At 46.3% G+C, this 121896-nt stretch overlaps 2 protein-coding genes across 4 annotated transcripts; one reads left to right on the top strand and one right to left on the bottom strand.

Annotated features, from left to right (window-relative positions):
- Positions 1-10522: 10522 nt before the first annotated feature.
- On the bottom strand, positions 10523-15399 carry LOC142572987 (pre-mRNA-splicing factor RBM22). The gene has a single exon (XM_075682472.1). The coding sequence runs from the start codon at positions 15366-15368 to the stop codon at positions 14091-14093; it is 1278 nt and encodes a 425-aa protein (XP_075538587.1). The 5' UTR covers positions 15369-15399; the 3' UTR covers positions 10523-14090.
- Positions 15400-15599: 200 nt separating this feature from the next.
- Positions 15600-106020, top strand: LOC142572986 (tubulin monoglutamylase TTLL4-like). 3 transcript variants are annotated; one of them, XR_012826189.1, is made up of 20 exons: positions 15600-15676; positions 19384-19630; positions 21118-21185; positions 23144-23275; positions 29466-29576; positions 37627-37703; positions 43723-43920; positions 51587-51669; positions 52205-52333; positions 59116-59235; positions 61432-61530; positions 66107-66241; positions 67928-67964; positions 70016-70110; positions 70880-70988; positions 71324-71534; positions 78106-78164; positions 80707-80756; positions 91750-91859; positions 105743-106020. XR_012826189.1 is itself a non-coding variant. In XM_075682469.1 (19 exons), the coding sequence occupies exons 2-19, from the start codon at positions 19386-19388 to the stop codon at positions 105810-105812; spliced, it is 2028 nt and encodes a 675-aa protein (XP_075538584.1). In that variant the 5' UTR covers positions 15600-15676; positions 19384-19385; the 3' UTR covers positions 105813-106020. The 3 variants fall into 3 exon arrangements, 2 of the variants coding, with proteins under 2 accessions (XP_075538584.1, XP_075538585.1); XM_075682469.1 differs by lacking the exon at positions 91750-91859; XM_075682470.1 differs by lacking the exons at positions 80707-80756; positions 91750-91859.
- The last annotated feature ends 15876 nt before the right edge of the window (positions 106021-121896 follow it).

The following is a 121896-nucleotide window of genomic DNA, read 5'->3' as shown; positions in this document are numbered from 1 at the left end:
CTTAGACTGTGTGGAGCCTATTAAGTGTCTAAAGAGGTTCCAGGTCTGAGGTAAACTCATATTCCCATCTAGCTTGTTGCATAGTGACTCCCAGTTTTGCCTTGAGAGTCGCTGCGTATGTCTCCGTCTCTTTGTTGAGACAGGCGAGGCGGCGTCTAAGTGTCCGGTTCCAACGCTGCCTTTGCCAGCGTCGTTCTAGGCCTGCTTTAGCTTCCCATAAATCTAGGAGGCGGGAGACAACTGTGTCGCTGGGGTAGTCCTCCCATAGGGGACGAGTTACGAATCGGACATCACTTTGTAGTGGTTTGGACCATTCGATGATATCCTTGATGGGGGCGGAGGTGCGCGCTGTTCTACATGATCGGAAAGAATCCCACTTCGTGAAAGTGGAGCCTCTGGGAGGTCTGCGGGGTAGTTGAATGTTTAAGAGAATGTCGATGATGGAATGGTCACTACCCAAATTCTCTTGTATGTTGCACCATATATGTGGCGTGAGGGAGGCGATGTGCGAACGTAAGGTCTGCTGTAGTGTCTTTACCGACGCTGGTTCCCGTGCGTATAGGAGAGGTAGGGTCGGTGAGCAGGGAGAGACCGGTTTGTTGCGCTGCTAACCACGCCCGACGGCCTTTCGCTGTGTCATGTGGGTAACCCCAGGCCGTATGCGGGGCATTAAAGTATCCCTACAACGAGTAAGGGGCACTTGTTTGCTATGCGCTTCGCAAGTGTAAAGAGGCGTTCGAAGTTGCTATGTAGGCACTTTGGGTAGCTATATACATTTAGGATGAAGAGATTGTTCGCTCGAGCGTGTTGTGGCACAAGCTCAATTAGAAGGTGATCAATGTCTTGGATCGCTAGGGGATGGGAGATGGTGGTGATTGAGCGACTAACTAGAAACGCTACCCGGGAGGGTAGGGGGGGATGTGGGCAGAATAGGAGTACAGCCAGGAAGGGTAAGTGAGTTGGAGGGTTCCTGCAGGGCAAAGATGTCGGGCCCCGTTGCACAAGACAGCAGTTGGTGGACAACACGACGCTTCTGGCCAAAGCCCCGGCAGTTCCACTGCCAAAGTTTAAGATTGCGGTTTGGAGCTGCTATCATGAGAGTCGATAGGAGGGGGAGGAATAACGGGGGCGGGGGTAGTCATCAGCTATGGCAGGCAAAGGGTTGTCCTTTCCTTCTGTTGCTTCAGCCTGCTTACGTCTATATGGCGCGGAGTCCCGCTTCGGGAGGGCGGTTGAGTAAGAATTGAGCCGGGACTCAAGATCGCTACAACGGTCAGAGAATTCTTGGGTTAGCACGTCTAATCGTTGGTTAAAAGCAGCATTGTCTTGTGTCATGTGGATGACCGCGTTTTTGAGGGTTGCACATTCCTGGTTGATGTCAGTAATAGCGTCCTGCAATTTTGCCTCAAAGCGAGCAGCGAAAGACTCAAGCAGGTATGGAATTAATGTCGTCTAGTGAGGTGGCGGTGGAGGGAGGGGGTGTTGTGCACGGAGTTGAATTTGTAGAGGGTTTCGTGTCAGCCTCCATTGCTAGCAAATCAGGAGAGGAAGTAGGGTTGGAGTGACTGGGCAAGATATGGGCAGTGGGTGGGTTGGGGTGGGAGGCTGGGATGCGGCAGGAGCGGGGGCAGGTGGAATGGGAGATCCAGAGGCAAGAGCCCTTATCTGGGCTTCCAGTTTGGCGATATGTTGACGAAGGGCGGCGGCTTCTTTTCGGGCTGCTGTAGCTTCTGCTTTGGCGGCCGCTGTCTCCTCCTGGGATTTCGCAAGGACATGTAGTAGATTGGGAGTCGCTGTCATGGATGCCGTGTGCTTGTGAGAAGACAGGGGAGTGTCCCAGGCTTGCTTGTGTTGGTTGGACGACAACTGGGGAAAATTGTCCCCGGATGTGACCAATTCTCTATGCTGCGTTTGTGGGTGGCTCGGCTGTTTCCGTGTCTGGTGAAGGTTTCGTCCTTTGCACGATCCCTTGTCGGTAAGGTGAGGGCCCTCGCACAGAATGCACTTAGGCGTGCAAGCTTGGTTCTTGTTGCGGATGTTGTGTTCCACAGCGGGGGCAAAGATTGGTCTTGGGGCTTACTTAGGCATACGTCATGACGGTGACCTGGTTGTCTGCAACTGGTACAGGCATCCGGACTGCCGCGGTATGGGGTGCAGTAGTGGATGGCTCCCATGTATTTGATGAAGTTCGGGTCTGCACTTGCGTCGAAGGTGATTAGGATGGAGTGCGCCTTTCCCATGCGTCCGGCTGGTAGTATGGTGCACTCTGTATTTCTTCTGACCAGGTCTTGGTAGAGTTGCGTTGGGGTATCGTCGTCGTAGGCGTTTGTGATGACTCCTCTGGTGGGTGTGCCACGTAAGCTGCGCACGGGTAGGTTCGGTCTCCAATGGTGAGGGAGGTCAGCGTCTTCGGAGTCTCGGCTGTTGGGAAGTGTGTTGTTGCCATGGTGAAAGTATTGTTGGTCGGGTGGATGCGCAGGCAGAAGTCGTCCGGTAGAGTGATTCGGAGCTGGGTCTGCACTGCCTGAGTCGAGGTGTTGGAAAGTCTAGGAGTCGCACTTCACCTCACGGGCGAACGACCACTCTAATAGCGTTGGGTGGGAGCGGCGGCAGGTGCTTGCTGCGTTGCAATGCGAGGCGAGCCTCCTTGGTCGCAGGTGGTAGGCGGGCTGGCGCTTTGCCGCTGCTGGTTACGGCTGCTGCGTGGCGCGCCGCGTTCCTGGAGTTCGGGTTTGCTGCCTCGGAGGTAGCGTTGTCGGAGCGTTGAGATGGTTTCGGCGAACTGGCTCGTCGGGAGGCGTAGGCTTTATATAGAACTGGTGTCCGATCGTCTGACTGGAGCTCTTGTGCGGCTACGGTGTGGCCTTCAACCGTTACATTTATGTTAACGGCTGGCGTCGAAGGCTGTGCTGGCGGGGTCCGAGTGAGGCTTAGCTCGGCGGCTGAGCGTCTCTGGCCTATAATCGTTCTTAGCACAAAAGCGGTCGGATTTCGCCCGGAATGGGCGGCTTCCCTGTCTTCCTTAGGCACTGCATGATATTGCTTTTCGAGCAGATTAGTGGCTGTAGGAGAGATTGGGTAGGAGTAGCACGTACCGTTTGACGGAGCTGATGTTGCAGGCAGCTGATCGCGGTGGCCCCTTTGGGGCAAGTCCCTCTCGCCCTCACGCTGGTGCTCGTCACGCTTGATAAATTTCTAGTGCAGCGTTCGGCTGCACTGCTGCTGACAGGTGCGGCATTAAGGGGTAACAATACATCAACGATAAAAAAAATTTTCACCGATGGATGGATGTTATGAGCGTCCGCTTTGGAACGGGGCGGTGGGTTGCGCCACCAAGCTCTTGCTACTATGCTCCCTAATATTCTACCTAGGTTAACCAATGAAAAAAAAAAACCCTATGAACTACCACGTTCAAATTTTCTGATCCCCCATTGCGAACTGTGCTGTTGTGCGTCTCCGCCTTTTGTCGTTTCCCTACTTTTCTTCCACCAATCCTCTAATCGCCTCTTACTAATGTCTATTTGCGGACCTGTTTGCTTTACCACTGCTCCCGCTGAACCCAAGGGCTTCAAGGAGGCCAGTGGTGCCTAAATCGACCGCTGGGTAGACGTCTTCACGTTCTAATAAAATATGCTCCGTCGTTTCCCTAGCTTTACCGCAGCAAGCACATGCTTCTTCTTCCTTCTTATATCTCGCTTTATGGGTGCGTGTTCTAAGGCATACCGATCTCGCTTCGAAAAGCAATGAGCTTCCCTTTGAGTTATCATAAATGGTTTCTTTCCTGATTTCGTTTTTTCCTCTTAAGTAGTTACTCATGGCAGGTTTCTTTTCCATTGCCGCCACCCATGAGATTAATTCAGCCTCTCTGACTTTCCGCTTGGACTTTCCACCGACGATCATGATCAGCTCCCTCTATACGCGTTTTTATTTCGCGATGGCGCGGACAAGCTGTCTCGTGCAGCACGTTGCAAACAGAGCGAAGTATGGCGTGACCGCTAATCGGGGGATCGCGGGAGGCAGCGCGCTGGTGACGCATGATAAGGCACTCGCTGCATGCTTTGTCGATGGCGCCATCGGTGAAGAGACGAAGGCGCGCTACTATGGCGCCATCTCGTGGCAGTCGTCACCGCAAAGCCCTTCTTGCGCGGCACCGCGCTTTCTTCGCACGCTTTCGGCATACCCTCCTCCTTCGCTTTACGCCTCATGGTTTCGCTGAACCCCCGTCATCCACTTTCTTCGCTATCGCAGTCTTTCATCCTCCGCTGCGTTCAGCGTTTCCTCTTTCATTGTTCGCTGTGCCCGTTCGCTCGGACGCCGACGTAAACGCAAGAACGGGAGCCAGCTGCGCTCAGGAAAGCACATACATACATACATCGGCAGCGCCTCAACAGCGGAAATAACTTTTGCTGACACCCGCTCCCCAATGACATGGTGGATTCACGGTGGCCAACGCAGCGCGTGCCCTTTCCGCTACTACGCCCGCCAGTCTGCTCTGCCGTGGCGTCACGACCCGACATGAATTGTCTTCCCAGAGGCCTTTATTTCCCAGTTTCCCTATCACAGAGCTTGTTTTCTTTTTTGTTCAAATTACCCTCAGAACGTTCATGTATGCATCTCAAATGCGTATATCTACTTTACCTGTTTTCTAATACAATTTAATTTTAAAGCTCTTGTCAATTCAACGTGATATTAGTGCTAGGCAGAGGGTCCAGAAGCATGAGTATGCTGCACTTCCTTGTCCAGTTTTCATCGAGGACTCGGCTGTTAAATGAAGGTAGAAACTAATGGTAAAAGAGAATTTCAAGTTCTGTGTTGATGTCTGAGAAATTAGCTATACTGTAATCGTAAATTGTCTTTGTCACATAGTCCATAAAGGGGACTGGAATGTCTCAATTTAGCTGATGTAACTGATCACCACTGCATCCATCGAAGTGTGTTATCTCTTTTATCCTTTCTGGTGCTGTTGTATACATTAGATCTAATATATTGGTCTCAGGGGTGGGTTGGTTTATGACTTGAGTCAGGTTGTAATAAAGTGTCAAGTTGAAGAATTCTGTTGAAATATGACAAGTTGATGATAGTTGAGCCTAGTTGATTAAGGGGTAATTAAGATATCTGATGAGATAGATGCTATCAGTAGGACATAGCTCAGTTGCCTTAGTAATACTGATGCGCAGCTCATTAACGAACAAATGACCAGAATCTGGCAGATGGTAACAAGCACCTATCAATAACTTAATGGAAGATATTAAGCAGGCTGCCTAGACAATTTTGAGATTTGAATTCGTGTTAACTGAGTAAGGTGTTACCGCCCTCTTTATTCCTGATTGATTCGATCATGCCTGTATATGTTATATAAATCCGCATCGGGAAGAATTTCATCGTCTGTAATGTTATGATTCAACCATGCTTCTGTGACAATGACGTTGTGCGATTCACTATCGTCTAGGAACGAAGAGAACAGATTGCATTTTGGCACGATGCTGTGGATGTTTGCATATGACAATAACCGTGAATAATGATTGATACATGCACTCGACTCGTGGGGATCATTTTCACATTTACTGTGGCCAAGTTATCTGCTTGTCGGCACAACACTGTCTGTAATGGTGTTGTATACGAAGGTCTTAGATGCCATGTGCAGTTTATCAAAAGACAACCTGAAAGGCTTGTTTTGAGCCTTTACAAATGCGTTTTTTTCAAAAGTTTTTTTCTTATTCTTTGAGTTTTGAGTGAGAAATCTTCCCCGATGGTAAAGGAAGTACCTTTCAGTTTACGTGCAAAAGAAAGAATATGCACTATACCATTGAAATATGTTAATTTCGCTATAATTGGTCTACCCTTCTTATCATCATACTTCCCTAGTCTGTGTACTCATTCAAATTTTGTGCTTGTTGTAGTTATGCCGAGCTTTTCTGAACAAAATTGGATGTCTTTTTGCTCAGATGCTGCCCAGTCTTCATTACAATCGCCCACCATTCCAAAGAGAAGATTGCACCATTGAAAACGATTTTCTGCATTATCACACCTGGATGTTATTAATGAAAGTTGCTGCAAGACAGAACGAAGAGCATGTTTGGGTGTGCTGACTTCATCAGAACGTTGATTGGCGATTGATGTTTCCAGCGTCTTTATCCTTCCATTGAAACGGTTTAACTCACTCTGTGAAACTGCCTCCTGTTCTTTCGCAGCTTTAGCTTCACCCTCGTTAGTCTTGCACCTCTCCAGTGCGGCCACTCTTACAGTTAAGTGCTTAATTGCTTTCTCAGCTGCAGCCTCCCTCCCTTTGGAACTGTTGAGCTCCCCTAACAAAGTATCTCTGCCTGCTTCCAGCCTTTGGTTTGCTTCGAGCACGGATGCATATGCTTCATCTAATTTCTGCGATCTTGTGTACCTGCCTTGCTTTTATAAGTGACTCACTATCTCTAGTGAGTCACTTATTCACTAGTATCATAGTCACTAGTATTCATAGCACTGTACGCTATGTATGAAATGGATCATTGTACTTGGAAAGAGAGGTTATGAAATGTAGTCAAAATTTTGTCACATTTAAAACTATCCATTTGCTAATAATGTGTTACAACAATACCAAGCTTACATGCATTATTTTGAGTTTCTGCTCGAGGAATGGCAGCTTTTTTAAGAGTGACAAAGAGCTGAGCAAGCTGGTACGAATTTACGGTAGGGAAACGCAGACAGCTAGAAGAGGTATGAGACAGTCCTTTTAGCATTGTTTTGTCCTTGTTTGTTCCCTCAAGTTTGTGTTTTGAACGCATCCCTTTTCACAGCCTTTTTACATTGTTAAGAGTTTACTGGCATCATGTTCCTTATCATCACATTGCCACATGCTTGATACGCAAGGCCTACCATTGAGAAACACCTTTCACCTCTGTTTGTTGTCAACAGCCTGTGCACTGAACCGTGGTCTGGGAAATTTTTGGTCATGCAATATATAAACAAAACCAAATGACATTGCCTTCTATCAATTTTTGTGAATGAACAGCTTTCAGCATTACACAAGTACAATGTGCACTTTGATAAGCACAGTAAGCAATTTGGTTCAGCCTTCCTCTTACAATCACTTTTGACAATGTTGCATTACTCCTACCATGATGTACTGCTTAGAACCAGCTTATGTTGCGACTTTAAGTGCTGCAATGTATACTAGCTGCAAGATCTTTAGAAGCCTCTCTTCACACCGGTGATGCTGCATGGAGTAGTTACATAATTTATCAGTACATGAATTTCAACAGACACTCCACAGGAGTGCATGGTTTTCATTACTAAAATGCCAACAGTGCCATCTTGCCACTTTTATGTTGTGAGCGACCTTTATTCAGTTGCATGCATTGCAACACGAATTTCTCTGGTGCGTTTACCTATAAGTGCTGTGAAATATTTGCTCTCTTTTATTACAATGCTTGAATATGCAAAAAACATTGGGAAGTCTGTCACTAAATGGACTGCAAGCCCGCGACTATACTAACTGTCACTGAATCCACTAACACCAACGATTGCCTGTCTTACATACAGCAATATTGTAGTGCACTTTTTGCAGCTGCGACATCTGTATACACAGACTTTGCATTCTGGTTTCACATACATCAGTTGTTCCAACTGGAATTTCCACATTTGTGAGCACCTAGTAGAAGACTGAATTATCGTTGGCGTAGCTTTATAATGTCAGCTTTGGTGAGAACCAAGTGAAACAAACTAAAAACTGCTTGATGGAACTTTTTGGCATTTTAAGATCATCACTCTAACAAAGCAAAAGTAAACCTGCAAGCAACTGTGACATGCCTGAAAATTCGCAGTGCCGTCGGTTTCTTGTCCATGATGCACAAGTGATTTTGCTGGAAAGTTCAGCACTCCGAACAATAAAAATTGAGGCACAAACTCTCCACTAGGCAGTTGTCTAGTAATAGCATTCTTTAGGATATTTATATGAATTTTATACTCTACTTTCGAGACCAACACTGCAGTATTTTAAGAGATAAGCAACTTCAAAGGATACTATGCATACTGTACAATCTCTCCAATAAACTCGTTTTATCACCCATCAACCTTGTGTTTGGTAAATGAAATGACCAAATAGAAATATGCCAAGCTTTTCAACGCACTCTCTTGCCTGCGAGAATTTCATATAGGGTGTTCCATGCCACCTGTTGATGCATGCTTCAGTGGCCCAATGGTTTCAATATCAGGCTTCTGTTCTGGACATCGTGTGTTTGAATCCTGCGATCGGACATTTTTAATGGCATTTATTTAATCATTTACAAGACAGTACATTGTTTGAAATGACGAGTTTACAAAGTCACGAAGCCGTCTGAAGCCAGAAGGTCAAATTTTAGGCCAACCTACGTGCTTCCCATAATTCCCATGCTGGCTCAACTCCGCAATGGCCCACACGGGAGCCATTGCACTTCCCGTAGACACTAGCACCAGAGTTCCCTCAAGTAATTATTGTATAAAATTCTGAATTTTTGGCTTTGGATGAATGTGTGTCGGCGGCTTTCTGACAAAATATCACATCAGAGGTACGAGCACCTACAAGTAGGTGGCAGCAAGCATGCAGAAGTTTGTGTGCTCATAGAAATCCACCTATTCAAGCCTAGACGGTGCTACGGATTTTCTGGAGACACGGAACGGAAGAACAAACGGAATGGAGCAGCACATGACCATGGTCACGTAGCCAAAAAATGCTACGCATTAAAAAGTTCGTGTTTCTGCAGCTTCACTACAAATTACATGTAAGCACACGAGGATGGTGGTGATATGCTACCACATCGCATGCAAGAAAAATGCTGAGGTGCTGAGAAGTGCCACACCATTTCGACATTGTTATTTTGGGATAAAAATATTAACAGATGACTACGATACTCCCAAATGCGAAATTTGAGTGAAGCTCTATACGCGTTTTCCTTTTGCAATACAATCGCTGGCACGGACAATCTGTCTCGTGAGGCACATTGCAAATGGAGCGAAGGGTGGCCCGACTGTCTCACTAATCGGGAAATCGCGAAAGGCAGCACGCGGGTGACCTGTGGGCGATTCACAGCAACTGTTGCAGACACACCTCTGTTCATGGTTTACTTTGTTTCCATGTATGGTATCGGTGGACGTGCTACTCTCACGCCATCTGATAGCAGTTGTCACCATAGCGTCCCTCTTGTGCCGCACTACGCTTTTCTTCTCACGCTTTCGCCATCCTTCTCTACTTTCCACCTTATGGTTCTGCTCCAACCTCCTCCTCCTCATGCTCTTTCATCCGTCACTGCACTCTGCGCTCGCTCTTTCAATCTTAGCTGTGCTCGTTTGCTCGGTGATGCCGAGGACACCGACACTTAACTCGGGAACGGGCGCCCAAGAGCTGCGATCTAAAATCTGGGTTGATCAATATTCTTGACTGCACAGCGGCACATCCGAATTGAACCAAAGGTGTTCACAGATGCTGCACACAGAAGCAAAGTTGTCATTTAAATGTTTTTGAAGGTAATAATTAGCAATGCACTGCATACATATTTCTGCCGACCAGATCAAGTACTACAAATCTACCCTACTTCCTCCGTGCTCCTCTCACTCATCCCCTCAGCTTCTGGCGTCAAGCGCAACCCATGTTACCCAACTTCTGGTTCTGAGCAGAACCTCTGCCATCTGCTACTACTGTGACAGGCAACAGCGCTTGAGATGGGGACGAGGATACAACAGGACCTCCTCTCTTTTCAACCTCCTTACCCATTATAATTCCATACCAACAATGCTTAACGTCAACCCTTGCTAGGTACTGCTGCTATCCTTCCTACTGCTGCATAGTGGTGTGAATGTGCAACAGCAGTGAAAGTGAAAGTTTAGGAAGCGGAACTAGTGTGGGTGATAAATCGGGGTGTGGCAGTGCACATCAAAGCTTGGCGCTACTTAGCAAAAGCAGCGGTGCCGCTTGGATGGCTAGGATTTAGTCATTGGCCGATATGAAGAGCAGCACTGTTGACATGGCACGTTGTTGTGGTGAGTAGTAGCAGTGGCATTAGAATGGACTTGTGCCACCCTGTGCAGAAAGTTATGCGCATGCAGTTTCTGCAGCCATGCTTAATGTGCATTTTCTTGCAGTAACATTAGAGCTCACGCCTTATGCTTTCCGTAGCTTCAGCAAGCATGTTCTGTCGGCATCACCCTTGCAGCTGCTGCAGGTTAGTGACCAGTCGGGTGGCGACAAGGTTCCGAAGGGCCAACACCCACAGCCAGCAAGTGTGACAAAGAAGCCAAGCGTTATCGGGCCTGTCGATTCCCCCAGTTGCTGTAACATTCTGGTTGGTCCGAAGGAGCGCAAGGAGAAATTTGCTGATGTTGCTGCAATAACATTGGGGGGATGTCGTGAGAGGGTTGTGGAGGAGAAGTCACACGCCTTCAGCTGCTTGCAAAACCACACACACAGACCTGCCAACCTCACCATTTAAAAGATACTGCAGTCAAAGACAAACAATGCTGCAGCTTGGCGAAAAATACGAAAAAGTGCCGCATAGCTCGAGAGGGAGACGCTGAATGTTTATTACAATAATTTAAGCACCTTGTTCTGAAGAGACACTTGGCACTCAAATTGCAGCTTGAACGATTTGCACCAGACAGGAGAAAATTTGCCCCCAATTACTCCCGAATTATTCATGTAACGGTGGCTGAAATGCAGTAGAAATGTTTTGGACAAGCTCTAATAATTGAGCCTGTTTAAAAAAATTATGCCTTGAACATCAGTTAGAGTCCTTATTCGTATTCTTTTGAAGTTTTGCTCCTAAACTGGACACAAGAAATCATAATTTATTGGTGCTTATACGACAATCTCAAGCTCTAACCGTCTGGAATCTAATGAAAAAATAGTAAATTCTGGCAGGTATGCATGTATGTATGTATGTATGTATATATATATAAATGATTGTCAAAGACAGCATTAGAATTTTTGAAATCCGCTGGAATTTCGTTGAGGCTTCAGCACGCACCTTTACCTTGGCCTCCCTGCTCCTGCAGCTCACATTTCTTCTCAAACTCCTTCGCAATCTCCTAACCACATCCCCATATATTTTCCTTACATGGGATCAACCCAGTCTTACATTACACTGTTATTGGGATTGGCCCATTTTAGCTGGCAAGTTATTGACCAAACAGACACGCCGAAACCAAAGGTATGGTGGCTAGAGGAGTAGGTGTGCTGACCGATCTGTCTAAAGCGTAGTTCGCCACTTCTCCACATCATCATGCAAAATTGCTGCTGCACTCAGTGCGACAGCACTCTGCGGCACATGTCTTGTACTTGTGGCAGACGGCGTGCAATACATAAAGCACACAATGAAAAATTCATTGGTAACCATCAGTTTGTGCAATGAGGAGATACGGGTCTCTGTTATTGCATGTTTGGGAGCACTAAAAGAGGTTGAAACTTCTACAATGTAAAGGTGAGCAGTACGGTTAGCAGAAGCTCATCACCAAGGCCAAATAAGCAGAGTCCGCACAAATAGCGACCGTATTTCTGCCTCAGAGAAGATTAACATGCACACTTATTTGTTTGCTCTGGACTGCAAGTCAGGGGAGCCTAAAGCAGCATTGTTCTCAGCACTGACACAAGCAGCAGGAGACACCGTTTTTGGGCAAAGGACGCTTTTAGGAACAGCTCCTCAAGTGAGATTTTAGCCGTGTGGTCGATTAAGAGGTTTACCAAAGATGCAACCTGGTGCTTCTGCTCAAGCCTGTAATATGGTGCCCAAGAAAATAAGAGCAAGCATTATTTGGGAATGTGATCACACAATGTGATTATCACCACAAACACTTGGAGAGATCACAGCAACAAGCTGTGAACTAAGCCTGTGTCAAGACTTCTGTGCTAGCTCTTACGGAACTTGTCAGCTTGTATGTGTTGTCTCATGGTCGGCCACTAGATCTGGCAGCGGGAGGTTCCACGGTTGCCATGTTTTTCTGTTGGTGCGAAACTTTGCAACACGACCCTCAACCAAGTTCGATTGGAAGCATGTGAATTTCCATGCAAGGAACTGACTGCACCCCATAACTTTTCAGGAAAGGCAAGTCTGCCTATTGCTTAGACAAAATGTTGCCAGCTATGGCATCAAAGGTTGTAAGGACTTTTCACTAAGCTTTAGGAAAGGCAAACAGCAAGACTTAGTTATACAGGAGCTGTATATTCAGTACCAAGTGGAACATCCTTGCTACAAACAGTATTCTTACACGCCGTCATGGCTTGGTGGTTCTCGTGTTGTTGATGGTGAAGTCATGGGTTTGTTTACCTGCTGCGACGGCCACATTCTGACTGGGTGGGAATGCAAAATGCTAGTGTACTTAAATTTAGGCGAACATTAAAAATCCTCAGGTGGTCAAAGAGTAATCTGGAGTGCCCCACTACGACGTCTCTCATAGCTCATGCATTAGTTGCTTGTGGATGTTGAACCACATAATTTATTTAATTCAATTCGAGCACTTTGCATATTTTGACAATAGCAAAATGTCCCATACAGGTCTGCTTGCACTAGTCGGAATGGTATTTGAAGAGCACATCATAGCTGAAATCAGTGGCAGTGAAATCTTCAAACACAAACACCCATCGTCACTGCCTCAACTCTTTCACCTAGATGATACCACCCTCCTTTTAACAAGAAAGGTGCACCTCCGGCGCCGCACACATGCTCTCATACCTCCGTGTGCGGTAAACCTCTCCCGCGCGGTCTTACCCGTAGAGAGGAGGTTGCGCTTCGGAGGATCAGGGTCGGAGTTGCCCTCACTCCTGCCGTGACTAGGAAGTGGCCGCACTTTCACCCGTTATATCCTCGTCCTGAGTGTCCACTCTGCAAGTCGCGAAATGCTGAAGCCGACATCCACCACCTGCTGTGGGTTTGCCCTGCACTGAAACCGACGAGGTTCCGACACCTCGCAGCAGCGGGACTTTCGCCGCATAATCCGAGCAATTACACTGCTTGGACGCAGGGACCGCATTATCGATCCCTCTTGGACTTCATTAGGTCGGCGAATCTTTTTTCATTCATTTAATCATCCTTATTCACTCCCATCCCATACCCCTGTATGCCTGGCGGCATTTACCATCGCATTAAAAAAAAAAAAAAAAGCACACACACACACACACACACACACATATCTTTTGTCTACACCACATTCTTCCCTGCGTATGAGTGACGTGCGCAGAAGCACTGGTCTACTGACAGCAGCACCATTTTTGTGTCCTGATGCAGAGTTTACTACACTCGATCGACATGACTACTCTTCTAGACACCATACCAGGGGAGAAGGCAAAGAAAGCTTCGTTTTCGCAAAGAAGTTATGTGCTTGGAGATGTGTATTTGTTGCAGTGAGGATACTTAGGAACCATTTGCTGTCTCAATGCACAATTCCATAGAGAAAAAGCCAGTCAGTACCACATCTTTAGAGATAGCACAGATAGCTGAGCTGTGTAAGCCGATTCATTACATATGAGCTGTTGTGCCCAGCTGGAGTCTTTGGCTGAGCTGCGCGCATCGAGTCGCCCAAAGTGGCCCGATAGTGTGGCGTCACTGTGTGTAGCATATGGATAACCAACACCACCAGTACCTGTGGTTTGCTCACGACTAAGGCACTACTGCGTCTAGCTGACAGCAACCAAAAACATGTACTACACAGGAACATCAGCAAGGTATGTGGAAGGTAGCCAAACAAGTGCTTATGCTCCTAAAAGTTGTGCCCACAAGGAGGTTGGAGGCTTGTCAGCTGTACTTGCAGTGTCGCACGTGCGAAATCAAACCATGTGAAATAGGCATAATAGCAGGTTTAGTGAAAACAGGCCTGCCAATCAGTCAGCTACTCTCAACGTGAACAGAGAAGCTAGAAAACGAAACAATGCCCCCACTTGTGGCAGCCTCTGCTACCACTGCACCTGACAAGCCGCATCACCGCTTTTGCTTTCAAGCCATGCCAGTTTAATAAGCACAGACACACACTTCGGTTGCACTGGCAATGCTGTCACTTCACGTTGGCGAAGTTTCTCTTTATTCTCGCCGCTGCCCGTAAGAGAGCCGCGAGCAAGGGAATGCAAAAGACGCGCTGCTCTAGAGCTTGCCCCTGCTGCCCAGACGTTGGGGATCCTGAGACGGGTAGTGGATGGGTGCGCGCATGTGCGGTGCCGGCGGCGGGGGCACGGTTCCGGGGGGCGCCAGTCCCGGGGGAGGCGGGAGCGGTGGAAGGGGCGCCACCTCCCCCGGGGGCGCGAGGAACGCTGTCGGCGGTGGAGGCGGCGCAAACGCGATGGGAGGCGGAGGTGGGTGCAGCGGGGCCAGGTTGAAGTAGTTGTTGGCCAACTCGTCGGGCGGTAGCGGAAGGGCCCCCGGTAGACCGGGCACGGGTTCCAGCGGCGGGCCGGAGGGGCGACCTTCGGTGCTGTCGGACCCCGACGGCATCGCCTGGCGTGCCAGCGGGCGCCCCCACTTGATGACGAGGCGGCGACCACCGAGGATGAGCTTGTTGAACGTCTTGTCGGCGGCCAGCTCGGCGCTGACGCGGTTGGTGAACTGCACGAAGGCGCACTGCTGTCTCGCCAGCATGGTGACGCCGCGGATCTCGCCGTACTGGTAGAAGTGGTCGCGCAGGTCCTTCTCCGTCAGACGGTCGCCCAGGTTGCCCACGTACAGCGTGGTGATGGAAGTGTCCTCCGGCGGCTCCAGTTTCGGCATGGCGGCGGCCCGACGCAGGAGTTTGTCGGCGACCGGATCGTTGACGCCGTAGTAGCGGTCGCGGATGTTCTGGTCAGCCAGTGGATCGTCCGGGTCCGTCGGCTTCTCGTGCCTGTACGGGCACTCCTCGCCTCTCTTGCATTCTCCCTTTACCCAGAAGCTGCAAATGTGCGGTCGGTTGCGCTTGTAGTACGGCGTCGTGCGCGCCAGCTTCATCAGGAGATCGCTCGGACTCTGCGCCTTGGCGAGAGTCCCGTACGGTTGGCTGGGGTCACCGTCGGCGACGGCGCGCTCCATGTTCTGCGAGTAGTACTCCTTGTTCACGTCCGACTTGGGCATGTCGTCGCGCAGGCTGAGCGCGTTATCGCGCACCTGCACCGGTAGGCCGTAGTCCAGGTCGAGCAGGCAAGTTTGGCAGACGTTCTTGAGCTTGCTGCACGTTTGACATACCTCGGTCTTCTTGAAGCGCATCCGACCACCGGGGCACCATCGAAACACGGTGAAAGGGCGCGAGCATATCTTGCACTCCTTGCCATACCGCTCCTTGGTCATGCGTACGTAAGGGTTGTCGCCCAAGCATGTTTGGCAGAGGATGGGGAACTCGGCTTCTTCCCAGTTGAGCCGATTGTAGGTGTTCGCACTTTTTGACGTCGCCATTTTCTGCTGGCCGCGTCGTGTTTACTTTCAGTGTTGCTACTTTAAAGGCACAAACGCAACCAAAAGCAAGCGTAACAACACCTCCTATCACATTTACAAAGATTACCTAACAATGTAATTTATTAAAATTAAGTAAAATTTTGTTAAATTTGTGCACTGAGTTTTGGTGAAAATCTGTTGCTTTATGCAGCAGCTAAAAATTTAAATAAATCCAGCCCAATGGTGTCGATTGCGGTATTGCGAGCCACAAAAAGCAAAAGTCAAGGCAATCCAGTCCTTCCAAGCGCGTGTTCAGAAGGATTGAGAAGGTATGGACACATATCCTATTTCATTTACCATAAATTGGTATCATATAGCGTCTACAGAACCTAGACCCCGGCAGTGGCAACAGGTTTGCAGCGGTTGAGCCCAATAATCGCATAAATAGCGGTCCAGCAGCTTGGCACCATTCTCTACAGCTGACAAATTCATTCATTCGCGTTTTGTAGTTTTGATGGCGCGGCGTGGCCGTATCATGTCGCCAAATGGGTGCTCCCTGTTCAGTGGCGTATCTCGGCACATTGAATTCTTGCCACGCGTTTTGGGAAAGTTGGTAGCGATGGATTCTGCTGTACAAACGCGAGAAGCACGGAATTAGGCTTCCTAGCGAGAGAGACAAACATGAGACTTAATGTGTACCGCGGCGCCGCTCGGTTGCATAGTGCAACTTGGCGCGCAGCTGATGCTCGTATTCTTCTTTTTTTTTTTTTCCTCTTGGGAAACACTTTTCTCGTGAGCGATGTCGGCTTTCGCAAGTTCTGCGGACACGCCAAATGTCAAATAGTCGGCCGCTTCCTCGTTCAAATCGCCGTTTCCTGTTGTGGCGGCACCTTTAGGACCGAAGCGTCTGCAGAGCCACGTAATCCTACACGACAGTGCTGTAATTACCAAGCTTGACCGCGTGCGTAGTAGTACGCAACCTTTACATACTGCAAATTTCAGTAGCTTTAAATCGCTGGTGACTGAGGGGGACGGACAGGACAGCTTCGACTTTGTTCCGTTTATTGGTGTGCCTAATCCTTTTGATCCTTTATCCGCGTGTATGAATACTTTGCGATAGCTATTAGCGCTCTTCCGTTAACAACGGCGTCATCTGTGCGCCCTTCTCCTCTTCTTTCCCCTACTAACTTGCGAGGAGAACGGCGCGGGCAGTTTCTATACATTCTGCGTCGTCTGCTGCGGCCTTGTCTACAGCAGGTGGTGAGTTCATCATGCTGTTAAAATGCCGTGCTACATTGGCTAACTTTGATGCGTTGTGCAAGATGTTATATGTTTTACGTTAACGTGTGTCGGCGTTCGTGCCATTTCCTGCGTCGACTTCGCGGCAAGAGCAACGACGGCAGTGCCGTCTTATTTGCTTCGTCTCCCATGGATTTCCAACCGCAGCAGGTGGTTCGCAGCGGCTATTCAAACGCCGGCAATTATACGTAATCCTGAAAGGGACTGACATGATATGATAATTCATTTATGTGGAAGCAGCCTGTGCTCACTAAAAGCTGTTTACTTTCGGTTTTCTATATTCTTTCTTGTTTTGTGTGTGTGGTAGCTCTAAATTCAGGCATGGAATTACTACTAGGCACTACTCCAGGCACTACTACTACTTCTACTATTACTACTAGGCATTACTACTAGGCACTACTCCAGAGTAGTGTTTGCCTGAGCTTGTTGGTTGCCCATAGCACAATTGGCACACCGCAGAACGTTCTGGCACGGATAGGAAGAGTCAGTTCATTCAGGCAGTTCAGGACAGAAGAGACAATAAATATTCAGGTAGTAGTCCAGCGTGTGTCATCTCTTCCTGTCCATGTCAGAACGTTCTGCTGGAAACCACTTGTTCTGGAAACTCACTGTCGATTGTAATTTTCTGTAAATTTGTGAAGCGTTAAGCTGATTTAATGAACCCAATTTTATTCCGTTAAGCAGACCTTTTACTTTTACTTAAGTAAAACATTTTACTTTTCTAAAAGTCTCTGTATAGTCCCAGAATTTTACACCAGCTTAAGCAGTCCGTCGGGCAGTGCATTTGCCAATTTGTACAGAAATTCTGGTCTAAATTTGTTGATGTGCCTTGAGTTCTTCCCAAGTGTGATGCTTGGTGGTACGTGCTTCACACTTGTGTCGCCCATCCTGACAAGAAAATGTATGATGTCAAATCAGGGTTGGGTGTGTCGGGCCACAAGAGTCCACTGCAGCAGCACTACGCTCCCAGATAGTTGCTAGAGCATGGACAACTTTCGCTGCACACTGCTACTGCTCCTTTACTTCTGCTTGACAGGTGGTGAAAGAGAGTTTACATTACATTTACTGTGGCTAACAGTGCAACCAATTACTGGGAAAGTTGCACTCTCTAAGAGACCACCCAGATTTGGCATCACTGGGCTGGCATTGAAGATATTGAAGTCACTCACGTTACAAAGCGGCCATAAAGTCCAAAAAATGCCAAGTCATTCGTGGACAGACTACACAAAATGGTGAGGGTGTTGTGCCACCTTGCATAAGAATTGGATCATAGATGTTCTCATTGGCGGACAAAGAAGGCCACACTAAACTATGCAGTATGCACAAGTGTCGCTCTGAATTTACTGTACCTCTAGAAGAAATTGATCCGTGACTTGGGTTGATGTCATGCCAAGCAAAACTTACATTTGGTCCATGTTGCACAGATCCCAAAGTGACTCTCGGGCTGCCTCTTGTGCAGTACTGTCAGTTCCATTGCAATTCAGAGCCATTCCTACCACCATTATGTAAGACAGCCTTTTCCCTGCAGGAAATGTTCTCAAACAAGCATGGCCACTTGCTGTACCGTGAAAGCATCATTTGAACATAGTTAGCGTGGCTATCATAGTTGTCTGCCGATGGTTCTTGGTGATAACATGGCTTCCAAGAGTAAAAACTCGCTTGCTTGTGAAATGTATGAATTGCCGGTCATGTTATTGCAGCTTCACGAAGGGACTTGTTTCCTGCATAGCTCCCACAATTTAAACCAGTGCAGCTGGCAGCTGAACACTTCTGCTAGCTTAAGCTTCGGATCCTGTATTAAGTAGCTGATAATGGCAATGTTTGGCAGTTCTCGCATAAACATGTCCGTTATGCTTGTGAATGCCCTGCCACCCCTGTTGCATGCAAACTAAGGAGTGCCTCATTTTGTGACACTTACTGTGCTTACTGTGCTTACTGTGCATATGTAACCTAGAAAGCTCTTCATAGTGTTGAGTGTGTACCCATTTTGGACCTGCTGTGTTACAGCGTATGTATCAGTTTTGCGTGCGCTACATTAAATGTGTTTAGTAATGCTAAACGACTTATAACTCTAATAAAAAAGTTTAGCTGTCTTTTCACAAACAGCTAATGCTATAGGAACAGCCTCAACAACAATGATGAGGGCAGTGGGCATGGCAGAAATGTGCACTCGAGCTTGCTGTTTAGTAAAAGGTACCTCGTATGGTTGATTCCTAGCATGAATTTACTACCTTTCATTGAGTACTGGAACATGTTGGGACAGATTCATGATGTTGGAAGCCATTGCCCATGCTCTCCATATTAGAAAGCATGGGCAGTGGTGTGCGAGCCAGGTGTCTAACCCTCTAAGCATGGGTTTGCCTATCTACATTGTGCATTACTATGTCATGTCCCATATGCCATTGGATTTGGTCACTTTTTATTTGGCTTTTTCATCTTGCCCGCTATTCTGTTTTCTGGTCTTTGATGCTTCAGTGTGTTTAATCAATACTCACATGTTTTCAGTAAACCTTCATGAAAGACAGCGCTCGGTTTCTCCCTTAATTTTTAATTTTTTTGCTCTTTACAAACACTATTTCGTTTTCCTCTTACACTACCTGTGCTTTGTGAGTGATGGTCCCTCCTTTGCATACAGTTAGTCAGTACATGATTATTGCTGTGGTCATATGTGTGTTTGCCAGAGTCATCAGGCAGGCTCTTGTAACACTCCACCAACTGTGTGTGCGATTATGTGCAGGGATGGTGACGCAGGTGCAGCCGCTAGCGCGGGGCTCGTCGCTGTACCACATGCTGGAGGACAGCCAGGCGGCCATCTTCTGCTGTTGCTGTGAGGTGCCCTCGCCCGGCTGTGCTCGGCGCACTACCTCTTCCTCTCCTCCACCAACACCCCCCGACGACCACAACAGCCCCGCCTCACCTGCTTCACTGCCGTCTTCCTCCTCTTCTTCGTCGCTAGACAGTGCTGCCCTGCCACCATCTGACACGTGAGTGCGCCTCTCGTTATTTTGATGTCAGCTTGCCAAACTACCAGAAGCAGCTGGGTGCATTGTAGTAAGTGCGGTTTTTATTGTGCTGGCAGGTATCTGGCTCAAACCAAGCACTGCACCGACATGAGGCCGAGTGAATATGTGAATTCATTAAAGGATATAGCACACAATCACACGATTCGTTGCAATGATTGTAGGCGCATTCTTTTTTGAGGACACAGATTACATACAGGAACAGGGATTGCGTAATTTGTGAAGTAGTAAAAGCTTTCAGAATAAATAGAGTAACTTGTGTGCAAACCATGCCTTTATTCTTTCCTGTGATGCGGGATTGGCTCTTTAAAGCTAAGCTTTCTTTGCGTCCTCCCCTCACTTCGGGGCTGCTGGCTGCTTTCTTGACGAGTATGCAACAACTTGAGCCACTGGACGTGTGTCCAGACAGACAGCTTGGGATCCTGGGTATGTGCTACTTTATATATGAACATTCTTGGACAACGTCCCGAAAATGGGTATGTGCTATTGGATTGGTGGCCAGACAGACAGACAGAGCAAGAGGCAAGAGGTGAGGTCGGCAACAGAAGCAGCCGAGTGCGGAGATAGAGGTGAAGGAATTAAAATTGGATGAGAGTGTGCTCCGAGCGAGGTGGGTTGAGCTGCATAAAAGTAAAGGCATAGAAGTGAAGACACTTTACTAAACGTCGGAGAGCTTCGCGTATCAGCAGTACACGTGTGTGTGGGATCCAGCAATATCTTTTGGTGGAAAATGATGGAAAACCTTGCCTTGAGGTGTGGCTTCATGGCAGCACGAACCGCATTGTTGTGAAGCCACACTTCAAGGCAAAATTTGCATATATAATTACATATTAATTTGCATATAATTCGCACCCTGACTTTACTGCTGTATTTTGAAATTTTTTGGTTAAGTTATATGTGCAAAAATACAGTATCAGCAGGTTTCTACTGTACTCTCATTACTAGTGGCTGCTCCAGAAAGGCTGTGTTCCCTGCTTCTATTTCTGTACCAGGATAAATTCAACTTTATCTAAGGACTTTTTCTTGTCAAGGACACTGAAATGGATCACTTTTGCTTGTGCTAGTGTCAAACACTAAAAATGTGGTTTTGTTCCTGTTGTGATATCATTCCTGTCCTTATTTATGAGCGAGTGTCATTTATTGACACATGTACATCAAAAGAATGGATAGCTGGGCACATCGGTATGGTTGCAGTCTTGAAAATTGCACAGTTATAGATGGGACAAGCTTAAGCACGCTTATCCAGTCTTGAACTGCTCATTCTTTAAGTACACATGCATATTTTTCAAGGTCATCTGGTGCTTCGGTTTGACATTGACTTGATTTGAAAATGAAAAAAATTGTGGATCAGCCAGCTCTTGAAATTACTCAGCTTTACTGTTGCTGTCCGACAATGTCACTTCGCTGCCGCACCAGTTGTCACTCTCACTAAACTCCAAACTGTGCCGCAGATCACCAGAAGAAAGCGGAGGCGGTGGTCACCAATCACGATCGACCAAAAGGTCTCTGTCCGACATGGGTGAGTAGCTTGTGTGGGCCTGCCTGTGGCCACTACAGTGCAGCCCTAGTTAACAAAAAGCGATGGGAGCACAGACAGCTTTGTTATATCTGATATTCATTGTAGGCACATATTCGTTATGTGCTACTATTGGTGGTAAACAATTTTAGATTTACTTGGTTATATATTTGATGATTCATTACATCAAGGTTGTTAGGTTCACTTGCTTCTAATCACCATTTGTCGCACAATAGTGGAGGGAAACCAGCCACCAAGTCCAGTCATTAGAGTTCCACACTCATGCTCGGGCTTATACTACACACACACACACACGCACACACACACAAGACAACATGTGTGACTCCTGCCGAGATCCTGCAGCCCCTTCTCCCCTCTCACCTTCAAATCCCTGTGTGCAGTGCCTTCACAAGGTTCAACAGCAGTTGGTGCATTTATTTATTTATTTATTTATCATTTTATTTATATGCACAGTTACACCTTGATATAACGAAGTTGGTGAAATCAATAATTTGCTTCGTTATATTGAAATTTCATTGTATTGAAATTTCACCGTTTATGCAAGGAAGTAAAATGCCGATTGATTTTTCTTGTACGGATGGGTCCGCAAAACTCTCAGAATTATCGGGCAATCAAAAAAGGCAAGCGAATGAAAAGAAAAATCATTTTGGTAAATATGAGAGTCGGCAATATCTTCAAATCAGTGGTGTGAAATGAAGCCAGCCACACTTTTGCGTTTACTTTCGTCCTGTGGCTGATAGTGTCGCCCACAATGGGACGATGCTGTCGTGAAACGCGCCGGGCAGCGGAAAGCAAGCGCTTCGTCTGCCTCTCACTTCAATGCTTCTCTGAAACTCGATCTTACGCCACAATCTCCAGTACTTCAGCCCGGGGAAAGACAGCGCACATAATGCCCCGTCATCTCGGCACGGCCACTCTTTGCACACGGGCACACGGGACCTGTAAAACAGGGCGTGCGGGCTGCCGACAGCCATGTACAGCCGCGGCTGCCCTGGCAAAAGAGAAATGCGCCAACCTGCCCCCACCACCACCTCGCGTGCGCTTGTTCCCATTACTGAGAACTCGTTCCCCCCTTTCCCCTTGCTCGTGCGGGAACACGGCACTTACCAAGCCACCAACCTTCTCGGCTCACCCTCGCACGCTTTCACTCACACCCAAAGCATGCACAGCATGGGGTGTGATATGACCTTATCGCACTTGGGCTTCACATGGTACATGACGCTGATCCGCGCAAATAGTCACTCTTGTCACATGGCGCGTGATGCGAGAGGTGTGTTGGCAAGCAGCCACATCTCATTAAACCATTTAGGGACTACTTCGGTTTATGAAGGAGACGGACTTGGACAAGTGGCTGTGACAGTGATGGCACATACCGCGCAAGAGTGACAGACTGTAACTAACGATGTGTGCGCCATGTTATGTGCTCTCTATCTCCCCATCTTTCATCCCCCCCATCCCGCTCCCATGTGTAGGGTAGCAAACCGGTTGAGCTAAACTGGCTAACCTCCCTGCCTTTCCTTCTCCACTTTTTCCTTCCTTCATTAAACCGTTTGACCATCTACATCCTTGGAAGTTTCCATTTATTGTTTTGTCGTTCCTTCGTGGTGGCAGTAAAATTTTTTTATGTTGAAATCATGTAAAAACAGACTTCATTATATTGAGGTTCTATTACATGGGGTTCTGCGGAGAAGTTATAGAAAGTTATATATTTTGTTATATGGAGAATTTCGTTACAGTTCATTACATCAAGGTTTAACCATATTACTCTTTTATTATATTTGTTAGATCCCCCCCCTCATTTAAATATCCTTAATTTTTTTCCACAAACCTGGCAGGTGTGAATTTGATTTTGAGGCAGAAGCAGAAAAATCTTTTTTTTCTTTTCGTTGGCAAAGTATGTTGAGACGCGTAGCAATTACCTTGTGCACTCTTATCCCCAGGTGCAGCTCAGCAGCAGCAGCACAAAGAGGGTGCAGCCGACGCGGAGCGCGACAGGCTGTGCTCACCTTTCCGGCGCAGCTTGTTTCCAGGTGTCCCACCAACACTTCAGTTCTACTCGGACGGATACCAAGGTGGGTGCCGCTCTGGCATGGCCTGCGCTGCAAGTCTTTAGCGCAAGGACCCGACGAGCCTTGTGGTCACCTATGCTTGTTTTAAAAAAAATAAGAGTGATTTGCGTTGATTTACGGTCCATTCGAGCTTCATTTTTATGTCCAGGTGACAAATGATTACATCAAATAGCTGCTTGCTCACATTTCCGAAGTGAGTCTCGGCCTTCCTTAATCCTTTCAGAGTTTTTTTTTTTTGTAGTTGACACATGTGCAGCGTTTTTCTTTTTTTTAATATATTATAGTGAACACAAAAGTCTGTTTCTAGCTCTGCGGAAATGAAAAAAAAAATGACGCATATAATGGCAAATGCTTTCTTGGTGTGGTCATCCCATTCCTCTCTGACAAAAGGAATGTCAAAAGGAACATGGCAGGACTGAAACGCAGAAACGTACTGGTATGTCAGTGGCACTGAAAGGGTTAAAATTTATTTCATTCCATGAAATGATGGTCGTTTGACAATTTGACACGGCCAGACAGAAACATTAGATCCTCTGGTTAACAGTGGGGTTAAATTTACTTCCTCTTATTGCATATGCCTCTGAACCCTGGCCTGTGCGCAAAATAAAGCACTATAACTGGTTGTAAGCTAAGCACTGGCAGACCTCAATATAACTAACCTCGATTTAACGAAATTCATGATCTAACCAAGTACAGTTGACTCTCATTACAGCGAACCCTGATAATCTGATAAAAAAATGTCAGTTTTATCCGAAGTCCGTAATATCCGAAACGCCTCATTCCGAGACTTGTGTTGTGATGTATAACAACTTTATTGCAAAGAGTGAGTGAAGAACGTCCAAAGTAAAAAAACAAAAAAAGTCGCAATCTCGCCCAACAGGCGGAGCATCTATTGTGATAGCAAATTAAGCAATATAAGCGTGGTAGCAGCAGTGAGCGAATTGACCTTCGTGTTGTCTCTCGCTTCAATGCAAACTAAACGTCAAAAGCACAGCACATACGAAGCTACTTGCACTGGGCGCACTTTGCACTTTGTTTGGCGGAGAGGGGGGAAGCTTTGCACACATCTCGATTTCTGGCACGTCTGTCTCGGCCAGGGCTGTGCGTGGCTGTAGGCGCTGCTGATGTGCGTAGGCAGCCACACATTTACCACGTGTGCAAAGAGTAGGCGTGGCATCATGTAAGCTGCCTTCCTGCGCATTTAGTATTGGAGATTGCGTAATCTCGAGTTTCGATGACCTGTTGGAGCGAGAGGCAGATGAAGCATTCGCTCCCCGCTGCCAGCACTTTTCATTATAGTGTCGTCACGGTGTGGGTAACACTATCAGCCGTGGAGGCGGAGTGCGCGCGAATGCGTGGCTGGCTTCACTTAATTTGTACTGCCAATGTGAAGATATCGTCGCCGCGGCGTGAAACCGTATAATTTGTCGGCAACTCCCAAATTTAGTAAAATTGTTTTCTCATTCAGGTTTGCTTTTTTCGATTGCCCTATAATTCGGAAAATTCTGCGGCCCTTTTCCTTATGAGCAAAATTGATCGGGGACTCTACTCATTTGCATAAATTGTCGAATTTCAATCCAATGAAATTTGTTATACTGAAGCAAATTGCCATTTTTACCGACATCGTTATATCGAGGTTTAACTGTATTTCAGTAATACAAACTTCAGAGTACCGAACGTTTCAGAATAACAATCGTTACTCAGTTTCCGTGTCTTGTTAAACCAACAGCTCAGCACTGTGGGCTGATAAGCTGAATTTAGGCGTTCATAGATCTCCATGACAGCAGCCGGAGCTGTAGGCTAGCAGACAAGGCACAGAAAGTGGACGCCGTGGTGAGTGGGTTTGGAAAATCAGAAAAACGTGGGAGGGGACTTTTTATTGTGTAGGCGACGGTGCATCAGGTTTTGCTACTGCATGCTATGCCCAGAAAAGTGTCGCCAAGCAGCGGAGCTGCGTCCTTCTTTTAGCCTTCTTCCTGCACACACCTCTTCTGTTTTACACCTGCTGCAGTTGCGTAGCGGCTATGGTGTTGCGCTGCTAAGCACGAGATCACGGGATGAAATCCCGGCCATGACGGCTTCGTTTCAATGGGGGCTAGGTGCAAAAACACTCATGCCTCTTGCATTGGGGGCACGTTAAAGATCCCCTAGCGATCAAAATTCATCCGGAGTCTCCCTCTATGGTGTGCCGCATAATCAGCTAGTGGTTTGGGCATGTAAAACCCCAGAATTCATTCATTCTTTCTTACGTGCTTCTTTCTGTGGCAATACCAGCTTTGTGTGTGCAGAAATGGTTGCACTTTCCAGATGCTTTCAAAGCTTGCACTTTGCAATATTGCAGGTGTCCACCCCTAGTGAGACGGTTGCTGTGTCCACAGCAAGGAATGTGAAAAAGAATGTTACGCTTTCGAGGCGACAAAAAGCTTCCTCGTTGTCAGTGGTCTTCTCGGTGTCAGCATCTTTCATGTGCCCCACTCTTAACTATTTTGGGCGTCTGTGGTGCATGGTGGCAGAATCTATGTAAAATAGCAGCAGCGCAGGCCAAGAGCCAACAGCGACATTTCAGTGGATAGCTCATATGGGGAAAAATGATGAACTGATGGGCTGATGGGCAGAATGGTGAATTCTGGGCATTTCACTATGCACAACAACCTTCCAGAATAACAAACAATTTACCGCCGTTCCCTGAAGTTCATTATATCAAGATTTCATTGTACTTGGGGCCTGTATAGTTGGTAAGTCTTGCAAGAAATGATAAAAATGTAGGCCTAGTCAAAAGGTATTTGGTAGTGTCCTTCATGAGCATGTGTGACATCAATAAAACTGTGGACATACCGTATTTACTCGCATAATGATCGCACTTTTGTGTCAAAAAAATTGACGCAAATTCTGGGGTGCAATCATTACGCGGGATAAATTTTCCTCAAAAAGAACAAAAAATGTTTTTCATCCAACATTTGCTGCTGGATGACAACAAGTCAACAAACAGGCGGCTGCTGCTGTAACAGTGCGAGACTCACAAAAAAAAAATGGCGGCTGGCGGAGCAAGCCAAACGCGCCGAACATGATTTTTTTTCTCCTCGTGAGTACATTATGTGCATTGAAACTGTTTCTTCCGTATCAGTAATGAATAATATCGTCAATATCGGCAGGGTTGCGGCAATAACATAAACATGTCCACTTTGACGTGACAGAAACAGAGATGGGCGCGCCTAGCTGCCAGTGACATAGAAACTCGTGGCGGGCATGCTGCAAAAACTGCAGCATTTGTCTTCACTACTATCCTAATACGGCATGTTCCTGCTAAAGATGGGCGAATATCTTAGCTGTGTTATAAGCGTCGGTGTATGAATAAGGTACACTTCTAACGTATTGGTGTAAACGTGGCTACTATCGTTGTCACTTGTTATTTGTTGTGTGCACACGAGTGCAGACGAGAGGAATTGAATGGCGCCTGTTTTGTTGTTGTTGTTGACCACAACCAATATAAAGCCTACAAATAATAAAACCAAGGCAAGTTTGGTTGTAGCTCTTTTTTTTTCATGGAAGTGCAGAAAGGAATAAAATGGGGCATCTGCTTAAAAATGTTTAGTGCGTACAGATTGCTTGGTATGTCTTGAAGAGTCGTTCGCATGCATTCAACAGCATTGGACAGATGGTAAGCGCGATCATCATTAGCTAGACTTGGCACACGACATATCGCTGCGGCAGGTTCAGGGGGCAATCATTATGCGAGTAAATACGATAGTTGTTTCTCTGGCATCACCGTCAGCCTTTCTAGCGAAACTAAACCACCTTTCTTTCTTCTCAGGAGGAATCTCCGTATTTTTTACAATTTTGTTTTTAATTTGTGGGAGCCATCTGATGACGGCTGCGGGCACTAAGTGCAGTCAGCCATGGTGTTCAATATATATACGGCGCCGCACAATGCAGCACATGCAAATCTCGGATGCCGGTAGCCATCCCAATGCATTGCTCTAGGCACAATATTCACTGCAAGCGCTGGCGCTCATAACCGTGCTATTATGGCCCGACCTTCTTGCGATTTGATTATAAGGGCTTGCTGCAAAAATACTATCCACCAGGCATGTTATAGAAATTTGTAAAAGTATTTTTACTGCTGAAGATTTTAAACATTGAATTAAAGAAATTTGTGATTTAACAAAGTTTTATTGTGCAAGTACAACTTCGTTATATTGAGGTTTGATTGTATGCTATCTGAGTTAGGATTACCCGCCGTGGTTGCTCAGTGGCTATGGTGTTGGGCTGCTGAGCACGAGGTCGCGGGATTGAATCCCGGCCACGGCGGCCGCATTTCGATGGGGGCGAAATGCGAAAACACCCGTGTGCTTAGATTTAGGTGCACGTTAAAGAACCCCAGGTGGTCGAAATTTCCGGAGTCCTCCACTACGGCGTGCCTCATAATCAGAAAGTGGTTTTGGCACGTAAAACCCCAAATATTATTATTATTGAGTTAGGATTGGCCCTTCATGCTTTTGGAGGTGAGGAAACACATGATTTGCCCTTGCATACACTTGAACATCAATGTAAAATAACTAGCAGAAATTATTACATGTGTGGGCCTAAATATATTAGTTCGTTGCCTGTGTTGATGTTCAGTGAACGCTCTGGTACATACTTCTGAACGTTCAGCCCCTGGGTTGACCTCCCTTCGTATTGTCGCATGGGTGAGGGCACTAACTCTCCATCAAGTGTTTGTGATACCCAAAACAACAAGGCATGGCCAGACACACTATTGGCTATGACGGAGGGAATTGTTATTTGGGTCTGCCTAATTTGGCACCAGAAGTTCATAACACCTGGAAAATTAGTTTGTAAATGCGCTTGCCCATACTCTTGACCCATGCGATGCTGAAAGATACACGATTTGAGTGCTTGTGCCCCTCTCTGAATAGTCAAATGGAACCAATTTCTAGCGAAAGACATGGAACTGTCTGGTATGAAATAGTCCATATGGAATCGTCTTGGCTTGTGCTACCTGTGGTATCAAAACAGTCAAAAGTGCTAGTTTTTATAGCAAATATACCATCCATAGTGAACAAAGTTTGGCTCTGTTTGTGACTCAGCTTGACAAGGTTCGACAGTGTTGTAAATCGTGCCGCTTGCGCGAGTTGTTGGGAACTCGGCGCTGACGCCCGTTGTTGCACCTGGGTCGCAAGCCCCAAGGGTAGCGTTGGCCTGGCGGCCTGGGGTACAACTGGAAGCATCCGAAGGTCCCAGCAAAGCATGAGTCGACTGGTAACAACAAAACAACTTGTTTATTCTAACATCGCAAAGAGTTGGCGGTCACGTTGACCGAAGTAGAGAGACGGGAGAGCACGTTACTCAACAGAAGAAATCGGAACCCTCCTTTTGGCGTCCGGGGGCAGCTGCTTTTATACTCTCGCAGTTGAGGGCAAGAAGGAACCCCTCTATAGACGAGCACGTGACGGTGCCGCTCGGGCACAATGGGTTAAGGTGGCGCAGCGTCGTGTCGGCGCCACTCGGACCCCCCTTGCTTCACAGTTGTTGGGAGCTCCTCTCCCCGGCTGCCGCGCTTCGACAAGCGTGGGCACAATGGGAAGAGAAGGAGGAGCAGCCGTCGTGTCGGCGCCGCTCGGACCCCCTTGCTTCACAGTTGTTGGGAGCTCCTCTCCCCGGCTGCCGCGCTTCGACAAGCGTGGGCACAATGGGAAGAGAAGGAGGAGCAGCCGTCGTGTCGGCGTCGCTCGGACCCCCTTGCTTCACAGTTGTTGGGAGCTCCTCTCCCCGGCTGCCGCGCTTCGACAAGCGTGGGCACAATGGGAAGAGAAGGAGGAGCAGCCGTCGTGTCGGCGCCGCTCGGACCCCCTTGCTTCACAGTTGTTGGGAGCTCCTCTCCCCGGCTGCCGCGCTTCGACAAGCGTGGGCACCAATATGCACATACACTCACACACGCACATGAAGACACGTGGCATCGGAACATGCCTGGACGCGCTTGGCGGGGAGGCGTAGCGGCGGCGCCGAACGGGCCAAAATGTCTGCCGCTTTGTTGCAGCCGCGCCGGCTAAACCGCGCGTCGTAGGCGAAACGTAACAACAGCGTGTTTTTTTTTTTTTTTCTTTAACGGTTTGTTTCATCACGTAGTTGTGGTGTCTGTATGTGTCATCGGTTACGGCTCTGTACACTGTCGTCCCTTTCCCAATGCGTGCAGTGTTCCCCTTGCCAGCGTGCATCCGCAAGCAGCTGCGGTGGAAAGTGACGAGCATCACACCTTTACTCATCCGTCAGACGGTGGTCCGGTCTGGTTTTCGGCTCACCCGCGGTGAGTGCCGGTTGCAAGTTATTGTCACGCACGTGCTAGAATGCCGTGGGCATGCTGTTGCAATAACCAGAGAACTGCAATCAAATCTGGATTTCTGTGGATGGGTTTTGAGCCAGACAGTGAAGGGAATAAATAGCATCTGGATTTGATACAACTAGGCTTGGCTGCATCAGTAGAGAATTTCAGTGTACTATTTGTAAACATTTGCACTTTATGGAAATGATGCAACACCAGGGATCGTAACAGCTGCAGCACTGGTAGCACAACCTTGTCATGCTTTCTTTAACCACAGTGCTTTAGAAACATTTTTGTATTGCATCAGTGTTATGGCACAAGAAGAAGAAAAAGTGATTAGCGAGGTATTGCGCTGCTCTGAAGCTCCTCGGCCGGCGTTTTAAAGGTGCTGTAAAACCTAATTGATCTGACTTTTTTTAATTTGGAAAATCGGATAATTCTGAATCATCCTCTGGTCCCGGTATGCAGTATTCAAAGGAATCAGTTGAGTTTGCATTGCCGCAGACATCAGTGGGAACCATGCAGAAATGACAAGATCACTTGGCACCTTTTTATTACATTTAGCGCCACGCATAGTAGCATGTTGGCTGCATGTCTTGAGGACTGCGTAGTCACCATAGTACCTACATGGTCTTGATTGTTGTGACCACGAATTCACCTGCAGCAGTTGTGGTGAACAGTGGTCTGAAATGCGTGATTGCAAGAGACAATTTTTGCTGACTCAGCTTTTGATAAGAGTGGTACAGATCACTTTATGGATGGTTGGCAAAATGTCAATAATTTGTTATTAATTAGTACATAATTGCAAAATTGAAGTCAGCCAGTGCTTGAAACACAACCTTAGGCTAGAAACTTTCCGTCTGGCACCAATCTTGAGATAAATGGAATCATAACATGCTGTGAAATGCATTGCTCCTGCAGTCAAAATTTTTCTTATTACGTCTTTCCCACATTGCAAATGCTTCTTAACTGGAACAAAAATGCAGTCAGATTTTAAATATTTCTTTAGTAATTAAACAAAAAATTGTGGGTTTTTTATGTGCTAAAACCACAATATGATTGAGAAGCCAACAAACACTGACACCAAGGACAACATAGGGGAAATTACTTGTGCTTAATAAATGAAATAAAGAAATTATAAGTTAATGAAAATTAAAATGGATGAAAAAACAACTTGCTGCCGGTGGGAACTCTTCTCGTTTAATATGATTATGAGGCACAGTATAGCAGGAGTGCTCCAGATTAATTTTGATCATCTGGGTCTCTTTAACACTTTCCTGTCTGCGCCTATTCGCTTCAATAGCCTGCTGCCGATGGTTGCAACTTGGTATTTTTATGCTTTCTGAGTGCTCTCAGACAGCTAGCGCCATTTATCGGGTTATTTATAGGAGTGTGAATACTCAAATATTTGATTTGCATGTTAAAATAATTCGATTCACAAATCGAATGTCAAATATTCAGTGATGCTAGGCTGTGCCTAAAGACGAACCCTGCTGCATCCTGCCACGTTTCAGAAAATTTGAGAAATCTGCGTCCACCTTGCGCCAAAAGGGTTGCTCAGACTTTTGAAAACGGCACAAATAGTGCTCAAGCGTCGTTTCTCTGCACCACCGAAAGCGGCAGGGCATTGCATGGACCAACGGCTTGCCAGAACGTAACCCTGCATATAACCTACTTATAGCAGGCTCCAAAATGTGTTCAAATGTGATTGCTTTGCACTAGAATTGTGTAAAATACCACCACATTACACTTGCGCAGGAACCATCACCATTTTTGTTTACAAAATCAATTAAACGCCGGAAGCTCTCGCTTGCGCTAGAAGCAGGTCATGGCTACTATCTTGTTTGTTGATTGCCCGTTTGAAGCAGCATGAGGAGGAGGAGGAGGAGATTTTAATGAAGAGAAAGGAGGAGAGGTCGGCCTGGAGAGCATGTCTCTAGCCTGCTACTCCTCACAGGGGAAAGGGGAAGTGGGAAATACAGGGAAAGGTAGGTGGCGGGTGATTATGGTATGGTACAATGAGATACTATATACACGTTGTCCAATATACAAATGCACACTGTAGACGCAATACACTTCAGAGTAATCTTGTCCATACAAAAAGTAATCTTGTCACAAAAAGTTATTGCGCAAACACATTTCGCACTGACTGCACGTCTCACAGCTTCTAGAGGCGATCGTCTAAACCAGTCTCACTTAAAAAGTTCAAAAGTGATTTTATGGCACGTTGGGCACAGTGAACACTCCTCCACGCACCTAAAAGCTTTTCTTCTGAAAAGGGGCGGGAGTCCAAGCTGTCAACTGTAGATTTGAGTGTTCTTCGTTCGGCCGCATATTGAGGGCACACGCAAAGTACGTGAGCTATTGTCTCGAGAGTGTGACAGACGCTACATTCAGGGTCCCGTGTTTGTCCAATCTTGTGAAGGTATCGGTGGAAGCCAGAACTGTAATCCAGCGTCAAGTCTATGGAGGCGCTCTTGTCGATGTTCGGCGTTGTCCCAATGTCGCGCCGTAGAAGTTTTAAGGGAGGTATGGAGCAAGGCGTTAATGTCATACCGGAAAAAATGTATTTTTATAATAGTTCCGTCAGTGTGCGCCTTTTTTGCTTCTGCGTCAGCCTGTTCATTTCCAGCTATACCACAATGGCCAGAAATCCACTGTAGCACGATGGTATGCCTGGAATGAGACACCTCAGCAGGCGTCTCAAGCAAGCAGAGACATGGCGTCATAAACCTGAGGACTATATGCGGTTCTGTCGCTCATATAATTGCTGATGAGTTGCAGTGCTGGTTCTGAGTCGCAGAATACTGTCCACTTCACGAGACTCTGTTGCAGTATGCAGCAAACTGCTTCTCAAACTCCGGTCAACTCAGCTGCTGTAGACGACGTCCTGTGTCCTATCTTGAACCGTTGTGCAATCCCCATTCCTCGCACCCTGTAGGCCGCTGCGGAAGAGGTCTGTGTCACAGAACCATCTGTAAAAACATGTTTGTAATATCCATACATGTAAGCAATGTATGATAGCGCAAAATGCTTGAGCCCAGCAAGTGGCATCTTCGACTTCTTCGTTATTCCAGGGATTGAGAGTCTCACCGTTGGCTTTGCCATCGTCCAGAGTGGAACTTCGGGTATGCCATACGATTCGAAGTCCAACGGTAATAAGTCTTGCTCCGACAACACGGCTTCTGAGTAGGCGGACACAGGCCATACGCTTATGACGTTCGTGAGTGGATGATTCTTGTGTCTAGTCAGTAGCCTTAGATGCACTCGCAATGGCTCATGTTGCAAATAAACTCGAGCTGGGCACGCACGTGCCTCTGCAATAGTGCCCCAAGTAGACGCACATTGTGGTAGTCCTAGGCAAATTCTCAGTACGCGAGCCTGAGCACTTTCAAGTGTGCGTATTGCAGTTGTACTAACCCGAGAAAGTACAGGCGCACTGTAGCGGAAGTAGCCAACAAAAAGTGCCTGGTAGAGCTGCAGAAGAGATGACTTGGATGGCCCCCATGATTTTGCAGACATATGTCGAATGATCTGAGTAAAGCTGCCCAGCTTTTTTCTTAATCCAGAGAGGTGCTTCGACCAAGATAAGTCACGGTCGATGATGACTCTGAGAAACTTGTAGTGGGTTACTGAAGGTATAATCTTCCCATCAATCATAACGGGTAGCAGGCCATTGACTTCCGTGTAAATGCCATGGTTACACTTTTTTCCGGTGAGAGCTGCAGTCCACGACTGTTTAGGTATGTCGACGTTATTGACACCGTGTGCTGCAGCTTCATTTGCACTTGCAAGCACGTTAAGCTCGTGGTCCATATACAGATGTCATCTGCGTACACAGAGACCGAGACTGTGCCTGCGTGTTCTTTGACCAGTCCAATGAGAACAATATTAAATAAGGTTGGGCTCAATACACCTCCTTGAGGCACTCCACGATAGACGGGACGGTTCTTTGTTTCACCGTCTGGAGTTGTCATGAATATTGTTCTCTCTTGAAGATAGCTGGCTATCCATTGATGCATACGTCCCCCGACGCCACATTCTTCTAGGGCATTTAAAATTGCATCATGTAGAATGTTGTCAAAAGCACCCTTGATATCTAGAAAGACAGCAGCCGTTAATCGACGGCGATGTTTCTGATGTTCAACAGTTGTCACTAGGTCAATGACGCTGTCGATTGACGACCTACCCTTTCGGAAACCTGTCATTGCGTCTGGATATATATTACGCTTCTCCAAAAACCACTCCAGGCGCGTCAAAACCATGCGTTCCATGGTTTTACCTATGCAACTGGCAAGTGCCACAGGTCTGTAGGAAAGCATAGCATGGGGTGTCTTGCCTGGTTTCAATAATGCCATGATTTGGCTTGTCTTCCAGTGTGCAGGCACAGTTCCCGAGGACCAAGCGAGATTGTATAAAGCCAGGAGCTCTTCAGTCGCTCGAGGGCCTAGATGACGCAAGGTAGAATAGGTAATGCCATCAGGACCAGGCGCACTTGAGTGTCTTGAAGAGGAAATCGCTGCACGTAGCTCTTGCAACGTGAATGGGAGGTCGAGACGTTCGTCCATTGTTGGAGGAGCACACCTGAGCACTGAAGCTACCGATGTTGCAGATCCAGAGAGGTGTATGCAGAAATCTTCCGCGATTTCCTTCTCACTGCGCGTCTGGATGATAGCCAAAGCTCGGAAGAGGCGTAGCTGTTGTGGAGGAGATGGTAGTGCTCGTACAACATGCCATATTGTGGACAACGGTTTTCTTGGGTCCAGGCTGGTGCAAAAGGACCTCCAACGTTGTCTGTCGAGCTTGTCTAAGTATGTTTGAATTTTCTTTTGCACACGGCTTGACGTCTTCAAGTCTGATATCAATTTAGTTCGCCTGTATTTCCTCTCGGCGCGACGTCAGACTGCCCGCAGCTCTTCATATATAACGTCAACGGACGTTCTTGAATTTAATGTTTGGATGATGTGTGTTGTTGCGTGCATTGCTGCTCTAATGCGCTCTTCAATCTCTTTCGGTGAAATTACACAGTTGCAGGATTCTTCTAGCATGTTCTGAAAAGCATCCCAGTCAGTGTGTCGCGTATGAGAACTTGGAAGTCTTGTAAACCATCTCAGTTGTACATAAGTAGGTAGGTGATCACTGCCATACGTTTCAGCATCTGTGCACCAGGCAGCAGAAGACGAAAGGCATCGTGAAGCGATAGCTAAATCGAGACAGCTGCTGTATGTTGTGCCACGAAGAAATGTTGGTGATCCATTGTTCAGGATGTCAAGATCATTGCTGCTTGTGAAGTTAAGAAGTTGTCTTCCTCGAAGATTTGTGATCCTACTGCCCCAAAGATGGTGGTGCGCGTTGAAATCGCCTACAATAATATGAGGTCCTTGGCAAGAGTCAAGAACAAGTTTCAGGTGTCCAGAGTTAAATCTTCCCCTGGGAGAAATATAGTCACCGATGATCGAGATTATCCAGCACTTTAGCTTCAGTGTTATAGAGACGTACTCATTGCTGTTATGCACCGGAACTTGGGTTAGCGAATACGTGAGGTCACATCAAACACATAGTAAAGCTTTGCTAATATTTCCACTTGTCCCAGACGCGAATTGTTCATATCCAGAGAGTCTAAATGGCGATGTCATATTCGGCTCGCATATTACGATAAGCAGCCCGGATGTTGCTACCGATATATGATGGCGGTCTTTTGTACACCTGGTGCAGTGTGCAATGTACTCCTCGGTGAGAAAAATGCAGCAAAAACAAGGAAATCCATGCGCCACCGATGTGGAATTTTTATGGTGCTTAAGATGGCAGTCGCAGCACCGAGTGCCACTCATTGTGCCGTTATTGAGCAGTTGTCCGGGAATACACACTTCTTGCTTCAAGAACACTACTTTTGGTGCCACCCAACAGGCATCGCGTGCAGATTCGTGCCGGACGTACATTTGCACGAAGGGGTCGTAATCTTGCTCGATTGCCTTCGGGTATACGGGATACGACCACTTTCTGGCTCGACACCAGGCGCGTCGGTGCCTACAGGCGACAGCGTGCGCTGGAGAAATGTTGCTGCATGCGTGGAGCACTGTTGCTCTGCGTCCTGTGCCAAGTTATGCAAAATCTTGCAAAATAGGTCGTATCACCGAAAGCAATTGACCGATAGTGTTGCTCCACGGCAGTGCTGCCACTGCTGATCGACGCAGGCTGTGCACCTTGTACTGTTTGGCAGTGCCCTTCTATATCCTCGAGCAAAGCTTGGCAAAGTAGACTAACGGAATTTCAACAGTAAAGTTATGTTCTGCGACACATTACCCGTCTGTGCTGTCTCATTTCGCAACAACAAAATTTTGGCGAAAGTGAATTTTTTTTTATTTCCTTGCTGATTTTGTTAGTGCAAGGTTCAACTGTGCGCCATAGCCACTGAGCCAGCGTGCAGGGACTTTAGTACTTCAAGCAGCAGCTATCATCAGGCTGCCCTGTGATAACTGTACCCATCCAAAACTTAGCTTCTAGCCAAGATACTGAAGAATGCATTTAAGCCTTCAATATTGTCAATTTGTGTTTGGTCAATTCATCTTGCAATTCGTGTTCATGGTGCCTAGCCTCAGGCCAAGCTAGCCAGCCAGCTATATACGGGTCTGCACTCGTTGCAATGGACCTGCGTATAACAGGCTTTCGGATATAATGGACCATATTTCAGCCTTAGTTTGTTCTACCTATTTTATTAATACAACGAAGTTCCCTTTTAATGGACCACGCTACAACAGACTGTTGGCTATATCGGACGAAATTAGTGGCAATTTTTTTCAAGATCGACTGCATAAAACATACTTTTGCCGTGTCTACACTGGCAGACAACTGACTTGCAAGGGTTAGCGGACGATCACAGCTCGATATTGTGCGCGAGGAAGGAAGGTAGGGTGGAAATGCACTGTCTTCCCTCTCGCGCACAAGGGAGACAGGAGGCGAGTGAGAGAGGGGGGTTCTACTCCGACGGCTGCTGCTTATGGCGCGGCCGCCGTATTTTGAAAGCTATCTGCAAGGTGAACAAAGTGTGTGCCAGCGCGGACGCCGTATCTTGAAAGCAATTTGTGATGTGGACAAAGTGCGCGCCTGTGCTGGCACCGTACCTTGAAAGTGATCTGTGATGGGAACAAAGTGCACACAGTGCCAGTAGCTTCGTATGTGCTGTGCTTTCGAGGTTTAGTTAGCATTGAAGCGAGAGATAGCACGAAGGTCAATTCGTTCGCTGCTGCTGCTGTGCTTGTCTTGCTTAATTTGCTATTACAATCGATGTTTCGCCTTTCGGGCAAAACTGCAACTTCTTTTTTAACTTTGAATGTTCGTTACTCACTCTTTGTAATAAAGTCATTAGAAATTGCGACAAAAGTTTCGGAAGTGAGGCATTTCGAATATTACGGACTTTGTATAAAACGGACGTTTTCTGCCGGGTTATCAGGATCCGTTGCAATGAGAGTCAGCTGTATTAGCATGATGAGCTTGTACAACTTCTTTTACAAGTTACGAGTTTTATCAGGTTTATTTCTGAGTTCTAGATCCTTTGTATGTGTAAACTTCATGCTTGCAAGCAAACACAAGCACTTGGAAAGTTTGGGAACTTGCGAGTCTTGTCAGCAGGTTCAATTGGCATCAAATCCCACAACATACCTGTAGATCTTGGAGGCCATGGAATTAACAGAGTTGATGTTAGTGGGAAACATGTTGTGGCAGTGGTCAATCGATGTACCCTCAGTTACCCAGGTTTTTGAAGCTCGAAATCCAAGAAACAACCATTTTGTTGCAGCCCATGCATCTATCCTTAATTAGAAGAGTTAATCTGATACTTCTCTGTCCAGTTAAGACATTTCTCGCCCCTATTCCTAGGTGAGTGGAGAGGTTGCAGGGACTCTAGCCTTTCCCAACTTTTCTGCTCCAACAACTTCTGCACTCGGCTTTATAGTGCTAAGGGCAACACATGTGGTGCTGTAGTCGGCACACGAGTCTAACTCTCACTGGCACTAAGGTATGTACATTATTTTTACAGATGGACCTTACTGGAATGGGACGTGGGGCAAACACATCAAGTGCTTCACCTTTGCAGAGATCAAGGGCTTTCAGAAGGTGTGTTGCTCAACTTCCTTCACCGCTTTTATGACTGCTGTTTCAGTGTAGTCGGTGTGTCTTGCCCCTACTTGCCCACGTGAGTCATGCTTCTAGCAACCCTTTTGCTAAGTGCACTGATAGAAGGAATGACCCATTCAAGATGACGGGAGAAAGGCTATGAATGCATCGATTCCAGAAGTGTGTGGTTCCTGTTATGCAACAGTAGAACCAAGCTAGTACGTAATATGCTGGTGTATTCTCCCACTTGTAGCACTGCTAAAGTTTGATCTCTTTGATGCTTAGAGCACAATAAGCATGTTTACATGTATGCTGTAGCTGTTGTGTCTTTAATGCAGTGGGATACATGATTTACTTATGCACACCTGTGAGCGCTCGAGCTGTTCTGCTTGTGTAGTTAGCACAAGCAGTCTTGAGCACAGTTCTTAGAGCACAGTTCCTTGAGCCTACGAGAACCCACCATATATATTGGCCATATGCTCCAGCTGGCCAATGCAGTCATTGCTAGATATATCGAACTCTGAAAAGATCGCGAAACAGTCTGACATATCGATAATTCAAAATATAAAGTATGCCTATCTAAAGCTTATCCGAGATCCCTGCATGTCTCGAGACATTTTCCAGAGATCATGAAAACTGGGGAATTGCCGATTTGCTTCTCCAAAGCCATGTCGAACCTGCGAAAGTTGAATTATTTTTTGCTCGCGACCATTGCAAGTCGCTCGCGCTGCAGAATGGTCTTCGCAGCACTAACCTTAAATTCCAACGTTACACCTTAAAGTGCTTGTTGCACCTTTTTATGCAATAAAGGTATATATTAGGGGTGTGAGAATACTTGGGTATGTAATAGTGAATGTATGAACAATTTGATTTGCAAATTGAGTATCTAATATTTGATTTCCTATATATTCAATTTTTCGAATGTTACCTCCATCCGTAGTTGGTGTCTTGACGAGCACAGCATTCCCACAGTGCGTGATCTTTATTGGTGCATGGTTCAACCAGGTTGATCAGACCGCTTGAAACGATTAACGTTATGCGAACAGCGGGAACAATACAATCAGCACATGTGGAAAGCATAGAAGCATGTGCGAAGCTTGAACGAACCTTGTGTCGACAAGGGTGGCTCCGTACGGGCATTGTTTGTACGGTGCCACATCAAGCCTACCTTGGGGAGCGTTCGCAGTGACACGCTACTGCATCAGCCGGGGCAGCCTGCCCGCGGGACTCACGGCACTCCTTTTGCGCTGAAAACGAAGTGAAACACCCGCTCGGACAGCATCAAGCACGAGGGGCTCAATGGTGCATGCGAAATGTGGCACTGCGTGGATCTCGATGCCAAATGTATTGAAAAATTTAATGCAGTAAAAGCTTGCTAACTTGAATTTCATGGGGACGCTTAATGAGTTCAAATTAAATAAATTATAGCTAATGAAAGTCATTGAAAAACAGCCAGGATTAGACTTGGTTGCTAGAAAGCACTTGTAACTCACTGTTTGTTAACCAAAATAATGTGTGATCACTTTTTGTAGGGGTATGCGAATACTGTATCAAAATTTTTGAATAGGAATTGAATACGAATACTTAGCATCCAATATTGAATCGAATATTGAATAATGATATGTGTGTGCATTTATTAGCAGGTTGTTTTATTTTAACATGTTGCAATATTGCAGTTACATTGTCATTTGTAAAAAAATAAACTAGTAAGCCCTTATACTAAAAAATTGTGTATCTAGCTCGTGCTAACTTAGGAAAATTGAGTGGGGTAATTTCCACTAGTTGTCCATTCTCACCAACCTGTGCCTTATTTTACCACATCGATTTCCCGTAAACTCAGAGGCACTTGACCCTGTACCAGCCGTCACTCACCGCATTTGCTGTCACGCAGGACTGGGGCTGGAACCTGTAAAAGAGCGCACCCTCGCCGTTCGCAAACCCACGCCCCTTGCTACCCAGGTTCTGGCTTTTCTGCGAAGTTTAGATGTCCAGTGGATAAGCATGTTTTACAGGCGAAATTTCGCCAGCACCATGATATTATCGCAAAATTCAGCACAAAATCGCATACGCTTCCTCAAGTTAGACAGAAATAAACGCTAAACACTGTTTGCTCCCACATAGCCACCAATATTTGATTTGTTTCACATATTTGTATCCAATCGAATATTTGAAAATTTCAGAATACCTACTTTTCAAATAGAATACGAATATTAAAAATATAATATTCGATAATACCATATTTTCTCGAATCTAGGCCGGCACCGATTCTAAGCCGACCCCTGAATGTCCGAAGCCGGAAAAAATTTAAAAACTTGCCTCGAATGTAGGCTGAACAAGAAAGTGAGAACAGCATTCACAAAATGAAAACAGCATTTATTTAATATGAATATGCTGAGCTCACTCCACCTTAACATCGGTGCTAGCCTCGTCGTTACAGTCCAGACCAACTGCACGCTTGCGGACGCGCAAGCTTGCGTCCGTGCGCCAGTGCATGCGCGGACAGTGTGGCACGGCTCGCACGCATAGAAACGCGGCGCGATCTTGGTGAACAGCTCCTCTCTGTTATTGCGCGCTTATTTTCCTTATTGCTATCATCACCTTCTTGCGGCACGCGCAAAAAGCGTCTCCTGTTGCCCCCTCCAACGACGGATGTTGTTCTCATCGATGCTGAAGTCCCGCCTGGCTTGAACGTTTCACGATGCGGCTCTGCTCTGTGGCTAGCACACCTTGTTGTTTGAAAGTGGCACTATAGTGGCATCGCCTGTTTGGTGTCATTACGATAATGCCAGGCCGCAAGCCGATACGACACAGGTCAAAATAGTGACGTTGCTCGTGTACTTCAGTTGGCTACTGGCGCAGCTAATAGCGGCTGTGATACTGACTTTTCTAGATGACGCTAGCTGTGCACCATATTGATCATTTTAAATTACAACCTGGTGTGTTCTTTAAAATCCTCGAATCTAAGCCTAACCCTAGAGTTAGGCATATGATTATTTGAAGAAAGCTATTGGCCTAGATTCTAATAAACACGGTATTAGAAATTTTCGAATATTCGCACACCCCTACTTTTTGCTTCTTTTCTTTGAAAGGGATGGTCATCAGTTTGTCTTCCAAAGCACAAACATGACACGGAGCATCACGTTCACCCTCCTCGAAGTCGAAAAATATGCGTGCGACACTGAGAGCGCCTTCATTGCTTGCGTAGCAGGGTAGTGCATCGGTGCCTGGTCTTCTTCCTTGTCATCTTCATCGACGACGAGTTCTTCGCTAGTTACTCATTGTCTATCAGAAGGCCGCACACCACTGGACTGCTATCTGCACCAGTGAAGCTGTCAAAATTGATCTGGTCCAGTGCATCAGGCAATCCTGTGGGGATGACTTCGTGCTGACTGGGCTCGCAAGCTGCTTCCATGCCTTGGGCCTCATCGGCCACAGTGAAGCCACAGTGATGGAAACAGTTAGCAACTGTTGCAGGAGTGACCTCATCCCAGGCACACGCCAACACATGCAAGGCTGTGGGCAGCGCGCAGTGTGCTCTTTTAAGTCCGTGCACAAAATTAAGCAATCCAACATGTAGTGCCTAGAAAAATTTTAATATCTTAGTGACTCCCTGGTCCATTGGTTGCAGGGCTGCTGTTGTGTTCGGAGGGAGAAACGCAAGCTTAATGGCCTTCAGATCCATATTGACCGTGTGGGCAGAACAGCTGTCCACAATCAAAAGCACTTTTCTGTTGCTTAGTTCAAACTTAAGGTTGAGCTTGATTAGGTACTGCTTTAATATTTCCCGCGTCATGCAAGCTTTGCAATTAGCTGTGTGTTCCGCCTGCAGTGTGCAGATATTTTTGAAGCAGCAAAGCTTAACAGCCTATGTCTATGACAAGGCAGGGCAGTTTCTCCATCCCGGTCATGTTTGCTGCAACCAAGATGGTTATGTGTTCCTTCCTCCACTTCCTGCTTGTATAGCTGCCTCCTTTGTATGGCATTGTCTTGCTTGCTAACAGCCTGTAGAACACGCGGTGAATAGGCCTTCAGATACTCCTGCAAAGCACTGTTTTGTCACGTCGCACATGTCTCGCTGCTCACATCCTTGCTTTTACCCGACAAGTGCAAAACACAATCTCGTGCCTGTCCCAGAAAAGATGCAGCCAGCCTTCTAAAGTGCTGAAATCCTTGATGTTAAGGCGAAGCACTGCTGGCTTCGCCTGTTGGCTTCAGTATGACCATCGGGCTACTCAGTGAAATGTCTTGGTTTCTCACCTCCTTTATCTGGGTGACCAGTGTGTGCTCTAATTCCAGGTGCTTCGCAGGTTGAAGTCTCCTGCAACTGCTGGCAGAAGCTTCAGTTGCATAGGCCTCCTCACTCGCTCTCTTGTTTTGTATGTAAGTTGAGAATGTGCTCTTCAGAATGCAGTGCTTCTTGGCAATTTTGAGTTTGTTCGTCTTGTCAGCATCCACTTCTCCTTGAGCGTTTTGCACTGTAGCCTTTAGCGTGAGAAGACAGTTACGTGCTAGGCCTAGCAACCGAGCCTGCCGGCACAACAGAAAGAGCAGCAAAGTAGCGTGAATGGTGAAATGGGCATGAGATGTGAAAGAACCGTTGTTATTGTTGCCGGCGACATCACAGGCCCACTGGCGACACCATGCGACTATGCCACGCATGCAGTCAGTGCGCTGCCCTTGGAGCGTTCGCGCCACCTATCGTTACACCAAGAAAGATTTTGCAGCTGCAGTATGAAACATCACCGCGTGAGGGTGTGCAGTTTGGCGGTGCACAGTTTTGAATTGTTGATGGAGGAGCCGGTGCACATGCAAAATAATGAGTTGGTTTACCCATAGGCACTTATGCTGTCTGGCCAGACGGGGACAGTCAGCTTGAATTAATGAGGTGCAAAGTAACGAGCCTTTACTGTAGTAAATATTCTATTTGAGAATGTAATTATTCGGACTTTCACTATTCGATTCAATTTGTTGATATTCGAGTACTCGTACACCCCTACTTGACTCTCATGTACTTTTATCATACTGTGTTGATGTCCAGCTAATCTCATTAATAAAGCACGCAAAGCATTGCTCTGACCACTGAGAAGTGCGAAAAAGAATAGCATGAAAGGCATTGCTAGGAAATTGTGGCCATGGAGTGTCTAGGCCAAGCACAATTTATGCGCACTCCAGCACGGATTGACAAACTTGGGCTTTATCCTTGGACGATTGATCACCTTCCAAAGATACTTCAATTTTCGTGATGTTTTGCATGACTAGCACCGTATGTGTCGACGTTTCCATACAGTCATAAGGTAGCGTGTTTGGCACTATGTCAAAAATGACGTCGCTTGCAGACGCCAACGTGTCTTGTGCTAGTAACAGGAAAGATAGCGTGCTAAGAATGCCTTCACTCCTAGGCTCGGATGCCTCCTGTGCTAGTCATGTGAAATTGAAGGTATCCTCGGAAGTAATGTTCTAGAAATAGGGCACACATCCTTTTGGCCACTTTTTGAATAAAATCACTTACTTTTGGGTGAATCCAGCATTTCAGACTCTCAATTATTTGAATGTTTTGGTGTTCCCCATTGTGTCCGAATTATTGGTCGGCTAATGTATCCAAGTTTGACATATCCAGGATCGACTGTAGTGTAGCGTGCAGTATGCTTTCCTTGCCATCTTCCTTGTGTCTGTGACACTTGCAGAGGTGCTGACTGACTAATAGAAAAGTTCCTCCAGAGTAATGAGCAGTGATAACCAGATGCGATTTGTTCCCAATTTAAAGGGAAAATCTCACAAATTCGCTAGTTTGGATCTCAATAACAAGAGAAATACGCACTATTTCTTGACTAAAATTTAGAGGCAGGTGTGGAATTGTGTCAGAAATATGGAAATGAAAAGATTGGAAATTAGGTTATTGGGGCTTAGTTTTGATTACAAAGAGCCATGGCTCCTCATCTCCTGGGATTCCAGTATACGTCTGTCTCCCTGGTGGTGGGAACTCATCATTAAGCGGTTCATGGTGTGTGGCCTGTTGCAGGTGAACCACTTTCCGGGCAGCTTTCACCTGGGGCGCAAGGACAAGCTGTGGCAGAACGTGGTGCGGCTGGGACGCATCCGTGGTGATCGGGGACGCCCATCGCTGCCCGACACATTCCTCCTGCCCCAGGAGCTGCCTCTGCTGCGGGATGCCTGGATTGCCGAGACTCCGGGCGACCACTGCTGGATCATCAAGCCCGTCAGTAGACCTCCTCTCCTCAGCCGGCTCTTGTAGAGCATGTTTGAGATTGATAAATAGTGTGGACCATTTGGGGGTGCAACCAGAAGATTAGCTTGCATTCGAAACCCACTTATCTACACAAAGCCCAACACATTATTTTTGACACATTAAGTTTGATACCTCATAAACGCTGATTTAAGCGTGAAAAACTTCATGCAAAATGTGCACAGTGAAATCTCGATATAACGAACTTCAGGAGACTGCAATAAATGGTTCGTTATTCTGAAAACCCGTTATAGTGAAAGCCCCAAAATGAACCATTCCACCTATTAAGGGGGGACCCTCCGCCTGAAAACTTTTTCTTTAATTCCTTGTTGATTTTGATGAAACTTGCTGAGTTTATGTACAGTGAAACCTCGTTAAACCGTAGTTGGCCAGAGCTCGGAAAAACTACGTATTAAACGGTAGTACTGTTTAACCGAAATAGCATGAGATCGCCCACTTATCCGTCGAAAACGGAACTCGGAGAGAGTGCGATGAAAGGGGATAAAAACATGCAGTATTTATTCACTTCGCGCGACAAAAGTGTTATTTTCATTCGATGCCGTGGCGGCCTAGCACGACGACAGCGGCCCCAAACTTACTGAAGCTGCGTGCCAGGTTTTCAGCCAGCCGCCTCTTCTCGGCAAACACTCGCATGGCAGATTCCTTGTTGGCGTTACGTATTTTCCGTGCACGCGTGCAGTAGTGCTGCAGAAGTCCCGGGGGTGCATTTTCATTGCTGGGTGCCGGAGTTTGGAATACTTTTCATTTGGAATAGAGTTACGTTATCGCACCCCTGTTCTCGTCGCGACGATTACATTCATTAGGCTGACGTAATGCGTAGCTTCAGCCACTGTCGGGCCTGAATCGCCCATGCTGTTGCTTTCCGTGTCGTCCTTATCACTGTCGTGGGTGACACTTCAACAACAACAGAGGCAACGATGGCGAAAAGTCAGAACCTCCTAGCCGACATGTCTTTGCGGTCGCAGCAGCGCTGCCAAGCAACTTCTTCCCATTCCAAATGCCATACGCCGTAGTCAACAGCAGATCCTTGTCGCGTGCCAGCACCGACTTCTTCGTGTCACGTTCAATAGCACGGACAATGTCTAATTTTTCTTCTATGCTGAGCACCCGGCATCTTTTTTATCCGAGCTAGGGAATGACGCAAGTCCTCACTTGCACGACGCCGTAACGCTCTCTGGCACGGCGTCGAAATGATGCTGATGTTGATGTGGCTTCACGCGTAAACACACAGGGCGCTTGGAGGCCGTTGTTCCGATCTCTGAGGCTTGTTGTTCTGCCGGGCCGCCCGATGGAGACGACGCACCGCCGTGTTTGCGCGACGAAAAGTTGAAACGCTACGTTTTAACCAATGCGTAAGCAATAAGCTGGTACTGTTTATGTGGATACAAAACACATTATGTTCAATGGCCGCTGAGTCGGGGATTTGACTTTACTACCTTTAAAACGAAACTACTGTTTAAGCGGGTACGGTTTAACGAGGTTTTACTGTATTTCAATGTGCTAGTTTTAAATATGCATCCAGTTTTCTTGCAGAGTAAGTAACTTTCTAGAAATTGAATAAATTCATCTTTATTGCATAATTTGCTTGGAGGTGAGCTATCTGCCAAACTATACATGGCATAATAAATATCGACATATGAAAATGATGCGGAACTAACAAAGAGTTCAAATAAGCAAGTATGGTGTTCTAACCCAATTTTATATCAAATGGGAACATTGCGAACTTCAGTGAGGGAAATTCATGTAACTGCTAAAACAAACATATGTAAAAATTTCTCTGATAAATGCAACAACGTAATTTCGCTTATTTGCGCTCTACACAGCTTTGCCTTTCTGGAAAAAATAGAATTGCAGTGATAGCGCAAGTAAAAGTAGAGATAATGCACCTCACCCACACAACAAACATCCGTCCGACAAAACAACAAAAACACATTTCACAACTGATATATTGAAAGAATGCTTGAAAAAAACAGCACCAAAGGCTATCAGTAGGCACTAGGCATAATTCGTGACTGTTTGGCCGTTGCCTGTCGACGACATAGTGTGCACGGCGAGTACGTTCACTTCAAAAGGATTACACGTTTTTGGGCACTCAATTCCCTGTGAGCTCCATCCCGACGCAACTTCACCGCAGCTCTCGCAAACCACAGTCAGTTCAGTAGCGAGACCATAATCCCGATTGCTCTGCTCCAACTACGCAGAAGCACCGCAAGTATTACACGAGAAAGCGCTGAGAAGATTGTTTACTGCTGCAAGTCCGATGACAACGTACGGAGTAGCGGGCTTCGCAACCGAGGCTGTTGCACTATCGGCAGTCGGATCTTCAACAAAACGCCGAATCTTTCACTCCGTGGCCGTTGTAGATGCAATCTTGTAGAGTGTAGCTTTCTCATATGCTCTTATCTTATCCACTTCCTCTTCAGTTGTGACTGCCGTGTTCAATTCTTAGGTGAGTGTAACCAGCATGTAGATATGCGTGATCCGGCAAAGCAGTTGAGGTGTCAACGTTCGGCGGTGGTACGACCTCAGCGCCGAGCTGCCGGGTATACTACTGTGCCGGCTGCGATGATGGAATCACTTTCGGAAGTTTATTGCATCTTGTACGTTTCCACCGGTTTCGAATCACGGAACGAAAATTTGTCGGACCTCCAGCATATCCAGTGTTGCATTCGTGAGACTAAGACAAAATGGCAGCTCTTTTCGTCGTTTGAGCGCTCGTGGTCCTTGGAGCCAATCATGGCTCGCCATCTTGGTTACATGCTCAAACTGGCCAATAATAGTGTGTGCCACGCATGTTTTTTTCTGTTGTTTTTTTCATGACTTCAGCACCGGCAATGTTGCCGACCGACAAATAAAGAAAGCCAGAAACATGAGCTTTCGAATTATACCAAAATGGCACTGACAGAGCACGTAGTTATTGAGGTATGCGCGACGAAAATTGGGCACGATTTGTCCCCAATTTGAAGGACGCTTGCTGATTTGCATCTTTAGATCACGATAACGGCCGAACTATGCAGTATTTTGCAACCAAATTTTGTTTCTGGAAACGGGCTAGGAACAGTGAAAATAAAAATTGAAATTCAAACTTTGGGTAGATTTTCGGTCCTAAAGACCCGGGTCCCCCCTTAACCCATCAGTTCATAGGTTGTCATCATTTGAGCTATCCACGAAAATGTTGCTGTTGGCTTGGCACCCGCTGCTGCTATATGCCATAGGTTCCGCCGCCACGCACCACCGACGCACCATATAATAGTGATGGCCACAAAACACACTGACATCGAGATAACTACCGACAAAAAAGGAAGCTCTATGTTGCCTCCAAAGTGCAATATTTCTTCTTCTTCGTTTGTTTTTCACATTCCTTGTCTAGGACACCACCACTGTCTTGCTTGAGGTGGATACCTGAACTACCATATTTACTTGCATAATGATCGCACTCGTGTAATGATGGCACCCCTGAATTTTGTTGTCAAAATTTGATTTTATTTTCTCTTTCCCCTGTGATGATCACACCCTGAACTTGCCGCAGCGATATGTCGTGTGCCAAGTCTAGCTAATGGTGATCGTGCATCTGTCGAATGTTGCTGAATGTTAGGCGAACGACTCTGCAAGACATGCCAAGTGGTGTTGCACGCACCACACATTCTTAAGCAGATTCCCATTTCATTCCTTTTGTCACTTTCCGCACTTCCGTGAAAAAAAAAAAAGCTACTACCAAACATGCCTTGACTTTCTTATTTGTAGGCTTTATAATGGTTGTGCTCAACAACAATAAAGGCGCCTTTCGATTTCCCTCGTCTGCACTAGTGGGCACGCAACAAATCGCGAGCGGCAACGATCAACAAATCGCGAGCGGCAACGATACTAGCCAAGTTTACACTGATACATTAGAAGTGTACCCTATTCATATGCCGATGCTTGTAACACAGCTAAGATATTCGCCCACCCTTAGCGGAAACATGCCGTATTAGGATGCCGTACTTATTCGAATCTAGGCCAATAGTTTTTTTTCAAATAATCATATTCCAAACTCTAGGTTTGGCTTAGATTCAAGGATTTTTAAAAATGCACCAGATTTTCATTGAAACTGCTAAATATGGTGCATAGCTAGCGGCATCTAGAAAAGTCCGTATTGCAGCCACTAGTACTAGCCGTGCCAGTAGCCAACCGTACACAAGCAAGGTCGCCATTTTGACCTGTGTCGTGTCGGCCATATCGGTGTGCGGTGTGGTGTTATTGCGATGGCACCAAGCAGGAGATGCCACTACAGTGCTGATTTCAAGCGAAAAGTTGCGATAGCCGCAGAGGCACCGTCGAATCTTCAAGCCGGGCGGGACTTCGGCAAGTGAGTCGTGCGGCAATTCCTCCGACGTGGACTACTGCCCAAGTGCCGATTCAAAATAGGATTTATTTGATGGCAGCTGTTCAGACAAGAAACTAGTGCTTCTAACGAGTTCGCACTCGGAATCCGACCAAGCAGCAACTTCTCAAGCATGCACGGCGCAACGATGCGGACAGGTGACTTTTCACCCTTGTTGTTTACATTTGATGCCACCCATTTTGTAAAAATGTCTAGCTCTAGATTACCGCCAGATGCAAAAGAAGTCGACTAGCTCAAGCTGTTTTTTGACAAAGAGCTGGTCTAGCACATCGTGGCTGAAACAAACAAGCACGCAAACCAGCAGGTTCACAAGCGTAGTCTGCCCTGAAAGTCGCGACTCAGGTCATGGCTGGAGACGGATGTTGGTGAAGTTTGCTGCTTTCTAGCTGTTGTGCTTTTGATGAGCCTGGTCCCGAAAAATATTCTGAGAGAATTGTCCAAAAATACCATATTGGAAAGTCCTTTTCTTTCTGCGGTCAGTCTTTTCTGCCAACTGCTTTTGCCTTTTGATGTGGGTCCTACAGTTCAGCTCGATCAGATGCAAGGGCCCGCGTAAGGGCAACCTGGCTGTTAATGGAAGCGATTCAGGAAAGATTTGCTGCCCTTTTAGCCCCGTTCTAAGACCTCTGCATAGATTAGTCACTGATGCCTTGGTGAGGACGACCACCGGCTACATTTTGCGGTCCATTGTATACAGCGGTGCCACTACAGGTGTGGCCACCCTTAAAGAGTTGGAGTGTGCAGGCTCTGTTGTGCAGCTGCCGCAGACTTTCTCGGCAAGAGACATCCCCTGTTTGCAGACAACTTGTGTACCAGTCCAGCACTATTCAGCCTTCTCTGCAGCAGGCAGACCAATGCCTGCAGAACAGTCTGTACTAAACAGAAAGGGGCTTCCGAAGTTTGCAAAGATGCCGAGGCAAGGCGAAGTGGAAATTTGTTTCCCCACGAACATCGTGCTGGCACTGAAGTGACGTAATAGACGAGACCCACATGTGTTGTCGACAATGCACGCAGTGGAGCAGGAAACAGTAGGATGGGGGAAAAGAAGTCTATATGTGTGATAGAGTATAACAAAAAAGTAGGACTAGCAGACACGGTCGACATGCAACTGAGCTTTTCCTGAAGCATAAGAAAAATAGTGAAATGGAATAGGAATTTTTTTGCCCACTTACTGGACGTATCAGCGCTTGGCACAGTCATCCTCTTCCATGAAAATTCCACTACAAAGTATGCGGACTTCAAGCAACTAATTGTCAGCCAACTTAGCGAAGAGCATCATCATATAGAAAGAGAGGAACAAGTGGGGAAGGCCCACTGGGAGACAATCCTCTGATACTGATGGCGAGACATTTTGTTGGGAAATTTTCTATCACCACTACAAGGGAAGCAGTACTCAGAGAAGATGCATCGTCTGTGCCAACACCACTCGATGACAGAAACGGTGCAAGGACACAAGATACATGTGTGCTGAGTGCAACAAAGCCCTCTCTATGAAGCCATGCTTTGAAGACAATGGCACATTGAAGTATTGGACAGCCAGAAATAATGAACATTTTTTGTAAGAGCAGTAGTATGTTGCATGCATTTTCTACGTCTGTGAAACATATTTATTCCAATGTATGTACTTTCTTTTTATTCTTCTTGTAAGTCTTTATGCAAGCCCACCTGTATTCATAAACAATGCGTGTATACCTACGAAAAATACTTTTTGTCACTTTATGGTCACGCCAAACACATTGCGGTACATTTCTTTAAAAATAGGTCAATTTTAAATCTGCATTAAAGAAAATTTACTGGTGGGGCGGGAGGAGGGGGGGTCGCATTTGGCAAAAAACATTTACCCTAAGAGCGTTAAAGCCAAACTTCAATGAAATTTCACTTTGGCGAAATTTGTTGTAATCGTGTACTACAGCCAAACCCACTTATAATGATACTGGTTTTAAAGGGCCTCTCATGAGGTCTGGCCATTTTGAGCTGTCAAGCACAGAGCATACAATGCGCGCTAATGATTGTGTTTGCAAAGAGTTACATCGCTATGCGCCGCGAAAAGGTCTGAAATTTCAATCTGAAGGCTGTTTTTCCTTTCCCTCACGGCGACCGCGCTCCAAGACAGACAGTGACGTACTCGTGTCCCTGCACCTACGTACTCATGTCTGCAGTGTGACGTCGCTCATGGTGACACGTGACTTCAAGAATTGTTCAAGGCAACATCTGTTATTTGTGTGATCTGTTGCTTGAATTTACGAATTGCAGTTTAGAGAAATAATGAAACACACAAACGGAATGTCCGACGCAATAGTTCTGCAGAAGCCCGCAAGGTGGAGAGGAGTAATTAAGAAAGGGAAAATGAGACATCCACCCAAAGATAGCAAATTGCTACAAAGGAAACCCAAACGGGTTCCTCGAAAGAAAAGCCATGCAGTTGAAGAAAAGTTTGTCCTGGTCTGGGACTCGAACCCGAAACCACCGCAGCTCACATTTCTTTCCTTTAGTTTATTTTAATGCGAAAGCATTACTAAGCTCATCGTGCGACCCCACTGTCACCGGAAATGCGTGGTAGAAAAATGGCACACAAATTATGTCATCTTCATCTAACTACAAAAAAGAAAATGAAAGTTGCCACGGTGAGGATTCTATCCTCTGTCCCGCCACGACTGCTACCACTCCGCAGCTGAGCACGCCAACCACTGTGCCACTGTTGCTACAGGCGACGGTGATGAATGTCTCCGAGGCTGTGCATGTGGTTGGGTTCTGCCTGGTGGGTGATTCACTAGCTGGCGCACGGCGCAGTGTAAGCGCATGGTGGATCGGGCAACATGCCTCGTCGCATGCCTCAACATGCGTTCTCTACCGAAACACATAGAGGTCGTGGTGCACGATGTGAACATCAACAGAGGCGACATACTTCACCTCACGGAGACATGGACGAGGATGGATAACAAGAGACAGATCACAGGATACTCATTCCTGTGCACTGCCGGTGTCGCCATATATGCCAAGCCGGGACTTCACAACTACGAACCGTGCAGCTCAAAGACTGCTTAGGTGCAGACGGAGAGAAGTGCGCTGTGCAGTTTGTCGAAACGGGACTTGTGGTTGTGTGCATATAAAGGGTGCCTATATATAGTGTCCCCTAAGTAGGCATGAATTCAAGACAGTGGTAGTCGCCACCCAACTGTAGATGTTGATGTGAGCCCCCTCCTCTTGGTTTGACGTCTTCCATGTGCTTGTGTGCAGCCTGCATCGGCAAGAGGTGCGGGTGTGCACGTGGTCCACCGCTGGGACCAGATACCCAAGAAGCAGCCACTGGTGGTCCAGAGGTCAGTAGCCTCTCCGCATTTTTGCAGGTGTATTAACCAGCACCATTGTGCAGGTGCAAACATATGGCATTAGCATTGCTTTCATTGAAATTTTTGTTCTGTATAAACAGTAAAATGTTATGAGCTGCCCTGTGCTATCATTTTTCTTTTTTCTTCTTTTCATTTTGCCCATAGTGACCATTTCGTTTTTGTACATATACACGAGACTGCAGCTTACTGTAAATAAAAAAAGCACAGAAATAACATTACACCTGAGATGTAGGGCCCCTTCGGTATTGGTTGGAAAGCCCTGAAAAAGCAGGAGGCAGATTTGCTTAGTGGCATAAGGTGAGTGAGGAGGGCTTGCAACATCATCTCTGTGAGAGCTAGTTGGTCTGTTCTCAAAGCAAGACGAAACAGCACAGCTAATCGAGGAGAAAATAGGCACCACAGGACAGGCACTGTTGTCCTGTGGTGAACATTCACTTTTTTGTCTTTGTTTATGCACTTCTCTCGCTTTTCATTAAGGGTGTGCAATTCTCGTCCTCCTGCGCAGGTACGTGCGGACTCCGTACCTCATAAACGGGACCAAGTTTGACCTGCGCCTGTATGCGCTAGTGACCAGCTTTGACCCCCTCAAGATCTACCTGTTCCCAGATGGCCTGGTTCGCTTTGCTTCCAACAAGTGAGTGACATCCTGTCAAAAAGGGATGCGTAAATGTCACTTCAGTTAGACTAAGTTTGTCAAAAGCTTTGCTTGAGCTGTATCATACGAAGACTGTGTTGCGACAGAGATGCGACAGAGTCAGAGGGACAGAAGTTACTGCGTTAGAACTTCGAGGGCAAAATTTTTGACTCGGCATTGTTTGAGACCTCTTTTTTAGAATATTTGAGGGCACTGTTTAGGTTCATGTAAATATTTGATATTTTTGAATATTCGATTAAGTATTCTATTCAGTATTTGCATCAGCTTGAATTTCAGTATTAGAATTATTCAAAATGAACGAATAGACATAACTTTTTGCGTATGAACCACATCCCCAATTACAACACCCCTGAAAGAAAAGAAAGATCCGTCAGTTTAACTTGTGGAAATAAGTGCTTACAACGACCAAATTCTTTAAAAAACAGTCTTCATTTGGGGATGCACGAATTGCCCCATCATATCGTCAGCCAGCAGCTCTGTTCCACACCTCTTCGGCTACACTGACGGCATAAAACTATGCGCATATGTGATTTCTCAGCAGGGCTGGCCGTGCTGCCGTTAACCACATTTCGAGGCGAAATTTGCGCTGCCGAAAGTGATTGGTCAAAAATACTGTCCCCTCACTGTTGGTGCAGCAAACTGCTGTACCAAGCAATCCTGCATCAATAATTACTTCGACCAGTCCTACTAAATGGAAAATAAACGTGACTTCATTGTGACGCACAGTATTGCCCTTCTTTTTCGTCGTTTCTTCTTTTCGGGTAATTCAAAAATCCGCATCATTTGAACATTTCTCACGGGCCAGTGGACTTTGAATTTACGATGTTTTACTGCATTGATGCAGCTAGCACATTCTGAAATGGTCATTACGGTAGTTGGTCTGTAACCTGCACTGACAGTATAAATAAGGTGCTAGTTGCCAGCTGCGTCACTGTCGTCACAACTGCAATCGAATTGTGGTTTTCTTTTTGTGAGAGCAAGTTAGTCCAGTAAACAGTATTCTGTATTTGATATATGTCTTGCCTTGCCTGGATGGGTACAAGAGCCATTGCTACATAACAGTGTGCAGTGCACGCATACCTTTTGGAAGATAATACAATCAGTTTTTGATGCAGCTGTCCATGAAGGAAGCGAGACACTTTTTCAATACAACTGGAAAATTTTACCTATCTGTAGACAATGCTGCGGCAAACGTGCGAGCCAAATTTTATTCCACTCCGTGCAGTAGGGAACCTACAATCTCGCATACAGTGAAACCTCGTTACTATGAAAACCACATTATTGACCTTTCCAGATTAATGAACTTTCCAGAAATCCCCTGCTGACAGCTTATAGCTTTAATGTAAAAATATTTCAGTACTGCGAACTTCAGAATACCAAACCCTTCAGAATAACGATCATTATTCAGGTTTTGTGTCATGTTAAGAACGCCTAAGTACTAGTACAAATTATTATTCCGAAATCTGTAGATTCTTAAGTTTCCGTGTATCCTTCACGGCACCTGGAACAGTAGGCTAACAGGCAAGGCACAGAAAGCAGACATGAGTTTGCGGTACCGCATCGTATGAGTTCGGAAGACCTGAGACGGCATTAGAGGAAAAATGCCCGGTAGGGACTTTTTTTTTTTTTTTTCTCCTGCGGAGGTGACCACGCAAGGTTCTGTGAGCACATGCTCCTCCCAGACAACTGTCGTGTAGCAACGAAGGTGTGTCTCTTCCTCTTCTTTTTTTCGTGCTTCATTCTGTGGCTGTACTAGCTACCGTATTTACACGATTGTAAGTCGACCCCCCCATATCGCTTGATCGGAAAAAAAAAAAAAACCGAGGGCGCATTTGATAACGAAAATTTATTAGTAGCTGACATGGTCATTGGACTACTCGTCTTCACTAGTGCTGCCATCGTCATCGTTGCTGCGGTCCCACAGCGCGTCGTGGTGCAGCAAAATTTCAAATTTGGCAAACGACCGCACCAGGACATCTTGCAGAACAGCAGCCCACGCCAAATGCACCCAACCACACTCAGCCGTCAGGGAGGCTCTTTTGACAGGTCCGGTTGGCGTAATTTCGCAGTCTTCTGCCGCCAGCCACTCGTTGTACTCACGGCGGAGCAGAACCTTAAAATTAAGGCGGAGGTCCGGGCTTATTTCATGACCACGTCGCACTTCACTGGCAGGGACCGATCATGCATTTCAGCGACGTACGCCGCAAGCTTAGCCTACAGCTCCGGAAAGCGTCCATACTTCGGCATGTGGGAAATTTCTCACTTGCCGTAACACAGGTGAAAATTTCGCTTCGCTGCAGTCGCCACTCTCGCACCACCCGTTTAGAAACATCGAAATTGCGGCCCGCTGCACAGTGATTTGTTTCTTCGGCATAAAGGATGGCAGCCCTCTTGAACGCTGCTGTGAACGAGTGCCGAAAGATTAGTGGGCCTGCAGCACTCATGACGACTGGGGAAGCGTAGAAGTAGCATGTAGCCGAAGTGGAGCGCGTCAAGAAGTTAGTCAAACCAATACCAATGCCTTTAAACAGAGAAAGAGAAACCGGTGTCTGCTCTTCCATGAACTACCGATACTCCCCGCAAGCGCCGCCGTTCTGAGGGTGCCGCCGCAAATGGGAACAGCGGCGCTTTTATCAACTATCGACACCCCCCCATGAGTGTTGCATGCACTGTAAGACTCTCAAAAATGTTGAAAAACTCTTCCGAAAAGCGAACAAACACGCGGGATAGCGAAAAGATACGGGTAGGGCCATAGAGTAAACATAAAATTGTAACTACGTTGTAGCTCTCGTTGGTATGGCTTTTTTTGGCGGGGCCATGTTTTGGTTTCGATTGTAAGTCGACCCCCCAACTTCAGACTTTCAAATTTTAAAAAAGGGGTCGACTTACAATCGTGTAAATACGGTATGCATGCGGAGAAATATAACCTCCGTGCTCGCGGGGTTGCCGCACGGTCACACTTTCTGGATGGTGTCGTTTACACGCACTTGTGCTTTAGAATAGTTCGGGTACCTGCCTCAATCGAGACAGTTGCAGTGTCCACGGCAAGGAAAGTGAAAAAAAGAAAAAGTGCTTAGAGGCGACATGGAGCTTCCTCTTTGTCGGTGGCTTTCCCGGTGTCGTCATCTTTTACGTGCACCACTTTTACTACTATACAGTGCTTTAGGGGTGTGTGGTGGCAGCATCTATGGAAAATAGCAATAGAGAGAGAGGTAAACTTTATTAGAGGCGTAAATTAGTAGTTGCCAGAGCCAGGAGTGATCTTTTCATGAATAGTTTATACGGTGACAACTAACGACCTGATGGGCGGAATGGTTTATTTTGGCACTTTCACTATAATGACCATTCAGAATAACAAAGAGTTTGCTATGGTTCTCTGGAGTTCGTTATAGTATCGAGATTTCAGTGTAATAAATTGCGTGCTCACCTCTGCAGCTTTCCAAACCAGTGTATTTTTTTTTCCTTTCGGTGCAGACACCCAGTAACCAAATTTAATTGTTGTCATCAGTAACATGGCATGGGCAATAACATGGCAGTAACATAGTAAGCGATGTGTTTTACCATAGACCACACACATAAGTTCAGGGTGCCGTGGCCGCTCATTGTTACATCCGAATATTGCTGAAGCTGTTAATTTTATAAGTGCGACTATACTTCTTTTTGTATTTATTGTATGTATTGAATGTTTGTCCTATTTGTTCATTCAATCCACTTAAATTCAGCGGCCGATTCTACGGACAGCCATAATTCGGACATTCTTGATTTATTGGACGGCCCCGCAGCACTGCCACTAGCACCATAGACTTAATGGGTACGGACGACACCTTACAGTGTGTCATGCGATAATTCGGACTCCCACTGCACAACCGGGGGCTAATATGGCCACGGGGTCAAGTGGAGATAGTGATACTTTCGTTTTAAGATGTCACCAGCGTGGTCTTAGGCGATGTTTCTGGTATTTTGTGAAACTTAAACTAGCGAAGCCTAATCAATCTAGTAGTCGCTGATAAGAATTTGGTGCATACATTGTCTGTACTTTCAGCTATCTGTAGCGGCAGCATTGAGATTTGTGTTGTGATTTTGTAGCTGCACTTTCTGCTCGATTCTGTGCCACTTTTTATTGTCCACTGTTCGTGGCTGGTTGATCCCGTTGGTAATGTTTGTGGAGCATCACTCTGACCACTGACGAGGCACAAAAAGCATGCAAAGAAATCTCATAAGAGGTGTTGCTAGAAAAATCGCAGCTACGTAATGTCTAGGCCAAGGGCAAGCTTATGTGCACGCAGCAACACGCATTAACAAACTTGGACCATATTCTGATACTCTCGTTTTCACTATATTTCATGTGACCAGCACTGCACGCATCGACGGGTGGTGCCGTTTCTGCTATGTGATAAGATAGCAGGCTTGGTGCTGAGCCAAGAAGGACATCGCTCGTAGACGCCGACGTGTGCTGCGCTAGCCACGTGTGCGAAAGATAGCGTGCTTGGCCCTCTGACCAGAATGCCGTCACTGCGATGCTGATGCAGCTTGCACTATAGTCACACGAAATTGAAGTTACCTCTGAAAGTGACGATCCGAGAATACAGCACACGTTTTGTGGCTGCTTGTGGAATAAAGTTCCTTATTTTTGGGCAAATATGGCATTTTGGAGTTTCGATTCTCCGGACGTTTTGGTGGTGCCCGTCGAGTGCGTGAGTGAAGAAACTTTGTTGTGAATGCCTGCAGAACGGTTAGCCTTCCCCTGTTAGGGAGGCGTTACCGTGACGCGGCCATGACGTCTTCGCGGCGTGTGGCGCCTCTACTTCGGCCGCGGCCGCACTATTCCCTTTGGTCGACCGCACCTGCCCCTCTTTTGGGGTGGCAGCCTCCCTCCGGTTTCGCTCAGTCGTTGCCTTTCGAGGGCCACCGAGAACTGCTGGACGGCCTGGGTTTGGACATCTTGGTCATAGCACCTCGTTGCGGCTTCGAGTCGTGGCGGGATCGTTGTTATCGTTGCAGCTTCGTGCGGATTCTTAGCACAGTCCCAAAGGATGTGAGCTGCAGTGGCTCTTTTCTTCCGGCACACACAACACAGATCACTTTCATAAACACTTGGACACACGTACCTCATCAGCACCGGGGTGAATAACGACCCCGTTTGAAGTTGTCGATATTAAACCGCCTCCCTACGGGTCAAGCCCGGATGAGGTGGCGGCATAGTCCTTCGCTCTAGTCGGTACCATTTCACAATTTCGTTGTAGGAAGTCATTTTGTCCTTGGTTTTCCACCACCACGACGGGTCGGCCGTAGTGGCAGCGGCACGGTTGGTTAGTCCTTGCGCCGCCGCGTTCGCCGTCTCGTTGTGGTTTGCGTTGCCGCGATCCGACACATCACTGCCCGTGTGGGGCGGAAACCACTTTATCACCAAACACCGACTTTCACTCGCGAGATCGACCACACGCAACACACGTACGGCTTCACCACACACCCTTGCTCTGGCGTAATTTCTTATGGTGATCCTAGAATCACAGAGCACAGTCGTGCACTCGGGGTCGGCGATGGCCAGGGCAATGGCCACCTCCTCAGCTTGATGCGCCCCTCGAGTCTGCACACTCGCCGCTGTTCTCGTTGCACTGGTCGATGCCCCGACGACTGCAGCGGCGAATGCCTTTCTGTAATGTGGATACTCTGCCGCGTCCACAAACACGGCAGCCCTGTCTTTGGCATGGAGATCGATGAGCGCCTTGGCCCTCGCCGCCCACAGCTCTTTGTGGAACTCAGGGTTCATGTTTCTTGGCACCGGACATACCCGTAGCCGTCTACTAATTACGTCCAGTACAGGCACTTCTGTATTTTTGGGTCCCCTTTCCTTTGGACCCAGGCCTAGGTCACGCAGCACTTGTCTGCCTGTTCTTGTTTCCGATAGCCGTGCGAGCTGAGCGGTCCTCTGTGCCTCGGCGATTTCCTCCAGGGTGTTATGCACTCCCAGGGCCAGGAACTTGTCGGTGCTTGTGCAGTCGAGAAGTCCGAGTGCAGCCTTGTACGCTTTGTGTACGAGCGCATTGATCTTATTTCGTTCTCACTGCCTCCAGTTGTGGAAAGCAGCAACGTATGTAATGTGGCTTATAGCGAAGGATTCCACTAGCCGGGTGAGGCTTTCTTCCTTCATGCCTGCTGTTCTGTGCGACACCCTCTTAATGAGGCGGATGGCCGTGGTGACTTTGGCCGCCAGACGGTTGACCGTCTCGCCGTTTACTCGTTTGCGCTCAATCGGCATCCCCAGCATTCGGATCTTCTCGACAACTGGGATCATGTGACCACTGCTCGTCTTGATCTTTATTGTGTCTTGCTCTCTCGCAAGTTCGTTGCTTTTCGTCTTCCTAGCTGCCCGAAAAGGGCAGCTAGGAAGCTAGGCAGCGGGAAGCTAGGAGCCCGTCGAGTGCGAATTATTGGTTGTTGACTGTATAACAATTATCGGTCGTAACAATATTCAAGTGCCAAAAAAATTCCACTGTTCTAAATGGCTTCAACTGTACCTAGTATAAATGGCGTTCTATTGCTGAGCACAAGGTTGCCGTGGGCTTGAATCCTGGTTGTGGCACTTGTACTCTAGTGAAGGCAAATGCAGAAATGGTTGTACATTATTGAGATTTTGGTGTACATTAGAGAGCGCCAGGCAGTTAAAATTATTCCGCTGCCACTCCTAGCTTTGCAAAGCCTTGCCTGCCCCTCTACCCCCTTACTTCACTAATGAACTTATCTAAAACTTGCACCTGCAGATACTCGCAAGAGAGTGAGGACCTCAGTGACCGGTACATGCACCTGACCAACTACAGCATCAACAAGAAGAGTGCCACCTACACAGCTGGAGGCAGTGGGGACTGCCAAGGGCACAAGTGGTACGGCATCTTTCCTTTTGGCATTTTTTAATAGCAGCAACTTCCTGTTTGTTTTGGCTTCCAGGTGTCTTTTTAAAGCCTCTATTTAAGCAGCTAATAAACTTAAGTTGTAGGCAGAGAAGCAAGCAGTACGTTGAAGATGTTTCAGTGATGCACGGAAGAGTTGACATGTCAGACACTAAAGGCAAATTTTTAAACAAATTAGTATGCTCCACTCTTAAAGGAAACACAAAGTTTAATATTTGTCTGCCCATTATAGCTGAATACACCATCGTTACATTTGCACTCCACAGCGCAACAAAGTTGAGTCATAGTGCTCGCGAAAAGTCTGAGACCGACTCTGACCGCGGAGCTCTCGTCAAAATGGAGCACATGGTAACCCAAGCAGGTGACGCTTGCTGTGTGTCAGAAGTGCTTAAACGTAGTGAGAAATTGTTCTTGTGAAATCTCTTTCTGTTACTTTCTTTTTATAGAAACAAATTAACTAACATTCCAGCTATTATGAACATCATTTCACCATAAAGGTGGAAGAATTATCGACGACGCACCCTGGGCAGCGAATTGGATAGCTCGCCCACATGATGTCAATTGGGTGATTTACGTCATATGGGTAGGGGCTTCTAAAAATTTCGCCGAGGACTGCACTGCGATTGGCAGCGATGTACATTTTGAAAACCCTATAATAAATTACACGCTTTACGCGGAGCACTTAGATGCATCAATTAATGATCAGAATGACTCTGATGACTCAGTACATTTGTAGAAAATCGTCAAAATCGTTTCAGGGTCTCTTTAATATGAACATGCCGAGCTCACTCTACGTCATTATCGCTGCTAGCTTCGTACGCTTCCGTATGCATGCAAGCTCGCATCCGCGCGCCCACGCATGTGCCGACAGTGCAGCATGGCTCGTACGCGTTGCAACATGGCGCGACCTCCGTGATCAGCTCCTCTCTGTTATCCTGCGCTTATCTACCTTATTCTCATTTCATCATTGCGGCACTCGCAAAAAGCGTCTCCCATTGCCCCTCCAACGACGGACGTTTTTCTCATCGATGCTGAAGTCCCGCCCGGCTTGAACGTTTCATGATGCCTCTGCGGCTAGCACAACTTTTCGTTCGTGGCATCGCCTGTTTGGTGCCATTACGATAACGCCACGTTGCGCGCCGATATGACACAGGTCAAAATGGCGACGTCGTTCGTGTACTTCAATTGGCTACTGGTGCAGCTAGCAATGGCTGCAATACTGACTTTTGTAGATGGCGCTAGCTATGCACCATATTTATCATTTTCAATTACAAACTGGCACGTTTTTTCACATCTTCGAATCTAAGCCGACCCTGGAGTTTGGTATATGATTACTTGAAGAAACTATCAGCCTAGATTCGAATAAATACGGTAAGTTTACAGCTGCCATCCTTGTGACACATGGTATGGCGGCCTCTCATTCCCGATAGAGTTTGTAAATGCACATTCTTTTCTATTTAAATTGTTTTATTTGTAATTTACAGCAACTCGCCACTAGACTGGCGCTGAGTTTACATGATGGGTGCAAAAGTGTCATGGTCAGCTGCACACATTCGCGTGGGTAGCGGATGAAGGCGGGGAGGGGGGGTTGGTACGGAGCGAGCGTCACGGGAACATACCATGACCCTGCTGACCCTGCCGCGAGGCCTTCGCCGCTGCGAGCGCTAATCAGTCATGCGATGATGATAATTGCAGTTTCTGTACTGCTCTTGTGCAATATAGAAACAGGATTTGCTGATTCATTCAGTAAATAACACCATATTGATCTAGTAAGCATTGTTTACTGCTTTCCTGATGCCCTCAATAATTCGACGGTCAGTTAATTCAGACATAATTTTTCAGTCCTGGCTTAGAATTGGGGCAGGTCTACATGCGAGTAAGTACGGTAGGTTCTTATTTGTCAGAAAAAGTAACTTACTTCTACAAGTGTCTATTTTTGAAGTCTTTGTGAACACGCATATGAATCTTAGATCGATACCTCGAAGTCAAGCTTTCATCAGTTGCAAGTGCACATCTATGCCAGAGGCCAAGCTGCTCAAAAAAAAAAAAAGCATGAATGCTTGGTGCTGTCAAATTGTCTTCACCGTTGCGTGACTCAACGCAGAGATGAATGCTTGTGATGCTTTCAGGTTGTATGCAACTGTTGTGTGCCCTCTTGCCTCACAACAGGTCCATAAAGGCCCTGCAGGGCTACCTAGAAGCGTTGGGCGTGGACTTTGCCAGCCTCTGGGACCAGATGGTCGGCATCGTTGTCAAGGCACTAGCCTGGTAAGCACTGGCTAGTACCGCTCTATGTGCATGGCTCCTGCACAGGGTGCTGAAGTAGGCTAGTTTATTGCTGTTTGTTTCTTCTTCCAGCGCCAAGTACAACATAAAAACAAGGAGCGCACAGACAGACAAATGGAGTTTTTTATTGTTTGCGTGCTTGACCCCTTTCCTTATTTCCGGCAACCTGGTTATAGCAATTATCGGTTATAACAATGGGATTTTCTTGGCATTTCAGTATTGTTAGAAGTAGATTTGACTGTATCCACTCCGAGCCAAAAAATTTGAGTTTTTATTTGCCTAATTATATGAAATGCTGTTGCATATTTTTTTTTTTTTCCACCAGATACATGTGTGGTGTACAGTCAACGACTGAATTTTCGGACGCCCAAATTTTCAGACATGCCTGATATTTCAGACGTCTTCGCGGCACCGCCACGAGCCCTATAGAATCAATGTATAAGGACATCTGAAGTTTCGGATGCTCGAACCCCACGCCATCCAATTTTCCAGACTTTTTGACGCGACGGAAGGTCCTTTGGCTCCTCGCGCAGCGCCCTTGCGAAGGAAATCGACTTGCAGCCGAAGCATATCACTGCTTTGAACCACAATTAGCCGAATCTAGCAGTCACACACCGATTTGGTCTGGCCACGCTGGCTATGTTCATCGCCGCAAATGGCCGCACTTCCACTTCCGGCGGAGTTTTCGGAGTGGCGTTATTTTGTTTGTTTGCGCAGGCCACGTTTTGGCTAGCGTGGTGTGTGGTTGTGCTGTTGTGTCAAGTGTGCTCTGCGATGCTAGGCCTAGGTGCTTCGACGCTCGTCAGCGAACTCCACTGTTCGCAACTTGAGGATTTCGCTTGCCTTCGATGGCCCCCACTCCGTCTTCTTCGTCTTTGCCGATAGCATCGAAGCGCGGAAAGCAGTACAGTACCCACGGAAATAACTTTTGAACAGTTTGTTGACGCTGACAACAAGCTCGACTTCTGCGCAGAACTGACTGACGAGGGAATAGTCCGTCAGGTTGTGGCGGATTCAGAAGACTCCGATGTTGAAAATGAGGAGCCAATACCTGCGCCGCCTACAAGCGCCGAGTTGACGCGAGCAGTGTTGACTTTTTCACCGGTGTACAGTGCTGACATGACCCTTGCTCAGATTGAGGCGAATATGATCGCATGCAACCGGAACGCCCTCCAAACAACAATGAACAAGTTCTTCAAGCCAGTGCAGCAATGACACTGGCTGCCCGACGATGCACATGTACATAATAAACCGGCAGTCGGCTGCATACAGAGTTTTTGAGCGCCTCTTTCTATAGCACCTTCATTGATGCTTTGGCAGGGTTTCGGAAGAGTGGTACTTCGCCCTTTACCTCTAGATCCAAGAAAAAAAGAAAAAAGGTGCGGTTTTTTGCGTGCATTCATTTTTTCGGACTGCCTGAATTTTCGGACATTTTTACGTTCCCTAGAGGGTCTGAAAATTCGGTCTTTGACTGTATAAAGTACAGTGGACTCTCTTTAAACGGAACCTCAAGGGACCAGTAAAATTGGTTCCGTTTATCGGGAGTTCCAGTTACTGAGAGACAAAGCTGAATACAATTTCATAAATACAAAACCAACCAACCATGACGATGGTGTTCCGTTTAAGAGGCAGTTCTGTTTAAGTGACTTCCGTTTATCAAGATTCCACTGTACTACTATTCAAACTACATAATTCAAGATCATTTGGCCAAATTACTTTTTGATTCGAACCTAAAATTGACTATTTGCCCATTCCTAAACAACTTCCTTTCTTGCATGAATGCATGCAGCAGCTGCATTGTCCAGTAGCTGCTACAGATACAGTGCGCATTCTTAGCCAGAAGTTTTCAGCCAAGCTGTCGAGTTGCATGCTATTTGTTTTTCTATGTGCTCTTTGTTTTTGTGTCGTTTATTGCTCAAGAAAGAAATGGAAGCTCCTGGATGGCACACTGGTGGACTATACCAGCTGCTGTTTGATTCACTCTGTACCATAAAGTTTCTTGGACTTTCATAGAGAGGGAAATAGCTGTTCTATGCATAAGAATGCCAGGAAGGGGTTGCTTTTGGTTGGGCATCTTCAAAACCCAGGGCTCCTTGAAAATGGATACGGTCGCGTCGTGTTCAATCATGCTGGTTCTGCAGGCAGTTCAAAAGAGGGACTGATGCGGAATGTGGTGCCTCTCCTCTTATACAGTTGCCAACTGGTTATTCAGACACCGATAATTTGAACAAGCTTGATTATTCAGACAGATCTGCGACACTGCCACTAGCCCCATGGACTTAACTATAAGGACGAAGATGCCTTATAGTGTGCCGTGTGATAATTGGGACTCAGATGCATGGCTTGGTGCTATAATTTGGCTGCCAAGTCGAGCATAGATAGCGATGTACAGTCGCCGACCGTTTATTTGGACCTCATGGGGACTGCGGAAATGTCCGAATAAACAGGTGTCCGAAAAAGCAGATTAAGAAAAAAAAATGAAATCCTTTATTTCCACGCGCTTATTCGGGCTCGGCAGTAGGCTTGAAGAAATCGTGAATGCGCCGTTGCACGCTGTTCCGTTTACGCGCAGTCAGATAAGCCTGACTCTCGCAGAGGGTCGAACGGTCACTATAGGTGGCTGAAAGCACAGTCACTGTTTGTGCACGCTCCGCATGCGACGGCAGCGTAGCACATTGTGCGTCATTTTCCGACTCGGAATCATCGTCCGGCGGTGCAGCAGAAACCTGACGAATGATCTCGCCGTCGTTGAGTTCTGCGCATGTCAGTACTGCAGTGTCAGCACCTGTGAAACTGTCAAATGAGACGGTGTCCGGAATCGCAATGCAACCACTGCGCAGGTCTCGGCAGAACATTTTCCGCGTCAGTAGGGAGCACATCGGAAGGCGACAAATCTTGGGCCTCCCGGCACCCGCTTGCCGGCATTCCCCAGCGAAGTCTGCGCGGGCACTGTCGGCACCATTAGACACTTGACGCGATGTTTCCGTACGCCGCGTTGGATCACCGAAAACACCACCGTTCCGACACCGGTCGCACAAACGAAAAACGTAGCTCGCTCGCAGCGTCGTGCGCGAAGAAACAAATCAGCTGCTGGATTGTCTTGACATGGCTTACTAAGCTGAAACCGGAACTGCTGTAGAGCCACTCTATTGAACCAGGCAGAAACGATGATGATGAGCAGGGATTTCCAGTAGCGCCACTTCGTGAGGCAGCAAGGAGGCTCTGTTCAAAACAAAAATGGCGTTCAGCTAGTCGAACTATGCGCCGGTCATAGTCGGTGCATGATGCTCTCGATCGAGTTGGCTCAAGGAATGTCCGAAAAATCAGACAAGAGGTTGCAATGTGTCCGAACTTTCGGCAGTTGTTATACATTATGGTCCATGGGGGGAATGGCGGTGCCGCGAAGCTGACCGAATAATCGGGCATGTCCAAATTTTTGGAGTCCGGAAAATCGGTCGGCGACTTTACATGTATTCGTTTTGATATGTCACTGGCATGCTTTTCGGCCATGCCACTGGCGCCTCCTCAATATCAAAACTAGCAAAGTATAGTCAGTCTGGTAGTCCCCAATGAGGACTCGTTGCATTTATAGAATGCACTTTCAACTATAACAACAGCATCCCAACTGTCGAGATACAGGCCACAATCTTTTAGTGGTGCCTTCTGCTCGATTCTATGCCATTCTTATTACCCACCGTTCATAGCTGGCTCATCTCATTGTTAATAAGTGTGGAGCATTGCTCTGACCACTGACAAAGTGCCACAAACAAATAATGTAAATGGAATTGCTAGTAAATTGCGGCCACAGAGTGTCTAGGCCAGAGGCAAGCGTACATGCGTGCAGCAACAAGCATTGACAAACTTGGGCCATATTCTGAACGATTACTTCAGAAGATACTTTTGTATACCATCAATGGGCAGCAGTATTTGCACGCTGTGATAAGACAGCATGCTTGGCACTGTGGCAAGAATGTCATTGCTTGTAGACGGCGATACATCTTGCGCTAGTCACGCAAGAGATAGCATGACTGTCGCTGTGCCAAAAATGCCGTCGCTCGTAGATGCCAATGGGTCTTTAGCTAGTCGCACCATATCGACTCTGAAAGTGACTTATGATAATACGGCACACCTTTCTTGTGCACATGTGGAATAAAGTCACTTATTTTCAGCCAAATTCATTATTGCAGACTCCCGGGTATTCACACTTTCTTGGCGGTCCCCATCGAGCCTGAACGGTTGGCAACTGTAGAGTAAAAGCACACACTGTATGTTTTGTATCTTCCACACGAGGTAGGCTCTATTGAGCAGCCTTTGTGTGTGCAGCTAGACCAGAGCCGACATAGTGTAACAATTCCCTGCATTCAGTTCTGTTTCTTTCTTATCATCCACTGCTCATAACTGGCTGATCATGGTGATAACTTACGATGAGCGCTGTTTGGACCATTGAAAAAATGCTGCAGGAAAGTAATTGCAAGAGAATTGTTGCATTTTCACTGCTCAGTGTCTCTGAAACTGTGAATTGCCCGTCATTGCCTGACGGGCCTACTTGCATGCGCAGTGCGGAGGGCCCAATGAACCGGCTAATCCAAAGGCACACTTCAAGTCGCTACACATGCTATGAACTCTTCGGCTTTGACATCTTGCTGGACGACCAGCTAAAGCCCTGGCTCCTCGAGGTCAACATCTCGCCCAGGTGGGAAGGTTTCCTTTTTTGGCTTTCACTGCATAGCTCACGGCTGTGTGCTTTGAATCTTGATGCCAGGCACCAACAAATTTGTAAAAAAATATAAAAATAATAATAAAAAGAATTGGAAACAACTCCTAGGGGCACTATAGCTAAACATTAAATCAGGTTAGACTAATGAAGTACTCTTTGAAAACGTTATTTTTGTTAATTTAGCAGGTTATTACACGAGAAAATGAGGGTCACAACTCTATTACTTTTGAAAAATATCTCGCTAATACCAATACCTTAGCAGCAGTCCGTCAGGTTGACAAATTTTTTATTTTTGTTTCATATTTGGGCCATTTTAGCTGAGCGAAAGCTCCTGAAATTTGCAGAGTTCAGTCTTCAGCTCCATTCGAATACACTGCAGTTAATCATTACTGACAAAAATCAAACAGGCGCAAGAAAACTGCAAATGTCACTGTGTCAATAGCAAGCTGGTGCTGGAACTTCAAGGCAGCATTGCCGCCTGTCGTTCATTTCTGTGTCCTCTCTGGCTTGCTAAACCTTTTCTCATGGCAAGAGTAGCCTTTTAGTATTATGCGAGGGTAACCTAATAATCGTGCAGCTCAAGTGAGTTTTCTGTTCAGTGTCCTTTCAAATGTTATCAGAGTAGAATGCAGATTACTGTACAAGGAATCTCCACCAATAAGAGGCGTGTAGGCCCATTGTCTTTATCTCCTCTGTATTTTGGAAGGATTGTCCTGGCTGCACTCACATAGTGTATTGATGCAGAATTTGTCATTGCTGACTCTCTGTTATCACGTTCTTGCAAGTGAGAATTGCCCTTTATGGTGAATTACCATGTTAAGCTCATTAGTGAGCTGATTAAATAAGCTCTTTGTAGAGTCCAGACAGTACATCAAGATTTAGGAGCATGGAAACTTGGGCGTCTTTGTAAGAGTGCATGGTTACTACACAGTGCTATTGTCATAAAAATACGGGGCGAGGTCAAGCGCTGTGTTTACCTTGCCCCCTTTGTCTCACAGTGAAGCTCTTAAAAAGAGAATTTCGCAGTGTTTGAGTGGTGAAGGCTGGTGTGCAGGCGACATGCTCAGTATCAAAACAGCCAGCAATGTAACCATCATCGTAGTCTCGAATATATGCATTCAGATGTAATTATCAAGAGTTATAAAATAAAATTTACCTTGTGTATACGTCACTGGAATTGCCAACTTTCTTTTTATGTTTATCTTGGCCAGTAATTCATAACTTTCGCTTACCACGCTGTGTTTAACTAGCTCCACTTTGGAGGTCAGCTGGGAGGGCGGTGGCTATGGCTACCTGCAGATCGACGTGAGAGAGTGCCGGTTCCGTTCGAGGCTACGAGATAGTCAGAATACCATTGGTGGTGGCTTCAATTAATGCCGTTTTAGACCTGCAGTCACGGCAAAACGTCCAGAAAATGGGGTCGCAAAGTGTTTTTGAGTTTGAAATTTCAGATGTTCTTATACACTGACTCTGTGGGGCACATGGCGGTGCCACGAAGGCATCTGAATTATCGGGCATGTCAGAAAAATTGGTCATTGGCTGTATATTTGGCGCCATGTGGCAACCATGCACATCTGGATTGTCCTCTTTGCTACTTTGTTCAATACAATCAGCTTTCTTATTCACCTCCTTGCCTACCCTGCCTGCTCTTCCCTTGCACAGCTTACGATCTGCAACACCAGTCGACTACGCTGTCAAGGTACGATTTATTCATTTGTTTTATTCTTGTTATACACTGCTGTTGTGGCTGTAGCCATTGTTCAGTCTGTGCAGTCTTGGTACTGTGTTCTGAAGTTTGTAACCTACCCTTCATACGAATTACAGTTGTTAGAAAAGGAGAAAAACTAGGGGTGTGCGAATACCGAATAGGGAATTTTGAATTGAATTAAGAAAAAGCAAACAAAACTTATATCAAATTAGATATTGAATATCAGAAAACTTGTAACAAAACTTAATGCTTAAAAATTTTGGCTAAGAGAATGCAGACGATGCAGCAAATGCTCGAGAGTCTCCGAGTATTGCATAGCAAGACTGCAGCAGGCTATCAGTAACCTAGGTACAGTGCTCACGGAATGAAACGCGTCAATTTAGGGTTAAGTAATGCGCATACTTTCGTTTCTACTGGCTGGATGTTCGTGTCACATCGACGTAATTTCGGAGTGCTCGTCATCGGAGTTCTCGTCACCTTCAGTGACCAAATTCCTTGCGGCAATGACATGGTGCTCTCGCGTACATATGCAGGGTTCTACTAAATGCTCCATGTCGCGTTTCATTCCGTGAGCACTGTACATAGAAATCAATATGTACAGTACAGTTTACTCTTATTAAAGAGAACACCAAATTAGTATGCCAGCAATTATTATATAGCTTAGTTATAGTACATGAAGCTCCCTAAAATATTTTTTTAACTATATAAATTCTGTTGAATAGAATCCAGTGCTGTTTTCCTTTGAAACTAAGGAATTGGTGATTTTCTGTTGTCCTGAAAGCCGATAAGGTCCTCAATGCAGTAGTGGGCCTGTGGTTTATGGGAATCTTTTATTTATGGCAGGGAAAGTTTTGCTTGCCGTATTTTCTCCAAAATGCAGAAGGACTATTCCAACTTTATGGCAGTATTGTAAGGCCTATCTGTGTGACATAGGAATGCACATCATGTGACTCAATCACCACTCCGCACGCAGCTGGCACTGACAGTAAAGAGCAGGTGCCATTCATTTCATTAGCATGTTTGGTGTGATTTGCCACCTGTCACAGATTCTGAAATCTGATGGGTCACGCAAAGTTAATACAGTGCCGCCCCCTTCCCCTCGTTCATATGCCCTCCTTGCAGATGCATACTCTTTCGCGCCTGCCATGTAAATCTGAAGTTAGCCTTGTTATGGGTTTTCTTGGCAGTTTGCTTGAAGCTACAAAAAAAGGCTGATGTGTGTCTATGAATGACATTGGGAACGAGGGGCCACAGTACGGTGTGTCGCGAAGATAGTGGCCGTGAACAACTTTGTTGCCATTCCGTGCACTCACTTTCGTTTACAAGGTGGTTAGTTGGCTTTCCAAGCATTGCATGGCTGCTGCAAATATATCTGCATCTATTCTGCACAGAAGTAACTTTAGTCACAGACGCCTGACGACGCATACCGTCCGTAGTCCGTGTGTAGACCAGCACAGCAAAGATTAACTGATTTTTCTGCCTTTTTGAGATCACAGGCATTATGTTTAATTTATCTCAGAATTAGCACTTATGCATTACTGAGAATGTTCTCATGATCTTGGAATCAGCCCAGCCAGTAGCTGTTGATGGGTGCAGCTGCTTGCAGTGATGCTGCATAGCAACATTGCATAAGCCAGAGCAAGCAATTTTTTTCCCCGTTTTTGACACGAGTTTGCAAATTCCCTCCCGCATGCAGTGCAGTAATATTTGGCTCATATGTTCACAGGAGCCACTTGTACACATTGGCAACGCTTCCTTACTACAGTGGCCTCTCTTTAAACAGAACCACAAGGGAGCAGGGAAATTGGTTCCATTTATCAGGAGTTCAATTTACTGAGAGATAAAGCTGAAGGAAATTGCACGAATACAAAACCAACCTACCACAAGGATGGTGTGCCATTTAAGAGGCAGTTAGAGTTAAGTGATCTCGACTCATCGAGATACCACTGTACATTCAAAAAGTGCCTACTATTCCCGAAACTCTCTAATATGGACAATGCTATTCTCATGTGAAGACCTTTGCTCTGTCATGTTCCCTGCAGAGTGAGGTGGTGAAGGACATGCTGAACATAGTGGGATTCCAACTGCCTCAGCAGCTCAAGGACGACCTTGACGAGAGGCTACTACAGTGCTACGGGTGAGCGAAGGAGTGCATTAGTACAGCTCTTGCCCTACCGTCGTAAACGAAACAGTTGTAAACTGCCAGCGAGGTGAAAGAAGTTACACTGTACTGGCAGATGTTTGCTGTCTATGACTTGTAGCTGCTGCTAGTTGGCCTAGTGTCCTAAAGTACTTTTAGGAGGGGAACAGTCAAGCAAAACAAGTTGTGCAAGATGGCCATGAAGTGTATCCCCATCTGCACATACAACAGCTTTTGGAGCATGGAATTGGAAGAGAAAACAAAATTTTATTGCAGTGAGTGGATAAATTTCAGAATCAAAAGGTTCAGTTTGTGTTTTTCCATATGACTGCCAGTGCCAAAAAGGTCATAAGGTTGTGGTCTGCTGTGCATGATCATTCCACCAATACAAATGTTAAAATTCGCATTGTTTGAAAACATTGCAACAGCATGACCTCGTCGTGGTTGCTCAGTGGCTCTGGCATTGGACTGCTGAGCTCTAGGTTGCGGGTTCAATCCCGGCTGTGATCCACTACTACAACATGCGTCATAATCATATTATGGATTTGGCACATAAAACACTAGTATTTTAGCATTGCAGCAGCTTCACGAGAGGTGTAGTTCTAAAGAAGATGCAGCAGCTGAATTTTTTTCTTTACAGAATTTAAAGCAAGCTCGGGCTAAACCTCTTGCTGGTTAATATTTTTTTTTTGATGTATTTTAGAGCTGGCTATTTAGTGTATGCGTGGCCCTGATAAATTGTCTTGTTTTCTCCTCGTCTGCCCAGTCTGGAAGAGCAAGATGATCTGTCCCTGAACCCTCTCCTTCACACGTACAGTCTCTCGCCGGCCGAACTCCTCAAGCACCGGCACTACGAGACAAGCCTGATGGATGTGGTGAGACAGTCATATAACACCTCAACCAATTTTGGTGCCATATAAGAAAGGAGAGGGAGCACCCAAAGGGTGTGTCCCAGTACTCGACATAAGTGGCCAAATAACAAAGCTAGTTGCAATGCAAAAGGAAATTGTTCTAATTCAGACGAAGCTACCGAAGTGGACTCTTTCGCAAAAGCAAGTTCCAAATGCATTTCGATGCTTTGACCCAATGCTGTCTTCGTAGCTGCCAATGTAGTCTGGGCTTCATTGCTGTTCAGAATTGGCGTGCACCCATGTAAAAGTTCTTGATCGCATTGTGGCTGAGCTGTACGCACGCATCTATGCCTTTGCAGGAGGAAGAGACCTCTGGCCTGCTAGACAGCCTGACGCCCGACGACGTCCGGGTGTTGGTGCAGAGCGAAGACGAACTCTCGCGCTGCGGCTCCTTCAAGCGGGTGTTTCCAGGTGGCCGCCACGGAGACGTCAGCCTGCTTGCCCACCGCCGCTACTACAACCTGCTGCTGGCCGCCTGGGAGAGGCGATACGGGGACCAGAGGCACAAAGGTCAGCGTGCTCGGCCGATCCCCGTCGGCATTATTTACGGGAGTACAGTTGTCCGCAAGAAGAATTGTGCACCAGACATGGTGGCACAGTGGCTGTGACATTCTGCCTCTTGGCGTGAGGTTACAGGTTTGGGTTCCTGGGAGTCCGCTGCAGCTGCAAATTGATGGAAGCAAAAATTGTCTTGCACAGTCATGTGCAAGGTAAGCTGAAATGACCGAGCGGCGACCGAAAACTACCGATGGCGCCGGGCAGCCATGAGAACATGAACAAACAACAAGATAAGCACCACCACGAAAGTTGAGAAAGGTGCGCCTGTGTGAACATAATCGGCCAGCTGTTTATTGTCTGACACTTGTTTTTTTTTTATTTTGCTTGTCGAGAACATGTTTCTCCAACAACACTGGGGATAAATAAAAAAATTAATGTTGTTGAAATGGCCCAAGAGCCAAAGAGGGGTAAATGTGTCTGGTACATCAGCTATAACCTCAAGAATAGAATGGGGATCAGCAAGGCTGTATTTTCGCCAAGAAGTTAAAATGTATTGCGTCCAAATTGATGACTGGCGTGTTATTGCTTGGGTGTCACAGAACAGCGGGGTGGTGTTTATCTCGTTGTTGGTCCATGTTCTTGTGGCTGCAGGTGCACATCAAAATTCACCCGAAGCTCTTTATTATGGCATGTCCCATAGTCCCAGTGTTGCTTTGGGACGTGAAGCCGCATGATTGAATCAACTGATCAATGGTTGCCACAAGCGACCAGTGACCAGAATGAAAGACCAAGCCACTTTTTTCTGCGCATGCGCCCTGCCCTAGCGGATTGCAAAATGTTTTGGAAGGGTTGTGCGCGAAGCCTGATCTCAAGGAAAAGTCCCCTGAAAAAAAAAAAAATGCTCAGACATGCACTGTGGCAAACACTCGTGCCGTGTACGGCGTTGAAACTCCACTGGTAGCTCGACGTTGGTGCGGTGCTGAAAACACGCGTAGCGCAAGACTGCAACTCTACTTTATAACAGAAAGCAGCCACAGCTTCATTTGAACCACTGAGTGGCCCGGACTGCACCACGAGCCACATAGTTGGCACCTTTCATTGATGACTAGCAAATTTAACAAAAAACCCTTGTGTTACGCTCGGGCAACACTTAAATACATCACGTTGCTAATGAAGTCTTCTTGCAGAGTCGGCCCTAACTTGCTGGTGGTGGCAGTGCGGGCCTGTCTTCACATAATTGTTTAAAGTGTGGCAATGCTGTAGAACTTCGTTTGTACGTCCTCCAAAAAAACATGAAAAAAAAACGTACCAACTGGAAAAACATACAATTTGAAGTCACTAAAAAAATTTGACAGACTCGAGTTTTTTTTACATCTACGTAATACGAAGCCAACACACGTTGGACCTCGTTCAAATGTTTTGGAAACTACGAAAAAAGAACATACTAACTGGGAAAACATGCGATCTGAAGTCGTTAAAAATTCGACAGACACAACTATTGTTGACATCTACATAATGCGAAGTGTTGCACAGATCATTGCAGCACGAGGCGCCGACGTGCATTGAACTGGTGGCGCTCTGGCGGCTCGAGACGCGTTTTGTTGTTTTCCTATTGCGTGATGTTTTCAGAAGGCAATGGGAAACTAAAACAAGATCGAGCTGGTGAGTGATGCGGGATGTCGTCGACGCGAAACGTGATGCCCACATCACACCCCTTGCGGTAGGGAACAGCAGCACGCTTGGATTATCACCTACTAAAAGCATGCAGTACGCTACCTATGGCACTACGCACCATACGCTGTAAAACATATATGTGAAGATGCTTATCGCATAGGTATGGCAGCAGTGGCTGCGAACTTGGCGTGCGACGACCTGGGCAGAGATTTGCTGGCACTGAAATAAGAAACTGTGTGCACAGTCGTTCTCACATGAGACAGACGGCTGTATACTGTTCTCGATTAGGTGTGCGTCGCGCCTTTTCTTGTTCAGATGTGATCCGGCAGCCAGAAAACGTTTACAATTGCAGTCTGCAGAAGGGAACGGTGTTGCATTTTAGTTATCTTCTATTAAAACCATGTGCCAAGCTTCCAATGGCACTACGTGCTGTGAAACAGCTATGTAAAGATGTTTATCACAATAGGATTGGATGGGATAGCTGAATGCCGCGTGCGACCACCTCGGAGAAGATTTGCTGGTACCGAAGGGAGAAACCGAAGTGAGAGTGCACGGTGGCGTTTTCAAGTGCGACGGGTGGGCGAGCATTGCGGTGAAGCTGCTGTGGCAGGCAGCTATATATTGTTCGCAATCATGCGTACCTCATGCATTTTCTTGCTTACGCGAGATCTAGCAGCCTGAAAACCTATCGTACGATTCCAGCTTAGCAACGTATTGAATGTTGGGGCCGAAAAATCATGTTTTTCGAGAACGTATGAACTGGTAAAAAATGAGCGTAATTCTATTCGGTCATTTTTTGCATTCTTGATTACAAACGTTGGCCCCAGGAAAAACTTACGTACAGTCAACGACTGAATTTTCGGACGCCCAAATTTTCGGACGTCTACGCGGCACTGCCACGAGCCCCATAGAATCAATGTATAACGACATCTGAAGTTTCGGACGCTTGAACCCCCCGCTGTCCAATTTTCCGGACTTTTTGACACAACGGAAGGTCCTTTGGCTCCTCACGCAGCGCCCTTGTGCAGGAAATCGACTTGCAGCCGAAGCACATCACCGCTTTGAACCATAACTAGCCAAATCTAGCCGTCACACACCGATTTGGTCTGGCCATGCTGGCTCTGTTCATCGCCGCACTTCCGCTTCCGCCTCCAGCGGAGTTTCCGGAGCGGCGCCATTTCATTTGTTCACATAGGCCACGCTTTGGCTAGCGTGGTGTGTGGTTGTGCTGTTGTGTCAGGTGTGCTCTGCGACGCTAGGCCTAGGTGCTTCGACGCTCGTCTGCGAACTCCACTGTTCGCAACTTGAGGATTTCGCTTGCCTTCGGTGGCCCCCACTCTGTCTTCATTGTCCTCGCCGATTGCATCGAAGCGCGAAAAGCAGTACCGTCGGTTAATGAAAGCCGCCATTATTGAGCAAGTCGTGAGCGGCCCATCGTAGGCTGACGTGAGCAAGGTTGTGGGGGATTCAGAAGACTCCGATGTTGAAAATGAGGAGCCAATGCCTGCGCCGCCTACAAGCGCCGAGTTGACGCAAGCACTGTTGACTCTTTCATCGCTGTACAGTGCTGACATGACCCTTGCTCAGATCGAGGTGAATATGATCGCATGCAACCGGAACGCCGTCCAAACAACAATCAACAAGTTCTTCAAGCCACTGCAGCAATAAAACCGGCTGCCCGGCGATGCACATGTACATAATAAACCGACAGTCAGCTGCGTACAGAGTGTTTGAATGCGTTTTTTTATAGCCACTTCACTGATGCTTCGGCAGGGTTTCGGAAACCTGATACTTCGCCCTTTACCTCTAGATCTGAGAAGAAAAGAAAAGTGAGTTTTTTGCATACATTAATTTTTTCGGACTGCCTGAATTTTCGGACGTTTTTACATTCCCTAGAGGGTCCGAAAAATCGGTCGTTGACTGTAATGGGAAGGTATCAACAAGGTTCTACTGTACTTGGTCAATACGAGACCTACAAGACGCTCCACCATAGATTGCCTGACAATTCAGCACAGCATTTTGCTGAGACCATCTTATCATACTGGGCTGACAACGACGTAACCAATGAGCACAAGTTGTTCTACTGGGACGGGCTTTCTTGTCGACGGCACCGATGAAATCGGCATGCCAACGATCATTTGACTAAAGCCCTCTCGATAGGCCATCAAACCGACAATGCGATAGCCGCAGCGCCTTCACTTGCACATATAACTCATTGCGTTCGAAATGAGTCAAAACGTGCCTACGAAGTTGGAATCCACAGACTTCTACCACCTGAAGTCGTGCACTTGAAGCTTGAACCAATGTTGATATCCTGTACAGCGAAGGTTAGCCGCCGTCGAGTTCGCCGTTAAGACCTGCACTAAAAAGTAAGTTAAGATGAAGGAAAACTGCTTTTATGGTTCAGTTCTGGCCTTAGGAATCCGAAGTCAACTACTCATCACTTTGCACAGCGCATACACAGTAAGTGGCAAGCGGCGACAGTGCTGTGCCAGCATCTCCACATCACCGTTTCCGTAGGCTGCCTGTCACATTGGCTACGTGGATAGGCTGCTGTGTACGGGTTGTTGTGCTGATGCATTTATTAATTCAAGAGATCCTCTGTGTACGTCTGCGTCAAACGGGAAACGAGACAGTGCATTCGGTAGAGCAGCATGAGCAACCGCACAGCCGTTACTGTCACCGGCCGATAATTCGGACTCGATGGGGACCGCCATAACACCCGAATGATTGGGAATCCGAAATACTGTATTCCCCCAAAGATAAGTGACTTTACTCCACAAGTAGCCATAAAAGGTGTGCCATGTTCTTGGATCATCACTTTCAGAGATACCTTTGATTTAAATTGACTATAGTGCAAAACGCATTGGTCTCTAGGAGTGACGGCATTCTTGGTGCAATGCCGATCAACCTATCTTATCACTGTGCAGAAACACTATCGCCCATCGATGCCTCTGGCACTTGTCACACTAAATATCATGCAAATCAAAATAGCTTTCAAAAGGTAGTGTTCATGAATACGGCCCAAGTTGGTCAGTGTGTGTCTGGGTGCACATGGGTGTCTGGGTGCACATGGGCTTGCTATTGGCCTAGACATTCCATGGCCATAATTTTCTACAATGTCCTTCGTGCTTTCCTTTTTCATGCTTTTTGAGCTTTGTGAGAGGTCAAAGCAATGTTCTGCACCCATTGTCAACATGATCAGCTGGCAGGAGCAGTGCATGATAAGGGTGACATATACAGTAAAACGTTGTTAATTTGGGTCTCATGGGGCTGAAAAAACATCAGAATTAACCAAATGTCAAATTATCGTGAACAACAAGAAAACAATAAACAAATACTTACTATGCCAACATGCCTTTATTTACTGAAGGAATGATCCAATCCTGTTTCTGTTTTGCACAAAAGCAGTGCGGAAGCTGCAGTTATCCTCATCTCGTGGCTGATTAGCGCTCACAGTGGCGTAGGCCTCGCAACTTCACAGCGCGGCCACAGTGCGCGCCTTCACCTGGGGCACGCTTTTCACCACTGTGCACACATCCCGACAATTTTTTTCGCCACTGAGCTGGTCGCCGTTCATCGCGATGTAGCCGATGCTCATCATCCTCGAAAGCTTATCAAAACGAAATAACTATTTGCTGCAACTGCGGACGAAACCGCAGCTACTATTGACGCGATCATGCACAGCAACCTTGCGGTTCTGAAGGCACGCAGCCGACACGCGCACCGATTCAATACAACTGCTTGCTGCAACCGCTATGGATGAAACCGTGGTGGCTATCGAATCAATCATGGATAGTGACTACGCAGCTGGGAAGCCAGGCAGTGCTATGTGTGGCTGTAAGCATAAAATAAAGGAGTCACAAGTAAGCAAGAAGCATTGCAGTGTTGCCGTCATTCACGTACGATTTCCGCCGATGACTATGGAGATGTGGAGTCCGCTGCTTTTTTCGGTTGGACGCTAGCGTTGTTCTTGGGTCTTTTGCACTGCATATTTGTGGCACCATGTGCTCGCCAAGCTCCAAGCATTGACGGCTTTAATGAATTTGATTGCGTTGAGTAATGCATATGCCTGCCGGGACCAGAGAATGAGTCCGAATCATCAGATTTTCCAAAATTATGAAGGTCGGATGAACGTGGTTTTACTGTGTCGAGTGTAGTCAGATGTTTCTCAGGTGGAAGAACTGTTCGGTACATATATAAGTTTGGGCTAGTCATGTTCTAGACTAGTCAGATGCTACTCATGTATAAGAGCGTCTTGGAGTACAGTTAAAAAATTGTTTGTAGTTTTATACCAACCTATTTCTTCGATGTTGTGTTTCTTTGCCTGGTCTTGTAAATATTGTAAGCATTTGGATCAACCTGTTCTGCAGGTTGGTACGAATTCACCACACCTTACAGGCTTCCGCAGATTTCATTGGTCACCTTCGCAGAACCTTGCCCACTGAAGCTAAAGCATGATTGCGCTGATGTTTAATAGTTGGCAGCTCTGTCACATTGCAGGGGTTAATTCTAAATAGTTGCTGTAAAAGTTCACATCTTTTTTTATTTTTTGTTCCAAAAGTAAGCTTTCTTCTGTTAAATTGCTCAAAATTTGGCGCTTGGTGCTCCAAAATGGAGCTTTTTCTCCCATAACCTGCTCCAAATTTAGATTTTCCTGCTCCAAAACTAACCTTTTCCAACTCTAGAAATTGTTCGAAATCCTATTTCAGCTGTGGCACTCCTGATTGACTGTTAGCATAGTGGTTCTGCTTCAATGATCACCTAAAATTTATTTTGTGTGTCAGCTTAATTTACTTATTCTGCCAGTGATGCAAATATGAGACAGTGCACGCTGCTCGCACGTTAGTGTCCGTCTTTTAGCGTTGCCTGTTCAGAGAGCCTCTTCTTAACACTGCATGTATCGCAGGTGTGGAGTGGCTGCAACGACTCTGTGCCAAGGGCTTCCACCTAACGTCACCAGACACGGTAAGCTTCGGTGACGGTCTTTCGTGCATAGTGGGGGCATGCATCTTAGTTTTGCTGTGCAATTACTTGTTTGTAATTGTTACTGGCTCTTGTTATAAATATTTGTGCAGTATGTGATGCTTGTGTATCACCCTTTTTCTTATGACTTATGCCGTGAGTAAATGTCTTTCGTAGCATCACTTTCCTGCAGTGCTTATAAGAGAGTCTAGAATTGGCACAATGACTGTTGTGTGACCTGAGATGTGGAACAGTGCCTTGTATGGCAAAATGTTGGTAACTTATTATTTGCACATTTGGAATCTCAGAGAATTTACTAAGGGGAGTTGCTGCAAGGGCATAATTTATAAATCAAAATTCACTAGATAACTTTCAACAGCCACTGTACTACCTCTAGCCATTTGCTGCCTTGGGCTTTGGCCCCCTAGATCTTGGTTGCACCCCTTGAGCTTGCGGCACCCTGAAGGGTGTAACCCCTAATGGCTCTCACTCAGTGGCAATGCTGTTATTTCCAGTATTAACATCAACGCTTGGATGATGTGGCAGTCTTCATTGGGCTGCTAACTATGCTTAAGGCACTGAGGAGTGAGCTTGGAGGATGTGCATGTTATTTGTGGCATCCAGAATATACAAGAAAGAAAGAGCAAGACATTGACATCGTTTTATGCCAGCGAAATCAACAAGCAGAGCAAACAAGATGGTGTGCACAGCACCGATTGTGGCCTCAGTGTGGCTTTAATGATCAAGGGATGACACCTTTGTGTGGGAAAAGCCTTTTGCAAAGCATCGCAGGTTCACAGGGAGGCGCTGCACCTCTGTTAGGACAAGTGCATACCTTGTAATTTAGTCAGTTGAACTTCGATGTCCAAGATTAAAATATGATGGCTAATCATTGTACACACTTGTGGTCCTTATGTTTTGCTGATAAAGTGCATAGGATCTTTTTCTTTCACCAAGTTTTTATTGTTTCCAAAGCACTAGGGGAATTTCTTTCCTCTTTTTGTGATCTTGTGATGCAGGGCAGCCAACTTATAACGATATCAAGAACAAAAAATCCGATTGTTGTAACCATTCATTGCTATATCTGGATTGCCACAAAGAAATGAATAAATAAACCACTACTGAACATACTTTCGAAGCTCCGAAACTGAATTTGCCACCTGTGCTAAATATAGACATAGAAAGTAGGCAGTGAAAAATAAAAACGTTTACTTATACTTCTAAACAGTGTGTCAAGCATTAGGCGTGCTGAAATAGTCCAAAAGGAACCTGCAGTTGCTTTTGTGGGAGCTTCAGGTTCATAATCTCAGTGTGCATTGCATCCAGCTGCTGCGTGAAGACTGGCAGCAATAATTTAGCTTGCATGAAATTAGTGAGCAACTCTCAATTGGCGTCAGTGTCAAAGACGGGCCATTGCCAATCTCATCGTCACTGCCGCTGCTGCCGTGGCCTCCGTTGCACAATGCCTCTGTCTGTTGCGACGATTGCCCCGTCGGATATCTCTTCGCAGAACAAGTATCTGCACTCGAAAGACTGCTCAATCAAAGCACTACCTGTTTCATCATCAGTATTGATGTGCTTCCGGAGCTCGGTAATATCAGCGGCTTGCACCATGTTGGTCTCACTGACATGGGGGGGTTTCGCCCTGGCACACAAAGCCTTCCTTTTCCATTGATCGGCATGGCCCCTGGTCGCAGCCGTCATGATCACGGCGCTCCTGCGTGGGCTCGTACTTCTTTGCCTTGCAAAATTTGCAGCTTCATTTCAGGCGACACAGCTCTGCAGTTTGTTGGCAGCATCTTCTACTAACTTAGCTGTCTGCAGCTTTGGGGCTGCTTCTGTGACACATTTCCGCACTTGCTGAGGGAGTGCAGAAAGGGCAGGCACCGCTTTGTTTTTTGTGTATTCCCCTCCCCTCCCTTTCTTCACGCGTGGAGCACAGTTCCATAGCATCATGCTTAGCATAGTGGAGCATGATTGCGGGCGATGTGGACGCAAAGTGGCTGGCTTGCCACTGGTGATGCTCTCCGTGGCTTTCGTAATTGGTGTGCAAGTGGGACGTGCTTCACGGTAATGGTGGCAGATACGAACTCGCGTAGGCAAAACTTTCACCCCGTCTTGGCATCGTTCGTTTGAGTGGAAGTTAGCAGCCCAAATATCACGATTATTCTGCATGAAAAACGTTGTCCAGAAGGCAAAATTTTTATTTTTATACCCAATATGCAGCAAATAACCTGTCGTTATTCAGTATGATGTTTTTTTTTTTTTTCATAGCCCTAGTGCACAAGATATACTCTTGAGTCGGCTAATCGTTATAACTGGCTATTATCAGTGGTTTTGTTATGAGTGGACTGCACTGTAATGCTGCAACTAATTCAAATTTTCCTCTCTGTCTCTTTTCTCTCGCAATTTCGTTTGCATATAGCAGTTTAAGACTACTGCTATGTTTAAAATTTTCACTGTGTAATGGTCGTCATGAAGGCGAGCCCAGAAGCATTTTTTAAAGCCTTTTCCGCATCTCATAGCTTTGATGCTTCTTCTCCAGGAACGGGTGCCCACTGCCGAAAGCCAGCCTTCTCCCATTTCCGAAAAAAGGTGAGTCCGAATGAAATGGTGGCGGTTGTGTTGGCTAGTGCTTGGTCGTCTAGCGAGAAAACGTTGATGACGACGATAGAGATGAGCTGTTGGCTTGGCCAGAAGCTTCCAATCTTTCCTCTAATTTAAGTGAGACCCCTCCAAGTTCCAAGGAATTCCCGTGGCCGTTTTGTTTCTAAATCTACACCTGTGTTGTTCCTCGCCAGGTCACTGATTAAATTATAAAAACTGCTTAAATATTTGCACCTCCTGAACACCACCACTTGCTCCATGAAATTACGGCAAACCTCTGTTAACTCGAACTCTTAATCTCGAAGGATCGGTTAAGTCTAAATTGTTGCGCACTCATTGGTGTCAAACCATGTGTTTTTCGCCTCTCATCTTGAAAAGTTTTTGAGGCGGACTCCTGATATCTCAAAATCTTGACTTAGAAAATACCAGAACAAATGCAGTGGGGTAGCATCTGCAGCATCGCTTGCACTCGCTTGGAACCCGGTAGTGCCTTGCTAGCCAAGCCACACGTTGCATCGGGCTGCACTCCACGCTTATCTCTCCTCCGTTTTTTCTATCGCTGCTTGTGCCTACTTGCTCGGCTGCTCGCTGGCACTTCGTTGGGGCCTCGGGCAGCAGTCATGACGCGGGCGCCGAAGTGTCTTTTTTTCCCCCTCATTTAGGGCACTCAGTGACATATCACTGGTCGCAGCATATTGACACGTGTATTTGCTTATCCTTCTTCCGGTGACCAAATTTCACCTGCTAACAACTTAAAGCTATCACTCAGTGCAAGGCATGCATGCATGATTTAGAACCTGCGCAAATGTTATTGTTGATTCTATCTGTCTGTTATCTGTGTTCTCGCTGGACCTCGTGTAACCAAATTGTATATACAATGCGAAAAGTGTTGTACTTTCTGGAAGGTATGCAAGCACTAGTGATTACGATGGGATCTTCGACAAGTAATCTAGAAAAGCCAATGTGCTTGATCCACAGATCAACGATCGAGTCTGCTCACCGCTACTATTGTGCTACTTGTTTTGCTCCCAATAAACAGTTAGTTTCGTGAATTGCATTGTGCCACTATGGTTGTTCGCCACGTGTAGCCGACGCCAAATGTAAAGAGGAGGTGCCATTCGTGCCGTTTCATGGTAAAGTTTGGCGTGATTCGCCACCTGTCAAAGAATCTGAAATCTTGAGGGTCATGGCAAGTTCGTGCGATGCTCGCTACCCCTTCCCCTCCTCATCCTCTCGTCCATCCGCCGTCTCTCACTTTCATTAGCAAGGCGGTTTGTTGTCTTTCCAAGTGCCGCACAGCTGTTCCGAATGGATCTGCGTCGATTCGACACCAAACTGTAACTTTAGTCCCTGACACCCGTGATGCAGTGCTAATTAGCCAGTGTGGTCGTCACCAAACTTCACCGCTGGCCGATGTGGTAATTGCCTGCAAGTCGTCACGTAGTGCTTGCCAGTAATATGCTTGTACGGGTGGCTCATCAGTGATTGGCCCCGAGATCACATTCGCAGGTTAGATTAATGGCTGTTGAAGCAGTGTGCAATGAAGCTGCGGGCTGCGTATCCAGCATGATCTGCATGCTTATCGGCGGATAATCAGCCTGATCTTCACACATGCTTTTGCGCTTTACAAAATATGGGCTGCTTTTGTTGCCGTTCCCTCTGTCAGCACCACATCATCATTTCGATCAGCTGTGATGTCAGGACAAAGCTTGTCCTGACAGAGGCAGCCCCGTCCCACGTGGCACCATTGTGCAACTTGCACTGTTCGGGTGCTGTGTGTGCGATCCTCGCATTGTGCCGACGTGGGCAACCACTTGCAGTGACACTCCGCTACCGTGTGAACCGGGTTGGCCCATTCGTGGCGTGTTCGGTGCTCCCTTCGCGCCAAAAACAAAGTGAAACGCTTGCTTTGGCAGCATTGAGCACGAGGGGCTCCACAGCGCACGTAACATGTGGCACTGTGCAGATCTCCATATCAAATATATTGAATATTCGAAAAATCTAATAGTAGACATTCAATTTGCGAATCAACTGTAACGTTCACTATTCGATTTGATTCGGTGATATTTGAGTATTCGCACACCTCTAGTTATAAACAAGAAATCTGTTTATCATGGATCTTTATCAGTATGTTTGATGTATGCACTTTGTGATACTGAAACTAAAAAAAAAAAACACGCTGCCATTATTGCTCACTGAAAATAATGCAGAACCTTAAACGTTGAGAACCAGCATGACACCTGGGCAAGAGCAGTAAAATTGGGCAGTGCCAGCGGCACATAACAATTCTCGGAGGTTATGTTTTCGGATTCGTGGCATATCTGTTAACCACCAGGTGCCGGACTCACTTGCTATAAGGTGCTGTCTAAAGGCTGTTAGAAAATTTAGATAACCACCCCGCACTTGCTAAGGTGATGCTGGATTTACTCGTGATACCGCATAACAACGCAGAGTGCGAGTGGATTTTTAGCACGGCGTGAAAAACTAGGATCGAGTTCTGCTCATCAAAGTGCAACACAGCCCTCCAACACCTAGGCCGCCAGTTTGAGCAAAGCTACTCCGATAAATTTTTGAAGTGAGCGAAGTCTGCTACTGCAGGGTCCTGCAAAAGGACTCATCGACCACTGCCTGCTCCCCCCCCCCCCCTGATGGCACAAATAAAAAGCCTCCCGATTTTTTATCTTGCCAGGTTGACAGGTATGCATGTACAGTAGACCCTGTTGACATGTTTTTCAAGGGACTGTGGAAGAGAAAAAAACGTACCAGCTGGGAAAACAACTGTGAGGAAGGGCACAAATTGCCACAGCAACGTCAGAAATAGCTCCGAATGGCTGCCAGTATGTTTAATAGCTGTCTCAGCATTCATACTTCGACCGGTGGCATCGCATGTATTATTAAGCGACACTTAACCGTGTTTCGTGGCAGTGATTGCTTTCCCCTCTTTACCTGCTTTACCACAATATTTTCTATATGCTTCACCGCATAACAGGGCTCTATTGCAGCGAAGCTGACTAAAAAGAACCGGCATTTGGGCAGTGCAGTTAATTAAGGGCTTCGCAGACTCCAAAATAAATGTAGCCCTATGCTTGGTGGATTATGCCCAGTGTGCATCATTCACGGTAGATTTCAGCTAGTGCACACTTTTTCGGACGCTTCGCCCACTGCTGTGTGCACACCTTCTCCCAATGTTTGTGCAGCATCTGGATTGTGCTACTTCAATCGCTTGTTGCAGACTTCAGCCGCTTGTTGCAACAGATTGTTCACTTGTTGCAATGTGCGAGAACAAATATTCCTCTGCACTGCTAAATTTACGTGACCGCCGTGTTCAAATACAATGTAAGATGCAGGAACATTACAGAATGGCCCTGTATCAAATTGGACCTACTGTGCAGTCCACTTATAACGCTATCAAGAACAAGAAGTCGTATCATTATAAGCGATTACCGCTATATCTGGACTGGCATAAAAGAAAGCTACTGAACATACCTCTGTAGCACTGAAACCAATTTTGCCACTTGTGCTAAAAGATAGGCGTTGTGTAAAGAAAACTTGGAAAAATAAATGTTTATTTATACCTCTAAACAGCATATCAAGCAGTAGGCAAGCTGAAATAGTCCGAAATCCAGACTTGCTTTTGTGGGAGTTTCAGGTTCACAACAGAGGTGCCCAGCTTCTGCACGAACACTAGCAGCAATAATTTAGCGCGCATGAAGCCACTGAGTGACTCAATCGATGACAGTGCACTTTGCGTGAACATTAGAGTCAGTGTCAGTGACGAGTAATTGTCAATCTCATTGCTGCCTGTCGCGACAGCAGTTGCCACATCGGAGATCTCTTCACATAACGAGGCAGCACTATCTGCACTAAGAAACTCCTTCATCGAAGCACCACCTGTTTCATCGTCAGTAGCAACATCTTCTCAGAGCTTGGTAATGTCAGCGGCCTTCCACTGTATTGGTTTCACTATCATGGGGGGTTTCATTCTGGCACACAAAGGCTGCCGTTTCCGTTGATTGGCATGGCCCCTGGTTGCAGCCGTCATGATCACGGTATTCCTGCTCGAGCTCATACTTCTTTGAGCCTTGCAAAATTTGCAGCTTCGTCTCAAGCGATACAACATTGCGTTTTGTCGGCAACGTCTTCCATCAATCGGGCTGCACGCTGCTGCTTCTGCAGTGCATATCCGTGCTTGCTGAGAAGGGGGCAAAGGGCGGATGCTGTTTCACTTCTTGCATTTTCCTTCCCACTCACCTCACGTGTATCTCGATCGTGAGCAATGCGAGGTGGCTGGTGCCATCATGTGGCACGCTGCGCCAATTAGCGATGCTCTCCGTGGCTTTTGCAATCGGCGTGCGGGCGAGACGCACTGCGCAACTAACGGCGGCAGATATGAATGCACGTAGTAAATCGCATAGGAAAGCAAATTTAACGATTATTCTGTATGGAAAACAATGTACAGAAAGCAAAATTTTGTTTGTTATACTGATACTTGGTGCGGTGAATAACAATGCGTCGTTATGTAAGGTTTTCTTTTTCTCATAGCCCGAATGTATAAGTTGACACTCTTAAGTTGGCTCATCGTTATATATCACTATATGTGGTATTGCTATATATGTAGTGCATTGTAGTACATGGACACAAATGGAATTTAATTTGGAATTACAAAATTACAATGTAGCAGGGGGGAAAACATAGCATCGAAGAACGTATCAATGGGGTTCCACTGTATATAAGGTGCACCGCCGAGAATTTTTGAAGAAAATAATTGTCTAGTGAACTGGAAAATACGGGACTAGTACTCATTTATAATCAATTTACCCAAAAGGAAATTTAATAGTAGTTGACCATCAATATTCAATTAAATGCCACACTTCTTTAGCCATGGTTTTCATATCAACTACTCTCACTAGTTGGAATTTAATTCAGGACCTCTGGCTAAACTGCGGTTTCTTGTTGAACTGCTGAATTGCCTTTTGTCATTGCTTGGAGCTTGTGTTTTTACTTGATGTGAGAAAGAAAGATAAGCTACTTCTACTGGATAAATTATTGATGTGAAAGCATCAAACAGCCCACTGAGCAAAAAAGCGGGCGTCTGTTGTCTGCACAAGCGAAAAAATTTGGAGGATGCTTAAGCTTAGCCTTTAAGAGTGGAACACGATAGCATTCAAAGATTCCTGACTGCTTCTCGCATATGTAACTGTAATGGTTACCGGGAAATGCTCGCGGCGAACACTATGCACGAAGGCGGGCTTTCTGGTAGAAAGGCGGCCTCTTGTGTGGGCCACGATGCAGTGGAGGCGAGCGCCATCTGGAAGTGTTTCAAGGAAGCGGGCGTGCTGCTACATGGACTGTGAATTATTCACATGCCGCCGCGTGCAAATGGTGGATGCCATCGGCAGTCTATGAATTGTAGAAACACTCGCGTAACAGAATTATGTTTTCTTGTATATTCAAATTACAATCCGAGAGCTATCATATCTGTAGGTTGTGTGTAAGTCGTACTTTACGATTTTTCTACATATTTTAGCTTGAGAAATACAATTAGTTCAGTAAGTTCCTTGCGCCACATGGAGGCGCTGGGTATGGGCGGTTCGAAAATCTTTTTGCCGAAACGACGTCCGAAGCCGAGACTGGATTTTCTGCGACACGAGCTCCTTTACGCTATCGCGTTAAAACAGCACCTAAATTCTCATTGGCTGCGACGCCACATTAAGAGTGTGCCTCAACAGAGCAGAGCATGCGTTAGGGATCACCTGCTGCCGCAGTAGCGCACCAGGTGCTGCGTGAGGTGGAAGGGTATGCCACGTTATCCTCGCTCTCGGAAGCTTTCGCCTGCATTCTAACTGCGCCTCGATAATCACGGTAAAGAAATTAATATATAAAAATAAACTGAAATTTGAAAGGAAACACGTTGGGGGTACAGTGAGTTTTGAACCTGCAACGCCACTCTCGGAAGCTGAGTGTCTCACCCATTGGGCTAAACCAGCGCCTCCTAGATAGCAGGCTTGTGCACTCTGCTTCAAGACGTCGGGCTACTTGGGATGAAATTTTCAATGCCAACCTTGGTGTGATGGAAATGGTCATGTCAAAATCACTGCGGCTTACTTGGAAGCATCCCCATTTGATTGCATGGCAGTTGGGCAAGGTAGCATGACATCACGGATCAAAGTGCACCGGCCTTGTGCTATCTAAGAGGCGTCAGTCGAATAAGTCAACATGCTCACTTGCCTGCAAGTAGTTCATAACTCGAAGGATCACTCAGCAGCATTCAATTCGACATTAATGGTTTCACATTCACAACTCGTAAGTGCTTCGGTGTCCTTGGATTTTTTTTTAGCTGCTTTTATTTGGATACATTACCATACATTCTTATATAAGGGCTGCACTCTTTTCTTTAAATTTTGTTCTAATTTCTTGCATACCTGCCAACATTTTTTTTATTTTTTTGCATAACATGCCCGATATCTAGCTCATGTTTATACCTTATTTACTTGCATAATGACTGCACCCCTGAATTTTGTCGTCAAAATTTGTTTTTGTTTTTAAATTTCCCGTGTAATGATCGCACCCCGAACTTGCCTCCATTAGCTCCTACAGCTAATAATGATTGTGCTATTTCTCGAATGCTATGCGCAAACGACTCAAGACAAACCAAGCGGTCTGCACGCACCAAACATTCTTAAGCAGATGCCCCATTTCATTCCTTTCATCACTTTTCACACTTCCATGACAAAAAAAAAAATCTACAACCAAACTTGCCTTTATTATGTATAGGCTTTATAATGGTTGTGGCCAACAACAACAAAAAAGGTGTCTTTCGATTCTTCTCGTCTGCACTCGTGGGCACGCAACAAATCGCGAGCAGCAACGATAGCAGCCACGTTTACACTGATACTTTAGAAGTGTACCTTATTCATACGCCAACGCTTGTAACACAGCTAACATATACGCCCACGCTTAGTGGAAACGTGCTGTATTAAGACAGTAGTGAAGACAAATGCCGTAGTTTCCGCAGCATGTCCGCCATGTGTTCCTATGTCACTGGCAGCTACGCGCGCCGATCTGTTTCTGTCCCCTCAAAGTGGACATGGCTACGTTATTGCCTCAAACTTGCCGATATTAATGATATTATTCATTGCTGATATGGAAGAAACTCTCAGCTGTGCTCAGTTACGACCGCACTAGAAAAGGATACACATGCTTATGTGCCCCTCTCTATCGTGCATGCTTGATGGCATTACCACGAGCTTGCTCTGCTCCCCCTCTTTCCTCTTGCTTTCATGGTAGACAGCGCTAATACGCGCTTTCACTTGCGCCCGAAGCATACATCTTAGAGTGCAAGTGGTAACGCGATAGAATCTTATCGCACGTGGACTTGGTACCAAACATGATGCTGCTTCGATTCGTTTGAGATGTGCATCCCCTAGCAGCTGCATATGATTGAACCATGTGACCATCTGAGCCCACAGCAGTTTCCATTTATTGTCTTCATATTCCTTTGTGGCAGCAGTGAAATTTTTGTTATATTCCGGGTGTCTACCAACCGGGAAAACCGGGAATTCTAAGGGAATTTGAATAGTCTGGAAAAACTCAGGGAATTTGTGCTTTTATCAGGAAAAATTAGCTGCAACCTTACTGAAAGGGAATGAAAGTCGTGTTAATGCTGGCTCCAGTAACAGGAATTGCATCGTATCGTCATTGACGCCGTGTCATCGGCACGAGGTGTTGCCAGAGTAGTTAACGACTGATTTTCCAGGCGCCCGATTTTTCGAACATGCCCTATAATTCGCACGGCTTTGCAGCACCACCATGTACTCCATATATGTATATTTTAATGTATATGCCCTGGCTGCATGTCTCAAATGGCATTAATCAAAACCACCACCGCCGCCATTTTGATTATCTCGCCGCCTCGAACCGGCACTCTCGCACGCAGATCCGCTGGCAGCCGTAGCCATCACCGCGGCAACGTTAGGCCTTGCTGCTTCTACGTTCGCTATTAAAGGGGTTGGAACACCAAATATTTTGGCTATAAAACGGATGTTGTAGGCTGCTTCCGTATGCAAGGACACCCACAACGAGGTATTGGACGCTGCAAACATTTCAAAATAACTTTAATTCAGCCCCAAAAAGTCATCAAAAGCTCCTTCTCGTGGTCGAGACCCATCGCTAGCGCGGCAGTTATGACGTCACAGCGGAGGAACGAAAATATAGACGTCATAGCACACTAGCACAAAAACGTGACGTATGATGAGTAGCGATGAAATTCCGATTACGGAGCCTGCTGAGCCGAGCGACCGAGCACAGCCTCCACTATGACCGAGCTGCAGGCATATAGAAATCCTTTCTTAATGCAAAGAAGGGGTAAGGCGTGCAGACACGGACACAGGAGGAGAGAAGTGGACAACACGAACGCCGCACGGCGGCTCGCGAACGGCAAACTGCGTGCGGCGAGTTGCCGTGCGGACGGGCCTTTACAAGTTGAGTGTAACGCCAGCCGGCCGACTCCGAAAAGGACTAGGATATGCGGCGTTCGTGTTGTCCGCTTCTCTCCTCGCATAGTCGCATAGTTCTGCAGCTCGGAGCGGTCTCTCGTTCGCTTGGCCTTGTGAAGGCCCGTCCACGTTACCGGAAGGGAAACTCGCCGCACGCTGTTTGCCGTTCGCGGGCCGTGGTGCGACGGCGGTTTTGCTCGCGAACGGCGAGATTTCCTTGCCGTAGAGAGGACGGGCCCGGGACCTATTTGTGCGGCAGCCGTACGGCGAAGCGGCGACCGAGGAGTGGTCACTCTGGCACCGACGGCAGCCTCGCCGCCTCTGATCGTTCGGCGCCGCCGATATCGTCGCTAGGCCTTTTCCGGTTCACTTCAAAGCTAAAGCTTACGGCGCTTCCGAATGAATCACCGACTCTCACAAGCCGCAATATTTTCTTATCGTTGTTGTCGCTTTTCGCAATAATTATAATAACCGCGACATGCACTTCGAATCGCCAGTTGTTTACCTCTGCTGGCAGAGCACGCCTATGCGCGAGCAGACGATGCAGCATAGTTTTACGTCACTATTTTTGTTACCCACGTGACCAGTCCGTGTTGCGTTTCCTCTCCTATGACGTCATAGCATCACCCGGAGCCCAGAAACCGAAATCGCTTGGTATAATAATGTTATTAAATTATTTATCGGGTATATGTGCGGTGCGATGCTTGCCGTGCGGTGCTGTGTTTTTCATTGAAAGAATTCGCCGTTGTCGGCAGTGGCACCGACTCCGGCTTTGTAATCCTTGCGATTGGCTTCGAAGCTCGCAGCGCACAACGCGTTGCGTAATGCGTCTCCGGTTAGCTTTGCCGTAGTACAGCACTGTTACGCGGTAAAGGATAACAATCGTGGGAAGGGGCAATTCTCAAGGGACACAGTATGTATTCCTTAATTATACACCGTGCACCCCATCTCCTGTCACAGTACGTGAACCGATAGGCCTAGTGAGTGTACTGGTAGGCCTTAAGAGCTTTTTCGGGCGTGCCTGTGGCAATGTTAGCCCTTAAGGGCAGTTAAAGACATGTATTCATTTTTTTTTCGGACTGCCCGGTTTTTCAAATGTTTTTGCGGCCCCTAGGGAGTCCGAAAAATCGGACGTTGACTGTACAACTGACCAAGACGATGCCCCAAATTATCCATGGGGTGAACGCGTGGCAGAAGGAGGATGAGAACAGAAAGGACTGACGCACCGAGGAATTAACGGGAAAGGAAGCGTGGCGCCGCCTCTTTGAAAGAGCTTGAGCTCAAAAAACAAAGTGTTGGCTGACACCGAGATGTAGGTGTCCCTCATTGAAACCAAAATAAACCCTTTAAAGCAGTGAAACCCAACACTAAGATGTGTACGGGCTGAGAGTATGTCAGGACAGTTGAGGTTGAATTTCCAGCTGCATAGAGAGAATCTTAGTTGTGACGAAGTTCAGGCCTCATACCAATAAGCTTGCTATCAGTTGATAGAAATAGCTCATATTCAAAAATATTTACTTATGTATGCATCTCCTTTTCATTCGTATTAGAAAATGTTCGACACAATTTGGAATGGGTTTTGCCATTTTTTTTCGCTATGCCCTCTGTTTTCTTTTTAAATAAAATAGATATTACTCCTTACTGTTCAAACTGGATTTAGTCATGTTTTTGTTTCAACATGCTTACTAGAGAGTGACAGCACTGAGGAACATGGTGTCAGCCTGCCTTGACATAAAACAAAGTTCTGGCTCATTCAGGGAATTTCGCAAAGGTGCTCGGGGAAAACCAGGAAAACTCAGGGAAATTGGAAATCTCAACTTGTTAGACACCCTGATATTGAAATCGCATACATATAAACACTTTGTTGTGCTGAGGTTCTAAATACATGGTTTTCAATGTACAAAAAGATATAAGAAGGTAAATACTTTGTTATATCGAGGATTCGCTCAGCACCAGGTTGCGACACCAAATCCCGGCCACGGCGGCCGCATTTCGATGGGGGTGAAATGCAAAAAACACCTGTGTACTTAGGTTTAGGTGCATTTTAAAGAACCCCAGGTGGTCAAAATTCAGAGTCGCCACTATGACATGCCTCATAATCATATTGTGGCTGTGGAGCAAAAAACCCCATAATTTAAATGTAGAATAACGAGAATTTCATTGTATTTAAATTTCATTACAGCATTGCATAATTAGGTTCCTGAAAGTCAGCTTCGCCTCAATACAGCAATGTTAGGCGGTGAAGCATACTGGGAGTATTGCGGTGAAGCTTAACAGGCGTGGGAAAGGGCAATTGTCTCGGGACACAGTATGCATTCCTTAATTATACATACGTGCACCCGCCATATCTTGTCACACTATGAGCACTAATATGCCTAATAAGCGTACTGGCAGGCCCTCAGAGCTTTTTCGGATGTGCCTTTAGCAAAAAAGTGTTTCCTCAAGCAGTAAAGCTGAATGTACCTCTACTTGATTGTATGTTTCAGGAAGTGGCACTGGCGTAATTTTACACTATGCACTTCCTCTCACATGGGAAGGTAAAGTCTACTTTGGTGTGTGGCGAGAGTCCACGAGATGCAAAATCTGGATGCGGCAGGTAATCCACATTGCTGCCAAATTTTCATTGTTTTAAGTTTTGCCTATGCTTTGTCACTCTGTTGCATTTGGTGTGCAGCATCTCGTGCGCTTTGAGTAGCTTTACTGATGAATATTGTCGCTAAGATTACATGCATCATACTGATGCTTCTTTTCCTGATGACATTTAAAACATGCTTTAGACTACTTTTTACGAGAAGTTAACGGTACCCCAACGCACTCTTGCTATACTTAAAAAATGTTTTCTTGTGAACTCTTGGCACTGCTCTATCTGCAGCAGACTGGCTTTTGTGGCTTAAATTTTGCACTTGTTCAAAGTACAGTGCCTTCAAGGTTGTTTTGCTGGCTCATTGGCTACGTGTGACTTTGTGTGGCTATGTGTCATGGCTCAATGGCTGCTGAGCATGAGATCATGGGTTCAGTTCCTGGCAGGTGCGGCTGCATGCTGATCAGGGCACAATGCAAAAACGTTTGTATGTTTAGGTGTATGTTAAAGAACCCCAGGGCTGTGTCAAAGTTATCCAGAGCATCTCTCGGATACCCTTTTTTTGCTTTGAGATGTTAAGCCCTTTGATCGTCGTTCAACATTCAGAAATTTAGTAGAAAAAGCTGATGGCATCTGCACAAGCTGGATAAGTGCAGCCGTATTATTTTTAGGGGTGTGTGAATACTCAAATATCATGGAATCGAGCATTCGAATAATCTGATTCGTGAATCGGGTATCTATTATTTAATTTTTTGAACGTTTCATATATTCGGTGTAGAGATCTGTGCAGTGCCACATGTTGGGTGTGCTGCAGAGCCCCTCATGCTCGATGCTGCCCAAGCGAGTGTTTCACTTTGTTCTTGGTGCAAAAGGAGCATTGAGTGTGCCACGGACTGGCTGCCCCCACTGGATGCTGCAGCTGACTTTGTCACTGCGATGTCACTGATGTCACTGATGTCACTGTTGTCACTGATGTCGGCTCGATGCAAGGATCGTGTACGCAGCACCCAGACACCGCAGTTCACAGAACGGCACCACGTCAGTCAGGGCCGCCTGTTTTGGTACAAAGTTCATCCTCGTTGATAGGACTGATTGAAACGATAGTGTGACATGCACAGAGGGAATGGCAACAAAAGCAGCATGTATTTAGGGAGAAAGCAGCATGTGCAAAGATGAACCCAATTAGCTGCCAATGGGCATACAGATCATGTTGGCTACACGGCGGCAAACTTCACACTGTTTCAGCAGCCATCAAGCTCACCTGCACGCATGATCTTGGGAGCAATCACTGATGAGCCTCCTGCATAAACATATTAGTAGCAAGCGTTCCGTGACAGCTTGAGGCCCCTTACCAAACTGACTAGGCCATTAGTCATAATTGGTGCTGCTTTATTGAGTGTTGGTTACTAAAGCTACGTTCTCATGCCAAATCAACACAGATTTATTCACAGCAGCCACGCGACACTTGGAAAGCTGACAAACCGCCTCGCAAGCAAAAGTGAGTGTCTGGGAAGGCAGTGTGCAGAAGTTGTTCACGGCTGCCTTCTTTGCAACACACCGTACGGCGGCCTCATTCCCAGCGTTGTTTGTAGATGCACATCGGTCTCTTTTTTTGTAGCCTTGAGCAACCCATCACAAGAGTAGCTTTAAATTTTACATAGTGAGTGTGAAAGTGTCATGGCCAGTTGCATGCATTTGCACTGGCGGCGGATGAACTTGGGCAGAGGGAGTGAGCGTCGCGTGAACTTGCCACGACCTTCCTGTTTTCAGAATCTTTGACAGGTCGCTAATCATGCCGAACCTGGCAATAAAATAGTGTGGATGGTGCCGGCTCTTTACTGTCAGTGCTGGCCATGCCCAGAACAGTGATAGTCGCATGGTGCGCATTCTTTTTGTCTGTCGCAGAGATTGGCTTTATGATAACCCACCTGCCGTAAAGTTAGAATAGCCCTTCTGTATATAGGTCACTGTGGACAACCATGTTTGGTGTTTGGCTTATCGTAGGTGCCACAATTGAAGCTAGTGGCATCTGTGTGAACAACCAAAATTCGATTTGAACTGCACACCATGATGACGTTCGGTAGGAGGTCCGTTGTGGGCAATGCCCCATTCCGCCATAGCCTTTACAGTGCAAAGCAGTGAAGGAGGAGAGGGAGCACCACAGTGGCCATGAAAAATGACTGTTGATTGCCAATAACTCCACTTTTGCAGAATGAATTGAAGTATATTTTGATGTGAAGCATTTATGAAGTAGTATTTTTTAACGTCAAATGCATTTCTTGGCTTTAATAAGTTTTTCAGGACCTCTTTAATAAGAGTAGACCATATTGCACATCTTGATTGCTGTGTACCTAGGTTACTGATAGCTTGCTACATTTTTGCTATGCAATGTGAGGAGACTCCCAAGCATGTGCAGGGCTGTATTTTCTTGCCGAACATTTGTAAGCATTCAATTTTGTGAAAATGTTATAATGTGCCATATTTGATTCCGTATTTGGCTTCTTTCAGAGCGAAAGCTCTACTACGCCATGTATCTCAAGGTAATTAATCACGTCGCAATGACCTTGAGCTGCCGAAGCGCAGGTGTGTCAGCTGTGACATCACGCCACGTGATCTGCTGTGAAGAGGCGTCGCAGCTGCACTCGCTCTAAGCCTTTCCACGCAGTACCACGTGACTAGGCGAGGGTTAAAGGGCTAAATGTAGTCCGACAGACCGTGAGCACGCACACACGTTTCGTCATGTTGGGTCGAACAACAGTGTCTATTGTTCGACCGATTGTTTGATGCACTGGCGCAGTCAACGTAACCGGATGCAGCCAACGTGCTTTGATGCACTCGGCGTCGAGTGACGCCCGCCCGCATGCTGATTACATCGGACTATAAACCCACCTTTAACAGCTGCTTTGCCGGCGCTTGTTTGCTAAGTCTTGCCATGGATGGTGCGCCGGCTGGGTCGTCTGTGTGTGTGCCTCAGCGCAAGCGACGGGCTGAATCCAGTCATCCAGTAGATGATGGCAGGCTGTGAAATCTCAAGCAAAGGCAAAGTTGTCTGCTGAAACACCGGAGCAAAGGGAGGCCAGATTAGCATGTTATAGAGATGCTTACCAAGAGCGGAGGTGTGCCAAGATTGAAGCTACTGCAACCACCGGCGTCCTTTAGCAACGTGAACAGCAACAAGGAGAACGAGACGAAGCCGTGGATACAAGCAGCGGTACCCACAACGAACATTTGTCAAAGCACACCCTTCAGCTGGCGGCAAGCTTGACTGCGATGGCCAGGTTTCACCGTGACTTCACGGACAACCTGTTTGGCAGCATGTATAACCTGTGTGAAAGTCTGTGGCCTAACTTTAATGAAACACTGTGTGCATAGTTTTTGCAAAACCAAGGCAAACAGATCTTTCACTCGTGGTGACTAGGTTTGCAAGAGTTAAACCTCAGCCAATTTTTTTCATGATTTGATTCAGCACCCAATTCGAAACCTACTAATTAGATATTCGCACACCCCTTAAGTTAATGTTATTCAATTGAAGGCAGAAATATTCACCTGTAGCAAAGTGCTCGTAGATTTATCCACAGGTTACAGGTGAGCTGTTGCCTTTTGAAGGGTTACTAAACATAATTTTTAATATTTAAGCTAGTATGCTGATTGAAAGCTGCAAGAAATGCTGCCCTACCCATCAAAATGTCGAAGCCCTTTGCCTGCAAGAGGTGCCGAAAGTAGCCCACATCATGACGTGAAGTTTCTCCAGCCTACAGAATTGAAAAAGGCCAAAAGGAAAACGCAAGCTAGCGGCTGCCATCTGTTGCTGTGGGAGAAGCAAGATTTCCTGACTGTTTCATCAGTGCCGCGGCTTGATTGCCCCCATTGATGGAACAGTATTTAGAATTTTCAATTTAGATGCAGTAAACACTCTGCTTGTGCTGGCTGTTACAGTTCACTTTGTGCAGCCATGAATGGAACGGATGGCAAATGCCTGAGACACGACGGGCCTAATCATCACTTTCGTCAACATGAGAAGACTTATCTGTCGGGTATGTGCGACAGGATTATGCTCCAGTGCAAATCCTACTCTCCTCTGCCCTACGCTCACCACCTCTACGCCCGGGAGTGGTTTCTCTCCATATTCCTCTGTGTGAGCTGACCCAACGTGACCTATGCTTACCATCTCTATGCCAGGGAGTGGCTTTCCTCTGTGTTCCTCTGTGTGGACTGACCCGACGTGTCCTGACAGGGCCCGCTACCAGGGAGCAAGAGAGAATGAGGTTGCACTGGTGGTGGATGGTATAAGAAGGCCAGCTAAACGCCATGCGGAGATGCATTTCTTCCCTTGCACGCAGGATCAGCACGCCGAACGTTTCTATACATTTTGTCTTGGAGTGCACCACTCACCTGTATTGATATTTTAAACTTCTGTTATTGTTTTTACATCACCTCGTCTTTCCTGCCGAACCCTCTCCGATGGTCAACCTGGTTCGAGCTCCAAGTAGACACTGTTGAAGGTCGACGAAATCCCGTCCCCTTAACAATTGGTGGCAGGGACGTAGAAATTGGAGAGGAGCGTAAATATGGACTCGATGTCAGATGGCTCCTCCGATACATGAACTGCAGTGAGATGATGACGTGAAGCTTACTGTGCGTCCTCGGGGAACGAAAAGTAAACGCATTTGCCATGAATGTGCTTGCTGCTCGCACCATACAAGGAACTGAAAATTGCAAAATATCCCTCGATGGTGTGTTTTTGATGATGAACAGTAGCCATCGCACTCTTCAGATGAAGACTTGGCATAGTCACGTCAAGGCAAAGGTGTTGCCCACAGCTGACGTTGCTGCCCAAAACCTGACAAGTGAGTATGCCCAGTCAACTTATGAAATTTACTCTGAGTTGAGCCTGAGCAACCCCAGGAACATTGCAGTGTTCTACAATGGGTCATGGATGACCCGCGGACATCCCTCGCACATCAGCGTCGTCAGCGTGATTGAACTTCTAATGGCTTTTTGTCTTAGACTATGTTGTTGTCTTTAATCATTGCTGCACTGTGTGCGAGCCTGGTCACTGAGGAAGATGAATGACCCTTCTTTCGAAGATTGGAAGGCCGAGAAATCTGGTGAAATGGAACTGGAGGTGTCCATTATTCGTTTAAAAATGTTCCTTAACGGCCCTGCCGTCGCTACACTACTGTGCTGAGTGATGGGGACAGGTGCACGTACCTTGCATTGCAAGAGGAAAAGGTGCACGGGTACATTGAGATTGATAAGGAGGATTGCGTGCATTGTGCAAGAACGCATGGGAACAGTGTTGCGGGACATCGTCACAAAGCACAAAGCCTCTCGCCTTTGGAGCCTTGGCAGAAAGATCTGCTAGCAGACAGCGATCCTTATCTCACGACTGAGCTTTTACTACGCGTGGGTGCTGATACACAAAGGAGATGTGAATGGCATGCACAAGGCAGTGATGGCTGAGTACCATAAAACCTCGTTAAATGGTAGTTGGCCAGAGCTTGGAAAAAGCACGTACTAAACGGTAGCACTGCTTAACCGAAATAACACGAGATCCGCCGCCTACCTGTCAAAAACGGAACTCAGATAGAGTGCGATGAAAGGGCAAAAACATGCAGTATTTATTCACTTTGCGCGACAAAAGCTTATTATTTCCGTTTAATGCTGCAGTGGCCTAGCAGCGATGACAACGGCCTCAAGCTTACTGAATCTGCGAGTCAGCTTTTCAGCCAGCCCCCTCTTCTCGGCAAACGCACACTTGGCAGATACCTTGTTAACATTGCATATTCTCCGTGCACGGGTGCGGTAGGGCTGCAAAAGTCGCGGGGCACCTTTTTCTTTGTCGGCTGCTGTTCTCGTCGCGAGGACTGCATTCATGAGGCGGACGTGATGCGCAGCTTTTGCCACTGTCGAGTCCAGAATGCCGTGCTGTCGCTTTCTGTGTTGTCCTCATCACTTTCATTAGGCAACACTTCAGCAACAGATGCGACAATGACGAAAAGTCGAACCTCGTAGCCAGCATTATCTTGCGGTCGCAGCGATGCTGCCGAGCAACTTCTTCGCATTCCAAATGCCACACACCGTAGTCAACAGTGGATCCCTGTCGCGTGCAGTCGCTGACTTCTTCGTGCCACGTTCAATAGCACGAACGATGTCCAATTTTTCTTCTTTGATGAGCACCCAGAGTTTTTTATCCGAGCTTTGGCATGACGCAAGCCCTTGTTTGCACGGCACTGAAATGATGTTGATGGGGATGCGGCTTCATGCGCAAAGGCACAGGGTGATTGGAGGCCATCATTCCGATCTCTGAGGCTTGTACTGACAGGCGGTCCGATTTGAACAATGCACCGCCGTGATTGCACGACAAAAAGTGGGAACACTACGTGTTAACCTTGGAAGCATGCATCCAACTTGCATGCATGCATGCATTCAACTTGGAAGCATGCATCCATTGAAAACATGCAGAAAGCCCCGAAAAACTATCTCACAGGCAACAATTCTCAAGTTGACTATGTGCCAGGGGCATATTAGCCTGTTACAATCGTAACATGTAAATACTTCATGATATTCCTTTATAAATCAATTAATCAGTTTTTTTTCTCGATTTCTCAAAAACAGAATAGCTTTTTGCTCACCCTGCTTGTTTGTGGAAACAATATCTCAACATCTAGAACATCTAACGCTGCAACTTCCTTTCTTTTTTTTTCTATGTGAAGCTAAATACGTAATGGTTAAAGTGCTGCAAGCAGATTTTTTATTTTGTATAAATTTTCTTGCTTTTGTTCTTGTTCCCTAAGCCATACTGTAACACAGAACTTTGATGAGCTGATAAATTACCAGTCTTTCTCGGATTTGAAATTTACTTGAATCACTCCTTAGACATTCTGCTGTCCACTCATACTATAATTATAGCTTGCTGCCCAGATTTTCTTCACAGATAATAGTTGTGGACTTTTAGTTATCTTCATAGTTGTTTGACATCAAGAAATAATTCCACTTTTGAAGTCGACTGAAAGAAAAAGAAACTGAAGATATTGTGCCTTGTAATTTGTCTAAAGAATGTAAGATAGCTCTAAACACTGTGCCCCCTTAAGCCTGTGACAGCCACATGAAATGGTGGTGCTATGCATTGGTCACAAGCTACAAAAAGAGCATTTCAAGTGTATACAGTCAAACCTCAATATAACGAAGCATGATTTAACTAAATTTACAGTGTAACGATTTATTATTTCCTTATCTTCGTTCCATTGAAAATTGTATGTTTTTGCGATTTAGCGAAATAATTTCATGACATGGTTTCGATTTAACAAAGTTTTCGGCCATTTCAAGCATGTTCTTGGTGCCTGTACTGCTGGTAAATCTAGCAAAAAACTATAAAATGTCCGCTATAAATATCCGCAAAGCTATTTGGAAGCGTCCTTACCACATGAAAAGTTCGGGCGACAAGACGTCTCCGAAGTGTGTGTGCCTCAGGACGCAGTATGCAGGAAACAGTGCTGCACCATTTGTCGCATAACCTGTGTAGGCCATGAGGTGCACGGCAGCTCCGAGCACTCGCGGAAACACGAGTCCAGGCGATTTCTTCAGCAAAAGGGGCGAGCGCACGGTAACATAATCAAGCATGCTCTGGAGGGAATCGGGGGACGCATGCCAATCGCCCTCTTCCCCTAGCGGCGCCCATCTCCTCTCCTCTACCCTTGGTATAGCTGCGCATGGCTGTCCATATGCAGTCCGTGCGCCGTATCTTGGAGGTGATTTGCAGCAAGTGTAGTGGTCGAGCCGAGATAGTTGATGCCTTGATGTGCATTTTGTTCCAATGCGTCTAGTGTTGGCGGTCACATAATCTCATGTTTCTGAGGCATTGAGTTCAAACAGCGTACATAGCTATTAATACAGTGAAGGGCGGTGTGCTACACAGTTGCTAATTAAGGTCATCGGCAATAGTGTAATTATGAATATTGTAATGAAGAGAACAGAGACAACTCCCGTTCACTAGGCCGGCTATTCTGTTCTCCCCTCGTCATTTTCTTCCCCCTTTTCCTTGTGCTGTCTTACCGAGCTTGTGCTTCCATATCGTTACAGTATGTATATCAACTTTCTTTTTAAAACGATACCTTGCTTGCAGAGCCTTCTATTTTTATGGTTGAACCACCTGGCCTTAGTGTTCCATGCTAGGTCCAAGTGGTTTGTTTGTTGGAAATTTTTCGGTGTCGGCAAGTATTACTTTTTCACAAATAATAAATTGTTGAATGAATGATCAAAGGATGATAACGTAAGGTGATGTGGAACACTTTGTAGCAATGAAGTGCAGTTTGTAAATGAGCTTAAATAGTCAGTCAAGAAAAAAAGAAAACAGCAGATTCTGCACTTTCTGCAATTAAACGCAAGTCAATCAAGCTAATTGACTAATACCGAGATACATAAGTACACGAGAACATGCTAAATAAATATTACATAGATACAATTTCACTTGCCGTGAGAAAGGACAGGGACATACTAAACGTTAATGCACACACTATATAGCTTTCAGCAAAGATCAGCTTTTAGAGCTGATCGTTGTAATAATGCTGTACTTCATGGCTCAAGCAACTTTTGTGTGTCTGAAGGACGATGATCAAGATGATTCATTGTTCTCAAAGCACATCATTGCTGCTCAAGCTTAAAACAGCTGATGAGAATGTGTTCTGCATTTGGGAAATAGCCGCAACATGCAACAAGGCATAGCTGAACGCCGTATTCATCATTTTGAAACGCATGATCCGGCTGCACTTCCACAGTGGATGGGTCGAAACTTGAGGCGTAACATGATTTTAAACCTGAAACTACAGGGGGTGTGAACCAAAGTTTCCCATGCCTTATAGTCTTTGGTTCATTCACCCTGGAGTCCGCCATGGCAGGACTTATATATACTGATTATAGCATATTTTGTAGGGTATTTGGTGTGTGCATTAAATTGGATGCGTTTGTCAAAGGGGCCGTAAACCAGCTTTTATCAAAGTGTAGAAAGGAAATTGAAGTGAAAATAGGCTATTTGAGACATTGTTGGCCGCAAAAAGTATTTCAATACATTCATCAGAGGCGGAGTTATTGTCACTCAAACACGGCCTCCGCTGTGCTCCCATTCCTTCTTCAATGCCTTGCACTTCAAGGGCCATGGTGGAGTGGGGCATGCCCACAGTGTTCTGCCTTCTATATGTCACCGTGGCCCACAGTTCAGATTTGATTTTGAATCTAAATGTAGATGCCACGACTTCCGATTTTGGCGCCTACGATACATTAAACATAAGCCAAACACGGTTGCCCTCAGCGATCTGCAGTGCACCCCGCGGTGGCTGCGCTATGCCATGCCATGTAGTCGACCGCAGCTTTATGTCAGCTATCAGCCAATCGCAGCCGTCTAAAGGAATGACAAAATGAAGCGTCCAATGGCAAAAAAAGCATCCAGAAGAGAGTGAGGACAGGGCCTTTTGTTGAAAAGAGAGCGTTTGAGAGAAAGATGACTTCGTGATTGGTTTGTGAGCTCCGCGCACTGCATATGACAGGAAAACTTGGCTGAGATATTTGCAGCAGCATATGCTACCTGCAGACTGTGTTATTTCACCAAGCCTGAGGTGTGGTTCAAGGCCCCTTTAAGTTTCTGTTGATTGGCATTCACGTGAAATTTTTTTCTCCCTAAGGAATTGCCTTTTTCTTTGGAAGTTTTGCATGAGTAAAGCATCTGCAAGTGCTGTGAGATGCTTGACACTATAATGATGTGTACATATTCACGTATTAAAAATGTTGCACCATCCATGAAGTGCGAAGCAGTTGTAGCAATTTCTAACTGAATTTTGCTTGTGGCAACATTCACAGCATTTACCACAGTATCAGCTGCACAATGGCAACAAATAGTATGAGCAGACAATCTGCACATCAGTGTCTGAATTTGGGCTTTGCACATTCCTTTGGTGAGCGATTGCTTCTATGCCTTTACAATAATATTTGGTGCTGCATGTCTTCCTTCTTTTTTTCTTTCTGTACCAGCATGTGGCCGGCATTCACTAACTTCTATCGCCTTGGTGCTGCCTTACGTATGTTTCAAATGCCTTGGTGCACACTACAATGGGTGTCTCGCTTGCCATTACATCTCTACTGCTTGCATTTCATCGGCATCTTCTAGTGGACCAGCTACCCTTATGCAACAGTAATACCACAACGCTGCTGCCAGTTAACTACAGCTATTTGTGGTGTGCTACTTCATGTATTACTAGTGGTTGAATAGTTGTTTGTAGTGACATTGGTTGTCACACAGGTATGTACATGTACGTGGTTTACCTGTTTGCATTTTACTAGTGGTTGAATGGTTGTTTATAATAACGCTGGCCTGTCACACAGGTATTGACAGGTGAAGTTCTTCAGGCACTTGATTCCCATTTGACTGTACTGCATTTTTTTATGTGCTCCTTCTGTAGCCTTTGTGGTAATAGTATCGAATCTTGTGCCCATTCGTGAATCATATGTAAAAATTTTTACAGATAGGAAAGTGCATTTTAAGGTTGTCCATCATTCCATTAACACAACCTAGTATTCTTTAATGAAGTAGTATTATGGGCCCTTAGTGTAGACCATTGCTTAGTGCCTGTTGTGCTCCAGTTGTGTGGTTAAGATTGTTGAATCTTGAGCAATCAAGAACTTATGGGACATAAAGTAATGTCTTTTTTTAATGCTCCTTTACTACTACATCATTACTGCTTAACAGATGCTGTGAGTTTACTCATTTGTTGCTTGTTTTGTTCCTACTCCAGAGGTGTGAGATGTGTAGTTTGCTTGTAATGTGTTCTGCCAGTCCTATTTTGGTCCTTGGTGAGACCGATGGTGTCTAAATTAATAAATAAATTAAATTCCAGCCATGCGAATGCTCTGTGTGATTGCATCTCGCCAACTGTCTCAGATTACTAGTACTTGTCATATTGGTCCTTTTTGAAAAAGAAGGGTGAAAAGGTGCCGCACAGTGCTTTATTTTTACATGCACTTCGAGTGGTTATGGAAAGCATCTGCACTGGTGTCATTTTCAGCACCATAACCCAGCTAGTGGGCCCATGTGATCATCATTGGTCTTCAGCATTTGCAGCGTGCACCAGACGTTACATCACAGTGGATTAGCTCCCTTTCAAGCCTACTCTAGCCACTGTACTAGCCCGCGGTGTCAGTAACTCGTGGCTCCAGGAGATTTCAGATATCGTGACGTTGTTACGATTTGACGTGTGGTGGTGTTCAGTTCTGCTTAGCGTGTTACCGCTACCTACAGAACCTGGAAAATGAGCGACACTCCTGCTGTCAGCATTGATTCCATGAGGTAGCATGTGAGGGTTTATGATTATCAGCCAGCTGCCTGCTCCTAAGTCATACTATGTGGCACGTGCACCTGAAAGGAGGTTCTTCATCTGGCGCTGGCTAACACTAGTGGGGCCAGACAGGACAGGGTCTGATCCGTTACAGGTATAGGTAATGGTACATAGTGGATATACAGTTCAACCCAGATAAAACCAATCTGAAGGAGATCACAAAAAGTTCGATATATAGGTAATTTGATATATAATGTAAAAATATTTATACAAAAATTTTCGTGGGGATTTTACAGCTGTTCGTTCTACACAATAACTCGTTATATGTGGGTTCGATATATCCGTGTTCGACTGTATAAGCTTTAAGAAAAAAAAAAAGAAACTCGCGGTTTCGCCCGCAAGGCGAAGCATCGATTGCGCTAGCAAATTAGTCGACAGCTTACAGAGTAAGGATAGATTTATCGACCATATGAACTTGTAAACATCCACTTAATAAGTTAAGCATGGTGGCACGCGCGCATAAGCAAACATGAACACATCTCACTCGATGACGGCACACACTTGTCAAAGCGCTGGAGTAAGGAAACACGGTAGCTGCAGCGAGCGAATTGACCATCGTGTTGTTTCTCTCTCGCTTCAATGTGAATTTCCAAAACATAGCGCATACGAAGGTAGCGGCACTCCACACATGCACTTTGTCCACATCGCATACCGCTTTGGAGTAAGCAGCAGCCGCTGGACGCTGGAGTAGAACTCCTCCCCCCCCCCCCCTTTGTCTCGCGTACGATGGAAGACTGCACGCTTCCACCCCGCCCTCCTCCCTCGGGCGTGCAATATTGAGCCGCAATCGTCAGCTGACCCTCCCAAGCTTTCACTTGCACATAGAGCGTACGGCGAGCGGCGACGTGTTTGGACTTTATACCGAATATCATGGCGATGACGAAGGCAGAAATTCGCTTGGAGTGTCCATATAATTGGTATTGCAATAAAATATTAAGTAGGTGCAGACAAAGTGATAGTCTGTAAAGCGTGCGTAGCATGTCACCGCCCCGTTTATGGGGGATGTCAATAAATCTCACCATCATCAGGACCAATCTTGTACTCGTACAAAAATACCCAAGAAGGTGGACAGGAGGATGGTCACCGCGGTAGGTTAAATGGTAAAGCACCGTGTGTGTAATGCGTAGCATGTGGTTTCGGCTACCACCAGCGGCAAGTTGTCCTTTCGCCCACTTTCATTTCCAACCCGCCGTTGTGGCGGTAGTGGCTACGGCGTTGCGCCACCAAGTCCGAGGGCGCGGGATCGAATCCTAGCTTCGACGGCCGCATTCGACTCTCGCAAGAACGCCCGTGTACCATGCATTGGGCGCACGCTAAAGAACCCGAGGTGGTCAAAATTAATCCGGAGTCCCTCACTACTGTGTGCCTCGATGAAGAAATCGTGGTTTTGACACGTAAAACCCCAGAATTTAGTCCTTTGTTGTGACTTCCGTTCCCCATTTTCCTTATTATTTTTACCTTTCAATTAAACAGTTTCCCGTGTTCTTTCTGTAGCTTCATTGCCTTTGCTGATGTAACTAAACTCGACCCCCATCGTGTCTCCTTATCCGCACTCCCTCGCCCGAGCGCCTTAGCTTACGCCTTGACCGCGTCACCAAACCGGAAGTCTCATCAAACAGTGATGGCGCACCCACATCGCTACACAATGGCTAGAAGAGCGCTGACAATTGACCTGTTCGTACGTTAAGGTCTTCAAAAACTTGGCGAAGGCCCTCCTTCGTGTACCACGGTGCCCGCCCGCTACTTATTTTGTTAATTACGGGCTTCGTAGTTTTACGAGACATTCTTTGGGGACTAGTATATACAATGGGTGTACTCTGTGAAATCCTTGCTACATCAACGAGTTGCCAACGGAATGCGTTTCGTAGCTTCACCTCCTGTGCAGGGCGTAACAGAAATTCATGTTCACGCGAGTGCGGCTGCTAATAAAAAAAAAAAAATTAATAGCGGGCTTTTGGGGATTTCGCCAAACACGGGCGTCTACGACTTGAGCGAACAACTCCCGCCCCCTTACCACTTTCCGTGGATCGTATTATTATTATTATTATTATTATTATTATTATTATTATTATTATTATTATTATTATTATTATTATTATTATTATTCATTTCGTGCACGAACCTAAACATGCTACCGCTGGGGTGGCATGGATATCGCTTTTTTCCCCCGATGCTGTTCACGTGCACGAAGCTCGCCCAAGAAATGGCCGCTATGACGTTCTTTTGCTTACTTTTGCACTCGGTCATTCCTATTAATATTAATAAACGCGTAACTAGCGGCTAATGTGCGCTGCTAAAATTCACACCACACTTGTGGGAAGATTAAGAGAGCGTCGCCGGCCGTCCCCGGCCGTCCCACTTTTTTTTCCCCCTCTTTTCTTTATTAGCAGAGCCTTATAAGGCGCACGTTAAGACAAGATGGTTTGATATTCTAGGAGTGACATTCTACCAATCATTCACTGTATTTGAATGCTCTCTGATAAGTCGTTTCTTCTTCCACCTTTCTTGTTGCAGCCACCGACGCAAGGTGACCCGCAACGTGAGCATCCTGGCTCTGCAGAAGGAGCGCCAGCATCGCGGCTGACCGCGTCCAGTTGCCGTTCGAGCTGCTGAGCCACGGGCTCGCTCCGAACGTCACATGTTGTACAGCCCCGTTCGTTTTGCGCAGGGGAAAAGAAAGAACCTCCGCGTTGTGTTTTAACCACTCCCACGGGAGTCCTCTTGTTCTGCTGTATTTATGCGTTCTGCCGGCCCGGCCCTTCAGAATAAAACACTGTATTTCGTTCCTTGGAGCCGGAGTAGGCTTGTTTTCTTTGTTGCAGTTACCGGCACCGCCACTTGGGGGCGGCGCGAAGCTCGCCCTCGTTAGTGGTACGAGGAAACAAAGCAAGTTAAAAGCAGTGTGTAAGCAGGCGTCTAGGTGTCATAGAGAAGCCGAAAACTTAGGATTACACGCAGTAGATGTACTCCTTGGATTAAACGAGTACCGAAGAAATGAATGAGCGGCGAATGAGCTGTCCGAAAAAAGAAATCTAAAAGTGAGCGCTGGGTGCATGACATTCGCAAAAGAGCGGAAGTAGCGCTGAAAAGTCCGGAATCATGCGTAAGAGCACCGATCACCAACTGCAATTTCGCGAAGGTCGGCTATGAAAAATGGACGTCTTCGAAGGAGACGACGTGCTGTGGTATACGAAACGTCATTCATTCATTCATTCATTCATTCATTTTTGTCACCCTCAGAGGCGAGTGACATAGAGGGGAGTGGTACACACGCAGAAGCACTTAATTACAGGCATTTATAGATTCCCGTTAATACAATATTCGCTAAGCCAAAAATGACTAAAGATTAAAGAATAAAATGCAAGGAACAAGCACATTAACATAGACATGAATACAGACTTTTTTCTTTACCTGTTAATACTGTACCTAGGGCAACAGGAAACTGGAAGCGACTAACAATAGACGTCACTGATTCAGAGGTTGTTCCAGTCCTTCGAGGTCCGCGAAATAAAGCATTGAGCACATGTTTGTGCTAGGCACGACATGGTTCCCCCCTTTAGTGCATGATCAAAGCGAGATCAAATGTACATCGGAGGATGAATGAGCTCATTGCGCACAATGCGGTTGTATATCTGGTGAAACAAACAGACGAGCATATTTGCGACGCAGGGCACGGAACATAGGCTGTAACGATTCTTTCACTAATGCTGGCGGTGCGATTGTAGTTGCGGCAAATAAAGCGAACATAATTATTTTTGGACTAGCTCGGAGGGCAGAAGTGAATGTCTTAGTGTTGGTTCAGCACATTCGAGTCTACTGCGAAAAAAAGTTTTGCTCAGGAGTTTCGAGGAAACAGGAGCAGAGGTTACGCGGAGGTATACGGAAGAGCATTTAGCATTGCTAATTATTTTGCTGGCGTGTAAACATCAACAAAGAGGCGAAGTTACGCGAACACTGAAGTAGCGGTATGACGTAACCGACTCGAGAGTGGAGCTCTGTAGAGAGTAATAAACAGGAGGAGGAGTAGCAAGAGAAGCACGTAATACCTTACATTTAGTGGTGTTCCACCTTCCATAAGTTACACCAGTTAGATATAGCGCTGATGTCGCACTGAACTATGGTAACATTATTTTGGTTATTAATGTCGCGGAAAATCAGTCATTGGCGAATAAATGTTGAGGAAAGAGTGGGGCAAATCATTGAAATAAAAAAAAGCCGGTCGAGTACTGAACCCTGCTGCACGCCAGAGTGAATGGGGCTCAAAGGGGAAGTAAAGGTATTCGAAGTCAAATCGTGAACGACAGAACGAAATTTTAGCCCTGTGAGCAGCTTGTTATCAAGGTTCAGTTTGCTTAATTTATATTATTGGTAACTTCGGCAAGAGACAAAGCGTAGCCCAGACTCAACAGAAAAGCTTGAGAGATCAAAATTTAACGTAGAAAGCTTCTAATGAAACACGCGTTGCTCTGCTATCGCAAACACCAGAAACCAGTGGTGCTGGAGGAAGTTAAGGCTTCAGAAAAATCCATGCTGTCTTCCTCTGTGGGGGGTTTCGTTTGAGACGGCGCGCCATTCGAGGCGCCCGCCGCAACAGAAGCGATTTGTTGAGCCGTCATATGCGTCGGTGTCGTGTGCCAGACGCTGCACCGACGCGACGCGGCGGCAACCGCCGCGCCTTAGCTCTGATGCATGCTAGTCCCGACGTCGTGTACCTGGTAGCTCCTTGAAATCCGCCGAAGCGAGCACGCGGGTTTTTATCGGACAGCAATTACGTCGCACCACCTATGTCCGCGCCGCTCCTTCTCCTCCGCTAAACTCCACCCACCCTCGCCGCTTCGATATGCTGCGCGATGCTATTTTTATACTCTGCTTTCACTCTCTCAGCGATCCCTCCCCCAGCTCCGCGAAGCTGCGGAAGTAAAGAGAAACCCAGCGAGGTTATAACAGCTCCACTGAAAAAAAAAAAAAAAAAAATGCACACTAACAGACCAATGGAGCCAGAAATAATTCTAACAGAGCTAATCAAACGGCTGGGACAAAAGTGCAATGCGCAGCTAAAGCAAGATGAACCTTATCTATAAAGGCAAAGGGATAAGACGCGAGCTCGTACACGACAGTTGTAACGTCGGCGCATATTAGACTCTACACTTCACCGAAAAGAAGTAAGAGATTACAATTATAATTCTTTTAAATGTAATTGATTAGCCTTACTAATTACTGCCCGACAAAAGTTATTGAGCAATTAGTAAAACGCAGTCGGTTACCTTAGCGTTACTTTCTCCCTACCTTTAATATTGCACAAATAGAGTAAATGTGCCGAGCTGGCCTTGCTATTTCAATGCGTCCTCTGCACCCCTTCGCAGGTTATCTTCTCTGAGAACTGCTTTTCAAAATCTTTTTTTTTTCTTCTGTAATTCTTCCTTTTTGTGAAGACATCTGGGGCCAGCGACGCTACATATTCACTTGATGTGCGCGCCAAAGAACGGCTGTGTTGTAGCGTACGAACACCTTGCTCAGATGATTGTGGTTACTCATTTCCGCGATGCTCAGATATGCTTCCTCTATGAAACGCAGCGCTTCATTTTTCCTAGTACTAGGGAAATACGCTCCCAATAGCGCCAGTGAAACGGCGAAAAATCGTCCATAGATCGCTTTCAAGATAGGGCCTGCGTGACCGCACCCAGCCGCGCCATACGAGGCCACCGCCGGAGTAAAACGCATACCCCTTCCCTGGTCCCTTGCGCGAGATGGAACACGGCGTGCTTCCTCACCGCTTTCCTCCCTTACGCGCACGAGATTGAGCCACCACCGTCGGCTAGCTTTAACACACTTTCACTCGCACCCACGGCATACGGCGCGCGACCACGATGTTATCATACTTGGGCGCTATACAGAACATCACGGCGACGCTGACGACGACGACAGAACAGCGCCTGAAGTGTCCGTATCACTGCTATCGCAACAAAATGGGTTCAGACCAGACAGACGCTTAGAAAGTAACATTTTTGTACCAACTCGGTTCATAAAATTGCAATAGCTAGCCATAGACCTTTTTGGATAGCATTTCTAAATATAAAGGGACCTTACGACAACGTTGAAAAGTAATTACATCGTATATTCTCAAGCACGAGGGCATAGATGACGATTTGGATTTCGTGTCTGCCATCTCCTCTGTCCCGTTCTTAAGCGTTGTTCCTACGCATAAATATGTACAAACCGGCCTGTTGATTTTGTGGAGCTACTGAAGGAGATATGTCGCGACAACTGGGTACAAATTGCATGGGAGCGCCGTAAATGCAATGAACTAGCGGACATTCATCGAGGACTGAAACAGGGATTCCCCGTGTCTCATTTGTTGTTTTATGTCATGCGTATAGAAAGACGATTGTAAAACAGTGAATTAGGTTTTGATTTAACTTGCATCCATAATGGCCCAATGGTGCAAAAGAAGGTCCTTAGGCTGATGTATGCAGACTACGTAATGTTACTTGCAGACAATACAAGAGATTTACATAGACTTACGAATATGTGTGACAGCGCAGCGACATTGCAAATATAACAAGCCTGAAGTTTAGCACAGAGAAATGTGGAATTAGGATCTTTCGTGAAGAGGCGAGTAAGAGCATGTCATCAATTAAACAGCAATCGTGCCCATAGTCAAGCAATATTAATACCAGCGTGTGTACATAAGCGAAAGAAAGACTTCCTCAAGCACCCACTAGAAAATCTCTGCGAAAAGGAAGCGGAATGCAGCAATTATGAAACGTGAAACACACCGGGACTACGGTAAGTATGAGGTGATGACAAGGAGGGCAAAGAACAGTCATTGCGGAAATATGGGCTAGTTAATAATTTGACATTATTCGTTGATTCGTAGCTTTTTAGAAAAAAAAACGCGATGGTTACGGATGTGCAACGTGAATGTTTAAGCGTTACGTGTGGTACGCGCGCTAGGCATCGCTCCTGATCTCGACATGATCGAATCGCTTGTGGTTGTGAAGGTCCTGCTTCCTCCGTGACAATTCGCTGAAATAATGTTTTATAGTGTCCTGGTTTAAACTACTACGCTCTTCTCCGAGGCTCGAGTATTCGCGAGCTTTCTAAGCAGAGAAGTGGCACGGAGCCGGATCACGAGCCACCGAGGTTCCATGAACAACATATGGTTAACGCGACGCGCCGGCAAACACCCGCTTCGTCACCGACTCACAGAGGAAAATGGGAGGTGTGACCGCGCAGCTTCAAAACTTTGCGCAATCACTGGGTTACGCCGCACGTGATGCGTAGTGGATGGATGGATGGATGGATGGATGATTGTGGCTCAACCCTTTGAATCGGGCGGCGGCGGCGCGCGCCACCTAGCCTTTAATGGTTCTATATGCATGAATACCTATGTATTTACTCCTTTACTTTTGCGTTGATATTGTCCACCAATCAGATAGCCTCCGTTTAGTTATTTCTACCTGTTCAAAGTCTATTCTACTTTCACTGTCTTTAAAGCCCAAGGCTTTGAATAGTTCCCCGTTAGATTCAACTGCAGGGTGAAGTTGTTTACAAGCAAGTATCAGGTGTTCCGCCGTTTCCTCCTCCTCTCTACACGCCTCGCACACCAAATCTATCTCCTGGTATCTGGCTCGGTACGTTTTAGTCCTCAGTACACCTGTCCTGGCTTCGAACAACAATGAGCTTCCCTTAGAGTTATCGTAAATATTTTCTTTGGCTATTTCTTGCTTAAACGTCCTGTATGTCTCCAATGCCGATTTGGTTTGCATCTCTGTACTCCACATACCCCTCTCTGCCTCCTTAACCTTTTTCTTGACAGATGATTCCTTACTTGTTCCCCCGCTACTGCCCAAGTATTTGCTTGTCAATTTTCTAGTTCGCTTCCTCCACCTCGTGTCAACATTCCTCGTGTATAAGTAACTGAAAACCTTCCTAGCCCACCGAATTTCCCCCATTTTTCTCAATCGCTCCTCAAATGCTATCTTGCTACTAGCCTCTCTGCCCTCGAAAGAAGACCATCCCAGATCCCCCTGCACTCCAAGATTTGGTGTCTTGCCATGTGCTCCCAGAGCGAGCCTACCCACACCACGTTGCCTAATTTCCAACTGTTGCCGGGTCTCTGTTCTAATACATAGAACTGCATTGGCAAAAGTCAGGCCTGGTACCATTACCCCCTTCCATATCCCTCGTACTACCTCGTACCTATTGTAGTTCCACAGTGCCCTACTCTTCATAATCGCTGCATTTCTGTTACCTTTAGTCGTTAGATATTTTTCGTACTCTGTCAGATACTCAATGCCATTATTTATCCACACCCCAAGGTACTTGTATTTATCGACTATCTCCAGCGTGGCCTCCTGTATCTTATGCTCGCCGCAACTGTTATCATTAAAAATCATGACTGCTGATTTTTCTTTGCTAAACTTCAAGCCTAACCTGTCTCCTTCTGTACCACATATGTCCATTAATTCCTGCAGATCTTCTGCATTGTCAGCCATTAATACAATATCATCCGCGTACATCAGTCCTGGTAATGACTGTTCAATCAATTTTCCTTGCTTGAGAAATGATAGGTTGAAGCCGAGTCCGCTTTGCTGTATTTTGGCCTCTAGACCTTGTAGGTACAGCATAAACATCAGAGGTGACAATGGGCACCCCTGCCTAAGCCCCCGCCGAATCATCACAGGCTCCGAAACCTGCTTTTCCCATTGTATAATCACCCGGTTACCTTTATAGATACCTTTTAAGAAATTGGTTTCTCCATCTTGCACTCCTAAAGTTTCCAGAATGCCCCACAAGCCCTCTTGAAGTACACTGTCATAGGCTCCCTTGATGTCCAAAAAAGCCAGCCATAGGGGTCTGTGTTCCTTTTCAGCTATTTCAATGCACTGTGTTAGCGAGAACAGATTGTCTTCTAGCCTCCTATGCTTCCGGAACCCATTTTGTAGCTCTCCAAGTACCCCCTCGTTCTCTACCCATGCCTGCAGTCTGTCCTTTATAATCTGCATAACCACCCTGTTAACCACTGACGTCACTGTTATAGGCCGGTAGTTATTTATGTCAGCTTTGTCCCCCTTTCCCTTATATATCATTCTCATCCTACTTAGCCTCCATTCGTCAGGTACTTTACCATCCACTAGCATTTTGCTCACCACCTCCCTCAATGCTTTCTTAGATTTCGGGCCCAATTTCTTTATTAACATAATTGGAATACCATCGGGGCCTGCCGATGTGCTACTTGGTACCCTCTTCTCCGCCCTTTCCCACTCTTTTTGTCCAAGCGAAAGCAGTGGGTTGACCGGGCTATCCCTCTCCGACGTACTGCATGTACCATTTGTCTGTTTTGTAAATTTTTCCCTCATCATGGTTCCTATATGCTCCATTGCCGCCTCTCCTTCTAACCGAGTACCTTGAGCTGTTACTATATACCTCTGCTCTAGGCTTGTCCTATTACCCAAGGAGTTCAGATGTTGCCAGAATTTTCTAGCTGCCTGTTTATCTTTTTTATTGCTTATTTTTGACAGCCATTGGGACCCTTTTGTCTTGATTTTCTCGTTGATCAAATAAGATGCTTCCCTTTTGCATTTTATGTAGTTTACCCATTTCCTCTCTACTTCTGCTTCTGGTTCTCCCTTACTTTTGGAATACCTGTGTTCCCTGGAGGCTTCCTGACGTTTCTTTATGGCCTTCTTAACCTCTTCATCCCACCAGCTCTTGAGTTTTCGTATCCCTTGCCTTGTTTTCCTGACTCGCGCCTTACCTAGCTCACGCTCAAATAGTCTCATTAACTTTGGGTAAGTCCAATCAGTTTCAGTACTCTCTGATATTTCCTCTTCAATTTGTTTGGCCGCTATTTCCACTTCGTCTTCTGAGTAAAAAATCACATCTGGCGTTTCCTCGCGCGTCGTTCGTGCTTTAGTTTCCCTCTTAAAACTCAACTTGATACGTTTGTGGTCGCTACCTATACTTCTGGAGCCCTGTTCATCTATAATCATGGCTCCTAATCTATCGTACATCCTATGTGACATCAACGCATAATCTATTGTCGAGTGTCGACCCCCTACCTCCCATGTTATGATCCCGTCACACTTTTCAGTAGAGTTACAGACAACTAAGTTAAGCCTCTCACACATATCCAGCAGCATGTTACCTGTGGAGTCTGTGTACCCATCCACATCTTCAACATGCGCATTCATGTCTCCTAATACAATTACTTCACATCCTTTTCCTAGCTCATTGATGTCCGCTGCTATACAGTCCAACATTTTTTTGTTTTCCTCTTTAGCATTTGATCCTGTCCAAAGGTATACAAAGCCCAGAAGTGTTTTCGCCCCTGCTACTTTTCCGTCTAGCCATAAATGCTCCTTGCATTCCTGTTTGACCCTTTGCCAATTTGTATTTTTATGAATGAATGCTCCAATTCCCCCACCCTTTCTGCTACCCTGCACTCTGTTGCAGTATTCCCATGCATAATCAGGGTTACAGGGCGGTTGTTCCATGTCCCTAAGATGTGTCTCTACAAACCCATAAACCATTAAGTTCTCCTGCCTTAGTTGTTCTTCGATTTCCTCCCATTTTAGCCTATTTCTGCCACCTTGCATGTTAATGAACCCTATGTCTGACTTAATTTGGCTCTTGCGCTTATTCCTGTCACCTCTCCTACAGTACCGATGTTCGCGTGTTTGTGGCTCCTGCCTCGAATCGTCCACGCCTACACTGCTTCTTGCAGGGCTCTGGGTCCCCCTAAAAAAGCTGTTGCCTGGCGACCCATCCTGCCCCCTATCCTTTTGCCAGTGGCACCACTGTAGTGAATACCATCCTGCACAAAAGGTCGGAAGCCGGTTCCGTACACGTCCCTGTTGACCTCCATCACGCTGTACCCGAGTCGTCCGCTCAGACTCCTAATGACCCGATTGGCTTCAACCACCCTCCTTTCTACCTGGTAAGCCTGGCCCTGGACCTCTGGGATAGTGCATATGGTCACATGCACCCTCCCGGAGGCCTCTCTAAGCTTACTCAGCCCAGTCTCAATGTGCCTCTCAAGGTCCTGGCTTCTCCCCTTAAGCACGTCATTGAGCCCAGAATGCATAATGACCAAGCTGTCGCTCTCCGTGCTGACCCCAATTACTTCCCGCGCCTTGGTCATTGCTTCCGCCATACCCTTGCCCGCTTGCACCTCCACCTGTACTCGCCCGTCCGCCTTCACTCTCGCCATCACGCCCTGTTCGGCCCTCCCCACATTGGAGTCCCCTATCACCAGGACCCTTCTACGTGCAAACCGTTCGACTGCAGCCTGTGCCTGCTGCCCCTCCCTTTGCGCCCGCTGGCGCCCCTGTGGTATGGTGGCTTGAGGGGGAGGTGTCAGCATTGGCTGGGCTGCGCCGCGTATGTGCGTTGCGGCATTTTTTCATGACAGCGACAGGTGGCGCGCTCGTCGTCTCCGAGATGCCTAGCGTGATGTGTTTGAGAAAAGGCGTTGGTTTGAGCAATCTCTCCGGCTCCAAGCGCGCGTCGTGAAGTCTGGTGAAGTTAGCTTCGCGTTCCCCGCTTTTGTTTGTTTGTCATAAGGAGTTCTGAGTAGCCCTTCCTGACCCACGCCACTGGAAAAATTTTGGTCGGTATGCAGAGTAAGCTGGATGATCTCCTGGATGTGGGCCACCTAAATGAAGTTCACGAGATGGTAAAGCATTGTGATGCGATGCCAGATCATCGTGAAATGGTGGGATCAAATAGCGACTCTACTACGTTAGCGGGTATGTTACCAGGAAAATGCTAATGAGAACAAAGTACGAAGAGTGTTCTCTAGCTGTTGCTTCAAGCAAAAGACTCGCGCTTGCTTCCGGAAGAGTCGTGCCTTACCAACCACATGGATAGAGGTGGCCTACTTTACCCATCTCAGGCACTAAATGACTTGGTTGCTGCGATGGAAGATGCCTTCGCGCATTGTTTCAGCTTTAACAAGTTGAAGGCTGACAGCACCATGGGCCTTATTTCCTGCCTGTCAATAAATAAGCTGGATATGGTTGGCTGTGCGCAGCATAGCGCAGAAATCACCAACCAAGTGATACGGCTTTTTGTCATCACGAGGTTGCACGTCCTTGTCGCAGCATAGAAAGCATCGAAGCAAGGGAAGCGAGAAAAAATGAAATACCTCAAGTTGAGGCGCACAACATAACTGCAAAGTTTATATCAGCAAGACCAACATAAAGCGTTTGTATATGTCAAACAAGAATTGTTCACATCACATTGTATGCCCAGCAATATCTGCATATCTGAACAGAATTTCCCACCCGACAAATTATTGTTTGCACTGCACCTTGTTCACCGTTTCTGGGTATATACCTGCATTATATATTGGATTTGCGCTCCATTTCGTGTCATATTGTTTGTTTGAGAGCTAACAGCCATGTATATAGAGTCGTGTGCATTATTTCATTAACAATAAATATTCTTTTTTAAGGCATTTTTGGCATTATCTGAGCGGTACTTAATATGCGAACTTAGTTCTTTGCAGGTTTCTAATATTGGAAACCAAATTTCCCTTAACGCTCTCATTAAGCTGAGTTTTGACCATTGGTGTCTACAGTTCTACCTTTCATTGCAAAACTAAATAAACTTGAAATAACCATGGTTCACTCGAGCGGCCCGTTTCAGCTGAGGCGCGCACCAACCAGTAGACGATTAGGACAAGCGCCTGTAGCTCAAGACACTATTAAAGTCACGCCAGACAGGACTGCATACGGCACCCCATAATAGTCCCTTAAAATGTTAAAGCGCCACTGGCAAACTGCAAACAACCGCCTACTGCGGAAGCTTTCTGTTTGGTGCAATTATGAGTTTCACAAGTGTTGCACTGAGCGCGAAGCTAAAGCGCGGCGATAAAATGACCAAAATTTAGTACATAGTACGTTAGGCCAGCTGCAGTGCTAAAGTCGCCCAGCCTTGAAAATCATTTTCCGATGCGTGTATTGCGCCCCAAGAAGCCGCGGAGCGAGAAAGCACTTTACAGTGGAGCCAAATAACCGCAGCGGACCTTAGCCAGCGTACGGGAGGCATCTCGGAGCCGACAGCAGCGCCGCCGCATCGTCCTGAAAAAATGCTGCCTCTCCGGTGCTCCGATGCCGACACCTCCCCCTCTAGCCACCATACCTGTGGCTGCAGCGTCGCCTCACTCGGGGCGCGTTGTGCAGCTTCACTATAACTACGCCGTTTCACCGGCGGCGAGCTGACGACGGCTTGCTTTGGCTCCCTGCCTCCCACTTCGCCTGTAGGGTCTACCCTACTTTCCGAGTTTTTGCCAACACTTTGTTGTCCTGACCCGACCTTCTCCGCTGCCCGCGTCTCCAGCGCGTCGAGCCGCCTTTCCAATTCGGCGCTCCTTTCTTTTTCTGCCTCAAGCTCGGCCACGGTCCTTACTAACTGCGCGGCCTGGGCCGCCTCCACCTTGACAAAATTGTCAACTTTCGCCTGCAGTGCTACCCGCTTCTCCTGTTCCTCCCTCAGTTCTGCCTTAAGCTCGTCGAACTTAGCCGCCCAATTCCCTTCCAGTTTTTGGACGGCTTCCCTGACGCCCTCGCACGACCTGCACGTGAAGCTAGACCCCTCCGCGTCTGCTAAATTCTGGAACTTAGTTTCGTCGAGGAAGCACCATCGCAGGCACTCGTCGCACTGCACTTGCTCCCCGTCCCCCGCGACCTTCGCGTTCTTCGATTTCATCGCTAGGCCTACGTCCCGAGGCCCAACGAGGAACTTCGCCAAATCACTCAAGCAAAGCCGACCTCGACCGCTATCCCAAACTAAAATAAAGAATTGTCACTCCCTACCCCATGCAAGAATCTGAGGAGCTAGCTGAAATAATTAACGAAGCCTATCAATAGGTCCCTCCTACACACTAGGCCTAACGGGGGAGCCGCCAGACCTAGACAAAGCCGGTGTGTTTGCTACTCTTACCAAGAATTCAAAATTTGCGCCCCTACTCCATGCAACAGAAAATACTTCAAAACACTAGCTAATAAAGATAAAAAGGTACTTAGCTACGAACGAAGTCGCTGAAGCCTCGACCACAGGAGCGTCCGTACCGCCGTCCGCACCGTCCGCATATAGTGATGCGCGGACGGTAACGCCATCTGGTGGTGTTGCAGGAAACCGAGCTTGGCGTTATGTGACTGAACTGTCATGTTTCATAAGTGGAGGTGCAGGCGGCATCACGCGCGCTTTCAGCATTGGAAGAGCCTTCTGCCCGATGCCAAAGTCTGTTCTGCGAACGGCGCAGTCGACACGAAACTGAGGAGCAAGCTAAGAAAATATAACGCCTGAAGAATAAACAGAAAGCAAGATATGAAGAACGCTGGAGTCCGGCGTTTCTCCTGTTCTGCGCCCTCCTTCTCCATTCTCGCGATGTTCTTTCGGCTCTGTTCCTTCGTTCTGCTTTCTTGAAAGCGCTGGAATTATCCGTTAAGCACAAGGAGCAGGACGACGTTAGAAGGTGCGAAGACACCCTTCCCCATCTTCCATCAGCAGAAGGTACGCGGATATGAGCGGAGCATGTAGAAGACGGATGTTGTCCGAAATACTTCCTTCAGTGTGGAGGCTTTCCGATATCGATGCAAATAATATTTTCCGAAGGTGTTACAGAAAGAGGTATTCGCACATGAAGAAATGCCGCGGAAATAGCTGTGGACAATACGACTACGACACACACACACACACACACACACACACACACACACACACACACACACACACACACACACACACACACACACACACACACACACACACACACACACATATATATATATATATATATATATATATATATATATATATCACCGAGCATCGCAACGATGCTCGGTGACACATAAAAGGCGTAAAGAAAGAAGGAGCAGGACTGAGTTAAAAAGGAACTTAACAAGCGCTGACACCAACCAAGGTTTATCTTGAAGCACACGTGAAATACACACGTCTTGTCCGAGCGATTTGAGATACAAAACGGTAAAACAAATCCAACGGAATTATTGAAAGACAGAAAAAGTGTGCAGATCCAGCCCGCATGTTGGAATTTGAGAAACGGAGCTGGTTGTAGCCTGCACAGCGTTTTGCACCATAGCTAGAACTCCGTGTTTTTGGATAAATCCCCAGAAATTCCGATAAACACTCGCCGGTAAAAATTTTGACAATTCGGATTTATCCGATAAACTCCGATTTTAACGGTCAATATGACCCTGATCCCTTATTTATCGAAAGCCTTTCGATAAAGGGCATGTTCTGAGCGGTCATTGGTACATCGGCTGGTTTGGCCGATATACACTTTACCTCACGTCAGCAGTATCTCGTAGACCGCACACACGGCACACTTAACAAAGGGCTTGTCGCCCCCCGGGGGCGCGAGACGACATCTTGATATACTGCCCCTGGCGGCGCTCAAGCGGAAGGGGATCCAATCGAGCGCGGAAAGCCTGCCGGCGGGAAGCATGGCATGCTCACATGACGCATTTTTGTAGCGCGTGAACGGAAATTTTGGGCAAGCAAAATGGGAAGGAAACGGAAGTTTTCCAGCGACTACGTAAAGGAGTTTACTAATATTTAAGTCAAAGTCATCTGAAGGAGTCATTGTTTGCAAGTTTTGTTGTGTGACAGTTCGCAATGCCAACGGCAAGGGTGCCTTGAGAATGGCTTCCATATATGACAGCAACCTCGTAAAGTGTGTTTGCGTCTATTACAACAAGCTTTAAGGTTGTAATACACACAAACGTAGGTGTTTTATAATCAAGTATTTGTGCTTAGGTGTATACGTGTTTATGCGTTCAAGCCTTCCAGACAACTAAAATACGCTTGGTGTGTTTTGATGTTCTCGTGTTCAGATATTTAACCTGATATTTCGGAGTATTGAGAACAACGTAAAATTAAACTCCTAATTTCGTAGAATTGGGGATTTACGAGAAATAAACTTCGATAAACGCCGAATTTCTGCCCAAAATTTCACTCTGAAAAAACACGCTCCGAATTTCAAGAAACATAGACTCCGGAAACGCTAAGCCCTAACCATAGCGAACACCTGCACACAAGTGAAGACGGCGAGCCGTGGAGACCTCCACCATGTGACACACGTGACCGCGAATTATACTGCCACCAAAATTGGCCCCCTATGCTATGACAATATACTAAGGGCCGGTGCGCTGAGCGGGTCGATCCGGCAACAATATAAACTGCCCTTTATTCGCCGAAAGACTGACCACGCAGATGTGACAAACCCTAGGGAAGTGGGCATAGAAAGCTTTGCGTCTTAGAGAAATTGTGCTCTCAATGACGTATATTTGTCGCAATGAGGATTTTTATGTATAATTTTCGTTATCACTCCGTAGTGCTCTAAGCAACAAGGCCAGTGTCCTACTTGCAAGGTTGTAAAGATGGCGGCTCTGCCCTGCATGTGAGCTATTCTGCAATAAACCCAGTAGGCACGTTAAGCTTCCATTAAAAAAAAAAATAAGGTGAAGCACAGTGTTGCACAGCGCTGGCGCACACTTTCCCGGACAATGAGCAATATAAAAAATAGCGTGATAGACCTCCTCAACGAGAAAATAGAATTTTTTGTCTATTTGGTATTTAGGCGCACCATCTCATTTTCTAGTAAGTGCATAAACTTTATTGCTAGACCAGGCTTCTTGAGCCCAAAGGTGGGTGGGAGGAACAGGATATTGTAGGGGAAAATGGCATGGTGAGTGAAGAAGGAGAGAACAAAAAAAAAAGTTGGGAGAACAACACAAGAATAAAATATCCATCTATATCACGAACTCATCGGTCGGCACTTATAGTCCTACAAACAATGGCGTAGCAACGGGCGGGGGGGGGGGGCATGGGCCCCGGGTGCAAGGGGCCAGTGGGAGGGGGTGTCATATGCGTCTGAATACACCCGGAAATTGTCGATATCTTCGCCTTCCTCGACTACACCCGGGGGGGGGGGGTCGCTGCGGGGGGTGACAGAAGACCTATGGGCTCAGGGTGCCAGACGACCTAGCTACGCTACTGCCTACAAATTGTCTTTATCTCTCTAACGGACTGTTTATCAGGCACATCCTCGCAGTGGGTAAGCGTCACTATTTGAGGAAGCAAGCAATAATAATCCGAGTTATGGAACAGCTGGCAATGAGCCTTGGGGAAGGTATATCACAGGCCATCTCTAGTAACTTATCTCATTAGATGCAAGCCACCTGTATCAGTCCTGTAATGACCCAAACAGTTGATCCCAAGCCACAAACTAGTGATAGGAGTTCAGGTACCCATCCTTCCAAAGACGGTGTTGAACCTTCGACTTCCCCTTCCATACGGCCTGTCGATGGTAATCTACTTAACACAGATTTGGAAATGACAGATGCGGAACAAAGCGCTCGAGCGTATAAAAGAACAATGTCGCCAATCAATGATTGTTCCTCCGGTCCTCACTCAAAAGATAAGAAAAGTCAGCCTAGCGCTAAACCAAAAGAAAGCGTTCTACAGAAGGCAGTTTCGGCAGCGACACTTTTTAAACCGTAGGGTATCTGAAAGTCCTTCAGTGGAACTGTCGCTCTTTATTTTCTGCTTCAGTCGATTTAACTTGTATAACCACGCAACTTAACCGTGATTTAATTCTTTTACAAGAAACTCGGTTAATTTCTGCAAAACATTTTCAGATAAAATTTTACAGATAATTTCGTCTACACCGTCCTGCTAGAGGTGGCGGATTAATTACATTTATTTCGTCTCACATTTGCCATAAGGCCAAAATTTCGCTTCAACTTTCTATTCCTGAGTATGAAATCCTAGTGATACAGCCAAATCTCCCTGGGTGTAGCCCCTTTGCCATAGTAAATGCATATTTTCCTTTTGGCGTACAAGACACACGCACACTGGATAGGGTTCTTAGTTCTTGTGGATGGGAGATCCTACTGTCAGGTGACTTTAACTCTCAACACTTATCACGGGGATTAAAAACAGATTTGTGTGGCACCTGGTTATGGAACTGGGCTATGGACAATGGTTAACGTGTGTAAACTCAGGAACTTTTACACACGTTAACCATACGTTATACTTTTATGCGGGGTAGATCCTACTATACAATAGATCTTACATTCTGTGGCCCGAGTGTCTCCGTATCTTCTTAGTTGACTGTTGAGTACGCGACAAGCAGGGATCACTTTTCAGTAATTTTTGAAGTAGCACGCCCTGTAACGTTTATGAGCGATCAGGTGCGAACTTTCATTAATTGCAATATTTTTAGAAGATGCTTGCGAAATACTCTTTCATCGCTGTCTGACGCGTGCACTGAGCTAAAAACTACGATTATTCGTTCTGCTTTGGAAGGTTCTCGCAAAAAGTTTTAATTTGAGATTCGTCTAAACAACAAAAATTCATATAGCCCTTGATGGAATGAAGAATGCGCTCGTGATTATAGAAAGAGAAAAGCCGCTTGGAAAAAATTATTACATAACCAGAGTCCCGAAAATTGTAGCAATTATAATTTTTTTCCAGCCATCTTTAAACAAAGTTTCAAAAACCAAGGACGAATAAGACTGCAAGCATTTTGACCTCCTATCTAACAATTAAAATAAACGCGCTTTGTTCAGTTTTCTGTGCAATAGGAAAGTTCTGCCGTGTCCAAATAATATAGACTCCATAGTCTTAGGTAGTAA

Source organism: Dermacentor variabilis, chromosome 2 (assembly GCF_050947875.1).
Source record: "Dermacentor variabilis isolate Ectoservices chromosome 2, ASM5094787v1, whole genome shotgun sequence".
Classification (NCBI taxonomy): Eukaryota; Metazoa; Arthropoda; class Arachnida; order Ixodida; family Ixodidae; genus Dermacentor; species Dermacentor variabilis.
The sequence above is the reverse complement of the archived record's forward strand: the minus strand, read 5'-3'. Positions and strand labels throughout refer to the sequence as shown.

Excerpts from the sequence above, each read along its gene's own strand:
- LOC142572987 (XM_075682472.1), bottom strand. The coding sequence starts at position 15,368 with ATGGCGACGTCAAAAAGTGCGAACACCTACAATCGGCTCAACTGGGAA.
- LOC142572986 (XM_075682469.1), top strand. The coding sequence starts at position 19,386 with ATGGTGACGCAGGTGCAGCCGCTAGCGCGGGGCTCGTCGCTGTACCAC. Across the intron at positions 37,704-43,722 it reads AGATCAAGGGCTTTCAGAAG|GTGAACCACTTTCCGGGCAG; the intron begins GTGTGTTGCTCA and ends GGCCTGTTGCAG. Across the intron at positions 71,535-78,105 it reads CGGGGACCAGAGGCACAAAG|GTGTGGAGTGGCTGCAACGA; the intron begins GTCAGCGTGCTC and ends CATGTATCGCAG.